This window comes from Telmatherina bonti, assembly GCF_933228915.1.
Source record: "Telmatherina bonti genome assembly, chromosome: 2".
Classification (NCBI taxonomy): Eukaryota; Metazoa; Chordata; class Actinopteri; order Atheriniformes; family Telmatherinidae; genus Telmatherina; species Telmatherina bonti.
In genome coordinates, this window is record NC_136620.1 from 8,633,881 (window position 1) to 8,778,059 (window position 144,179).

The 144,179-nt window shown below is 40.6% G+C and overlaps 2 protein-coding genes across 2 annotated transcripts in view; both read right to left on the minus strand.

Annotated features, from left to right (window-relative positions):
* Positions 1-9,619: 9,619 nt before the first annotated feature.
* Positions 9,620-93,809, minus strand: lonp2 (lon peptidase 2, peroxisomal). Its single transcript, XM_079254814.1, has 17 exons — positions 93,521-93,809; positions 87,737-87,872; positions 80,685-80,798; positions 70,292-70,423; positions 68,572-68,694; positions 64,893-65,056; positions 63,651-63,745; positions 62,005-62,123; positions 58,143-58,282; positions 55,504-55,645; positions 55,156-55,306; positions 51,544-51,670; positions 47,870-48,012; positions 40,341-40,429; positions 39,784-39,991; positions 10,576-10,766; positions 9,620-10,493 (listed from the first exon to the last, which is right to left on the minus strand). The coding sequence occupies exons 1-17, from the start codon at positions 93,751-93,753 to the stop codon at positions 10,263-10,265; spliced, it is 2,538 nt and encodes an 845-aa protein (XP_079110940.1). The 5' UTR covers positions 93,754-93,809; the 3' UTR covers positions 9,620-10,262.
* A 6,640-nt stretch (positions 93,810-100,449) lies between these two features.
* Positions 100,450-144,179, minus strand: part of il34 (interleukin 34) — a gene marked incomplete at both ends in the record, with an annotated part of 45,261 nt that continues 1,531 nt past the window's right edge. Inside the window, 6 exons of the mRNA XM_079252025.1 lie at positions 100,450-100,517; positions 106,739-106,922; positions 112,430-112,537; positions 117,584-117,661; positions 117,881-117,958; positions 120,341-120,444. Coding sequence (XP_079108151.1) covers positions 100,450-100,517; positions 106,739-106,922; positions 112,430-112,537; positions 117,584-117,661; positions 117,881-117,958; positions 120,341-120,444 — 620 coding nt within the window. The remainder of the gene's footprint in view (positions 100,518-106,738; positions 106,923-112,429; positions 112,538-117,583; positions 117,662-117,880; positions 117,959-120,340; positions 120,445-144,179) is intronic.

The following is a 144,179-nucleotide window of genomic DNA, read 5'->3' on the forward strand; positions in this document are numbered from 1 at the left end:
ATATATATATATATATATATATAGAAGGACTTTACAATAATGTATTAAAAATAAGAAATCTAATAAAACAATTTAAAAATAAATTAATAAATGAAGTAAATTAAGATAAGTAAATAAAATAAAATAAAATTCAGTTAAATGCTAAGCTAAAAAGGTGTGTCTTGAGCCTCTTCTTAAAAACAACAGTCTCCGCGGCCCTGAGGCTCTCTGGCAGGCTGTTCCACAGTCGAGGACCATAACAATGGAAAGAGGTCTCACCGTATGTCTTAGTTCTGACTTTAGGAACCACTAAAAGGCCAGTACCAGAGGACCTCAGGGTCCGCGAAGGTTCATAATTAAAAAGAAGGTCGGATAAATAAGAAGGCCCAAGACCATTAAGGCATTTATAAACAAGTAAAAGAATCTTAAAATCAATCCTGAAGCACACAGGAAGCCAATGCAGCGATTTTAAAACTGGTGTGACGTGTTCCCGCCCTCTGGTCCTCATCAGAACTCGTGCCGCTGAATTCTGTAGTAATTGTAGGCTGGAAAGAGACTTTTTAGGAAGACCAGAGAGCAGGGCGTTATAGTAATCTAATCTACTGGAAATAAAAGCATCAGCACCTCTGTGCTGGCAAGAGAGAGAAATGGGCAGACTCTGGCAATATTTTTTAGATGATAAAAACCTGTTTTTGTTACATTTTTTTATGTGTGGAATAAAATCCAGCTCAGAGTCAAGAACACCCAAATTTCTCACACACTGGGAGGGATTAAAATGTTGCAATTTTGATAAAAGGATCTCTCTCTTGCCTTCAGGACTGATAATTAAAACTTCAGTTTTGTCCTGGTTGAGCTGTAAAAAGTTTGCTGCCATCCATGACTTTATATCTGAAATACAGTTTAGAAGAATATTAAGTGGCTCTAAGTCATCAGGGGACACGGCGATGTAAAGCTGTGTATCATCGGCATAGCTGTGAAAATCAACGCCGTGTCTCCTGATGATGTCCCCAAGTGGTAACATATACAGGTTAAAAAGTAACGGGCCTAAAATTGATCCTTGGCGAACCCCACATTTTATTTCATAGGTTCGTGAGGAGCATGTATCCATACTTACAAAAAATTGTTGATCCGAGAGGTAGGAATGAAACCACTTAAGAGCAGTTCCTGAGAGGCCCACCAGACTTCTGAGCCTGTTTAATAAAATCTGATGATCTACTGTATCGAATGCGGCACTCAGATCCAGTAGAACAAGAACAGAAAGTTTCTGTGAGTCCAAGTTAGATCTAAGGTCACTAACAATCTTTAAGAGGGCCGTCTCCGTACTGTGGTTAGTCCTAAAACCAGATTGATATTTTTCTGAAATGTTGTGTTTATTCAAAAACTTGTGTAATTGAGTAAAAACAACTTTTTCTATGATTTTACTTAAAAACGGTAAGTTGGATACAGGTCGGTAATTATCACCAGTTATTAAAATCATATATTTAAGATGTATGGTTGATATGAAATCAGAAAATTCTTTAATAAAACAAGAGGGAGGATTTGGTGGCCTATAAATAGTGCTGATAAAAACAGGTGGGTTATTGACAACAAACAAGTGTTGTTCAAATGAAGAGTAGCTTTGCAGAGATAATATTTGTGCTGATAATGATTGTTGCATAATTGAAGCTGTTCGACCACCTTTTTTACCTCCTCTGGTTGAAAATAAAAAATTTAAATTGGGGGGCAACGCTTCAGTGAGAACAATTTGTGCATCTGCACCAAGCCAGGTTTCAGTTAAAAAGAGACAGTCAATGTTATCTAAAATCAGATCATTAATGAGAAAAGATTTGTTTGAAAGTGATCTGACATTTAAAAGAACCATGTTCAGTCTCGCAGGAATGTTTGATCGTGAGTTTAAAGGTATGTGTCTTGTACTAGGGGTTATGTGTATGGGCCAGAGACATCTGACAGCAAGGGTATGTAAATATGGATGGAAATCTTTGTCATTTCTGCTGGTAATATGTGCTGGTATATGATGTGTCAGAGAGGGTGTTTTGACTTGAGCAGGTGTGTAGTGGTTGGACCGTCAATATGAAAAAGCTTTACAGGAGTGGAGGGTGAGATCAATGTTCAAGGCTAGAAGATGGGAACCTGTTTGGTTTAGGTGTATACCGTCTGATCTGAAAAGGCGTGGTCTATTGTAGAATGTGGTGAAGTTGTCAATGTATGGAATATTGATGGAGTGACAGTAACCTTTTAACCAGATGTGGAGTTGTTGGATGCGGCTGAATTTGATGTCTCCATATCGGGGTGAAGGTAGTGTGCCAGAGATGATGCAACGTGAATTTGACTGTTGGATGTTGTGGATGAGGTTTATAAAGTTAATTTTTAGAGTTTCTGATTGTTGGAGCTTCAGATCGTTTGTACCTGTGTGTATCACAATAGTGGAAGCTGAGGGGTGTTGAAGAGAGAGTTGGTGGGCGGAGTCACTGAGAGTCTTGACAACTGCACCTGAGTGAGAAGATGTGAGGCACCTGTTCAAGCGGACATGTCGGATGATGGAGTCCCCCACAATGAGCACGCGAGGGCCAGTTTCAGACACCGAGCGCCCCCGCGCCACAGCGTGTCCATAAAGTCTCCTCACAAACACGAGTATTGATCACGTTTCTTCCATGTTCTCTGTGGTTAGAAAAGTTTAAAATAACATCCATCCATCTTCAGCCGCTTATCCGGGGTCGGGTTGCAGGGGCAACATCCTAAGCAGGGAAGCCCAGACTTCCCTCTCCACAGCCCCATTTGCCAACTCTGCGGGGGCGATCCCTAGGCGTTCCCAGGCCAGCCGAGAGATATAATCCCTCCAGCCTGTCCTAGGTCTTCCCCGGGGTCTCCTCCCAGAGGGACGTGCCCGGAACACCTCATCAGGGAGGTCCAGGAAGCATCCTGTCCAGATGCCCGAACCACCTCAACTGGTTCCTCTCGATGCGGAGGAGCAGCGGCTCTACTCTGATCTCCTCCCGGATGACCGAGCTCCTCACCCTATCTCTAAGGGAGAGCCCGGCCACCCTGCGGAGGAAACTCATTTCAGCCGCCTGTTTACGAGATCTCATTCTTTCGGTCACGACCCACAGCTCATGACCATAGGTGAGGGTAGGAACGCAGATCGACTGGTAAATTGAGAGCTTCGCCTTCTGGCTCAGCTCCTTCTTCACCACGACAAACCAGCGCAGAGTCCACATTACTGCAGACGCCGCACCGATCCGTCAGAGGACCATGCGGCCGTGAATCGCTCAAGTAAGAGCTGGAGATCACAACTAGCTGAAGCCAACAGGACCACATCATGTGCACATAGTAGGGACCCAATCCTGAGGCCACCAAGCCGGATCCCCTCAACACCTCGGCTGTGGCTAGAAATTCTGTCCATATAAGTTATGAACAGATTCGGTGATAAAGGCAGCCTTGGCGGTGTCCAACCCTCACTGGAAACAAATCCGACTTACTACCGGCAATGCGAACCAAGCTCTGACACCTGTCGTACAGGGACCAGACAGCTCAATAAGGGGGTGTGGTACCCCATACTCCTGGAGTATCCCCCACGGGAGCCCCCGGGGGACACGGTGATACAACCTTCTCCAGGTCCACAAAGCACATGTAGGCTGGTTGGCAAACTCCCATGCCCCGTCCCAGACCCCAAAGGTCCACTGTCCATGACCAGGACTAAAACCGAACTACTGCTCCTCAATCCGAGATTCGACTATCCAGCGGACCCTCTTCTCCAGGACCCCTGAATAGACCTTACCAGGGAGGCTGAGGAGTGTGATTCCCCAGTAATTGGAAAACACCCTCTGGTCCCCCTTCTTAAAAAGCGGGACCACCACCCCAGTCTGCCAGTCCAGCAGCACTATCCCCGATGTCCACGCGATGCTGCAGAGGCGTGTCACCCAGGACAGCCCCACAGCATCCAGAGCCTTAAGGAACTCCGGGCGGATCTCATCCACCCCTGGGGCCTTGCCGCCAAGGAGCTTTTTGACCACCTCAGCGACTTCAGCCCCAGAGATAGGAGAGTCCACCCCTGAGTCCCCCAGCTCTGCTTCCTCATCAGAAGTTATATTGGTAGGATTGAAGAGGTCTTTGAAGTATTCCTTCCACCGACCCACAACATCCCGAGTTGAGGTCAGCAGCTCCCCATCTCCACTGGACACAGTATTGATGGAGCACTGCTTCCCCCTCCTGAGCCGACGGATGGTGGGCGAGAATCGCCTCAAAGCCTTCCGGAAGTCTTTCTCCATGGCCTTGCCAAACCCTCCTACGCCTGAGTTTTTGCCTCGGCAACAGCCGAAGCCGCATGCCGCTTAGCTGTCGGTACCCATCAGCTGCCTCCAGAGTCCCACCGGCCAAGAAGGCCCGATAGGACTCCTTCAGCTTGACGGCATCCCTCACTGCTGGTGTCCACCAACGAGTTCTGGGATTACCGCCACGACAGGCACCAACAACCTTACGGCCACAGCTCCGGCCGGCCGCCTCAGCAATAGAGGCACGGAACACAGCCCATTCGGACTCAATGTCCCCCGCCTCACTCAGGACATGTTCGAAGCTCTGCTGAAGGTGGGAGTTGAAGCTCGCTCTGACGGGGAACTAAGCCAGACATTCCCAGCAGACCCTCACAACACGTTTGGGCCTGCCAGATCTGACCGGCTTCCTCCCCCACCATCTGAGCCAACTCACCACCAGGTGGCTCCGCCCCCCTCTTCACCCGAGTGTCCAAGGCATGTGGCCGCAGGTTCGACGATACGACCACAAAATCGATCATCGAACTGCGGCCCAGGGAACATGTTGGAACATGGTGTTCGTTATGGACAATCCATGATGAGCACAGAAGTTCAATAACAAAACACCATTTGGGTTCAGAGGGGGGGGGGGACCATGCCTCCCAATCACTCCCCTCCAGGTCTCACTGTCATTGCCCACGTGAGCATTGAAGTCCCCCAGCAGAACAATGGAGTCCCCAGAAGGAGCACCCTCCAGCACTCCCTCCAAGGACTCCAGAAAGGGTGGGTACTCTGAACAGCTGTTCGGTGCATAAGCACAGACAACAGTCAGGACCCGTCCCCCCACCCGGAGGCGGAGGGAAACTACCCTTTCATCCACTGGGGTAAACCCCAACGTGCAGGCACCAAGCTGGGGGCTGATGAGAATGCCCACACCTGCTCGGCGCCTCTCACCATGAGCAACTCCAGAGTGGAAGAAGGTCCAGCCCCTTTCGAGGGTTCTGGTTCCAGAGCCCAAGCCATGCGTCGAGGTGAGTCCAACTATATCTAGCCGGAACCACTCAACCTCGCGCACAAGCTCAGGGTCCTTCCCCACCAGAGAGGTGACATTCCACGTCCCTAGAGCCAGCTTCTGCAGCCGGGGATCGGACCGCCAGGGTCCCCGCTCCTTGCTGCCGCCCAGCTTACACTGCACCTGACCCCTACAGCTCCTCCCGCAGATGGTGAGCCCACGGGAGGGTTTTAAATAACATTTCAGGTAAAAAGGTTCTGTTTAAATGAAACAATCCAGTGCGTGTCCACAGTGGATCGCCGTGTGGATCAGGTGAAACCAAACTGGATCCACGCCATGACAACAGGAGTGGGTCCGGATGACGTTCAGCGTGGCGTCCCTCAGTGTGTGCGAGACGTTAATGGAGACGGAAACAGTGTTGGATAAAGGGAATAATCCCAAGAGGAATGTAAGATTGGACCAAACGAAGACGTGAACGTCTGCTGCTTCTTTCCACAGAATTCTATTCATTTTCTTTTTTTATGCATTTATTCATATTCAATAAATCAAAACATATTGTAAATCTGAACATATCTTCAGGTTAAATTGGAATGAAGGGAGGAGCAGCAGAAGTAAAGTATGTCTGCCTCATTTTCACCCAAACATCGGTACGGTATGTAAACAATCAGACCAAAACATTTATACAAGATGGAAATAAAATAATTCTACAGAACTTAATGTCACACAAACTAAACCCTTTTTTCCATTTTTCTCTTCTGACTTTTAGTTTTATAAGTCATGTTTTACTCATATCTTACAACATTGGACGTCGTTTAATTTTCACATTATTCATAAAACTTCATTAATTCTGCTTTTAAACAAAACTTTAGACGGTAATTCTTTCACCACGTTCCAGAAACTGTCTCCTTTCGCTGACTCACATCGTCCCTTGTTTCTTGAAAATATCCACATTTTTTAAACGAATTAAGACTTTTTTCTCTTTTTAAATATTTTCTGGTAACAGATTTTAATTTGCTTTAAACAATACAAGTAAAAAAAAGTTTTTATGAACTTTTATGTTTTTATTTCCACCAGTTCCTCAGCAACGGCAGCGTGTGATGGATGTGGGACCCTCCAGCTGGTCTTCGGAGGTTTTCCAGCGTTTCCATCCCGTCCAGGAGGTTTACAGACCAGACACAACATGTAGCGTTTATTCAGACTCCAGATGTTAAATCACATCTTCATCACTATCACTAAGTTGTTGCTAAGAGACATCTGAATGAAGTCACTTCCTGTCAGACTTTCCACCAATCAGAGAGCTCCAACTGACGGTAACGTCCAATCAGGAGCAGCCAAAGATCAGGAAATGATGAGAAAAGTAGGAAAATAATGATCCTCTATGGCTGGAATAAAGCCAGGAAGAGGTTTGGGATGCAGCTGAGGTGGAGGTGCTGCAGTGAGGATAGCAGGTAGATAGTAGCAGGAAGACGTGTGGAAACATGGAAATAAGAGCAGGAATATGTCAACAGTTTATTTCTGGGACTTGAGACAATCTGCAGATGGGAAAAGTCTTGGTCTCTGTAATCTGGTGATTTAAAGGAGGATCATTTATCTGTATCAAACTCATTTTTTTCTACAGCTACTCAGCAACTCGTGGCGAGAAGTGCGCTAACTTACTCCAGAAGCAGACTGTCCACTTGGAGGACCACAGACAGACTTTCCTCTTCAGCATCACTTCCAGGATGTCGTTTCTTTTACTAAATATTATTCCTGCTGTAACTGCAGCATCTCATCATGCTGAATTTCCAAGTATCTTTTAAAAATTACATTTTTTTTTAAACTTTTCCATTTTATTTATTTATTTTAGGTTTTTCTGAATTTAAATTTCAAATTCAGAGAAATCTTAATGGACGTAAATTATTAAACATATATAAAATTCAGAGAAAAATTGCAAGTTTCTGTTCAGAAACTCTGACAGGCTTAAATATATTTATTAAAATGCATTAAAATACATTCAGAAAAACCTACATTAAATTTAGTGATTAAAATTATTTTAATGCATAAAAAATTTTGAAAATTACTGAAAGTTTTTTTTTTTTTTTTTTTTTTTTTTTGCAAAATGTTTATTTAGAATTCAGAAAAAAATAAAGGAAAAACTACAAAAAAAATCTGAGTTTCTCTTGAATTTAGAAAAAAGTTAAAACTTTCTAGTAAATTCAGGAAACTTGGGAGTTTCTGGACTACAAGCTCATGCTTGAGCTGATCTCAGGGAAATGTGGATTAAAAGCAGCAAATACAGTTGTGCTCATATGTCTTCATCCCCTTTCATTAAAGAAAAGACTGAATTTACAACAGTCACTCAAATAACTGGAGACTTAAAAAAGGAACAATAACTAAAAATTTGCAAAAATATAATTTAGAAATATAAGACACAGTTTTTTTTTTATTTAATTGAGTTGAAGAAAGAAAACAAAACAAACAAATTGGTTCTGGACAAATTAGAGACTTTTCTGTCGAACAGTGGGACAAAATACCTGTCAACAGGTGCAGAAGTCTGACTGAGAGGAACAGAAAACACCTGACTGGAGCGGAAACATTAAAGGATTGTTCAACTAAATATTACTTTATAAGTGGTAATGTGTAATAAATTATCTTATGTTTGCTTTTTTAAATTTTTTTTTCCGATTGAACCAGAATTAGAAAATGTCATGATTTTCATTAAATTTTTATTTATTATTACTTTAGTCAGTTTCAGCTTATTTTACAGCAGCTGTTTTTTCCCCCTTCTTTAATGAAAGGGCATGAATAAATACGAGCACAACTGTACATGGGGTAAAGTGGTTCAGATCCTGAATGTGTTAATGACTGATATGGTTTATTTGCATACAATGACGTCACCAGGACGGCTGTAAAACCACAATGTCCATCTGATCTGATTAGCAACAACATAAACCACATATGGATGCTGACTGGATGTTTTGTGCCTGCAGTAACAGATGAAAACTCCTTTTAAATGAAATAAGTCCAGCAGGAAGCGGGATCGTCCTGGCGGCTGGGTTAGGGTTTATTTAGTCGAACAGCACCACCTGCTGGCGGAAGTTGCGATCACATCCTCATAGAAACTTCAGGGTGACGTGTGAAGTTTCCTGCGACTTCGTCCTTCATTCAGACTTCTCTCCTGCCTTCATCTATCCTCCTCTTCGCCTCTTCCTCTTTCTTCCTCTGTTACAGTCCTCCCTCCGCTCCTTTTCCTCTGTGTGCATCAATCATTTCACCCTTTTTTCCAGGAACCATCTGCAGGCGGGTTCTCTAGGTACACAGAAACCCCTCCATGCAGAGTCTCCCCCACTCTGCACATCATGACGGCACCTCTACTTCACCAACCACATACTTTATTACAACAAACACTCTTGTTGTTGTGCTGTGGTCCTACCGGACGTGTGTGTTTCTATATGAACATGTGAATCTCTATACACACATGACTGTGTGTGTGTTTTTATAAATGTTTTTATATGTCTGCATGCTACAGGGAGGCAAGTAAGTATTTGAACAGCATGTGATTATGCAAGTTCTCCCACTTAGAAATCATGGAGGGTCTGAAATGTTCATCTTAGGTGCAATATCTTTTTTAAAAAAAAATCTGGAAATCACATTTAATGACTTTTTAAAAATAAATGTTTAAATAATAGGTGTTCAAATACTTATTTGCAGCGTTAGCACGCAGATAAATGATTGAAAAGTCTTGAGAACTTTTCCTCCAGACGACTGAAACATGACGGAAAGCAAGAGGGTTCAAACTGGGATGAAGAACACTCAGACTAAATATTCACTTTGTTGTGAATGTAAGGCTTTAAGAAACACCCTACAAGTCACTTAGGTTCATATAATCTGATCGTTTGACATGTACCTCAATGCACCATAAAGTCCCAGTATGCCTACAGAAAGCGGACTGGGACTGTCACCTCCTTTTCCACCACCAGACGTGTTCCACCAGTCCGCCTGCTGGCCACATCCCTCATCACCACCCTGGTTTGTTCCTTCTTTTTTTTTTTTTTTTTTGTCAAACTGCCTGCAATAAAGTTTATTCCACTAATAAGTGGGACAAATTCTCCACACTGAACTTGTTTTTCTTCTCCGTAATTCCTCCCGCGTGTTTGGCTTCATATGTGATGTTTTCTGCATCCATCTATGAACTTTTTTATTTAAAAAAGAACAAGTTGCACTGGTGTTTCACATTACGTCGCAACAGGGGAGAGAAAAACAACCCACATCTGTAGCGCAGTGGAAACACACACACACACACACACACACACACACTGATCCATTTATTCTTCAGTCGACTCAGAATCAACAAAACAGAACGGACACCTTCTGAGAAGGTAAATATCTTTATTCCTGCTTTCAGCTTCTGGTTTTACAGAAGCGGTCGCACATGCAGCCTGGGTGTACGAAGACTTGCTGCTGGATGTTAGAAGATTTTAATCTCACATGCTGAGACTGAGGACAAGATTCAGCCAGAAATAAAAACATAGACGACCTGCTTCGTTCAAGGCGTCTTCGTTTAGACGGGCTGAGATCAAATTCCCGCTCAAACTCTCCCGGATCATCAGGTCCGGACTTCTACTCTCCATCAACACACCTGCACTCGGTTACAGCCTCGATCGATCGATCGACCCCTCCGGGCGGTCGTGTTCAGAAAGCCGAAAATGCTCTGTTGACTCGTAACCTTTCATAGCGTTTAGACAAACCAGTACTGACTATAAATCATGTTGATAAAAGGTGTTTTATTGGATTAAAAATAAGTTTTGTGCATAATTTTTTTTATTTCTAAGAGCAAAATTAACAAAAAAAAAATCAAACAAGAGCAGATCAAAATGAATATTATGGCACCGTTAATGTGGTTGCTATTAGCAACGCTAACAGTGAAGCTACAAGGAGACAGTTTTAATTCAGATCATCAGCCATAAAAGTATCTGGATTAAACGTTTCTGCTCATCAGGAGGTCTAACGGCTTCGTTCGGACGACTCAGGAAATGTAATGTCAGTGTTTACAGTTTACTGCTGAGTTGAGGGCGTGTGCGTGCACTGGTTGCCCCTGGAAACCCTCCGTCGAAGGAAGCGTTGAGCACCTCGTCCAGGTTTGAGGCGGTGACGAAGTCGAGGTCGGCTCGGACGTTGGCCGGAAGCTCCTCCAGGTCCTTCTCGTTGCGCTTCGGGAGGATGACGCGCTTTACTCCGGCCCTGTGGGCCGCCAGGACCTTGTCCTTGATCCCGCCCACCTGTGGCGGACAGAAAGACCCGGTTGGCAGGAACTTCCGATGTGGAATATCCGTATAACAAGTCACAAATGTAAAAACTGACCGGCAGCACCAGCCCTCTTAGCGTAATCTCCCCCGTCATGGCGACATCGGATCGAACCAAACGTCCACTAAACAGGGAAGCCAGGCAGGTTACTATGGTAACACCAGCAGAGGGGCCGTCCTTGGTGACGGCTCCGGCTGGAAAGTGGAGGTGGATGTCTGTCCCTTCTGAAGGATCCGGACCCCCCACCACTGTGTGAACAGTCAGAAATCACAGGTAGGTACATACAAGTCAGAATGTCAGTACGTACATGCAGTGCTTTAAGTGGAACAAAATGACTCGCTGTAAATACTTGAATACTTAAAGTTCATTAACCCTTTCATGCATGAATAAATAATAAAAACAATGCAACAATTTTCACATTTTTGTAAAAAAAAAAACCCCAAAAAAACCAACCACTTCAATACCCTCCTCGTTAATGAATATGCAAGAAAAAAGCTTGTAAACAGGTCCCCACTACAGGACCACCATGCATGAAAGGGTTAAAATCATAAAAAGATTTAGACTTATTGAGCTTATTACCAGACTAATTTAACAGTGTAGTACGACTATTACGATTATTATTATTGTAGTACTATTACACTTTTCAGCTGTGAAATATGTTTTTCCCAGCATCAGTTCTGGTCCGTTAAATGACTGTTAGTAGTACTACTGTAGTAAATGACTGTTAGTAGTACTACTGTAGTAAATGACTGTTAAGTAGTACTACTGTAGTAAAGGACTGTTAGTGGTACTACTGCAGTAAATGACTGTTAAGTAGTACTACTGTAGTAAATGACTGTTAGTAGTACTACTGTAGTAAATGACTGTTAGTAGTACTACTGTAGTAAATGACTGTTAGTAGTACTACTGTAGTAAATGACTGTTAGTAGTACTACTGTAGTAAATGACTGTTAAGTAGTACTACTGTAGTAAATGACTGTTATGTAGTACTACTGTAGTAAATGACTGTTAGTAGTACTACTGTAGTAAATGACTGTTAGTAGTACTACTGTAGTAAATGACTGTTAGTAGTACTACTGTAGTAAATGACTGTTAAGTAGTACTACTGTAGTAAATGACTGTTATGTAGTACTACTGTAGTAAATGACTGTTATGTAGTACTACTGTAGTAAATGACTTAAGTAGTACTACTGTAGTAAATGACTGTTAGTAGTACTACTGTAGTAAATGACGGTTAAGTAGTACTACTGTAGTAAATGACTGTTAAGTAGTACTACTGTAGTACATGACTGTTAAGTAGTACTACTGTAGTAAATGACTTAGTAGTACTACTGTAGTAAATGACTGTTAGTACTACTGTAGTAAATGACTGTTAGTAGTACTACTGTAGTAAATGACTGTTAGTAGTACTACTGTAGTAAATGACAGTTAGTACTACTGTAGTAAATGACTTAGTAGTACTACTGTAGAAAATGACTGCTAGTAGTACTACTGTAGTACATGACTGTTAGTACTACTGTAGTACATGACTGTTAAGTAGTACTACTGTAGTACATGACTGTTAGTACTACTGTAGTAAATGACTGTTATGTAGTACTACTGTAGTAAATGACTGTTAGTAGTACTACTGTAGTAAATGACTGTTAGTAGTACTACTGTAGTAAATGACTGTTAAGTAGTACTACTGTAGTAAATGACTGTTAGTAGTACTACTGTAGAAAATGACTGTTAGTAGTACTACTGTAGTAAATGACTGTTAAAAGTACTACTGTAGTAAATGACTGTTAGTAGTACTACTGTAGTAAATGACTGTTAGTAGTACTACTGTAGTAAATGACTGTTAAGTAGTACTACTGTAGTAAAGGACTGTTAGTGGTATTACTGTAGTAAATGACTGTTAGTACTACTGTAGTAAATGACTGTTAGTAGTACTACTGTAGTAAATGACTGTTAGTAGTACTACTGTAGTAAATGACTGTTAAGTAGTACTACTGTAGTAAATGACTGTTAGTGGTACTACTGTAGTAAATGACGGTTAAGTAGTACTACTGTAGTAAATGACTGTTAAGTAGTACTACTGTAGTACATGACTGTTAAGTAGTACTACTGTAGTAAATGACTGTTAGTAGTACTACTGTAGTAAATGACTGTTAGTACTACTGTAGTAAATGACTGTTAGTAGTACTACTGTAGTAAATGACAGTTAGTACTACTGTAGTAAATCACTTAGTAGTACTACTGTAGAAAATGACTGTTAGTAGTACTACTGTAGTAAATGACTGTTAGTACTACTGTAGTAAATGACTTATGTAGTACTACTGTAGTAAATGACTGCTAGTAGTACTACTGTAGTAAATGACTGTTAGTAGTACTACTGTAGTAAATGACTGTTAAGTAGTACTACTGTAGTACATGACTGTTAAGTAGTACTACTGTAGTACATGACTTAAGTAGTACTACTGTAGTAAATGACTGTTAGTAGTACTACTGTAGTAAATGACTGTTAGTACTACTGTAGTAAATGACTTAAGTAGTACTACTGTAGTAAATGACTGTTAGTAGTACTACTGTAGTAAATGACTGTTAGTACTACTGTAGTAAATGACTGTTATGTAGTACTACTGTAGTAAATGACTGTTAGTAGTACTACTGTAGTAAATGACTGTTAGTAGTACTACTGTAGTAAATGACAGTTAGTACTACTGTAGTAAATGACTTAGTAGTACTACTGTAGAAAATGACTGTTATATAGTACTACTATAGTAAATGACTGTTAGTAGTACTACTGTAGTAAATGACTGTTAGTAGTACTACTGTAGTAAATGACTGTTAGTTGAACTACTGTAGTAAATGACTGTTAGTAGTACTACTAAGTACTACTAAGTACTACGACTGTAGTAAATGACTGTTAAGTAGTACTACTGTAGTAAATGACGGTTAGTAGTACTACTGTAGTAAATGACTGTTAGAAGTATTACTGTAGTAAATGACTGTTAAGTAGTACTACTGTAGTAAATGACTGCTAGTAGTACTACTGTAGTAAATGACTGTTAGTAGTACTACTGTAGTAAATGACTGTTAGTAGTACTACTGTAGTAAATGACTGTTAGTAGTACTACTGTAGAAAATGACTGTTAGTAGTACTACTGTAGTAAATGACTGTTAGTAGTACTACTATAGTAAATGACTGTTAGTAGTACTACTGTAGTAAATGACTGTTAAGTAGTACTACTGTAGTAAATGACTGTTAGTGGTATTACTGTAGTAAATGACAGTTAGTACTACTGTAGTAAATGACTGTTAGTAGTACTACTGTAGTAAATGACTGTTAGTAGTACTACTAAGTACTACTAAGTCCTACGACTGTAGTAAATGACTGTTAAGTAGTACTACTGTAGTAAATGACTGTTAGTAGTACTACTGTAGTAAATGACTGTTAGTAGTACTACTGTAGTAAATGACTGTTAAGTAGTACTATTGTAGTAAATGACTTAGTAGTACTACTGTAGTAAATGACAGTTAGTACTACTGTAGTAAATGACTGTTATGTAGTACTACTGTAGTAAATGACTGTTAGTAGTACTACTGTAGTAAATGACTGTTAGTAGTACTACTGTAGTAAATGACTGTTAGTTGAACTACTGTAGTAAATGACTGTTAGTAGTACTACTAAGTACTACTAAGTACTACGACTGTAGTAAATGACTGTTAAGTAGTACTACTGTAGTAAATGACTGTTAGTAGTACTACTGTAGTAAATGACTGTTAGAAGTATTACTGTAGTAAATGACTGTTAAGTAGTACTACTGTAGTAAATGACTGCTAGTAGTACTACTGTAGTAAATTACTGTTAGTAGTACTACTGTAGTAAATGACTGTTAGTAGTACTACTGTAGTAAATGACTGTTAGTAGTACTACTGTAGAAAATGACTGTTAGTAGTACTACTGTAGTAAATGACTGTTAGTAGTACTACTATAGTAAATGACTGTTAGTAGTACTACTGTAGTAAATGACTGTTAAGTAGTACTACTGTAGTAAATGACTGTTAGTGGTATTACTGTAGTAAATGACAGTTAGTACTACTGTAGTAAATGACTGTTAGTAGTACTACTGTAGTAAATGACTGTTAGTAGTACTACTAAGTACTACTAAGTGCTACGACTGTAGTAAATGACTGTTAAGTAGTACTACTGTTGTAAATGACTGTTAGTAGTACTACTGTAGTAAATGACTGTTAATAGTACTACTGTAGTAAATGACTGTTAGTAGTACTACTGTAGTAAATGACAGTTAGTACTACTGTAGTAAATGACTGTTATGTAGTACTACTGTAGTAAATGACTGTTAGTAGTACTACTGTAGTAAATGACAGTTAGTGCTACTGTAGTAAATGACTTAGTAGTACTACTGTAGAAAATGACTGTTATGTAGTACTACTGTAGTAAATGACTGCTAGTAGTACTACTGTAGTAAATGACTTAAGTAGTACTACTGTAGTAAATGACTTAGTTAGTACTACTGTAGTAAATGACTGTTAGTAGTACTACTGTAGTAAATGACTGTTAGTAGTACTACTGTAGTAAATGACTGTTAGTAGTACTACTGTAGTAAATGACAGTACTACTGTAGTAAATGACTGTTAGTAGTACTACTGTAGTAAATGACTGTTAGTAGTACTACTAAGTACTACTAAGTACTACAACTGTAGTAAATGACTTAAGTAGTACTACTGTAGTAAATGACTGTTAGTAGTACTACTGTAGTAAATGACTGTTAGTAGTACTACTGTAGTAAATGACTGTTAGTAGTACTACTAAGTACTACTAAGTACTACGACTGTAGTAAATGACTTAAGTAGTACTACTGTAGTAAATGACTGTTAGTAGTACTACTGTAGTAAATGACTGTTAGTAGTACTACTAAGTACTACTAAGTACTGCGACTGTAGTAAATGACTTAAGTAGTACTACTGTAGTAAATGACTGTTAGTAGTACTACTGAAGTAAATGACTTTTAGTACTACTGTAGTAAATGACTGTTATGTAGTACTACTGTAGTAAATGACTGTTAGTAGTACTACTGTAGTAAATGACTGTTAATAGTACGACTGTAGTAAATGACAGTTAGTACTACTGTAGTAAATGACTGTTAGTATTACTACTGTAGTAAATGACTGTTAAGTAGTACTACTGTAGTACATGACTGTTAAGTAGTACTACTGTAGTACATGACTGTTAAGTAGTACTACTGTAGTACATGACTGTTAAGTAGTACTACTGTAGTAAATGACTGTTAGTAGTACTACTGTAGTAAATGACAGTACTACTGTAGTAAATGACTTAGTAGTACTACTGTAGAAAATGACTGTTATGTAGTACTACTGTAGTAAATGACTGCTAGTAGTACTACTGTAGTAAATGACTGTTAGTAGTACTACTGTAGTAAATGACTGTTAAGTAGTACTACTGTAGTACATGACTGTTAAGTAGTACTACTGTAGTACATGACTTAAGTAGTACTACTGTAGTAAATGACTGTTAGTAGTACTACTGTAGTAAATGACTGTTAGTACTACTGTAGTAAATGACTTAAGTAGTACTACTGTAGTAAATGACTGTTAGTAGTACTACTGTAGTAAATGACTGTTAGTACTACTGTAGTAAATGACTTAGTAGTACTACTGTAGAAAATGACTGTTATATAGTACTACTATAGTAAATGACTAGTAGTACTACTGTAGTAAATGACTGTTAGTAGTACTACTGTAGTAAATGACTGTTAGTTGAACTACTGTAGTAAATGACTGTTAGTAGTACTACTAAGTACTACTAAGTACTACGACTGTAGTAAATGACTGTTAAGTAGTACTACTGTAGTAAATGACTGTTAGTAGTACTACTGTAGTAAATGACTGTTAGAAGTATTACTGTAGTAAATCACTGTTAAGTAGTACTACTGTAGTAAATGACTGCTAGTAGTACTACTGTAGTAAATGACTGTTAGTAGTACTACTGTAGTAAATGACTTAGTTAGTACTACTGTAGTAAATGACTGTTAGTAGTACTACTGTAGTAAATGACTGTTAGTAGTACTACTGTAGTAAATGACTGTTAGTAGTACTACTGTAGTAAATGACAGTACTACTGTAGTAAATGACTGTTAGTAGTACTACTGTAGTAAATGACTGTTAGTAGTACTACTAAGTACTACTAAGTACTACAACTGTAGTAAATGACTTAAGTAGTACTACTGTAGTAAATGACTGTTAGTAGTACTACTGTAGTAAATGACTGTTAGTAGTACTACTGTAGTAAATGACTGTTAGTAGTACTACTAAGTACTACTAAGTACTACGACTGTAGTAAATGACTTAAGTAGTACTACTGTAGTAAATGACTGTTAGTAGTACTACTGTAGTAAATGACTGTTAGTAGTACTACTAAGTACTACTAAGTACTGCGACTGTAGTAAATGACTTAAGTAGTACTACTGTAGTAAATGACTGTTAGTAGTACTACTGAAGTAAATGACTTTTAGTACTACTGTAGTAAATGACTGTTATGTAGTACTACTGTAGTAAATGACTGTTAGTAGTACTACTGTAGTAAATGACTGTTAATAGTACGACTGTAGTAAATGACAGTTAGTACTACTGTAGTAAATGACTGTTAGTATTACTACTGTAGTAAATGACTGTTAAGTAGTACTACTGTAGTACATGACTGTTAAGTAGTACTACTGTAGTACATGACTGTTAAGTAGTACTACTGTAGTACATGACTGTTAAGTAGTACTACTGTAGTAAATGACTGTTAGTAGTACTACTGTAGTAAATGACAGTACTACTGTAGTAAATGACTTAGTAGTACTACTGTAGAAAATGACTGTTATGTAGTACTACTGTAGTAAATGACTGCTAGTAGTACTACTGTAGTAAATGACTGTTAGTAGTACTACTGTAGTAAATGACTGTTAAGTAGTACTACTGTAGTACATGACTGTTAAGTAGTACTACTGTAGTACATGACTTAAGTAGTACTACTGTAGTAAATGACTGTTAGTAGTACTACTGTAGTAAATGACTGTTAGTACTACTGTAGTAAATGACTTAAGTAGTACTACTGTAGTAAATGACTGTTAGTAGTACTACTGTAGTAAATGACTGTTAGTACTACTGTAGTAAATGACTTAGTAGTACTACTGTAGAAAATGACTGTTATATAGTACTACTATAGTAAATGACTAGTAGTACTACTGTAGTAAATGACTGTTAGTAGTACTACTGTAGTAAATGACTGTTAGTTGAACTACTGTAGTAAATGACTGTTAGTAGTACTACTAAGTACTACTAAGTACTACGACTGTAGTAAATGACTGTTAAGTAGTACTACTGTAGTAAATGACTGTTAGTAGTACTACTGTAGTAAATGACTGTTAGAAGTATTACTGTAGTAAATCACTGTTAAGTAGTACTACTGTAGTAAATGACTGCTAGTAGTACTACTGTAGTAAATGACTGTTAGTAGTACTACTGTAGTAAATGACTGTTAGTAGTACTACTGTAGTAAATGACTGTTAGTAGTACTACTGTAGAAAATGACTGTTAGTAGTACTACTGTAGTAAATGACTGTTAGTAGTACTACTATAGTAAATGACTGTTAGTAGTACTACTGTAGTAAATGACTGTTAAGTAGTACTACTATAGTAAATGACTGTTAGTGGTATTACTGTAGTAAATGACAGTTAGTACTACTGTAGTAAATGACTGTTAGTAGTACTACTGTAGTAAATGACTGTTAGTAGTACTACTAAGTACTACTAAGTGCTACGACTGTAGTAAATGACTGTTAAGTAGTACTACTGTAGTAAATGACTGTTAGTAGTACTACTGTAGTAAATGACTGTTAGTAGTACTACTGTAGTAAATGACTGTTAAGTAGTACTATTGTAGTAAATGACTTAGTAGTACTACTGTAGTAAATGACAGTTAGTACTACTGTAGTAAATGACTGTTAGTAGTACTACTGTAGTAAATGACTGTTAGTAGTACTACTAAGTACTACTAAGTGCTACGACTGTAGTAAATGACTGTTAAGTAGTACTACTGTAGTAAATGACTGTTAGTAGTACTACTGTAGTAAATGACTGTTAGTAGTACTACTGTAGTAAATGACTGTTAGTTGAACTACTGTAGTAAATGACTGTTAGTAGTACTACTAAGTACTACTAAGTACTACGACTGTAGTAAATGACTGTTAAGTAGTACTACTGTAGTAAATGACTGTTAGTAGTACTACTGTAGTAAATGACTGTTAGAAGTATTACTGTAGTAAATGACTGTTAAGTAGTACTACTGTAGTAAATGACTGCTAGTAGTACTACTGTAGTAAATGACTGTTAGTAGTACTACTGTAGTAAATGACTGTTAGTAGTACTACTGTAGTAAATGACTTAGTAGTACTACTGTAGAAAATGACTGTTAGTAGTACTACTGTAGTAAATGACTGTTAGTAGTACTACTATAGTAAATGACTGTTAGTAGTACTACTGTAGTAAATGACTGTTAGTATTACTACTAAGTACTACTAAGTACTACAACTGTAGTAAATGACTTAGTTAGTACTACTGTAGTAAATGACTGTTAGTAGTACTACTGTAGTAAATGACTGTTAGTAGTACTACTGTAGTAAATGACTGTTAGTAGTACTACTGTAGTAAATGACAGTACTACTGTAGTAAATGACTGTTAGTAGTACTACTGTAGTAAATGACTGTTAGTAGTACTACTAAGTACTACTAAGTACTACAACTGTAGTAAATGACTTAAGTAGTACTACTGTAGTAAATGACTGTTAGTAGTACTACTGTAGTAAATGACTGTTAGTAGTACTACTGTAGTAAATGACTGTTAGTAGTACTACTAAGTACTACTAAGTACTACGACTGTAGTAAATGACTTAAGTAGTACTACTGTAGTAAATGACTGTTAGTAGTACTACTGTAGTAAATGACTGTTAGTAGTACTACTAAGTACTACTAAGTACTGCGACTGTAGTAAATGACTTAAGTAGTACTACTGTAGTAAATGACTGTTAGTAGTACTACTGAAGTAAATGACTTTTAGTACTACTGTAGTAAATGACTGTTATGTAGTACTACTGTAGTAAATGACTGTTAGTAGTACTACTGTAGTAAATGACTGTTAATAGTACGACTGTAGTAAATGACAGTTAGTACTACTGTAGTAAATGACTGTTAGTATTACTACTGTAGTAAATGACTGTTAAGTAGTACTACTGTAGTACATGACTGTTAAGTAGTACTACTGTAGTACATGACTGTTAAGTAGTACTACTGTAGTACATGACTGTTAAGTAGTACTACTGTAGTAAATGACTGTTAGTAGTACTACTGTAGTAAATGACAGTACTACTGTAGTAAATGACTTAGTAGTACTACTGTAGAAAATGACTGTTATGTAGTACTACTGTAGTAAATGACTGCTAGTAGTACTACTGTAGTAAATGACTGTTAGTAGTACTACTGTAGTAAATGACTGTTAAGTAGTACTACTGTAGTACATGACTGTTAAGTAGTACTACTGTAGTACATGACTTAAGTAGTACTACTGTAGTAAATGACTGTTAGTAGTACTACTGTAGTAAATGACTGTTAGTACTACTGTAGTAAATGACTTAAGTAGTACTACTGTAGTAAATGACTGTTAGTAGTACTACTGTAGTAAATGACTGTTAGTACTACTGTAGTAAATGACTTAGTAGTACTACTGTAGAAAATGACTGTTATATAGTACTACTATAGTAAATGACTAGTAGTACTACTGTAGTAAATGACTGTTAGTAGTACTACTGTAGTAAATGACTGTTAGTTGAACTACTGTAGTAAATGACTGTTAGTAGTACTACTAAGTACTACTAAGTACTACGACTGTAGTAAATGACTGTTAAGTAGTACTACTGTAGTAAATGACTGTTAGTAGTACTACTGTAGTAAATGACTGTTAGAAGTATTACTGTAGTAAATCACTGTTAAGTAGTACTACTGTAGTAAATGACTGCTAGTAGTACTACTGTAGTAAATGACTGTTAGTAGTACTACTGTAGTAAATGACTGTTAGTAGTACTACTGTAGTAAATGACTGTTAGTAGTACTACTGTAGAAAATGACTGTTAGTAGTACTACTGTAGTAAATGACTGTTAGTAGTACTACTATAGTAAATGACTGTTAGTAGTACTACTGTAGTAAATGACTGTTAAGTAGTACTACTATAGTAAATGACTGTTAGTGGTATTACTGTAGTAAATGACAGTTAGTACTACTGTAGTAAATGACTGTTAGTAGTACTACTGTAGTAAATGACTGTTAGTAGTACTACTAAGTACTACTAAGTGCTACGACTGTAGTAAATGACTGTTAAGTAGTACTACTGTAGTAAATGACTGTTAGTAGTACTACTGTAGTAAATGACTGTTAGTAGTACTACTGTAGTAAATGACTGTTAAGTAGTACTATTGTAGTAAATGACTTAGTAGTACTACTGTAGTAAATGACAGTTAGTACTACTGTAGTAAATGACTGTTAGTAGTACTACTGTAGTAAATGACTGTTAGTAGTACTACTAAGTACTACTAAGTGCTACGACTGTAGTAAATGACTGTTAAGTAGTACTACTGTAGTAAATGACTGTTAGTAGTACTACTGTAGTAAATGACTGTTAGTAGTACTACTGTAGTAAATGACTGTTAGTTGAACTACTGTAGTAAATGACTGTTAGTAGTACTACTAAGTACTACTAAGTACTACGACTGTAGTAAATGACTGTTAAGTAGTACTACTGTAGTAAATGACTGTTAGTAGTACTACTGTAGTAAATGACTGTTAGAAGTATTACTGTAGTAAATGACTGTTAAGTAGTACTACTGTAGTAAATGACTGCTAGTAGTACTACTGTAGTAAATGACTGTTAGTAGTACTACTGTAGTAAATGACTGTTAGTAGTACTACTGTAGTAAATGACTTAGTAGTACTACTGTAGAAAATGACTGTTAGTAGTACTACTGTAGTAAATGACTGTTAGTAGTACTACTATAGTAAATGACTGTTAGTAGTACTACTGTAGTAAATGACTGTTAGTGGTATTACTGTAGTAAATGACAGTTAGTACTACTGTAGTAAATGACTGTTAGTAGTACTACTGTAGTAAATGACTGTTAGTAGTACTACTAAGTACTACTAAGTGCTACGACTGTAGTAAATGACTGTTAAGTAGTACTACTGTAGTAAATGACTGTTAGTAGTACTACTGTAGTAAATGACTGTTAGTAGTACTACTGTAGTAAATGACTGTTAAGTAGTACTATTGTAGTAAATGACTTAGTAGTACTACTGTAGTAAATGACTGTTATGTAGTACTACTGTAGTAAATGACTGTTAGTAGTACTACTGTAGTAAATGACAGTTAGTGCTACTGTAGTAAATGACTTAGTAGTACTACTGTAGAAAATGACTGTTATGTAGTACTACTGTAGTAAATGACTGCTAGTAGTACTACTGTAGAAAATGACTGTTATGTAGTACTACTGTAGTAAATGACTGCTAGTAGTACTACTGTAGTAAATGACTTAAGTAGTACTACTGTAGTAAATGACTTAGTTAGTACTACTGTAGTAAATGACTGTTAGTAGTACTACTGTAGTAAATGACTGTTAGTAGTACTACTGTAGTAAATGCCAGTACTACTGTAGTAAATGACTGTTAGTAGTACTACTGTAGTAAATGACTGTTAGTAGTACTACTAAGTACTACTAAGTACTACAACTGTAGTAAATGACTTAAGTAGTACTACTGTAGTAAATGACTGTTAGTAGTACTACTGTAGTAAATGACTGTTAGTAGTACTACTAAGTACTACTAAGTACTACGACTGTAGTAAATGACTTAAGTAGTACTACTGTAGTAAATGACTGTTAGTAGTACTACTGTAGTAAATGACTGTTAGTAGTACTACTAAGTACTACTAAGTACTGCGACTGTAGTAAATGACTTAAGTAGTACTACTGTAGTAAATGACTGTTAGTAGTACTACTGAAGTAAATGACTTTTAGTACTACTGTAGTAAATGACTGTTATGTAGTACTACTGTAGTAAATGACTGTTAGTAGTACTACTGTAGTAAATGACTGTTAGTAGTACTACTGTAGTAAATGACTGTTAGTAGTACGACTGTAGTAAATGACAGTTAGTACTACTGTAGTAAATGACTGTTAAGTAGTACTACTGTAGTACATGACTGTTAAGTAGTACTACTGTAGTACATGACTGTTAAGTAGTACTACTGTAGTACATGACTGTTAAGTAGTACTACTGTAGTAAATGACTGTTAGTAGTACTACTGTAGTAAATGACAGTTAGTACTACTGTAGTAAATGACTGTTAGTAGTACTACTGTAGTAAATGACTGTTAGTAGTACTACTGTAGAAAATGACTGTTAGTAGTACTACTGTAGTAAATGACTGTTAGTAGTACTACTATAGTAAATGACTGTTAGTAGTACTACTGTAGTAAATGACTGTTAAGTAGTACTACTGTAGTAAATGACTGTTAGTGGTATTACTGTAGTAAATGACAGTTAGTACTACTGTAGTAAATGACTGTTAGTAGTACTACTGTAGTAAATGACTGTTAGTAGTACTACTAAGTACTACTAAGTGCTACGACTGTAGTAAATGACTGTTAAGTAGTACTACTGTTGTAAATGACTGTTAGTAGTACTACTGTAGTAAATGACTGTTAATAGTACTACTGTAGTAAATGACTGTTAGTAGTACTACTGTAGTAAATGACAGTTAGTACTACTGTAGTAAATGACTGTTATGTAGTACTACTGTAGTAAATGACTGTTAGTAGTACTACTGTAGTAAATGACAGTTAGTGCTACTGTAGTAAATGACTTAGTAGTACTACTGTAGAAAATGACTGTTATGTAGTACTACTGTAGTAAATGACTGCTAGTAGTACTACTGTAGTAAATGACTTAAGTAGTACTACTGTAGTAAATGACTTAGTTAGTACTACTGTAGTAAATGACTGTTAGTAGTACTACTGTAGTAAATGACTGTTAGTAGTACTACTGTAGTAAATGACTGTTAGTAGTACTACTGTAGTAAATGACAGTACTACTGTAGTAAATGACTGTTAGTAGTACTACTGTAGTAAATGACTGTTAGTAGTACTACTAAGTACTACTAAGTACTACAACTGTAGTAAATGACTTAAGTAGTACTACTGTAGTAAATGACTGTTAGTAGTACTACTGTAGTAAATGACTGTTAGTAGTACTACTGTAGTAAATGACTGTTAGTAGTACTACTAAGTACTACTAAGTACTACGACTGTAGTAAATGACTTAAGTAGTACTACTGTAGTAAATGACTGTTAAGTAGTACTACTGTAGTACATGACTGTTAAGTAGTACTACTGTAGTACATGACTGTTAAGTAGTACTACTGTAGTACATGACTGTTAAGTAGTACTACTGTAGTAAATGACTGTTAGTAGTACTACTGTAGTAAATGACAGTTAGTACTACTGTAGTAAATGACTTAGTAGTACTACTGTAGAAAATGACTGTTATGTAGTACTACTGTAGTAAATGACTGCTAGTAGTACTACTGTAGTAAATGACTGTTAGTAGTACTACTGTAGTAAATGACTGTTAAGTAGTACTACTGTAGTACATGACTGTTAAGTAGTACTACTGTAGTACATGACTTAAGTAGTACTACTGTAGTAAATGACTGTTAGTAGTACTACTGTAGTAAATGACTGTTAGTACTACTGTAGTAAATGACTTAAGTAGTACTACTGTAGTAAATGACTGTTAGTACTACTGTAGTAAATGACTGTTATGTAGTACTACTGTAGTAAATGACTGTTAGTAGTACTACTGTAGTAAATGACTGTTAGTAGTACTACTGTAGTAAATGACTGTTAAGTAGTACTATTGTAGTAAATGACTTAGTAGTACTACTGTAGTAAATGACAGTTAGTACTACTGTAGTAAATGACTGTTAGTAGTACTACTGTAGAAAATGACTGTTATGTAGTACTACTGTAGTAAATGACTGTTAAGTAGTACTACTGTAGTACATGACTGTTTAGTAGTACTACTGTATTACATGACTGTTAAGTAGTACTACTGTAGTAAATGACTGTTAGTAGTACTACTGTAGTAAATGACTGTTATGTAGTACTACTGTAGTAAATGACTTATGTAGTACTACTGTAGTAAATGACTGTTAGTTGAACTACTGTAGTAAATGACTGTTAGTAATACTACTGTAGTAAATGACTGTTAGTAGTACTACTGTAGTAAATGACTGTTAGTAGTACTACTGTAGTAAATGACTGTTAGTGGTACTACTGTAGTAAATGACAGTTAGTACTACTGTAGTAAATGACTTAGTAGTACTACTGTAGAAAATGACTTATGTAGTACTACTGTAGTAAATGACAGTTAGTACTACTGTAGTAAATGACTGTTAGTAGTACTACTGTAGTAAATGACTGTTAGTAGTACTACTGTAGTAAATGACTTTTAGTAGTACTACTGTAGTAAATGACTTAGTAGTACTACTGTAGTAAATGACTGTTAGTAGTACTACTAAGTACTACTAAGTAATACGACTGTAGTAAATGACTTAAGTAGTACTACTGTAGTAAATGACTGTTAGTAGTACTACTGTAGTAAATGACTGTTAGTACTACTGTAGTAAATGACTGTTATGTAGTACTACTGTAGTAAATGACTGTTAGTAGTACTACTGTAGTAAATGACTGTTAGTAGTACTACTGTAGTAAATGACTGTTAGTAGTACTACTAAGTACTACTAAGTACTACGACTGTAGTAAATGACTGTTAAGTAGTACTACTGTAGTAAATGACTGTTAGTAGTACTACTGTAGTAAATGACTGTTAGAAGTATTACTGTAGTAAATGACTGTTAAGTAGTACTACTGTAGTAAATGACTGCTAGTAGTACTACTGTAGTAAATGACTGTTAGTAGTACTACTGTAGTAAATGACTGTTAGTAGTACTACTGTAGTAAATGACTGTTAGCAGTACTACTATAGTAAATGACTGCTAGTAGTACTACTGTAGTAAATGACTGTTAGTAGTACTACTGTAGTAAATTACTGTTAGTACTACTGTAGTAAATGACTGTTAAGTAGTACTACTGTAGTAAATGACTTAAGTAGTACTACTGTAGTAAATGACAGTTAGTACTACTGTAGTAAATGACTTAGTAGTACTACTAAGTACTACTAAGTACTACGACTGTAGTAAATGACTGTTAAGTAGTACTACTGTAGTAAATAACTGTTAGTAGTACTACTGTAGTAAATGACTGTTAGAAGTATTACTGTAGTAAATGACTGTTAAGTAGTACTACTGTAGTAAATGACTGCTAGTAGTACTACTGTAGTAAATGACTGTTAGTAGTACTACTGTAGTAAATGACTGTTAGTAGTACTACTGTAGAAAATGACTGTTAGTAGTACTACTGTAGTAAATGACTGTTAGTAGTACTACTATAGTAAATGACTGTTAGTAGTACTACTGTAGTAAATGACTGTTAAGTAGTACTACTGTAGTAAATGACTGTTAGTGGTATTACTGTAGTAAATGACAGTTAGTACTACTGTAGTAAATGACTGTTAGTAGTACTACTGTAGTAAATGACTGTTAGTAGTACTACTAAGTACTACTAAGTACTACGACTGTAGTAAATGACTTAAGTAGTACTACTGTAGTAAATGACTGTTAGTAGTACTACTGTAGTAAATGACTGTTAGTGGTCCTACTGCAGTAAATGACTGTTAAGTAGTACTATTGTAGTAAATGACTTAGTAGTACTACTGTAGTAAATGACAGTTAGTACTACTGTAGTAAATGACTGTTAGTAGTACTACTGTAGCAAATGACTGTTATGTAGTACTACTGTAGTAAATGACTGTTAAGTAGTACTACTGTAGTACATGACTGTTAAGTAGTACTACTGTAGTACATGACTGTTAAGTAGTACTACTGTAGTAAATGACTGTTAGTAGTACTACTGTAGTAAATGACTGTTAGTACTACTGTAGTAAATGACTGTTAGTAGTACTACTGTAGTAAATGACTGTTAGTAGTACTACTGTAGTAAATGACTGTTAGTAGTACTACTGTAGTAAATGACAGTTAGTACTACTGTAGTAAATGACTTAGTAGTACTACTGTAGAAAATGACTGTTAGTAGTACTACTAAGTACTACTAAGTACTACGACTGTAATAAATGACTTAAGTAGTACTACTGTAGTAAATGACTGTTAAGTAGTACTACTGTAGTAAATGACTGTTAGTAGTACTACTGTAGAAAATGACTTAGTACTACTGTAGTAAATGACTGTTAGTAGTACTACTGTAGTAAATGACTGTTATTAGTACTACTGTAGTAAATGACTGTTAGTAGTACTACTGTAGTAAATGACTGTTAGTAGTACTACTGTAGTAAATGACGGTTAGTAGTACTACTGTAGTAAAGGACTGTTAGAAGTATTACTGTAGTAAATGACTGTTAGTAGTACTACTGTAGTAAATGACTGTTAGTAGTACTACTGTAGTAAATGACAGTTAGTACTACTGTAGTAAATGACTTAGTAGTACTACTGTAGAAAATGACTGTTATGTAGTACTACTATAGTAAATGACTGCTAGTAGTACTACTGTAGTAAATGACTTAGTAGTACTACTAAGTACTACGACTGTAGTAAATGACTGTTAAGTAGTACTATTGTAGTAAATGACTTAGTAGTACTACTGTAGTAAATGACAGTTAGTACTACTGTAGTAAATGACTGTTAGTAGTACTACTGTAGAAAATGACTGTTATGTAGTACTACTGTAGTAAATGACTGTTAAGTAGTACTACTGTAGTACATGACTGTTAAGTAGTACTACTGTATTACATGACTGTTAAGTAGTACTACTGTAGTAAATGACTGTTATGTAGTACTACTGTAGTAAATGACTTATGTAGTACTACTGTAGTAAATGACTGTTAGTTGAACTACTGTAGTAAATGACTGTTAGTAGTACTACTGTAGTAAATGACTGTTAGTAGTACTACTGTAGTAAATGACTGTTAGTAGTACTACTGTAGTAAATGACTGTTAGTGGTACTACTGTAGTAAATGACAGTTAGTACTACTGTAGTAAATGACTTTGTAGTACTACTGTAGAAAATGACTTATGTAGTACTACTGTAGTAAATGACAGTTAGTACTACTGTAGTAAATGACTGTTAGTAGTACTACTGTAGTAAATGACTGTTAGTAGTACTACTGTAGAAAATGACTGTTAGTACTACTGTAGTAAATGACTGTTAGTAGTACTACTGTAGAAAATGACTTATGTAGTACTACTGTAGTAAATGACTGTTTAGTACTACTGTAGTACATGACTGTTAAGTAGTACTACTGTATTACATGACTGTTAAGTAGTACTACTGTAGTAAATGACTGTTATGTAGTACTACTGTAGTAAATGACTTATGTAGTACTACTGTAGTAAATGACTGTTAGTTGAACTACTGTAGTAAATGACTGTTAGTAGTACTACTGTAGTAAATGACTGTTAGTAGTACTACTGTAGTAAATGACTGTTAGTAGTACTACTGTAGTAAATGACTGTTAGTGGTACTACTGTAGTAAATGACAGTTAGTACTACTGTAGTAAATGACTTTGTAGTACTACTGTAGAAAATGACTTATGTAGTACTACTGTAGTAAATGACAGTTAGTACTACTGTAGTAAATGACTGTTAGTAGTACTACTGTAGTAAATGACTGTTAGTAGTACTACTGTAGAAAATGACTGTTAGTACTACTGTAGTAAATGACTGTTAGTAGTACTACTGTAGTAAATGACTGTTAGTAGTACTACTAAGTACTACTAAGTAATACGACTGTAGTAAATGACTTAAGTAGTACTACTGTAGTAAATGACTGTTAGTACTACTGTAGTAAATGACTGTTAGTAGTACTACTGTAGTAAATGACTGTTAGTGGTACTACTGTAGTAAATGACAGTTAGTACTACTGTAGTAAATGACTTTGTAGTACTACTGTAGAAAATGACTTATGTAGTACTACTGTAGTAAATGACAGTTAGTACTACTGTAGTAAATGACTGTTAGTAGTACTACTGTAGTAAATGACTGTTAGTAGTACTACTGTAGAAAATGACTGTTAGTACTACTGTAGTAAATGACTGTTAGTAGTACTACTGTAGTAAATGACTGTTAGTAGTACTACTAAGTACTACTAAGTAATACGACTGTAGTAAATGACTTAAGTAGTACTACTGTAGTAAATGACTGTTAGTACTACTGTAGTAAATGACTGTTAGTAGTACTACTGTAGTAAATGACTGTTAGTACTACTGTAGTAAATGACTTATGTAGTACTACTGTAGTAAATGACTGTTAGTACTACTGTAGTAAATGACTGTTAGTAGTACTACTGTAGTAAATGACTGTTAGTAGCACTACTGTAGTAAATGACAGTTAGTACTACTGTAGTAAATGACTTAGTAGTACTACTGTAGAAAATGACTGTTATGTAGTACTACTGTAGTAAATGACTGTTAGTAGTACTACTGTAGTAAATGACTGTTAGTAGTACTACTGTAGTAAATGACTGTTAGTAGTACTACTGTAGTAAATGACTGTTAGTAGTACTACTGTAGTAAATGACAGTTAGTACTACTGTAGTAAATGACTTAGTAGTACTACTGTAGAAAATGACTGTTAGTAGTACTACTAAGTACTACTAAGTACTACGACTGTAATAAATGACTTAAGTAGTACTACTGTAGTAAATGACTGTTAAGTAGTACTACTGTAGTAAATGACTGTTAGTAGTACTACTGTAGAAAATGACTTAGTACTACTGTAGTAAATGACTGTTAGTAGTACTACTGTAGTAAATGACTGTTAGTAGTACTACTGTAGTAAATGACTTAGTAGTACTACTGTAGTAAATGACGGTTAGTAGTACTACTGTAGTAAATGACTGTTAGAAGTATTACTGTAGTAAATGACTGTTAGTAGTACTACTGTAGTAAATGACTGTTAGTAGTACTACTGTAGTAAATGACAGTTAGTACTACTGTAGTAAATGACTTAGTAGTACTACTGTAGAAAATGACTGTTATGTAGTACTACTATAGTAAATGACTGCTAGTAGTACTACTGTAGTAAATGACTTAGTAGTACTACTAAGTACTACGACTGTAGTAAATGACTGTTAAGTAGTACTATTGTAGTAAATGACTTAGTAGTACTACTGTAGTAAATGACAGTTAGTACTACTGTAGTAAATGACTGTTAGTAGTACTACTGTAGAAAATGACTGTTATGTAGTACTACTGTAGTAAATGACTGTTAAGTAGTACTACTGTAGTACATGACTGTTAAGTAGTACTACTGTATTACATGACTGTTAAGTAGTACTACTGTAGTAAATGACTGTTATGTAGTACTACTGTAGTAAATGACTTATGTAGTACTACTGTAGTAAATGACTGTTAGTTGAACTACCTTGTAGTAAATGACTGTTAGTAGTACTACTGTAGTAAATGACTGTTAGTAGTACTACTGTAGTAAATGACTGTTAGTAGTACTACTGTAGTAAATGACTGTTAGTGGTACTACTGTAGTAAATGACAGTTAGTACTACTGTAGTAAATGACTTTGTAGTACTACTGTAGAAAATGACTTATGTAGTACTACTGTAGTAAATGACAGTTAGTACTACTGTAGTAAATGACTGTTAGTAGTACTACTGTAGTAAATGACTGTTAGTAGTACTACTGTAGAAAATGACTGTTAGTACTACTGTAGTAAATGACTGTTAGTAGTACTACTGTAGAAAATGACTGTTATGTAGTACTACTGTAGTAAATGACTGTTAAGTAGTACTACTGTAGTACATGACTGTTAAGTAGTACTACTGTATTACATGACTGTTAAGTAGTACTACTGTAGTAAATGACTGTTATGTAGTACTACTGTAGTAAATGACTGTTAGTTGAACTACTGTAGTAAATGACTGTTAGTAGTACTACTGTAGTAAATGACTGTTAGTAGTACTACTGTAGTAAATGACTGTTAGTAGTACTACTGTAGTAAATGACTGTTAGTAGTACTACTGTAGTAAATGACTGTTAGTGGTACTACTGTAGTAAATGACAGTTAGTACTACTGTAGTAAATGACTTTGTAGTACTACTGTAGAAAATGACTTATGTAGTACTACTGTAGTAAATGACAGTTAGTACTACTGTAGTAAATGACTGTTAGTAGTACTACTGTAGTAAATGACTGTTAGTAGTACTACTGTAGAAAATGACTGTTAGTACTACTGTAGTAAATGACTGTTAGTAGTACTACTGTAGTAAATGACTGTTAGTAGTACTACTAAGTACTACTAAGTAATACGACTGTAGTAAATGACTTAAGTAGTACTACTGTAGTAAATGACTGTTAGTACTACTGTAGTAAATGACTGTTAGTAGTACTACTGTAGTAAATGACTGTTAGTGGTACTACTGTAGTAAATGACAGTTAGTACTACTGTAGTAAATGACTTTGTAGTACTACTGTAGAAAATGACTTATGTAGTACTACTGTAGTAAATGACAGTTAGTACTACTGTAGTAAATGACTGTTAGTAGTACTACTGTAGTAAATGACTGTTAGTAGTACTACTGTAGAAAATGACTGTTAGTACTACTGTAGTAAATGACTGTTAGTAGTACTACTGTAGTAAATGACTGTTAGTAGTACTACTAAGTACTACTAAGTAATACGACTGTAGTAAATGACTTAAGTAGTACTACTGTAGTAAATGACTGTTAGTACTACTGTAGTAAATGACTGTTAGTAGTACTACTGTAGTAAATGACTGTTAGTACTACTGTAGTAAATGACTTATGTAGTACTACTGTAGTAAATGACTGTTAGTACTACTGTAGTAAATGACTGTTAGTAGTACTACTGTAGTAAATGACTGTTAGTAGCACTACTGTAGTAAATGACAGTTAGTACTACTGTAGTAAATGACTTAGTAGTACTACTGTAGAAAATGACTGTTATGTAGTACTACTGTAGTAAATGACTGCTAGTAGTACTACTGTAGTAAATGACTGCTAAGTAGTACTACTGTAGTAAATGACTGTTAGTAGTACTACTGTAGAAAATGACTGTTAGTAGTACTACTGTAGTAAATGACTGTTAGTAGTACTACTGTAGTAAATGACTGTTAGTAGTACTACTGTAGTAAATGACTGTTAAGTAGTACTACTGTAGTAAATGACTGTTAGTAGTACTACTGTAGTAAATGACTGTTAAGTAGTACTACTGTAGTAAATGACTGTTATGTAGTACTACTAAAGTAAATGACTGTTAGTGGTACTACTGTAGTAAATGACTGTTAGTAGTACTACTGTAGTAAATGACTGTTAGTAGTACTACTGTAGTAAATGACTGTTAAGTAGTACTACTGTAGTAAATGACTGTTAGTAGTACTACTGTAGTAAATGACTGTTAGTAATATTACTGTAGAAAATGACTGTTAGTAGTACTACTGTAGTAAATGACTGTTAGTAGTACTACTTTAGTAAATGACTGTTAGTAGTACCACTAAGTACTACTAAGTACTACTACTGTAGTAAATGACTGTTAGTAGTACTACTGTAGTAAATGACTGTTAGTGGTACTACTGTAGTAAGTGACAGTTAGTACTACTGTAGTAAATGACTTTGTAGTACTACTGTAGAAAATGACTTATGTAGTACTACTGTAGTAAATGACAGTTAGTACTACTGTAGTAAATGACTGTTAGTAGTACTACTGTAGTAAATGACTGTTAGTAGTACTACTGTAGAAAATGACTGTTAGTACTACTGTAGTAAATGACTGTTAGTAGTACTACTGTAGTAAATGACTGTTAGTAGTACTACTAAGTACTACTAAGTAATACGACTGTAGTAAATGACTTAAGTAGTACTACTGTAGTAAATGACTGTTAGTACTACTGTAGTAAATGACTGTTAGTAGTACTACTGTAGTAAATGACTGTTAGTACTACTGTAGTAAATGACTTATGTAGTACTACTGTAGTAAATGACTATTAGTACTACTGTAGTAAATGACTGTTAGTAGTACTACTGTAGTAAATGACTGTTAGTAGCACTACTGTAGTAAATGACAGTTAGTACTACTGTAGTAAATGACTTAGTAGTACTACTGTAGAAAATGACTGTTATGTAGTACTACTGTAGTAAATGACTGTTAGTAGTACTACTGTAGTAAATGACTGTTAGTAGTACTACTGTAGTAAATGACTGTTAGTAGTACTACTGTAGTAAATGACTGTTGGTAGTACTACTGTAGTAAATGACAGTTAGTACTACTGTAGTAAATGACTTAGTAGTACTACTGTAGAAAATGACTGTTAGTAGTACTACTAAGTACTACTAAGTACTACGACTGTAATAAATGACTTAAGTAGTACTACTGTAGTAAATGACTGTTAAGTAGTACTACTGTAGTAAATGAATGTTAGTAGTACTACTGTAGAAAATGACTTAGTACTACTGTAGTAAATGACTGTTAGTAGTACTACTGTAGTAAATGACTGTTATTAGTACTACTGTAGTAAATGACTGTTAGTAGTACTACTGTAGTAAATGACTGTTAGTAGTACTACTGTAGTAAATGACGGTTAGTAGTACTACTGTAGTAAATGACTGTTAGAAGTATTACTGTAGTAAATGACTGTTAGTAGTACTACTGTAGTAAATGACTGTTAGTAGTACTACTGTAGTAAATGACAGTTAGTACTACTGTAGTAAATGACTTAGTAGTACTACTGTAGAAAATGACTGTTATGTAGTACTACTATAGTAAATGACTGCTAGTAGTACTACTGTAGTAAATGACTTAGTAGTACTACTAAGTACTACGACTGTAGTAAATGACTGTTAAGTAGTACTATTGTAGTAAATGACTTAGTAGTACTACTGTAGTAAATGACAGTTAGTACTACTGTAGTAAATGACTGTTAGTAGTACTACTGTAGAAAATGACTGTTATGTAGTACTACTGTAGTAAATGACTGTTAAGTAGTACTACTGTAGTACATGACTGTTAAGTAGTACTACTGTATTACATGACTGTTAAGTAGTACTACTGTAGTAAATGACTGTTATGTAGTACTACTGTAGTAAATGACTTATGTAGTACTACTGTAGTAAATGACTGTTAGTTGAACTACCTTGTAGTAAATGACTGTTAGTAGTACTACTGTAGTAAATGACTGTTAGTAGTACTACTGTAGTAAATGACTGTTAGTAGTACTACTGTAGTAAATGACTGTTAGTGGTACTACTGTAGTAAATGACAGTTAGTACTACTGTAGTAAATGACTTTGTAGTACTACTGTAGAAAATGACTTATGTAGTACTACTGTAGTAAATGACAGTTAGTACTACTGTAGTAAATGACTGTTAGTAGTACTACTGTAGTAAATGACTGTTAGTAGTACTACTGTAGAAAATGACTGTTAGTACTACTGTAGTAAATGACTGTTAGTAGTACTACTGTAGAAAATGACTGTTATGTAGTACTACTGTAGTAAATGACTGTTAAGTAGTACTACTGTAGTACATGACTGTTAAGTAGTACTACTGTATTACATGACTGTTAAGTAGTACTACTGTAGTAAATGACTGTTATGTAGTACTACTGTAGTAAATGACTTATGTAGTACTACTGTAGTAAATGACTGTTAGTTGAACTACTGTAGTAAATGACTGTTAGTAGTACTACTGTAGTAAATGACTGTTAGTAGTACTACTGTAGTAAATGACTGTTAGTAGTACTACTGTAGTAAATGACTGTTAGTGGTACTACTGTAGTAAATGACAGTTAGTACTACTGTAGTAAATGACTTTGTAGTACTACTGTAGAAAATGACTTATGTAGTACTACTGTAGTAAATGACAGTTAGTACTACTGTAGTAAATGACTGTTAGTAGTACTACTGTAGTAAATGACTGTTAGTAGTACTACTGTAGAAAATGACTGTTAGTACTACTGTAGTAAATGACTGTTAGTAGTACTACTGTAGTAAATGACTGTTAGTAGTACTACTAAGTACTACTAAGTAATACGACTGTAGTAAATGACTTAAGTAGTACTACTGTAGTAAATGACTGTTAGTACTACTGTAGTAAATGACTGTTAGTAGTACTACTGTAGTAAATGACTGTTAGTGGTACTACTGTAGTAAATGACAGTACTACTGTAGTAAATGACTTTGTAGTACTACTGTAGAAAATGACTTATGTAGTACTACTGTAGTAAATGACAGTTAGTACTACTGTAGTAAATGACTGTTAGTAGTACTACTGTAGTAAATGACTGTTAGTAGTACTACTGTAGAAAATGACTGTTAGTACTACTGTAGTAAATGACTGTTAGTAGTACTACTGTAGTAAATGACTGTTAGTAGTACTACTAAGTACTACTAAGTAATACGACTGTAGTAAATGACTTAAGTAGTACTACTGTAGTAAATGACTGTTAGTACTACTGTAGTAAATGACTGTTAGTAGTACTACTGTAGTAAATGACTGTTAGTACTACTGTAGTAAATGACTTATGTAGTACTACTGTAGTAAATGACTGTTAGTACTACTGTAGTAAATGACTGTTAGTAGTACTACTGTAGTAAATGACTGTTAGTAGCACTACTGTAGTAAATGACAGTTAGTACTACTGTAGTAAATGACTTAGTAGTACTACTGTAGAAAATGACTGTTATGTAGTACTACTGTAGTAAATGACTGCTAGTAGTACTACTGTAGTAAATGACTGCTAAGTAGTACTACTGTAGTAAATGACTGTTAGTAGTACTACTGTAGTAAATGACTGTTAGTAGCACTACTGTAGTAAATGACAGTTAGTACTACTGTAGTAAATGACTTAGTAGTACTACTGTAGAAAATGACTGTTATGTAGTACTACTGTAGTAAATGACTGTTAGTAGTACTACTGTAGTAAATGACTGTTAGTAGTACTACTGTAGTAAATGACTGTTAGTAGTACTACTGTAGTAAATGACTGTTAGTAGTACTACTGTAGTAAATGACAGTTAGTACTACTGTAGTAAATGACTTAGTAGTACTACTGTAGAAAATGACTGTTAGTAGTACTACTAAGTACTACTAAGTACTACGACTGTAATAAATGACTTAAGTAGTACTACTGTAGTAAATGACTGTTAAGTAGTACTACTGTAGTAAATGACTGTTAGTAGTACTACTGTAGAAAATGACTTAGTACTACTGTAGTAAATGACTGTTAGTAGTACTACTGTAGTAAATGACTGTTATTAGTACTACTGTAGTAAATGACTGTTAGTAGTACTACTGTAGTAAATGACTGTTAGTAGTACTACTGTAGTAAATGACGGTTAGTAGTACTACTGTAGTAAATGACTGTTAGAAGTATTACTGTAGTAAATGACTGTTAGTAGTACTACTGTAGTAAATGACTGTTAGTAGTACTACTGTAGTAAATGACAGTTAGTACTACTGTAGTAAATGACTTAGTAGTACTACTGTAGAAAATGACTGTTATGTAGTACTACTATAGTAAATGACTGCTAGTAGTACTACTGTAGTAAATGACTTAGTAGTACTACTAAGTACTACGACTGTAGTAAATGACTGTTAAGTAGTACTATTGTAGTAAATGACTTAGTAGTACTACTGTAGTAAATGACAGTTAGTACTACTGTAGTAAATGACTGTTAGTAGTACTACTGTAGAAAATGACTGTTATGTAGTACTACTGTAGTAAATGACTGTTAAGTAGTACTACTGTAGTACATGACTGTTAAGTAGTACTACTGTATTACATGACTGTTAAGTAGTACTACTGTAGTAAATGACTGTTATGTAGTACTACTGTAGTAAATGACTTATGTAGTACTACTGTAGTAAATGACTGTTAGTTGAACTACCTTGTAGTAAATGACTGTTAGTAGTACTACTGTAGTAAATGACTGTTAGTAGTACTACTGTAGTAAATGACTGTTAGTAGTACTACTGTAGTAAATGACTGTTAGTGGTACTACTGTAGTAAATGACAGTTAGTACTACTGTAGTAAATGACTTTGTAGTACTACTGTAGAAAATGACTTATGTAGTACTACTGTAGTAAATGACAGTTAGTACTACTGTAGTAAATGACTGTTAGTAGTACTACTGTAGTAAATGACTGTTAGTAGTACTACTGTAGAAAATGACTGTTAGTACTACTGTAGTAAATGACTGTTAGTAGTACTACTGTAGAAAATGACTGTTATGTAGTACTACTGTAGTAAATGACTGTTAAGTAGTACTACTGTAGTACATGACTGTTAAGTAGTACTACTGTATTACATGACTGTTAAGTAGTACTACTGTAGTAAATGACTGTTATGTAGTACTACTGTAGTAAATGACTTATGTAGTACTACTGTAGTAAATGACTGTTAGTTGAACTACTGTAGTAAATGACTGTTAGTAGTACTACTGTAGTAAATGACTGTTAGTAGTACTACTGTAGTAAATGACTGTTAGTAGTACTACTGTAGTAAATGACTGTTAGTGGTACTACTGTAGTAAATGACAGTTAGTACTACTGTAGTAAATGACTTTGTAGTACTACTGTAGAAAATGACTTATGTAGTACTACTGTAGTAAATGACAGTTAGTACTACTGTAGTAAATGACTGTTAGTAGTACTACTGTAGTAAATGACTGTTAGTAGTACTACTGTAGAAAATGACTGTTAGTACTACTGTAGTAAATGACTGTTAGTAGTACTACTGTAGTAAATGACTGTTAGTAGTACTACTAAGTACTACTAAGTAATACGACTGTAGTAAATGACTTAAGTAGTACTACTGTAGTAAATGACTGTTAGTACTACTGTAGTAAATGACTGTTAGTAGTACTACTGTAGTAAATGACTGTTAGTGGTACTACTGTAGTAAATGACAGTACTACTGTAGTAAATGACTTTGTAGTACTACTGTAGAAAATGACTTATGTAGTACTACTGTAGTAAATGACAGTTAGTACTACTGTAGTAAATGACTGTTAGTAGTACTACTGTAGTAAATGACTGTTAGTAGTACTACTGTAGAAAATGACTGTTAGTACTACTGTAGTAAATGACTGTTAGTAGTACTACTGTAGTAAATGACTGTTAGTAGTACTACTAAGTACTACTAAGTAATACGACTGTAGTAAATGACTTAAGTAGTACTACTGTAGTAAATGACTGTTAGTACTACTGTAGTAAATGACTGTTAGTAGTACTACTGTAGTAAATGAGTGTTAGTACTACTGTAGTAAATGACTGTTAGTACTACTGTAGTAAATGACTGTTAGTAGTACTACTGTAGTAAATGACTGTTAGTAGCACTACTGTAGTAAATGACAGTTAGTACTACTGTAGTAAATGACTTAGTAGTACTACTGTAGAAAATGACTGTTATGTAGTACTACTGTAGTAAATGACTGCTAGTAGTACTACTGTAGTAAATGACTGCTAAGTAGTACTACTGTAGTAAATGACTTATGTAGTACTACTGTAGAAAATGACTGTTAGTAGTACTACTGTAGTAAATGACTGTTAGTAGTACTACTGTAGTAAATGACTGTTAGTAGTACTACTGTAGTAAATGACTGTTAAGTAGTACTACTGTAGTAAATGACTGTTAGTAGTACTACTGTAGTAAATGACTGTTAAGAAGTACTACTGTAGTAAATGACTGTTATGTAGTACTACTAAAGTAAATGACTGTTAGTGGTACTACTGTAGTAAATGACTGTTAGTAGTACTACTGTAGTAAATGACTGTTAGTAGTACTACTGTAGTAAATGACTGTTAAGTAGTACTACTGTAGTAAATGACTGTTAGTAGTACTACTGTAGTAAATGACTGTTAGTAATATTACTGTAGAAAATGACTGTTAGTAGTACTACTGTAGTAAATGACTGTTAGTAGTACTACTTTAGTAAATGACTGTTAGTAGTACCACTAAGTACTACTAAGTACTACTACTGTAGTAAATGACTGTTAGTAGTACTACTGTAGTAAATGACTGTTAGTAGTACTACTGTAGAAAATGACTGTTAGTAGTACTACTGTAGTAAATGACTGTTAGTAGTACTACTGTAGTAAATGACTGTTAGTAGTACTACTAAGTACTAGTAAGTACTACGACTGTAGTAAATTAATGTTAAGTAGTACTACTGTAGTAAATGACTGTTAAGTAGTACTACTGTAGTAAATGACTTTTAAGTAGTACTACTGTAGTAAATGACTGTTAGTAGTACTACTGTAGTAAATGACTGTTAGTAGTACTACTGTAGTAAATGACTGTTAGTAGTACTACTTTAGTAAATGACTGTTAGTAGTACCACTAAGTACTACTAAGTACTACTACTGTAGTAAATGACTGTTAGTAGTACTACTGTAGTAAATGACTGTTAAGTAGTACTACTGTAGTAAATGACTGTTAGGTAGTACTACTGTAGTAAATGACTGTTAGTAGTACTACTGTAGAAAATGACTGTTAGTAGTACTACTGTAGTAAATGACTGTTTAATTAGTACTACTGTAGTAAATGACTGTTAAGTAGTACTACTGTAGTAAATGACTGTTAGTAGTACTACTGTAGTAAATGACTGTTATGTAGTACTGTACTACTGTCACCACTCAGCTCTGCTCCAGTTTGTACAGCTGCTTTAGTTTTCTTTTCTCCACCTTTCCTCTCATCCAAAGCACGTCCACTTCAGTCTAAACACAGAAGCGTGTGAACAACGTGACGTGCGGCGTGACGTTGTGGGCTACAGAAAGCGTTGTGCATCTAAACCGGTCTTGACAATACATTTCTTTTGAGGCGACTTTTTACAGTCCCGGTATGCAAAGGGATAAAATTTAAGAGTGAGCATACTGGCCCATTTAAAGCACTGAGTACGCGTCTGACAACACAAGCCATGAAATATGAGCCACTCAGATATACACATCCGTCTCCTTCACTTCTTTGTGTTTATGTTTGATGCAAACTCACTGTTGGTCAGCTGATAGGTTCGAGCATTCGCTCTGAGCCAGCTGATGGCCAGATGAGCCGATTCTTTCATCACATCTCCCAGTTGACCCGTCAGAGTCAGCTGACCCTCTCCCTCCATGCGACTGGCCTCCACGAACATGATCTCCCCTCCAAGTGGCGTCCAGGCCAGGCCGAGCGCAACGCCTGGCAGGGTAAGTCGCTCTGACACCTTCAAAAAACAAAAAAAAACTTGTCTGTGAAGCTGAAAAATGATCTGTAAACAGCGCAGGGTGGACGTAGACTCATCCTGACCAGAAGAAAAGAAGATAAGACCTGATATATGAAGAGAATGTTTTCATGAAGAGCAGCTGATGTGGAGCAAGAAGACATCTTTAAAGCTGCTTTTATGTTCAAGCTGCGACAAAGTTCTCCGAGTTCCACAAAGTCAAGTCACGCGTGTTAAAAAGGCCCAGAACTGAGGCCGGTCCTGGTACTGGGTTGCTTGTTTGGAAGACGGAGAAACACACCACGAGTGGTAATGAGCTCTCATGCTGCTTCATACCAGACATCGCACTTACCTCCATTTCAAACAGAGGGGGTCCCAGGATGTCTTTCAGAGCGAGCTGATCAATGACGATGGGCATCTCAGGGGGTGCCACCTGAATGTCTGAGAACACACAGCATCGCACGTTAACATCTGTCAAGCTCATAAAATCATCGTCATTCAAATTTATATGCTCATTAGTGCACGTTGTAGCACTAATGAGCAACTGATAACTAATCTGCAGCTTTACTTTATTCTTAACAGGACTGAGCAGGAAACATTTTAATAGCTTGTTTGTCTGTATTGCCTCAAAATGCAACAAATTAAATTAAAATTAAATTAAATTCATATGAATTTTAAAGCAAAAAGTGTTGGTTTGTGTTTCAGCTTTTAAAACAAATCAGCTGTCATTGCGATGCCAGGTGTGGATTCACATGACTGCACAGTTTGACTGATTCCAGCTGATGTTCTGGTCCTACATCCATCTTATATGGATCCACCATCAGATTCCAGATCAATTGATAATAAATCCACGGTGTCTGGGCTACATTGTGGTGTTTGTTACATGTTTGTTCTCTTGTAGTGATGAAAAGTTCTTCCTGTTCTAGATGGTAATATCCAGGATGTCGTTCCTGTTCCGGATGGTGGTATCCAGAATGTCATTCCTGTTCTGGATGGTAGTATCCAGAATGTGGTTGCTGTTCTGGATGGTAGTATCCAGAATGTCGTTCCTGTTCTCGATGGTAGGATCCAGAATGTTGTTCCTGTTCTGAATGGTAGTATCCAGAATGTCGTTCTTGTTCTAGATGGTGGTATCCAGAATGTCGTTCTTGTCCTGGATGGTGGTATCCAGGATGTCGTTCCTGTTCTCGATGGTAGGATCCAGAATGTTGTTCCTGTTCTGAATGGTAGTATCCAGAACGTCGTTCCTGTTCTGGATGATAGTATCCAGAATGTCGTTCCTGTTCTCGATGGTAGTATCCAGAATGTCGTTCCTGTTCCAGATGGTAGTATCCAGAATGTCGTTCCTGTTCCAGATGGTAGTATCCAGAATGTTGTTCCTGTTCCGGATGGTAGTATCCAGACTGTTGTTCCTGTTCCGGATTGTAGTATCCAGAATGTCGTTCTTGTTCTGGATGGTGCTATCCAGAATGTCGTTCCTGTTCTCGATGGTAGGATCCAGAATGTTGTTCCTGTTCTGAATGGTAGTATCCAGAACGTCGTTCCTGTTCTGGATGGTAGTATCCAGAATGTCGTTCTTGTTCTAGATGGTAATATCCAGAATGTCGTTCCTGTTCCGGATGGTAGTATCCAGAATGTTGTTCTTGTTCCGGATGGTAGTATCCAGAATGTTGTTCCTGTTCCGGATTGTAGTATCAAGAATGTTGTTCCTGTTCTGGATTGTAGTATCCAGAATGTCGTTCCTGTTTTGGATGGTAGTATCCAGAATGTGGTTCCTGTTCTGGATGGTAGTATCCAGAACGTTATCAGGATTCACATTCATCTTTGATATCTTGTAAAACTTGTTGGGAACTTCTCCTGGATTTTCTGCAGCCAGATGCCAATCTGGATCATTTCCAACATTAATGGAATCTAAGTTAGACCAAAATCGGTTCTCAGAAAAATAATCATGTAAATCTCTGCAGTAGGTTTTGCATAAAGTTGCAAACAGACACACAAACACACATAGAAGCAGTAATAATAACATTGTATAAAGCTAGAAAGGATTCTTGAATAGGTTTCTGAAGAGCTGAATTAAAGCTTGGTGGGCGGTTCCTACCATCGCCATCTTGGCAGGGCCATGCGTGTCGTCTCTCCCGGAAAATACAAATATAGGCAAAGAGGTGGAGCTGAGAGGGGGGCTGTAAGGGTCATGGAGGATGATTGACATCAAGCGAACTCCCAAGCTTTCTGTAGCTAAGAGCTAACCGAGCTAACCTGGTTAAACGGAGATAACCAGCTAACGGAGGTAAGTCAGCTAAAGCTACGTCACGTTGTTTATCGGCTAAAAACTGCAGTTGTTCTACGTTCTTGTTACTTGAAGCAAGAGACCTGTCAATCAAAAGGACACACCCCTAAATATGGCAAAATTCAAGATTAAATTACTTTTAAACGGGCGAGTTAGAAAAAAAATTCACTCCCCCCACAGTTGTCATGAAGGTAAACCTGACCTATTAAACCTAAAATGGATTTTTTTTTTTTTTGTAACCAGGCTGTGTGTATTTCTGCTGTGAAGTTGGTCTTTTTAACATGGGAGTCTATGGGGATTTGCTCTGTTTTGGAGCCCCTTGTGGATGAAGAGGGTACTGCAGTTTTATGCACTTCTGCATAGGTTTCACTCTTAACCCCCAAAGGCTCCGTCCATCTTTCATATACGGTCTATGGTACATAAGTATGCCTGCATATTTATATTTTTTCCATTTAATTTTATTTTAAACTGAAAACTAAGTGATTAATGTAAAAACTGTAAGCAAATGGAGGGGGGAATAATTCTGCTTCTACTTTCTTTTGTTACTTGTTTTAGTTATTCTGTTTATTCAATTCTATTAATTTTTTAGATTGAAATAAAAGCATATCAATAATCCCACTACATGCCAACAGGGCAATGGAAAGCCAGTTCCAGATCTGACAAGTGCTGATTAGCATACAAATGCTGAATGGTGGACGTGTGTCTGTTGGCTAGAAAGGCGATCCAGATGGTGGCTACATCTCACTGATAAACATGACAACAACACAAGCTTTTTTTGTCTGTGTTGGAAAAACCAGTAACAGTTACAGGAAAGACCTACACTGTTGTACGGAAGAGTACGCAGCCTCATCACTATGGAGTAATGGAGTAACTGACATAGCAGCAGAAAAGTGATGGGTACAGACGACATGACAGGACGGACGGGACGTCAAAGCCATCTCATGGAAAACACAAAGGATGATGCAGACATCTGTTGCCTGGCATCCTGTTTTTATGTTGCAGACAACCTGAACGAGCCAGTTCCGACCCGGCAGACACATCAGGTCTTACGCCGCTCCGTAACAGAAAACACACACAGGTGTTTTTGCTTACTGCTATCATTACCGCCTCCCTGCAGGACGATGCTGCTGCACACTAAAGCTAAACCTGACTGACATCTCTGTCAGGACTTACTCCAGCATCACTGCGTCATGGCAACGTTTCGACCCTTCCATCAACCTGACGGCAACTCGTCTTCGCGATGGAGAGTGAAACTGAAGATGAAGTATTACTAGCATGTCTGAGTCGGAACGATGTCAGAGGCCGTCGGTAACCTCTGGCTTCTTCTGGGTTAATTACAAGTAAATAATTACAAAAAATTAACTGGTTTAAAAAAATGAAGGAATCTAATCAGAGTGGCTTCTAAACTTTGTCAGCGCAGCATTTCCTGGAACACCGATTACACTGGTGCACAGCATGGCTAACGACGATATTCAATGAGCTTCAAGACCCTTCCAGCAGCTTTGTATATCAAAAGTAAGTGGAAACATCTCTTGTGAGTTTTTTTGGTGTTATTGGAGAATTTTGGGGACGGACAGGAAAGCACGCATCGTTTACTGTTTTCAATAATGAGCGCTGCTCCGCCCCAAATGCAGGTTTAGGGGGCGGGGTTTTGGGCCCCGACCCCAAAACCTAGCAGCATCCAGCTCCAAAGCTGCAGTCAGAGCATCTCTGCACCACGACTAGACTGAATATGAAATATGTAAGGCATGTGGGCAACTCTGGTTCACAGTCCTGCAAGTGTTTCCCTGCTGCAACACACCTGACTTAATGAACAGGTATGTGCAGAGCTCAACATCAAACTCTGCACAAATCTGCTGATTGGCCACTGATTTGAGTCATGTGTTGCAGCAGGGAAACTCTGCGCCCATCGAGGATCAGAACTGCTCACCCCGAAGTAAAGTTTCCTCCAACTGATCCGTCCTGGTGTAATCAGTGAAGCGTGTAGGTGTAAACACGTAGAGGTAAACATACTTTAGCATGTTGCAGACTGTGAATCAAAGAGCAGCTGTGAGGTAAAGCACCTCAAATTTAACTTTCAGTCTGTTCAGTTTTGGCCAGAAAATTGTTTGTTTTATTTAAATAAAAAAGCAATTAAATGCAGTTTCTCTAGACATTAATATAGTTTACAACATTACTGTTGGTGTTTAATATTTCATATAATCCTCTCTAAAATCTATTTAAATAAAAAAAAATAAAATAAAAAGCTTTGCTGTGCAAATAAAACGCAATTAATCAAGATGAAATCCTTAGAAAGTATCTGATTAAAGCATCTTCTTTATGGAGGGTTTCTTTACGATGAGGTATGTGTAAAGTATGGGAGATCTGCTCAACAGCTGTGTTTCCTAAAGTTGCACATAAAGGAGAAAACCCTTAAAAAGGCCATTTAAGTATTAAAATGAGCTTCAACTCAAAATTTCTTCTATTCTAGCTTTTGACCGGCAGTGAGGTCTGTAATTAGATTAAAGTTCTTGTCACTCATAAACCTCTAAATGAGCAGCAGGCACCATCATGAGGCCCTAAACCCAGCCGAGCAGTCCAAGACTCCAGGTTTTATAGAGATTCCTAGGAGGTGATAACTTCAATCATCGTGTGTGTCATCATCTGTCTGCTCAGCCGTTAGCTCATGACCTCCTGATTGCCGTTATTTCAGATAATTGCAATCATTTAGTGTTATCTGAGTAATTCTTCATTCTCCAGGGTGAAAATACCTGGATGACTTGTTTCCATCATTCGTTCCACTTCAGTTTCCATCATTACAAGTTTAACTAGACCCTCTTCAATGACATCACCTCGTAGAATTATTGTAAACAGCTCTTTATGTCCAACACTAAGACTGAGTTTATGGGTGTTGGTGCAAAGTCGTAGCATTGAAAAGTGCTTCTGATAACTTGGTTCCACAAACAGACCATACTGCCTGCAGTTTATGCAGCAGCTGTTCCACGTCTCTCAGCATTAAATGAAGCGAAACGTAAAAAAAAAAAAGACTAATATTTGTGTCACAGTGAATCTCCATGAAAGAGTCTGCTGTGTTGTTGGCTTTCAGGTCCTCGCTGGCTTTGAAACCGATGCAAAACATGGATTTTAGAAGCAGTTTTGTTCTCATTTATCTGCGGCTTCGTACCAGCTCCCCATTCTGGCTCCCCATACCAGCTCCCCATACCGGCTCCCCATACCAGCTCCCCATACCGGTTACCCATTCCGGTTACCCATACCAGTTACCCATACCGGCTCCCCATACCGGCTCCCCATACCGGTTACCCATACCGGTTCCCCATACCGGCTCCCCATACCGGTTACCCATACCGGTTACCCATACCAGTTACCCATACCAGATCCCCATACCGGTTCCCCATACCGGCTCCCCATACCGGTTACCCATACCGGTTCCCCATACCGGTTCCCCATACCAGATCCCCATACCAGATCCCCATACCGGTTACCCATACCGGCTCCCCATACCAGCTCCCCATACCGGTTACCCATTCCGGTTCCCCATACCAGTTACCCATACCGGCTCCCCATACCGGCTCCCCATACCGGTTGGTTACCCATACCGGTTCCCCATACCAGATCCCCATACCGGTTCCCCATACCGGCTCCCCATACCGGTTCCCCATACCAGATCCCCATACCAGATCCCCATACCAGATCCCCATACCAGATCCCCATACCGGTTACCCATACCGGCTCCCCATACCGGCTCCCCATACCGGTTACCCATAGCGGTTCCCCATACCGGTTCCCCATACCGGCTCCCCATACCAGATCCCCATACCGGCTCCCCATACCGGCTCCCCATACTGGCTCCTTACCGGCTCTGTACATGCTTTTATACCAGCTCCCACACTAGCTCTTTGTGGGCTTGGTGGTTGGATGCTGGTGGTTCACTGTGGCGACGGGTTCAGGGGGAAAAGTCAAAGGGAGGGGGGTGTTCTTCCCCTGATGTTTGGTAATTCCTTCAATCCAGGAATGATAAATTCCTGCATATTGTCCCTTGAATTTGCCAACCTTCTGTGACCTGGAGGTTTCTGCAGATTCTCATTGCTCCGGCGCGAACCTTGTTAAGTCCAGACTTTGACACAATCCCTTAAAAAACTGTTTTCAGGAGCCTGATGAGGTGGCTCTGGGATGTGGTTAGGATGCCTCCTGTTCCAGGAATGTCCTGTTCTAGGAACGTCCTGTTCCAGGAGGGGGTCCAGTACACGCTGGAGGGGTTACATCTGTCAGCTAATATATTTGTTTACGTTGAATGGTTTAATTGATGGATGGATGGATGGATAGATGAATGGATGGATGGACAGAGACAGACGGATGGATCCTTTGTGAGATGCTGATGGCAGATCTTCAGCTGGTCTTGAATCTCTCCGTATTGGGACGTGAACTGTTGTATTTTACGACTTTGTAACCGACTTTGTACCGTCAGGCGACTTTCTTGGCAGACAGCCTGATCGCTGCCAGCCTGAGTGCCGCGTTGCAGACCTGTCTGGTCTACAAACTAACACCAAACTCAGCTTTGCAAAAAGCCTCACGTTCCACTTACTGCAGTTTAAAAAAGCTTCTATTCCTTTGCAAGTAAAATCTTCATTTAATACAGCTTTTTGCATTAATCAGGTCCACTTTATCTTAATTAAAAAACTCTTATCTGAATCATTCTGAATCATTACATGTGTAAAGGAGTGAAAATATCTGTAGTGGAACTCTGTCAGACTTTCCCCTGTACTTCTTTATAATGTAATTTTGTAATTTAAGTATTTTTTATTTTTATCTAATAGATCTGCATGTTTGCACCGTTAGGCTGAAGCTCATTAAGTTCATGTTTGTCCCACATTATACAAACTTCCTACATTGCTGTTGGGAATGTAATCAACTCAGCAGCTTGGGCACACTAATGATCTCAATACTCGCTTATTTTAAAGGTCACATCTCGCCGTCTGGACCAATTTCCCATCTGACTAGTGCATCATCTGCCGCGGTTATCTTCTAATTACTGGAAAATCTGCAGTAGTGGTTCCTACATTGAAATCAAGTGACCCAGCTGAAGTTGCAAATTATGAGGCCATAAGCATCCGTCCTGTCATTTTTGAGACTAACTGGTTATTTAAATCAGATTAACTTCTTCTACTTGTTAAGATTTGAGCTCAGTGGACACCGAGTTGCTGTGATGGGTCTAAATTTGAGCCGGACCGGTGTAATGTGGTTTAGATCCAAACAGCCTGCTTCATTTAGGACATTTTTGGCTTCCTTGTGGGAATTCTTTGATAGAAATGGAGTAGCTTAATGAGCACCCAGAATCAAGACTGCATTAAATATTTTCAGGATGAGAGAAAGCCTTCTGTTAAAACAGAAAGGTCACTCTTTTTAAAAGAGCCTGTACGTCAGGCTTGTGGACTGGCCTAGGCGTTACACCGGAGGAGCTGAAGCAAGTCTAACACATCTGCATGTATTTTATAAAGCATAAGGTCTGCATAAAACCTGGTTTCAATCAGACTAAAACCATAAAAACAGCACTAAAGCACTGAGTGATGCAGATTTAGAACATCTCCAGCTCTCACCTTCCTGCTCTGAAGAGTTCTCTGTGGTCAAAGTGTGGTCAGTTTTTGGGATTCTGTGGCCTTCAGCGACTTTTACAGCCACAGCTCTGCAGATGGCTCCAATTTTCCTCTCCAGGGAGCGAACACCTGCTTCCCGGGTGTACCTAAGAGACACAAACACATAAAAAGGCATAAATGTGAGGATGGGTTTGACTTGTACTGCAGATGGATACAGCCTGTGTGAAAACCAGTGAGTCAAAGGTTATGCCAAGGTCCCTTGCAGAGGATTATACCAAAGAACCAAGAGGTCCAAGACATGTGTCTTTCTGGTGCTAGCCACCATTTAACAAAGTGAAGGCACTTTAACAAACAGCAAAGTTTCATTCAGGTGAAATGAGATGTACAGCAGAGCGTCATCTGCATAGCGGTGATACGGGCTGCCTTTCAAAGGGAAATTCCTCTGAGCAGCCTGTTTGCAGTGACTGCACAGAAGGGAAAAGGGCTTTTTCATAAGGCAATGCACCTGCAGACACCTGAAATAATGTGGTTGTGAAGCTGCCTCCAGTAAGGAAATCCCTGAAGAGGCTCGCAGAGCTGAAAGGCTGCATCAGTAAGTGATGGGGGAGGTGGTTTTTGCAGAAATGGGAGGCATGAGGAGGTCCTGTCTGCATCCAAAGTGAATCTTTTAACTGCTTTCATGTCTTCAGTGACCTCTGTGTCCAACCGATCGCTCGCTGCGTCAGTCGCTTAGCTGGTGATAGCATTTTGTTCTGTTTTTTCTGAGCCACAGAGCTGGATATGATGAAGGATATGTGGCTGCTGAGGCAGGATCACTCTCCTCTCTCCTTTGGCTCCTCTTTTCTTCTTAAAGAAAGGTGACCAGTGAAAGATGAATGTGCCCAGAAACCTAACTGCTGACCCTTTCCACCATTTCCTCTGTGATTTACAGAGAAGCAGGATCTACTCTCTGCTGTCGGAGGATATTTACTTGGCTATCACCTATTTTCACCTCCCTGTCCTTGGAAGAAGTTAAACAGTTTTTCTTTCTCGGAGAAATCAGACAGGAGCTAAATGTTTGACGACCTACATCATAAAACTGTTATCAGTCTATTTAACTGAATATTAATCTATTCAGAGTACTGGGCGGTCCTCAGCTGCAGAGCTGCAGACTTGCAGGTATGTTATCATTTAAAATATCTTTAAGCAGGAACATGTGCGCTAAATCTCTTTAAACCAAAAGGCCTGCCTGACCCGTACGCACAGATAACAGAACTGACTCTCGGGTAGATATACGTATACATATAAGTCACCTAAAAATCAAGAAGCTACTAAGTTCAGCTGATCCACACTGATACATTTATGACAGTAATTAAATCACCGTGTACATGAAGAATGCACGTCTGTCTGAAAAAAGCCAGTGTCAACCAGAGTTCAGACTGCAGAGTGAGGAGCGGCCCGGACCGTGTGCAGCCCGACGTCGTGTGTTTCCAGAAACTTCTGCTAACTCATCATGTCTTCCCGCGAGGAACGGCAGAACTCCAGATCCAGTAGAGACAAAACTCCTCAAGGACAAAAACCAGATTCCACCTCAGTGAGACTGGATGAAGAGGAGACCACATGCTGGAGTTTCCAACAGTAATGTCGTCCCATACTGGTCTGATGCAGGATTCCAGCTGCTCTACTGGATTCCTGCTTCCATGATGCTCCAGCTGGTTGTACTGGTGGGAGGTCTGGACTGCAGCAGACCAGTTCTCCTGTTCCACCATCAGGATGTGGTCCAGCATGGTGGAAGGTCTTCCCTGAAAGAGACGTTGTCTGGATGGGAGCAGATGTTCCAGCATTGATGGAGCTTCCCAGATGTGGAAGCTGCCCACACCATCGGCACTAATGCAACCCCATCCCATCAGAGATGCAGGCTGATAACAAGCTGGATGCTCCCTCTCCTCTTTAGTCTGCAGGACACGCCGTCCATGCTGTCCACAAACTATTCCACATCTTCATCCAGGCTTTGGTCCAGAGAGGACGGCGTGTTTCTGGATCCTCTTCACATATGATGGAGCTTTAACCTGCATTTGGTTCAATTATTTAATCAGAGCATCCTGAATCGTCTGTAAGATGGCGAAATGATGCGAAGAAATGATTTGCGATGTGAAATCTATATTCCATACACTGAAAGCATCGTATCATTATTCTTTCACAGGTTTGCTGCTTGCTGGTTTGTTTGCAGAAAATATGTTGATAAATGTGTCCATCCAGTAAAACGACCAAGTTTCTTTCTTTGGTTTGGGGAGATGAGTACAAGCGTACTATGGGAGGAAGGGCCTTTAGCTATCAGGCTCCTTTCTTATGGAACCAGCTCCCACCGTGGGTTCTGGAGGCAGACTCCCTCCACACCTTTAAGATGGAGCTGAAAACCTTCCTTTTCCATGATTCTTATAATTAGGATATGAGCATCTCCTGAGTTGGAGTCTGCATGTTCGGGACCCAACTATCCAGGTTCTGCTCATTGCTCTTATAGTTATGGGTAGTCTAGCCATCCATTACTTATGTAGCAATGGGGATGTTACCTGATGCACTGAGAAGTACCTCGCTCTATTTCTCTAATATGTTAATGTATAAATATATGCCAGTATTGCCGTCTCTAACTTATTCCTCCTTTTTTCCACAGGTCTTCCTGAATAAGTCCAGTTGTACATGTTGATCCGTCTTTCCTGTCCTCTCCACCCCAACCAGTCGAGGCAGATGGCTGCCCTCCCTGAGCCGGGTTCTGCCGGAGGTTTTCTTCCTGTTAAAGGGGAGTTTTTTCCTTCCCACTGTCGCCTCGTGCAGCTCAGGATGGAGGATTGGATCCAAGTCATGATTTGATGCAATCAGTTTCTATTATAGGATATGTATGAAATGGCTGTGTGTTGATTTGTGTGTGTAAAGTGTCCTGTGGCGACATTGTTGTGAAGTGGTGCTATACAAATAAAGTTGAATTGAATTGAATTGGTTTTTATAATAAGTGCGGTGAGGTAAAAATGGGTTATTACAAATATTAAACATCTTTCTTTTGATGTAAAACTGCACCATAACCATATTTACTACGTAAAAGTGTCTAAAAAGCCATAAGAAGATGTTGGTGAGTGATGAAGATCAGCTCGTTCCTGCTGCTTTTCCATCGGGATCAGAGCGGTGTGGAAATGGGAGCGTGAGTGGCGGTACGTTCATCAGACGCTGCCGTCTATCGCAGGAATTCTCCCCCTGGAGGGTGAAAACTGATCCAGAACGGGTCAGATTAAAACTTTCTGATGTTTGCTTTGAAAACAAGTAACTCCATGTGTGACTTGGTCTTTTTTGGAAAAACTGTTTTATAAAAAAAAATCAGCAAATTAGACTTTGAATTTGCTCTGGGAGCTGAAGATGTGGAGAACAAAATGATAAAACAGGATGTTTTAGTGGTGAATCGGTAATAAAGACAAGGAAGGAACATGAAATGAAATCCCTTTCATGTTTGTTTGTTTCAGGAAGACATTACATTACTCATCGAAGGAATAAAAAGCTCAGGCATTAGCTTGGTGTGTTCATGTCACCCAGGTGTGCTGGCTGATGATGACTCAGCATCTTTATGAAGACACATGTGATGCTTCTTGTATTTCTGAAAAGGTCTGAGACTTTGGATGTTTTGGGGGAAAGAGTGCATGTTTGGAGCGGACCTGCTGATGATGTGCTGCGTGGTGTCCTGAGGTATGTGCAGCTGCTGCGGCGTTAAGCCATGCTGCTCCAGCTGGTTGGGGATCAGGTGACGGTGAGCGATCTCCACCTTCTCCTCCTGCGTGTATCCTGAAAGAGGGAAGGAAAAAGTTGAGGAAATGTTTCCATTGTGCTGCTGGCCGCCTGGCAGATAAAAATCAGCCATTTTCTCCCTTTTGGCCTGTGAGCCGTTAGTTTTAGAGCCTCCGTGTGACTCAGTCAATGTGCTTTGTGAATAAAAAGGGAGTTGTGCTCATTTTCTGCAGCAGGCTCATTAAATGTTAGCATAAACCCCCAGATGCGTTCCCGCTGTTGCCAACAGAGCTTTCTGCACAGGCTCGTACCTACCGAGCCGTCAGAAGAGTTGACCTGCACCGTATTTTCTCATTGGATCAGGTTTGAAATGTCCTACATAGAAGCAGATTTGAAGAATCTGAGAAAAAGAGAATTATGAGAGTTTGACACGTTATTCTAACCCTCCCAAGAAAACGCAGGTGTCAAACTGCGATCCTCGAGGGCCTGATTCCTGTAGGTTTTTGTTGTCTCCCGAGTGAAGTTACGGGGATATCTAGCGATGTCAAAGCTTGTTACGTTCTCTAGAAGAACTTTGTTCTTGTTCTCGAGGCTGCAAGAACAAGAAAGAAGTTTGTTTCAGTCCGGTTAAGTCCTACTCCACCAGAGGCTCATCCCCTTCATAAGTGTACAATTCCCTGGGATTATTCTCTACTATGGCTTTGTCCAACACACCTGACTGAAATGAATCAACAGGTGGACAAGAAGCTGCTGGATCTATTTGATTTGAATCAGGTGTGTTGGAGCAGGGGAACAAGAAAAACCTGCCGGATACCGGCTCTCTGGAGACACCTCTGTGCTGAAGCTTCTTTAAATGTAACTTTATTGGCTAAACCAGCCCACCTTGCTGGCGAACGTGTTTATTTCTGCTGTGAACGTGTTTATTTCTGCTGTAAACATGTTTATTTCTGCTGTAAACATGTTTATTTCTGCTGTAAACATGTTTATTTCTGCTGTGAAGTTGGTCTTTTTAACATGGGAGTCTATGGGGATTCGCTCTCTTTTGAAGCCCCTAGTGGATGAAGGGGGAACTGCAGTCTTTGTCACTTCTGCATCGACTTCACTTTTACCACAGTAAATAAAATTGCTGGTGTTTCTTCCAAGGAAACTGATGAAAACTTTTTTCCCGTTACTTCTCTGGTGTTACTTCTCTGGTGTTGTTCTCTTTCTCCTGCTAAAGACGCCTCTCTGCAGAGATTTACACAAACATCCAGGTTTTCTGACATTCTTGGGTAGTTCTGAGCATGTGCAAGTGATGGGTGAATTACTACTAATCGTCTATAGAAACAGAAAGATCAACCAATTAATCTGACTTCATTTAGAGAACTTTGCACACAATTTTGCAATTCAAAGTGCTTTTCAGAAATAACCAAAAATGTCAATGTTTTTCATGTCAAAAGTAGAAAAATGAAGTAAATAAAGTAGAATGAAATAAAATACACTGTAAATCAAATAGATGAGAATAAAAGTAAATTAAACATAGTTAAAAATCATAAAATACCACTAAACATATTGGTCAATATTTGGTTTTTATGCTGATATCTGATTACAATTTAGCTATCTCCCAATTACCAATACAGTATCGACCAATACTGACATGCAGAGGCCACAGGATTTATCACGACTTGTGCTAAAAACACCGAAATATCTGAAAAACTAGCATATGAAACGTCTCATATTTTGACATTTTTGGTGAGAGAGGACATAGCTGAAGAGCGGATTTGTAAAAGCCGATACAGATGATTAGAGAAATTACATTTTTATGTAAATATCGGCCAGTAATATCAGATATCTCGACACAAAATTTAAAAATTGGGTTTTTAGTTGTTTTTTTAATGTCCTCCTTTTTTAATGTGTTGAGGATGGTTCTTCCACCAATGTGGACCAAAGGAAGAGAAGCTCCATCCTCAGGGGTTGAGGTTTTAACTTTGGGAATTATTAAAAAACCCAGTCCGGAAAACCTAAAGGTTCTAACGGGCTCATAATATAGAAGCAGTTCAGATAAATACTCAGGACTAAGACCATTAAGAGCTCTGAAAACCAGTAAAATTCTACTCTAAAACAAATAGGAAGCCAATGCGGAGACGTTAAACTGGTTTCATACATTCCCTCTTTCTGGTCCGAGTCAGAACCGGAGCCACTGGTTCTGGTGGAGTTCTCCTCTGGCCATAAAAACCAGTTTTAGGTACATGTCCAGCATGCTGCTGAAATTCTTCACGGCTTTAGACAGGTTCAGTGCGAGTGACTGGAGCTTCTCTCAGAGGTGGTTTAAATGGGAAAGCGTGTTTGAAAGACTCGACCAGCTCTGCAGAGTGAATTGGTGCTGTTCCAGTTCCAGTTCCGTCCGGCTGCATTCCTCTCACAGCATCCGTAGGCCAACTCAATGTGACGAAAACGTTTTGGTTTGTTTTCCCTGCAGGAGATCCAGCGTGGCGCCGGAAGACTTTCAGCATGCGTGGAAACCAGACCGCGGCTCGCCTTTGTTTTCACCACGCGAACTTTAAACCAACCGTGGAGCTAGCAGGGGCGGAGCCTCACCACCTGCAGTAGCGACGAGTTGTTACCGCTAACTGACACGATCTGACCCTGATGAAAAGTGGATCAGGGTGCACACCATGCACCGTATATGAAAGATGGATGGAGCCTCCAGCAGTTAAAAGTGAAGCCTATGCATAAGTGTGTAAAACTGCAGTTCCCCCTTCATCCACTAGGGGCTCCAAAACAGAGCAAATCCCCATAAACTCCCATGTTAAAAAGACCAACTTCACAGCAGAAATAAACATGTTTACAGCCTGGTTCAAAAATCCATTTTAGGTTCATAGGTCAGGTTCACTTTCATGACAACTGTGGAGGGAGTGAATTTCTAATTCCTCTGTTTAAAAGTAATTTAATCTCAAAGTTCGGCATATTTAGGGGCGTGTCCTTTTGATTGAGAGGTACTCGATCTCCCGCTTCAAGTAAAAAGAACGTAGAACAACCGTGGTTTTTAGCCGGTTAACAACGTGACTTAGCTTTAGCCCGCTTACCTCTGTTAGCTGGTTAGCTCCTGTTACCTCCCGGTTAGCTCAGATAGCTCTTAGATACAGAAATCTCAGAGTTCGCTCGATGTCAATCATCCACCATGATGCTCACAGCCCCCCTCTCAGCTCCACCTCTTTGCCCATATTTGTATTTTCCGGGGGCGGGACGACACGCGTGTCCCTGCCAAGATGGTGATGGTAGGAACCGCCCACCGAGCTTCAATTCAGCTCTTCAGAAACCTACGGGTGACGTCACGGAGGCTCCGCCCATCTTCTACATACAGTCTATGGTGCACACCAGTCCTCGCCCCCCCCCCCCCCCAGCCAGAAACACGTCTTCTGCTCCCGACCAGCTGCTCTGGTCTGCAGACAATACACGCTAGCACAGTCTGTCTCGCACGCCCAACACACAACCGCAGACGTGTGAGCACGTCTGCTGGGATTTGTTCCCGCAGAGAGGCAGACGTTGTGGAGATCACCCACCTGGAACCTGCAGCACCTCCATCCTGTCCAGCAGCGCCGGGGGGATGGTCGAGGTGGTGTTTGCAGTGGCAATGAAGAGCACTTGGGAGAGGTCAAAGGCCACGTTGAGGTAGTGATCTGTGAAGCTGTGGTTCTGCTCTGGGTCCAGGACCTGAGGGGTTATAAGAGACTGGGTTCAAATCAGCCCTGAACATTGAGTCTGACAGTAGAGCTTACTGAGCTCATGGTGAAAAGGCTTCTGGCACAAAACAACGAAGAAAAGGTCTGATGAGGTCGCAGAACCAACAGAGGTTACGGTGAGACCACCCATCTCTGCAAACATCTGGCTGAATGAAGGGAGAAGCTGACCTCCAGCAGTGCAGCCGCAGGGTCTCCCTGCAGACTCTTCCCCAGTTTGTCCACCTCATCCAGCAGGAAGACGGGATTATTGACACCGACCGTCTTCAAGCCGTTAATAATCCGGCCGGGCATGCTGCCCACATACGTACGCCTGCAGACGGGGGAAACACTCCATTTTAAACACAAAAAAAGATTCAGAAAGGTTGTTTAGGTCACTGATGAAACCGAACGGAGCAAAAGTATGCATGACCTGGTCCACACCGAGCGTCGTCCACAGCAGGAACCATCAGGCCCTGTAATGGTCACGGTAATTCTAAACATGTGTGCAGCGATGCAGGACGAACACAGACATGTTGTTCCCAGCAGTTAACGGATGTGAGGCCAGCTGGCTTCAAGCGCCGAAACACCGAAACACGATCAATGAGAGACTGGATAAAAGTGCTGAACCTGTCTCCTCGTCTCCTCTTCATTCATAAATCTATTTCATCTTTCATAAATAATGGTTCTATTGTCTTTTAAATAAGAAAATGATAAACAGATAAAAATGTTTTTTTTTCCTTTCTGAAAAACTGGATAATTTCTTCTAATTTCTAAATAATGATTTATTTTATCAAAATTCAAAAATTTAAGAGTAAAAACGTCTCATTTCCTTCCAATTATTAGTTTTAAGTAAAAAAAGAACAAAACTATTTCTTTTGATTTATATTTTCATGAATAAATAAAAAAACTAGATAATTTCTTTTTAAATTTTTGTTTATGAACTGTCATACAAAAATAAAAATGGGAAAAAAATTTTTATTGTAAATATCTCATGAAAGAAATGTAAAAAACAAAACTGGATAATTATTTTTCAATTTTATGGTACTATTGTTTTAATAAACGAATAAAAACTGGTTACTTTATTTTTTTATACAAAAAAAAAGCAATTTCAAAAAGCTAAAAAATGTAAGAAATGAGAAGAATGGTCTGAAAGAATGGTCTGAAATTAAAAGAAATAAAAACTGGACCTTTTAAAAAATATTATATTTTAATCCAAATAAAGAATAAAGTTAAAGAACAGATAACTGTTTATTTATTTTATTGTACTTCTGGTTTAAATAAATAAAAACTAGATTGCTTCTTATTATTTTTGCATTTAATTTAAAATAAAAACACAATTATTTCTTTTTTCAGAATAAATAAAATAAATTTCCTTTATTCATTAATTCTGTTTTTTTCTCTATTTTTAGTAATTTGTTATATTTTTCATATTTTGTTTTATATTTGATCAGATATCTTGTTAAATTTATGTTATTTAAACATAAATATGACAACCAAGTGTCTGCCCTGAATGATAATAAAATTATCTTCATTATCCTAACCACTTAATCCGATGATGGGTGGCGGGGAAGCTGGAGCCTATCCCAGCCGGTCCATCACAGGGCCACACAGAGAAAAACAACCATTTACATCTAGGGGCAATTTAGAGTAACCAATTAACCTAACATGCATGTCTTTGGACGGTGGGAGGAAGCCGGAGAACCCGGAGAGAACCCACCCATACAGAACATGCAAACTCCACACAGAAAGACCACTGTCCAAGCTGAGGATCGAACCAGCGACCTTCTTGCTGTGAGGCCAAGAAGGTCATATTAAGGTCAAAACTAGTGAAATAAAAACAGGATCATTTCTGATTTACACAAACAGACTCTACTGCTGGGCCTGTCAATCAAAGGGGATATCACACATATACAGACTTGTTTATGTGGTTGTCATGGAGATTTCAGGCTCGTTCCTGGTAGAAACTGTTTGACCTCCATTCATCGGGAGTTTGTTGTCTCTGCTTAACGCCTCGTCATCCTGCCTCTCTCCATCCATCCAGCAGATGTCCTCGTACCTTCTTCTCTCCTTCTGGCCGCGCTGCACATCTCCACATACCTGCTTTCCATCCTCTCATCACGGCAGTAAACATGCCAGCACTGTTTCCGCACATTGCCACTTCATAAATGCTCTGCACATCATGAATCTTCAGCTTTCCAGCGTTCCCTGTCAGGACCTGCCGTGATGACTTCCTGCTGAAGAAAAAGCCTCTGACATGCGTGTGTGTGTGCCGGTCTGCATGTGGGTTCCTTTCCCTGTTGCTTGAATGCTCACATGAGACAAACGCCAGATCACTTCATCTTATGAATTTCATATTTATGGCTGTCAGTGTCTGAAGATTTCATCATAAGCTCAATGGAGAATTCCAGGTTTTTCTCAGGAGAAAAGTTAATCCACACCATCCCGGAGGAGAGCGAGTCGAATGCTGGGTGTCCAGAAACGGATATGCTGCTAAATGGATAAATGTTTCTGGAATGCGCGATCTCTGCAGGACATTAAAATACCTTTTCTTTCTGTTTTATTTTAAACTGTTGGTCATTCAAATCAAATGCAGGCGGAGTTTTGTGAAAGCTGAAGGGATGTTGGCAGGACGAACATCTCGTACCAGCACGTTGGATGGCCACAAATATTTTCAGCGCGTCTCTCCTGCAGGAGTTCGTCACAAAAATAGAAAAACAACTCTAAAGAAAAGCGGCTTTTCTCCCCCAAAATCTAACTCAGTACTGAGGTCGACTGCTTCATAACAAAACTCCACCAGCTATCAATGTGACATCAAGACATCTGCATACCTGTGTCCTCTGATGTCCGACTGGTCACACACACCGCCCACAGCAATGCGATGAAATTCCCTGCCCAGGGTTCTGGCGATGGAGCGCCCCACGCTGGTTTTACCAACTCCAGGAGGCCCAACAAAACACAGAATGGGACCCTGCGGACACGGCAGCAGATCAGACATAGTGGAGATAAATCTTGGTTGCTTGAATTAAAAGATGCTGAAAGTCCGATAAACGTAGCAAAACAGTGAGAAAAAACTCAACGTGGGAGAAGATGAATGAAAATCCTGATAACCGTATCAGTCAAAACGTAGCATCTTGAGTCGAATCGTGAGGTACCAAAGATGATGCACCTCTTCTGAGAGTCAGTTGCATTTTCAGTGCTTTTAATAGTATAAAAGCACTGTAATAATAATGTTGGCAACATCTGACATCAAAACATCTGGAAAATGTTTCGGCTAAACAAATCCAAAGTTAACCAGCCATTCATTTGGATAAAGTTGTGAAAATTACTACAAATAGTCTGATATCATGGTTAAATTAAGGACTGTTACTGTTACTGATCAACAAGACATTAACAAGTTGTTTTATATAAAAGACCACACTTGTATTGGAAAAAAAGCTGCACATAAAATCAGGAAGCAGGCAGATGTTGTTCACATGTGGATGATGAGATTACCTGAGTAAGTTCTAAACATCAAGGCCCATTTATGCTCAACTAAGCAGACGGACGGATACGCAGACAGACGGATACGCAGACAGACAGATACGCAGACGGACAGATACGCAGACGGACAGATACGCAGACGGACAGATACGCAGACGGACGGATACGCAGACGGACGGATACGCAGACGGACGGATACGCAGACGGACAGATACGCAGACGGACGGATACGCAGACGGACGGATACGCAGACAGACAGATACGCAGACAGACGGATACGCAGACAGACGGATACGCAGACGGACAGATACGCAGACGGACAGATACGCAGACGGACAGATACGCAGACGGACGGATACGCAGACAGACGGATACGCAGACAGACGGATACGCAGACGGACAGATACGCAGACGGACAGATACGCAGACAGACGGATACACAGACACACGAATACGCAGACGGACAGATACGCAGACACACGGATACGCAGACAGACAGATACGCAGACAGACAGATACGCAGACGGACGGATACGCAGACAGACGGACACGCAGACAGACGGATACGCAGACAGACAGAGATGCAGACACACGGATACGCAGACGGACAGATACGCAGACACACGGATATGCAGACAGACGGACACGCAGACAGACGGACACGCAGACAGACGGACACGCAGACAGACGGATACGCAGACAGACGGATACGCAGACAGACGGATACGCAGACAGACGGATACGCAGACAGACGGACACGCAGACAGACGGATACGCAGACAGACGGATACGCAGACAGACGGATACGCAGGCAGACAGATACGCAGGCAGACAGATACGCAGACAGACGGATACGCAGACAGACGGATACGCAGACAGACGGATACGCAGACAGACAGATACGCAGACAGACAGATACGCAGACAGACGGATACGCAGACAGACGGATACGCAGACAGACGGATACGCAGACAGACGGATACGCAGACAGACATATACGCAGACAGACAGATACGCAGGCAGACAGATACGCAGACAGACGGATACGCAGACAGACGGATACGCAGACAGAGGGATACGCAGACAGAGGGATACGCAGACAGAGGGATACGCAGACAGAGGGATACGCAGACAGACGGATACGCAGGCAGACAGATACGCAGACAGACATATACGCAGACAGACATATACGCAGACAGACATATACGCAGACAGACAGATACGCAGACACACGGATACGCAGACAGACGGATACGCAGACAGACAGATACGCAGACAGACATATACGCAGACAGACAGATACGCAGGCAGACAGATACGCAGACAGACGGATACGCAGACAGAGGGATACGCAGACAGACGGATACGCAGACAGAGGGATACGCAGACAGAGGGATACGCAGACAGAGGGATACGCAGACAGAGGGATACGCAGACAGACGGATACACAGGCAGACAGATACGCAGACAGACATATACGCAGACAGACATATACGCAGACAGACAGATACGCAGACACACGGATACGCAGGCAGACAGATACGCAGACAGACGGATACGCAGACAGACGGATACGCAGACAGAGGGATACGCAGACAGAGGGATACGCAGACAGACGGATACGCAGACAGACGGATACGCAGACAGACATATACGCAGACAGACATATACGCAGACAGACAGATACGCAGACAGAGGGATACGCAGACAGAGGGATACGCAGACAGACGGATACGCAGACAGACATATACGCAGACAGACATATACGCAGACAGACATATACGCAGACAGACGGATACGCAGACAGAGGGATACGCAGACAGACGGATACGCAGACAGACATATACGCAGACAGACAGATACGCAGACAGACAGATACGCAGACAGACGGATATGCAGACAGACGGATACGCAGACAGAGGGATACGCAGACAGAGGGATACGCAGACAGACATATACGCAGACAGACAGATACGCAGGCAGACAGATACGCAGACAGACGGATACGCAGACAGACGGATACGCAGACAGACAGATACGCAGGCAGACAGATACGCAGGCAGACGGATACGCAGGCAGACGGATACGCAGACAGACGGATACGCAGACAGACAGATACGCAGACAGACGGATACGCAGACAGACGGATACGCAGACAGACGGATACGCAGACAGACGGATACGCAGACAGACGGATACGCAGACAGACATATACGCAGACAGACATATACGCAGACAGACAGATACGCAGGCAGACAGATACGCAGACAGACAGATACGCAGACAGACGGATACGCAGACAGACGGATACGCAGACAGACAGATACGCAGACAGACAGATACGCAGACAGACGGATACGCAGACAGACAGATACGCAGACAGAGGGATACGCAGACAGAGGGATACGCAGACAGACAGATACGCAGACAGACATATACGCAGACAGACAGATACGCAGACAGACAGATACGCAGACAGACAGATACGCAGACAGACATATACGCAGACAGACAGATACGCAGGCAGACAGATACGCAGACAGACGGATACGCAGACAGACGGATACGCAGACAGACAGATACGCAGACAGAGGGATACGCAGACAGACAGATACGCAGACAGACAGATACGCAGACAGACAGATACGCAGACAGACAGATACGCAGACAGACAGATACGCAGACAGACAGATACGCAGACAGACAGATACGCAGACAGACAGATACGCAGACAGACAGATACGCAGACAGACAGATACGCAGACAGAGGGATACGCAGGCAGACGGATACGCAGACAGACAGATACGCAGGCAGACAGATACGCAGACAGACAGATACGCAGGCAGACATATACGCAGACAGACATATACGCAGACAGACAGATACGCAGACAGACGGATACGCAGGCAGACAGATACGCAGACAGACGGATACGCAGACAGACAGATACGCAGACAGACAGATACGCAGACAGACAGATACGCAGGCAGACAGATACGCAGACAGACAGATACGCAGGCAGACATATACGCAGACAGACATATACGCAGACAGACAGATACGCAGGCAGACAGATACGCAGACAGACAGATACGCAGACAGACAGATACGCAGGCAGACAGATACGCAGACAGACGGATACGCAGAGGAAACTCATCAACAGCCCGCATCGTACAACTCCTGTGGACACAGTGGTCTGTAAAATTCACCTTGAGGGAGGTCTTCAGCTGTCTGACAGCCAGGTACTCCAGGACACGTCTCTTCAGCTTGTCCATGGCGTAGTGATCGTTGTCCAGCAGAGTCCGAGCAGCACGGATGTCCAGGCAGTCTAAGAGACGGTGGGATGCATGTTAAAGAAAAAAACAGGAAAAGAAGGAAAAAGAAACTATTGATAGTAGGAAAAAGCCAGTTTTCTTTTACCCAGAAGCGTTTTAGAAAACCAGCAGCTACACATAAAATGTCAGTAAAACAAAAATACGAGAAGCTGACATTCACAAAACAGTGAAAGATTTCATAATTTATTATCAAATGAATATTTCAAGTTAAAAAGCTGGATGTGAACGAGTCTTGTTGCTTGCAAAGCAGTCTTAATGTGTGTGAATGTGAAGCCCTCGAAGGTATGGAGGTCAGCTCTGACAGGTCTCGTGTAGGATCATGATGCAGAGCTGCAACTCCAACATCTGGAGTGTTACATGTCCTCATTGGTGAGAAGCCCGGTGAAGTCCTTATGAAACCCTCTGGTTCGGTTTAGTGCAGCCCAGGCTGTATTCTGTTCCACTGTTTTGTTTCTGAGTGAGCCATCCTTTCTCCCAGAGGATCTTTGAGAGTCTGCAGCATGTCTGCTGGCAGCAACACGGACCTGCCGGGCCTCAGCGCTGCCTCAGGGTTAGTGACTATGTTTTGTTTGTTTGCTTTCACACACTTTAGTTAACTTTTCTGTCTGATTTGTCTGGAAGACTTTGCTTCACAAATTTTGTCTAGGAATCCACTGACTTTGTCATGTTTGACTTGGATTTAAGGGCCGGGACGAGAAAAGCACTTCATGTGCCGCTCCTGCGCTGGCGACAGGACCTGGCAGAGATACGACGCTGTGAAGCTCTCAGCACAAGTTGGAAAGAAATAAATAAGTTTCTACTGCAGCGATGCGGCTGCAGAACTGTGTGACCCGGACCTCGCTCCTTCCATTTCTCCCCACGGCGCCCGAACTGTGCTGGGATCTTTTATAGTGCTCTTAGGCAACAGTTCTCCCACTTTTGGAAGGTTTTCAAAGTTGTTTGCTTATTTTAATAGATAGTTTAGCAAACAACCAATTTAAAACAGGAACTTAGTGTACTTTCACAGCACAGATATATTTCTTTAACTGCATCTATAAAAAACACCAAGTTTGACAGAAAAAGTTGTATTCTGCAGATAAATCTGTTGTGTCTGATGCAGGGGATAATTAGCCATAATGAACCAATTTCTGAGCCAAGCTGTGGATAAAACACTTAACCTCCAGTAAACACAAAGTAATTACATGGTTTTAGAGATGTGTTCGTCTGTATGAGAGAAATCCAGATATTTAAGGTTTGTTTTCCACAAAAACACACACGGAAACACCATGTTTAGCTTCAGAGCTGATAAATACTCCAGTATGTTCCCTGGCTGGAGCCCAGACGACATGAAGCCCAGAGGAAACATAACACTCTACTGTTTGGATGGAGCTCTGAACAGAAAGTGGATTTCACACATTAGCTGAAGCATTTCATGTTTTTCAGTCTGAAGACAGATGAATCAGTTGTCCCGTCATCTTTCCCCATAGCTGGCTGGTTTAAACCAGATCAGAGCGGATTTTCCTGCAGAACTGCTTTGTTACCTTTAGTGCTTTTACTCCACGGCAGCTCCACCATCAGGTCCAGGTAGTTTCTGGTCAGAGCGTACTCAGGCATGGACTGAGGCATCTTCTTCAGTCTGAAAACAGAGGAATGAGGTCAGATCACTGGGAAAAGTACAGAGTGGGACTCTCCACTCAAGATAAAACATCAAGCTGGAGGATGAAAAACATGCATTTTTACAAAAAAAAAAAAACCCTTTTCATAATGTCTGCATATGTCGCTTGCTCATGCTCGTAACCAACGGTGGCATGAAGAGTTTATCTGCATTTCATTCCTCGTTGAAACGTCTCTAATCACGATTTTCTCGGCTAAACCAGTCTTCAGGTGGACTTTAAAAATCCTTCTCTGCTAGTTTAGACAATCAATCTCCCTGCTGTCCACTTTACATTTCTACAATACACGCCTGTTTCCATGGTAATGAGCAGGTCATCGGACCCTTCCAGGCTTTGGATGGAGCTGTCAAACAGAGACCAGCAGCTGTCTTAGCTTTTTCTGATGTTCACAGACTAAAAATCTGCTTCTTGCATGTGGACCGAAGGAAATTCTGATTTATTTGTCATGTTTCTCTCATGGAGCGTCTGGTACTAAACAGCCAAAGGTGGAAAAATAAAAAGAAGAAAGAAAATCGTCCATATGAACGCATACACGAGGACAGACTGGACAGTTCCTCCTGGTCTGATGTCTTTCTGGGACCAGCAGTGTTTTTATTGGTCTCACTGGTTCATAAATCGCTGGTGTTTCTTCACCAATGAAAACTTTTTCCCGGTTTACGTGACTTCTCTCCTCTTCGACTGGAACAGTCAATCACAACACCACTCTGGTATTGATCTCGTTTCCCTGTTTCCTGTTTTACTTCTCTCCTTGGGCATTATAGCAGCAGAATGATGGTCTGTGTTGTTTTTTACTAACTGAAAAAATGACGAGCAAAAAGAAGTTTTGTACATTTTTTTTGTTTGTTTTTAAATCTTTTTCTTTCTACAAAAATCAACAATATTGAAGAATCATGAGAATCGCAATTTAAATTGAATCGGCACCCAAAGAAATTCTAATCGAATCTGGACAAAAGCATATCGTCACAGCCCAAGTAGTTACGAGCATGAGGAGTGACGTATGAATACAGCCAATTACCCGACCTGTAACTGTGTCCCGGTGCCTGAACTGGCCTGGTCAGTAACAAGCAGTCATTTATGTAATGATGAAGGAGTCATCTGGAAAAAACGTACCTCTTCAGCTCTTTCAAACAAACTCTGAACGCAGCTTCAGGCATGTTGGCCCCGTGGACCTTCCTCTCCAGGGCTGCTGTGTCATCACCATCCTCATCCCCATCCTCTTCATCCAGACTGAACTGTCGCCCTGGAAACACTCCACCTTTACGCACAGATAAAACCTAACCAGAAGAGAGGAAAGTGTGTGAGAGGTTGAACTGATCAGCCATCACGGTATTAATGGTTTTCTTCTATATGTGGACTCTAGTAAAGACTTGGACTGTGACAGATGACCAGGTCATGGTGTTCTGTGGGGTCTTCTGCCTGCAGTGGCTCTGACACCGAGGTGCCTGGAGATTAAATCCACACAGGTGAGAGAACTTGTGGTCTTTTAGGCCCATTTTTTACTCCATTACGTCCATTTACAATGTCGTCCTACGTCTGCACTCTCATGCTTCTTTTACGTTGCTATGGTTGTTGAGTCATTCCACCCACTAGGGGGCAGTGCTGAGTTCACTTCTGACAACGGCTGGCCGCTGTAATGCAACTCCATAAAGTCGTTGACAATCGTCGCAAAAAACCAGAAGAAGATTATTGAAACCACAAAGCTTTTTGCTGTTCTATAATTCTTCTGGTGCTTTTTATTTAGTGGTTTCTGTGCCATCTTCTTCTTGTTCCTCATCTTTGGTTGTGTGTCAGCTAAACAACTCAACACTGCCCCCTTGAGTTTTGGTGGTATTGATCTCTTTTTTTTTTTTTTTTTTTTTTTTTTTGCATCAACTCACCATGAAAACCTTAGATAGCTAAACCTCATGAAAACGGACCAAATTACATTTGTAACCAACGTAAGACACGGACAAAACTGTTTGCACGTCTGCATATCCGTCTGTCTGCTTCGAGCATAAATGACGTCTTACACGGTGTGGATGAGGTAAACTGCACGACACCTGGAGGCAGTGTGAGGAAGATGAAAGCTGTGGGGGGAAACCTGGAGTTTGGCCACCAGTTTATCTTTAAAGCTTCCTGGTGGTTAAGAAATGGTTTGAGAAATAATCATGCGTCCATCCATCCATCCATCCATCTTCTGCCGCTTATCCGAGGTCGGGTCGCGGGGGCAGCAGCCTAAGCAGGGAAGCCCAGACTTCCCTCTCCCCAGCCACATTTGCCAACTCTGCGGGGGGGATCCCGAGGCGTTCCCAGGCCAGCCAAGAGATATAATCCCTCCAGCGTGTCCTGGGTCTTCCCCGGGGTCTCCTCCCAGAGGGACGTGCCTGGAACACCTCACCAGGGAGGTCCAGGAGGCATCCTGACCAGATGCCACCTCAACTGGTTCCTCTCGATGCGGAGGAGCAGCGGCTCTACTCTGATCTCCTCCCGGATGACAGAGCTCCTCACCCTATCTCTAAGGGAGAGCCCGGCCACCCTGCGGAGGAAACCCATTTCAGCCGCCTGTATACGAGATCTCGTTCTTTCGGTCACGACCCACAGCTCATGACCATAGGTGAGGGTAGGAACGTAGATCGACTGGTAAATCAAGAGCTTCGCCTTCTGGCTCAGCTCCTTCTTCACCACGACAGACCGGCGCAGAGCCCGCATTACTGCAGACGCCGCACCGATCTGTCTGTTGATCTCACGCTCCATCCTTCCCTCACTCGTGAACAAGACCCCGAGATATTTAAACTCCTCCACTTGAGGCAGGACCTGACTCCCGACCCGGAGAGGGCAATCCATCCTATTCCGGCTGAGGACCATGGTCTCAGATTTTGAGGTGCTGATTCTCATCCCAGCCGCTTCACACTCGGCCGCGAATCGCTCAAGCGAGAGCTGGAGATCACGACCTGATGAAGCCAACAGGACCACGTCATCCGCAAAAAAGCAGGGACCCAATCCTGAGGCCACCAAGTCGGATCCCCTCAACACCTCGGCTGCGCCTAGAAATTCTGTCCATATAAGTTATGAACAGAATCGGTGATAAAGGGCAGCCTTGGCGGAGTCCAACCCTCACCGGAAACTAATCCGACTTACTACCGGCAATGCGGACCAAGCTCTGACACCTGTCGTACAGGGACCGGACAGCTCGTACAAGGGGGTCCGGTACCCCATACTCCCGGAGTACCCCCCACAGGAGCCCCCGGGGGACACGGTCGAATGCCTTCTCCAGGTCCACAAAATACATGTAGACTGGTTGGGCAAACTCCCATGCCTCCTCCAGGACCCCAAAGAGGGTATAGAGCTGGTCCACTGTTCCGTGACCAGGACGAAAACCACACTGCTCCTCCTCGATCCGGGATTCAACTATCCGGCGGACCCTCCTCTCCAGGACCCCTGAATAGACCTTACCAGGGAGGCTGAGGAGTGTGATTCCCCTGTAATTGGAACACACCCTCCGGTCCCCCTTCTTAAAAAGGGGGACCACCACCCCAGTCTGCCAATCCAGCGGTACTGCCCCTGATGTCCACGCAATGCTGCAGAGGCGTGTCAGCCAGGACAGCCCCACAGCATCCAGAGCCTTAAGGAACTCCGGGCGGATCTCATCCACCCCCGGGGCCTTGTCGCCAAGGAGCTTTTTGACCACCTCAGCGACTTCAGCCCCAGAGATAGAAGAGTCCACCCCTGAGTCTGCCAGCTCTGCTTCCTCATCGGAAGACGTGTTGGTAGGATTGAGGAGGTCTTCGAAGTATTCCCTCCACCGACCCACTACGTCCCGAGTTGAGGTCAGCAGCTCCCCACCTCCACTGTACACAATATTGATGGAGCACTGCTTCCCCCTCCCGAGACGCCGGATGGTGGACCAGAATCTCCTCGAAGCCGTCCGGAAGTCTTTCTCCATGGCCTCGCCGAACTCCTCCCATGCCCGAGTTTTTGCCTCGGCAACAGTCGAAGCCGCATGCCGTTTAGCCCGCCGGTACCCATCAGCTGCCTCCAGAGTCCCACAGGCCAAGAAGGCCCGATAGGACTCCTTCTTCAGCTTGATGGCATCCCTCACTGTTGGTGTCCACCAACGAGTCCTGGGATTACCGCCACGACAGGCACCAACGACCTTACAGCCACAGCTCCGGCCGGCCGCCTCAGCAATAGAGGCACGGAACACAGCCCATTCGGACTCAATGTCCCCCACCTCACTCGGGACATGGTTGAAGCTCTGCTGAAGGTAGGAGTTGAAGCTCGCTCTGACGGGGTAATCGTGCGTCCAAGGTGTCTAATACTCTCCGAACTTTCTGCACCTAAAACCCAATCAAGCAAATATGGGATCAAGCAAGTCCAATTCATGCAGATCCCAGCACAAAGACACTTCTAGCCAGGGCCGGATTAAAAGTGCACAGGCCCCTGGGCCCAAAGTCTTCCTTGGGCCCCCTTCCCCACCGCAACATTGTGAAAATTGTGAATGATACACTGTGAAACGACATTTCTATTTGTGGTATCAATAGCAATACACTAGACACTATTGTGTAACTATGGCTTTAAAGTACATTACGTCTCATGTCCGAACTGCTGGTGATTGCCCTACGTGGGCCCCCTAGTGGGCATGGGCCCCTGGGCCTGCACCCATAATGTCCATTGGATAATCGGGCCTTGCTTCAGGCATCACTATGGTGTCAGAAACCTCAGCAGATCTTCAGACTCTTGCCGGTAAAAAAAAGGGACACACGTCTTAATGTTACAGCTGGTTGGTGTGTAAGGAATGTGAATGTCTTACCCTCTTCTCATTATCGGGGCTCATTTTCCTGGTTTTCTGCAGCAGCTTTAGTCCTTCTATCTGCCTGGTCAACATGGGCAAGGCCTTCTTAAAACGCTCCTCCAGACTCACTGCATCCAGCACCTTCACAGCGTAAGTCCAGTTACATTCCAATTAGAGAGAAAATAAAAACCCAGCATCTACCATGTCATGGAGAGGTGGTGCAGCTGATGAAATGAAACCTCCAGGTGAGTCTGTGTGATGATCAACTAGGCCATAAAGTTAAATTCCTCATGATTTGGACATTTATGGACTGATGTGACTGCAGCTCAGGGTGCTGCGATGGACATGTTTGCAGTCTATGGGAGTCTATGGCAGGTATTGGATATTTCCCTGCAGCAACACAGCAAAGGAAACATTAAACACCTGAAGACTCTGGCCATCGAGACTGGAGCTGGTGGTCCCTGGTGTATGGTTTCAGAAAGACCAGCTGTAGAATTAAAGCCCATCTTGGCGCCTGCTTGTTCTTGCATGAATGATAAACAATTTTTCCCCACAATGGAAATTAAAATGCTGGTACACGATCTGCATTATCTTTCCATTTCATCCATCCATCCATCCATTTTCTAAACTGCTTGTTCCAATTAAGAGTCTGAAGCCAATTAGCAGCTGAGAAGCAGTGTACACCTTGGACAGGTCCCCAGTCCATCGCAGAGACAATGCAGAGAGACAAACTACCCTTCCTGCTCACATTCCTGCCTGATGGAAGGTCCCAGCAGCCAACGCTTGAACCAGCAACCTGCTGTAAGGCTGCAGTGCTTGCCACAAGTAATTTTAAAAATTGGAAAATAATCCTTAATGTAATTTTTTCTGATTGTTTTCCAAAGAAAACGACAGAAAACTTTACTCTGTTCAAACACGCCGGCGCTCAACTGCCTGAGTGTTCGTAGATTTTCACAAGTGCCACATTCTCCGTAGAGCAGGGGTCCTCAGGGGCCACAATCCTGATGGTTTTCCATGCATCCCTGTTGCAACACAACTGACACAAACGAGTCACTGTGCGCTGTTGCATCCATTTTTATCAGAGTCTAGTGCGTTGGAGCAGGAATACATGGAAAACCTGCAGGACAGGACCGACTTTGGACACTCCTGTTTTAGGGAAAAGATGCTTTCTCCTGCAAACCAGCCAAGCTGGCGGAGTCTTTTTCTGACTGGACTTCATGAATGAGATGTGGCTAATGAGATGTTTTTTTGTTTTTTTTTCCAGTTTTACAGGTACTGACTGGGTTGGACTGAAATGGACTGGTGGGCAGTCAGGCAGGGTTGATGGGTAGCAACAGTTGCTTCTCTGAGATCATTGTTTAGGTTTTTTCTCCATGACACTGTGTTGAGTATCTCTATAGTATCTAATCCTCTATAGTATCTGAACTATAGAGGATTATCATCAGATAACTAAGTATATTAATTAGCAGCACAGGCTGCTGCTTGATGACTGACGGAAACAGTCTGGTGGGACCTTCGTTGCACTTTCGCACGCTGCTTCTGTATTTTGTCCTAGCGTTTCATCAGCAAACAACAACACACACTTGAGGTTGCTTAATGTCATATGAAAACCTTTAAATGATCAGAGCTTTTTTTAAATGTCTTGATAAAATAGAAGCTCTAAATTAGAAGAGGATGTACGTCTAACATGACTACAGATGGACAGCAGAAGGTAGGACTTTATGCTGAGTCACCTCACCTGTAGTTTCTCCTTGTTGGAGGTGCGGATCATCGAGGCGACCACGTCCGGTAGAGTCTCCCTGGGCAGACTGTCCAGCAGGCGTCTGAATTTGGCCACGACCGGGACAGACATGTCTAACATACCCAACAACTAAACACAGAAACACAGAGATGCATTTGGTTTAGTCAAATAATGAACCATCTCTTTAGAGTCTATTATTACCACACCATTATCCTGTCATACTCCATCACTGTTTGGCTCTGAAGGATTACAGGATGGTAGTCTGTTTTTTTTTTATTCTAATATGTCCTGACATCCAAGCTTCATTGGTTTCATCCATTCTTGGTTTACATATGGATGTGGTGACAGTGAAGCCAGCCCCGCTGTAAACGGATTCATCAAAGCAGATGCTACGATGCACGAAGCAGCAATGCTAGCACGTAACATAGCACGGCATAGCACATAGCAACTCATTCCCAGATGAACTGTTCTGTTATTCTCCAGATTTTTACAGAAAACAATGTGGTTTTCTTTAAGGAGATCATTTTTACACTTTCTACTGTGTTCCAGGTGAATTTACTGTGACACTTCAACCTTCTTTTTGCTTTTGACACTTTTGTAGTGATCTTACTCAGCTTCAAGTTAAGATCATGATTATAGAAACAGACCTTGTGTTGTGAAGATAGACTTCATTTATTTCAGGCATGTCATGTCAGACATTAAGCAGGAAACAGCTTCACCAGGAGCAGGTTAACTTAAGTTAAACCAGAGGAATGTCTGGTGAGCGATACGTCATACTAAATACATTTCCTTTTGTTTTCACACCCCGACTGCAACTCAAAACAAATATGGTTTAAAAGATATGATAAAAACTAATGCAAAGTTCATCTACATTACGTAAACAAACACAGAAAAAACAGCCTCGTCTGTGATTGGCAGATGTCAAAAATGGATAAACTTGGCGAGGGTCAGGGCCCTTTAAGTAAATCTTCAACGTCCATATCTAATCCCTTCCGGCTGGTTGTTGTCACTGTCCACTGCTTCTTTTTCTTCACATAAAGTTTGGCTTTCCAGAGTTCATCGTCATTAATCTCCCAGGTGACGGCAAACGCAGCTTAAATAAATTGTTGGGGCAAATCGTGATCGGAGGCTTTGTGATTTAAAATACTTAGCATTGAATATCTGCACGCTGCAGCAGGGTGATTCAGAACAGAGCTTAACTCATTCTGAGGGAAATTTTGTGCCCAAGGATCCCTACATATGTGCGATCACGTACACATTGAAAAACATCTGTGGGGGGACCTGAAAATGGATGTTAATAATGAATTCCATCCGACCTGTCTACATGAACAACTTCTAGTAAAATAAATGGGTCTGCAGCCGTATGGTGCAAATTATGATCTTGGATAAATTTCAAGTTTAATAGTAAAATAGCAGCATAACATAAAGCCAAGAATGTATTTCCCCGGTGGTCTTGTGTTATTTTGGTAGAATAGAACCATATAACCATGGAATAGAATAGAATAGTATTATATATATATATATATATATATATATATATATATATATATATATATATATATATATATAATATATAATATATAATGTATAATATAATAATAATAATAATAATAATAATAGAACCATATTAAATGTTTTGAAGAATATGTGGTGACGCAAGGCAAGACCAGGAGCCACCAGCGCCAGGAGAAACCAGCAGCCACCAGGTCTGGGAGAGATCCTCAGCAACAAGGCCCAGGAGTTACCAGGAGCCACAAGGTCCAGGAGACACCAGGAACCTCCAGGAGACACCAGGACAGACCAGCAGCCACAAGGTCCAGGACACCAGGAACCTCCAGGAGACACCAGGACAGACCAGCAGCCACAAGGTCCAGGACACCAGGACAGACCAGCAGCAACAAGGCCCGGGAGCCACAAGGTCCAGGAGACACCAGGAACCTCCAGGAGACACCAGGACAGACCAGCAGCCACAAGGTCCAGGAGACACCAGGACAGACCAGCAGCTACAAGGTCCAGGAGATACCAGGACAGACCAGCAGCAACAAGGTCCAGGACACCAGGACAGACCAGCAGCCACAAGGTCCAGGACACCAGGACAGACCAGCAGCCACAAGGTCCAGGACACCAGGACAGACCAGCAGCCACAAGGTCCAGGACACCAGGACAGACCAGCAGCCACAAGGTCCAGGACACCAGGACAGACCAGCAGCAACAAGGCCCAGGAGCCACGAAGTCCAGGAGACACCACGAACCACAAGGTGCAGGAGACATCAGCAGCCACCAGGTCTGGGAGAGACCACCAGCAACAAGGTCCAGGAGACAGCAGGAGACATCAGGCCAGGAGTTCAACGAAGACACAAGAAGTGAAAAGATGGAGGAAAGAGCAGGTCACCAGATGATGACTGGTTACCGGCACTGATAGATCGTCGTGTCTCAATGTTTTTTCAGGATTTCATCTGGGATTCAGGTTCAGTCATGAGTTATTAGTCAGTTTAAAGGGCTCCAGAGCAGCAGATCAGGCTGATTTCAGCTCCTTTATCAGAGGCCAACGTCACCAACACACACCTGCAATGAAGTCCTACGGCTCTGCAGTGGTTTTAGGCATTAAGAAGCTCCAGTTAAACCATTACAAGAGGGGGGTAGTTTTCTCTACATGTGCTGTGAGTGGGGCTCAGAAACTGGACATTTTTTACTGCGAGATGTTTACACTACCGCTGCATCTCACATGGAGGCTCAGAGCCTGACACAAGCTCCAACCTGCTAGAAAAAGGAGGCCATGGATTCATGTTTCCACAGCAGCTGGATGCTCACCGTCCCACTGTGGAGACTCCTGCTGTGCACTCCAAAATAATAATCTGTCATTCTTCCTTCAGGATGCAGCGGAACGCCGATCCTTCCTGTTTTATCCAACACATGATCCTCTCTGCCTCAGTCATGTTGAGGTCCAGGCTCTGGGAGGATCCATCCCTCCATCAGACCGTTTCCACTGATCTGCAGTCATGTGTCATGTGACACGCCTCAGCCTTTTGTTTCTCTTCTTGATAAATGGCTCAGGCAACTATTGATCAAAGTTTCCAAAGATGGTGAGAAAGTTTGGCTGCTTGGAAGCTAAATTATGCAAACAGACGGTGTGAGAGATTATTTACACTCACCTGCCGGTTTACCGGCTCCACCTGTTCACCTGCTTGTTCACGCTAATATCTAACCAGCCAATCACACGGCGGCAACTCAACACATCTAGTCACGTAGACATGAAGCAGCTGAAGTTCAGACTGAGCATCAGAACGAGGAGGAAAGGACTGAAGAAGAGAAAATGTCCATATAAACCTCGCGCTTTGCAGATGGACTATAATGAAGGCAGAGATTTACTCAGGGTGGGTCGCAAATCTAAGCGGACAGGCTTTTCTAAACTGATCCGGCACCTAGATGGCCGTTATCGTGTTGAGAGCCTTGCACATATTGTGAGGAAAGTTTGCGCAATCCGACGTCGAGCTCAGCCAATGAGATTCAGGATCAGAGAACACAGCTGGAACCAGCATGGTGGGTGATGTAAGCCTGCCAGAGGACCTCAGACACTGGAGACCTTTTTAGTTTAGCTTTTACTTGAATTATTTCTCTTTTGTCTGTTTATTTGTTTTTAATTTTAATCTTTTATATATTGTCTTACATAATTTTATGACATATTTTGTGTACTTTTTATGTATTTACGTATTAGTTAGGTTTAATCTTATTGTTCCAAATGTTGTTTCACAGAATTATTGGTTTAGTTATTTTATTTTGTGTGTCTTCATTTTATCTTTTTAACCTTTTAGCTCCAGTGTTTCTTTGTCCTCCTGGGGATCCTCCGTGTCGGGGGCTGTGCCTGTATGACCGATGGGGTCGTCCTGGCGGGGATGTTGGTAGGGGTTCTGCACTGCAGCCATATGGCTGAGGTGTGGACCCCGGCCTGGGCGTTCCCTGTGGCCCAGTCATTCCTGAGGCGGCTCCTGACATGGACGGATTCCCCAGATGTCGTTTCCTCGCAGCAGTGTCAAGCCAGATCCAGAGACACACTCCTGAAGTTTTCCTCATTTTGGCATTGATGGTCAAGGGAAGTGTTGGGTTGTGTGCGTGTGTGGGTATCGTGTGTGTGTTTTTAAGTGTGAAACTGTTTTTATGTTGTTCAGCATTTTGATATGCTTTTGTATTAAAAGTGCTATACAAATAAAGTTTGACTTGATTTGATTTATGCAACATTCTCACAGTCCCATGATGAAATCAACAGACTGCAGGAAGGTGCTCCAGTGGTTCAGTCTGATATTATATGTTAAAAAGTCTCAAGAGCAGGTTCTGCTTAAAATAATCCTTCATATATTTTTACTGTCTTGTTTTTTTCCTTTTTTTTGGTAAATGAAAATGATGCCAAAACAACATGATTCACATTAAATATAAAAAGAAATGAAGAAAGTGATGTAGTGAAGGAGGGATGAGGTGGATTTACGGTTATTTAATGTGTTAATGTGGGGTCGGGTCGCGGGTTAGACACAACGGGTTGGGTTTGGTTTTCCTAATGGGTCAGGTGAGTGCAGGACTCTTGTCTTGGTGTGGAGAACACATGCTGTCGGCCTTGTTTTCCTACCCAAACAATAATCTGCATCACTTCATTCTTCTTCTTCTTCATGCCTTATTGCGGTAGACAGACATCACTTCTGGTTTGGTCCCTGTTTGCAAGCCAACCGGGACCCCTGGCAGACCAGAGTCCACTTCCTTGGTCCGGTTTATGTTCATGCAGTGCAAATGGATTCTACTATCCCTGGAAGCGGACCGCAGCCTGTTTAAAGCGGACCAATCACCAGCAGTGTGAACGTTGCAGATGCAGAACGAAATTACATCGCATCAAACTTCATAAAAACTTCAAATATTATCATAAAACGTAGCAAAAAATCACAACTGATTGTACACATTTAAGTCTTAATTTCAGGACATTTGGTAGACATAGAAATCAGTTAAACATCAAAGCTGCTGACTCAGCAATCCTAGTGTTTCCAAGAGAAAACTTTCTCACTGTATAAAAATAACTTCAGCATCAGGAAAAAAAATCTTCATAAAGCAGATCTTTCAGAATCTTTGTCGTGGGGGAGATGACCACCTACATAGACTCACAAATCCCATGTCTGCTCCGCAGCTGAATATTCTCACTTTCAATGAGACACATTATTTATTTTAATGAGGACAGCTGACAAAATTATTATTGAAAAGTTGATCCCTGTAGATGAAATACGGTCTGGATCCGTCAGATTCAGGGACGGAAACAGAAACAGAGAACCGGGCCGTCCCCTGCCTCCTCGCTGTGGCTTTCTCTTTGCGTTAACTGAAGACACATGTCAAAGTTTTGACATAAACAATCCCTCACATCTGTTAGGAAATTCTGGCATTCATGCTTAATCAGCCTCAATTTGCTACAGCTGCACGAGGAACAACTGCAGACACAGTAGGGTGCGAGAAGTACTGCCAGTCATTTCATGTTTACAACCTGGATGTTGCTTTAAGCACCAATAAATAAGCAAATTGCACCAGTTAAGAGTGTTTCAGGATCATGAAGTCCAAGTATGGAAATTACAAACCACAAGTTTGTTTGCTATTCAACTAAGTCCTGTAATTAGATCCATATAAAGGTCACTTTTTAATCCAGGAAGACTGAAAACAAAAATTGTGCACTTAACACTCAATAAGATTTTGGTAGAAAGCTTTGTCCGAAGTGATGCATATATGAGAACAACAAGAAGAAATAAAGTTTCCTGTGTGAAAATGGCTTATTTGGGGATGAAAACCGCAGCCAGACCTACTTCCACCTTTCACAACCAGATATATCACTGCACTCTTCCCACCTAGCAGCCAGACTTTATCATCATTGTTCTAAAGCTTTGATTCTCCAGCTGTCGGAAGCTCCTCCACAGACATCTTTTTAAAAACTATTTCTGCTTTTTACTCTGTTTCAGACTTGTTTGAGCTTGGAAGCCTGGTTTCCAGGTCGGGATGGTTAACCGTTTTGTCGTTCTACAGCTAACCATGACCTCAGCTGAGAGGCGAAGTATCAGCCGGACCGTGATGGATGCCTCAGCTACAGCACACCATGATGCCTTTCTTCATCAGGTCCTCTCTGGACTTTATCCTACCTTTACGTCCACGGAGCGGTGCTTCTTAACGCCATTTTGAACAGATATTTTATCAACAAAAATAAAATCTGTAGAAAATCAAACAAGCAGCTGTTACAGCTTTGTTTTTATGCTCGGTCGCACGAGACGTAATGTGTTCATTCTAACCAACCAAAGCATTTCAATGAGTCGAGCTCCATCCTTTTAGGTTTAAATGATTAGAATAGTATCCCATTGAATGGGTAAAATATTAAGTACCCTTCCCATTTTCTTTGTGGGTGAAAATCTCCCCCAAAAATATGAATCCCAACCTGACCCATTGGTGGAAACGAGGCTTTAAAGGGCCTTTTATACTCCACACAGAAAGCAGATACCCACATGGACGGACAGATTCGTTAGTCTCCTACATCGGTTATGAGCATAATTTGGTCCATGGGTTTAACTGAATAACATGTACAGTCGATGCCAGCTGGAAGGTAAAGATAAGAAACAATGTCCATAGACCAAAACCATATCAGCTGGGTATTTACAGCCCAAATGAGAGAGTATACACAAGATTCAGTTTAGTGAGAGTGGGACTGAGGGTCAGTCGAGAGATGTTCGGGACATTTACGCTGGATGCAGAAGACAGATACAAAGGTGGACGGACAGTTTCATACATCTTCTGCTTCGGTTCAGCATGTAATTTGGTTGATTTTCGAAGGGCTTGGCTATCTGGGACTTGATGCAGAAAATGGAACGAGCCCACTGGAAATCCCAGGGGAAGTGTTGAGTAGTAGGGCTGACACCCAGTAAAACAGAACAAGCCAGAGAAGAAGAGGGAAAAGAAGAAGATGATGCAAAGAAAAAGCACTTGAAGAGAAATAAGTAGAATGAGTTAAGGAGAGCATCATCAACATCTGTAAACATGGCGGGAGCATTTGAAGAGAGGGTGTGTGAGTGCGTCTGTACCTCCGGCCACCAACCGGTGTCAAAACATGGATCAGCACTGTCGAGTAGTAGAGGAACTGACTTGACCATAGCAACGTAAAAGACACATGAAAGTGTGAGGGTGATCACCAAGTGACAACCTTTAAAAATGAAGCCTATGTGGAAGGGACCAAAAATTGCAGTTCCCTTCTCATCCACTAGGGGCTGCACAACAGAGCAAATCCCCATAGACTCCCATGTTAAAAAGACCAACTTCACAGCAGAAATAAACATGTTTACAGCAGAAATAAACATGTTTACAGCAGAAATAAACATGTTTACAGCAGAAATAAACATGTTTACAGTCTGGTACAAAAATCCATTTTCAGTTTAATAGGTCAGGTTTACCTTCATGACAGCTGTGTGGGAGTGATTTTTTTTTTTCTATCTCCTCCATTTAGAAGATATTTTATCTCAAAATTTGGTATATTCAGGGGCATGTCTTTTTGATTGACAGGTACCCAGTATCCCTCTGCAAAAAGGAGGAAAGTAGAACAACTGCGGTTTTTAGCCAGCTAACAGTGTGACATAGCTTTAGCCCGCTTATGTCTCTTAGCTGTTTAGCTCCTGTTAGCTCAGTTAGCTCATTGCTACAAACAGGTTGGAGTTCCATAGGTGTCAATCATCCCCCCGATGCTTACAGCCCCAGACTCAGCTCCACCCATTTGCCATTTTTTTTGTTTTCTAGGAGAGACGACACGCGTAACCCTGCCAAGGTGGTGATGGTAGGAACCGCCCAATAAGCGTCAATTCAGCTCTTCAGACAACACAGAGCCGCCATCCATCTTTTAATACAGCGCGACCCTGTTTACATACATAAGGGAGCAGAAATGGACCTTCACTTCAATTCATGATTCATTTAAGCAAAAAAAAAAAAAAAAAAAAAGGCTGACCAGTGTTTTTCCAACATGTAGGAGACATCTATTGTTGGTCGAGGCCTAACCTCAAATGGTCTCCATGGAAAAGTGGCTGCCAAAAAGTTGTTCCATATTCTTACCAAATGTGGTGCTGCACTCGTATTTAGCTAGAGAGGACAAGACTCACGTGAAGAAGAAAACTACTTGTGAGTTAAACATGGAGACCAAACTATTGTGTCTTATGCAAGTATACTGCAGAAATACACTGCAACAATGGACACGGTAGGAACAACAGACGAGGCAGAGGACCCTTAACGCCATCGCTATGTATTTACCCACAATGCAATGCTATACCAAATGCAGAAAGTGACCTCTTTTGTAGTCCGCTTCCTTGAAACCAACCAAGACCTGCGTTTGTAGGTGGACTTATGCTTGTTACATACTCCACTAGAAGCGAGAATTTTTAGCTTGTTCTCGAGGCTCCGAGAAGAAAATGACGTCATTTTGTTCTCGCGGACGCATTTGAAGACGGTTCTCGACACATCGGGCTGGCAGAACTTTTTTCTTGCGGGGTTCCGAGAAGTATCATGTGATTGGTCGGACATGTGAGGTAGGCGTGGTTAACACGGAGAAAGCAGGAAGCGGAGTTGCTGCTTCCGCGTTTTTCCTGCTGCAGGTATAACTGATTGTTTTGATAAAACAGCTGATCGAGGTGGTGAGAAAGTTGGAACATTTTTACATGTGGCATTAAAACACTTGAACCCAGCCACGTGCACGCCCCGCCTCGCCACGTGCACAACCCGCCCTGCCGCGTGCACGCCCCGCCTCGCCACGTGCACGACCCGCCCTGCCGCGGACTAAGCTGCTCATTTGAGAAAAACATAACCTCCGTGGCGGAGGTAACAACCGGGTTCATTACACATAAAAGCAGACATCCCTCCCCGCTATAGACCTGCTTCTCGTGGAGGATGTGTGGACCTCACGAAAAAGAAGTTTTTTCTTGTTCTTGTAGCCTCGAGAGCAAGAACTCAGTTCTTGCTTCTCGTGGAGGATGGAACAAGCTTTAGTCCGCTTCTTTGGTCCAAATCAGAATTTGGTTGTCTCATTCACATTTCCCCAAACAAAGTAGACTTTCTGAGCAAACAGACGAGAATTTGAGTGGAAAAGGCTGATGTGAACGTGCCCTGAGGAGTCTGTAGAAATATTCGACTGAGAGCAGTAACAGATCGCTTCTGAAACCAAGTTCAGACTGGAATGAAGAATGAAGCTTCTCCAACATTGTGCGTGTTGGCACAAACTGTTTCAGCCTGACATACTGGATTTCTATTTTTGTTTGTATGTTTCAACAAATTATCTCCTCTTTTCTTGAAGACATCCTAAAATTCCTTGACGGATGCAGTTCTTCCCTGACACCATATAAGGGTCACGTGAAGCGGTCATACGTTCATGTCTCTGTGTTAAACTTTGCTGTTACACTAAACGGCTAGCTACTGACCACGTCAGAGCTTTTTCTCACTGCACTCTGAGAAGATACGTCTGTGTTCAAGGTAAGATCTGGAAAACAAAGAAAATGTTGAGTCAAACTTCGCATCTGCTCAGCAGAAAAGGCAAAGTGACCTCCCTGCATGGGCTCCAGAAGAGCTGCTGGAAGGTTTAACCAGTTTACAGCTCCAATCTGACATGAGACCTCATCACAAACCCTGAAGCATTCACAGCTCCATCAGCACAAGCCACATCTGCTTCTGTAACGACGGATGTGGACAGGTGATACGGGAGCAAGCCAAAGCTATATTTAGAGAAAAAATGAGAAGCATAAGACACCTGAAAGGCATATGTTGAGGCTCACTGCAGTCTGCAGGGGAACAAGCTTTGCATGATAAAAGTATGAAAAAAGAGTTGAAACAATCTGCAGAAAAAGCAGATTAAGATAAAACACATAAAATAAAAATGTGATTTTCCGGTAAAACAGAAAAACTGATTTCAGCTCCTTTATCAGAGACCAACGTAACCAAACACACACCTGCAACGAAGTCTTACAGCTCTACCAATAGTTTTCTATGAGAGTAAAAAGTATTCACACACTGAGGAAAAGAAGAAATCCTGAAGAGGAAAAAAATGCATTATTCATTTAATAATGACGTTTTAATTCTTCAGAATGTTGTTAAATCAAATCATCCAGCGAATAAAGAATTTATTCACAGAAAAATGTTTTTTTTTTTTTTATAACAAATGTGTTTCTTTAACTTACAGCTTTCTTACAGCGCTTTATTTTTTTCTTTCTTGCTAATAAAAGTCAGGTTTTAGCAGTTTTTATATGAAGAAAACAGTCAAAAAGACAAAACAAAAAAACTATTTTGGCTTGACATGAAACTGGGGTTTGATTGAAATGTTTATGTGGACACACACACACACACACACACACACACACACCTGCACGGCAGCCTGGTAGAACTTCTGCGACAGCTCGCCCAGCTCTCCATCCTCTGCTTTGAGCCCCTCTGTTCCTGACGTCGTGTACTGCTCCAGTTTATCCAGCTGCTCCACCTGCACATTTTTAACCAAGAACTTTATTTGCATACAAACACGCTCACATGTATTTGTATTCTGAAACATGAGGTGACTGAAGTACAAGTCCAAGTCCTGAAAATATAAAGGAAACACGATTTACGGCCAAAGACCATCACTCTAAGACTTATTATACAAAAAAATATATCATTTTTCTTTGCCTTTGTAATGAGACAAATATTAAAACTGGCATTTAAAGGGTTTTAAATATTAAGAATGATCAAATATTTGATTTTTTTGAGCAGGACAAATCAAGTGTTTAAATGATTAAGGGAGAAAAAAGAAAAAGTACTGCTGTGTGACGATTTTATAGCAGTTTTGTGCATGGACATGAAGCTTAGTGGAGGGTAGTAAATTGGAGGCACTAGTAAATAAAAGTTGGGCACGACTTGACAGCTGCTGCTGAGTCGCTGCGAACAGACCTCGGGTTTCTGTGACATGGCGAATCAGTCTCACAGTTCTGCACATGGTGACTGGTGTGTTTTCTCTATAAACGCCACGTCGTAGATGTGAACCCAATCTACCAAAATATTACTGTATCCTTCTTCTCTATGAGGATTAGGGGTGGGAAAATTGAAAATCTGGATTTTTTTGCTTCACAATTTCAATTTTTTAACAAAAAAATCTATCTTTTTTAAATAAATAAAAATAATCCATTTAAATTTTTTTTGTCATTATTGTTTTTATTGATCTTTTAACATGTCTTCTTGGACGTCATAGCAGTAGAATAATGGTCTGGCTACTGTGTTGTTTTTTCCTCTATGAAATTAAGAAAAATGACAAGCCAAAACATAGAAAGTTTTATACATGTATTTTATTTTTAATTTACAAAAATCAGCAATATCAAAGAATTGTGAGAATCGCATTTTAAATGGAATCAGCACCAAAAAATTGGAATAGAATCGAATGGGGACAAAAGCATATCGTTACAACCCTAATGAGGATCCTGTCAGTTTTCAAGCTTTAAGGCCCAGTTAGCATCATATCCATGCGTCTTTGCCCTAGTTATTAAGTTAGTAGAGTTACGTCCGAGTTCACTTCCACGTTTTTACCATAGACTGTACATAGAAGATGGAGGGGACCTGTTATCAGCACAAATAAAAGATTATTGGGAACAAATCACGCGTAAGCTTCTGAAAAGCAGAATTGAAGCTCAGTGGGCAGTTCTTACCATCGCCATCTTGGCACTGTTACTGGTGCTGTTGGAAAATGCAAAAATGAGCAAAGAGGGGGAGCTGAGAGAGTCTGTGTTATTCTGTTGTGAGGAGCTAACTCAGCTAACTCAGAGCTAACTAGCTAATAAGGGTAGGTGGGCTAATACTAAGGTCTGCTGTTAGCCAGCTAAAGGTAACTGTCAATTAAAAGGACACGCCCCTATTCTGCAGAGTTTCAAGATTAAATTGTTTCTAAATATATGAGTTATAAAAACTTTCTCTCCACTTATAGTTGTCATGATGCTAAACCTGACATATTAAACCTAAAATAGTTTCTTGTGGCAAGTTTAGTTTTTCTGTGAAGTTGGCCTTTTTAACGCGGGACTCTATGGAGATTCACTCACTTTTAGAGCCCCTAGTGGATGTGGCGGGAACTGCAACTTTTTTGTACTTCCTCATAAGCTTCCCTTTTAACCACTGGAGGTTAGCACTTAGTTTTAATACAAGGTTGGGCAATGCACCGCTATAAAGTTGTTTACAATCTTCTAAAATCACCCGAAGAAGAATAATAAAACCACAAAGTTTTTAGCTGTTCTCAACTTCTGTATCTTATTTAGCCACCTTTTTTCTGGCTGTTTCTGTATCGTCTTCTTTTCCGATTTGTTCTTTTCGGTGATTGTGTGTCAGCGAAACAACTCAACACTGCCCTAACGATTTTCTGGTTGTATAGCTATGTTTCCTGCATCGTCACAGATACCTAAGTCTCCTAAAAATGGACTAGATTACACATGTAACTGACGCAGGAGACGGACAACCGAGTATCCGTCTTCTGTGTTGAACCTTAAAAGACCTTTAGATTTGGAGGACAGCTGCAGGAGACCCATCATATATACTATATCAGACTTAACCAGTCAGTTGTTGAATCTGACGTTCTGCTTCTGACCTGTTTAGTGTGAACGGGATTCATTAGTACTCATATCGGTACTGGAATTGAAATGTGAGTACTTGTATTGTACTCGGTTTAAAAAAGTGGGTTTGGTGCATCTCAAGTGTTAAAATGTGTGAACATGGAAATTTGGTCTATTTCTCTTCCACATCTGTCAGTGAGATGTGACTTTATCTCAAATCAATTTGATCCATTTTGAGATTTCTAATTCAAGCCCCCGGCGTGTCCCTGGTGAAGCAAACAGTTGCTGTATGGCCTGTTTCTTTCTTCCTATCCTGAACAAACCAAACTTTTCCAGCTTGAAGCTTTTGTTGGGTTGGCGAGAGTTCGCTCGTGAGAGACAAACTTTCTGCTTTTCTTCAGAAAGTGGTCATGCTGTATGGACTACAGCTGCCTAAGATGTGATCACAGCCTGAGTAGGGCCAACTCTAAATGTGGTCCAGCTGACCCCATTGCAGTCTGCTTCAGATTTACACCTCAACTCCCCTTTCCTTTACAGTATTACTGCTTTTTATGCATATGAAAGCCTAAAATCCACACCAAAGGGAGTTACACTCTACCTTGGAAAATACTGCTCCTTGAAAAGCCTGTAGTTGAAAATATTCCACCGCTATGTCTACATGAAGCACATGGAGACAATGAGGATGGGAGAGCACTTTGTACAGTTTGGGCACGAAGGACAAGACAACATAAATGATGTACTGCATCAGGCAGCTGCCAGGTAACGGTAAGAAAGATGTCCACAGATCCAAACCGTTTGGTACGTAGGCGTATTTCCCAAACAAGTTAGATTCAGGTTTGTGAGAGTGGGACTGGGGGTCAGTCGAGTGATGTTACGGGGATATCTAGCGATATTAAAGCTTGTTAAGTTCTCGAGAAGAACTTTGTTCTTGTTCTCAAGGCTGCAAGAACAAAAAAGAAGTTTGTTTCAGTCCGGTTAAGTCCTACCCCACCAGAGGCTCAACCCCTTCATAAGTGTACGATTCCTTGGGATTATTATCTGCTACGGCTTTGTATAGTTTGAAAGATTTGTTTGTTGTATAAGCTGACGGATACATACGATTTTTTATTTCTTTGCCATCTTTGGGTTTGTTTTTTTTATATATACAGTATATTTAAATATATGTTGTATATTATCTTGTAAGCTCAGGTGAATTGGGCAAACACTCACACAAAAATCAATAAATCAATCAGTCTAGGGCACAGGTGCCAAACTCCAGTCCTCGAGGGCCGGCAGGTTTATGTTGTCTCCACGCTCCAACACATTTGACCAGAATTATTGAAACGGTTGACAAGAGGCTGTTGGATCCATTTGATTTGAATCAGGTGTGTTGGAGCAGGGAAACAACAAAAAACCTGCCGGATACTGAGTGGAATTTGGCACCCCTGGTCTAGGGTCTGTGTAAAAACCACAAAATTGGAAGAGTGACATTATAGTTAAAAGGTCCATTAATTGCCAAATAAAAAACATTTGAAGAAGATGCAGGAAAACATTTAGAACAGCAAAAACCTTTGTTGTTTCATTCTTCTTCTTCTTCTTTTTCTGGAGAAGTTAACACTGAACTCAGCACTGCCCCCTAGTGCATTAGCGGACATATGGCAGCATTAAATGTATAAAGAACGGCGGCGTATGACATCTACATATGTCGGGAACATAAATGGGTCTTAAAGCTGCACAGGGATTCATGAAGACACACTGCAAGCGGGGCACAGCTGGAGGGTGGAGGGAACCATAGGGAGCTACCAAAAAAAGCATTTGGAAACTAGTCTGACTAATAGAAATAAAGCATCAGGCTTTTTGTGTTTGATCAGGCCATGTCTTTGGAGAGTCACACCCGACAACTGACCAAAAATGGTTTCTATCATCTAAGAAACATCTCTAAAGTAAGGAGGTTGTTGTCAAAATCAGATCTTGAAATGATCATCCATGCTTTCATCTTGAGTCGCATTGATTACTGTAACTCTGTTTTCACTTACTTAAATAAGACGACTCTAAATAAGCTTCAAATTGTGCAGAACTCTGCTGCCAGACTTTTGACAGGTGCAGCCAGAACAGCCCACATCACCCCTGTCTTGTCACGTCTTCATTGGCTTCCTGTTAAATTTTGCATAGATTTCAAAGTTTTAGTGTTGACCTTTCGGGCGTTACATGGTCAGGCCCCTCAGTACATCACCGACTTACTTTGTCCATACTCCTCTGGACGCTCTCTTCGGTCTTCTGGCCAGAACCTCCTGAAGGTTCCAAAAACTCGTTTTAAAACTCGTGGTGACCTGTCTTTCCAGTCTGTTGCTCCCAGACTCTGGAATGAGCTGCCTCTGTCCCTTCGTGTGCTTGACTCTGTGGACTCTTTTAAAATGCAGCTAAAGACTACTGTTTAGAAGAGCTTTTGGTTGATTTTTGGATGACTTTAATTCTATTTCTTTTTTTGTTGTTGATTGTGTTATTGTACCCATTTTTATGTACAGCACTTTGTGATTTTTATCTGTGAAAAGAGCTTTATAAATAAACTTTACTTACTTACTTACTTTTTGTGAAGGGACCATCAATGTATATTTCAGTTTCTGATGCTGGTTTCAGTAACAAAAAACAAACATGGACAGACTGATGTCTGAGTAGCAGGTACTTAGTAAAAGAGGAATGGTTTCACCTTCTGTTCCCATTTTTTTTACTTAAAATATTTATTTTATTTTACAACTAAACAAAACAATCAACACAAATATTAAATCCAAACTCTTGAATGAAAAGGAGCAGACAAAGAACATCCTATATAATCTCGCTTCTTATACAAAACATTAAAACAACGATGTGAGTGTATTTATTGATTTGTTTTTGTTGTTTTATCTTGTAAGGACACCTTGAGTGTCAATAAACCACCAACAAATAAAATTTAGTATTGTTATTATTATTATTTGTTTATTTTGTTCATATATTTTTGTATATTGCTCTGTAATAATTTGTTTTGAAGTTGTGTACAGTAGCTTAAAAAAAATCATTAATGTGAATTCCCATAGGCATTTGCCCATAGGCACATGCAAAATTTTTGCCAGGTCCAAGCCACATTTGGTTGGAAGAACTTTCATCCAATCACAAGGCTGAATTATTTTTTTTAACAAAATGCTAATTATCTCAAAAACTACAAAGATTGGAAACGACAAAAATCGTAGCACACATCTCCCAAAGGAGCTGCAGGATTTGAGAGGTGAATGATTGAAGTGACCTGAATGGAGCAGGAGGAGTAGCGCGGCAAAGTTTGGCGGAATAATAATAAAAACGGCCGAACAGGATCTGAGCCGAACAGTTCCTGTTCGTTCTATCTTATCAATGACTACTGACTACTAATCACTACTGACTTCAGAATTTTAGTTGTATTTATAAACTATTTAAAATAATCTTTGGCTTCTTCACAGCAGTTCAACCTTCCACATCTTTTTGTAATTCTGCTGATTACACACTGGTGGCAAAGGCAATTCCATACCAATGGCAAAAAATATTAGCGCTCCTGCCAGGGTGTGACAAGAACTGTATTGGTGGAAAAATGAATTGCCTTTCATTCAGAAGGTTGTGAGTTCAAATCCAGGTGATAATTTTTCATAAATCATATTAGATTGTTGTACTTCTTCTCCTTATGCTGATCTATATCTAATAGATCTGGTGTGCTACTTTACACATTTAAATCTTGAGCTCTTTTGCCGATTCCACACTGAAGGAAGTGTAAAAAAAAAAAAAAAAAAAAAAAAAAAAAAGGCATGCAGTTCTGCTCAATGTGAACTAGCTGCGCACTTCAGGGAGCAAAGGAATTTATTTGCAAATGTCTCAGTTAAATATGAAGGATTTGTTCCAAGCATTTGCTCCCTGCAACATTCAAGTCTTTGATAAATCTTAAACACATTAAAAAAAAGTTTTCACATTGAACAATAAAGTCTGCCACATCTTTAAAGGAGTTTAGTTCAACCTTGCACATGTGTTTGCAATCCCGCTAATTACACCCTACTGGAAGTGAAAAAAGACATTCCCATGCCAACTGGAAGAAATTTGAATGCTTTTTCCAAGGTGCAGCTAAGAGTACAAGTGGTGTAATGAGTAAAGTCAGTGTGCTTCACTACACGAGGTCATGGCTTCAAATCCTGATGAAGTGCTTTATATATTTTTATTTAATTTCTCACACTTATGCAATTTCATTTCAATCATTCAGCATAGTTCAATAAATGGGAATTCACATTTGCTATTATTTCAGTAATAGCTGTTTTTTAGTTAAATATTAAGTTAACTGAATAAAAAAATAGGACTGGATGGATTGCTTATCTGCTTTGACTAATGATTCTTATTAGATTTATGCATGTTAGTTTCCAAAATTTCAAGTCAGATATCAGACATTTAAAGAATTATATGAAAGATATAGAGCATTATCGTCAAATTAATTTTTTACTTTATGCAACACAACTTTTTTTTTTTTCCTATTGCTATTTTCAACCAATTATTACAATCCCACCAAAAATATTTTCAGCCATTAAAAACCTCCCAGAACTTAATCTGTCTTTATTTGTCAGTACTGATAGACTTCAAAGTGTGCAGACTCTGAATTGGGACCCAGCTGTAGAGTCACACCAGAAAACTAATTTCATATCATAACAAACAGCAGTTTATATAAACTAAACTAGGTTGGGAACGCAGTGCAGCAGGAAGCTGTTTAAGAGGGAACCTTTTCACTGCTGCACCACTAAAGATGCAGCAGAGCAGCTGTGTTATGGGAGAGGCTGAGCGGGGAAAACAGATGCAGGAAGTTCAGAAAGTAAAAGAGACACATGCAGGCCGTTACCTCGGCCAGGACAAATGGACGCTCCTTCAGCAGACTTGACACTCTAAAGCGGCACAAGCCGGTGATGAGGAGGGTGTAGTGAGGCTTCGGCCAGTTGCTGCCCACCACCTGCACTGCTATTCCTGCCGTACCAATCCTACAAGGAGACAGATGGGGGGAGTTGAGGTTGAAACTGTGTTATTTTCCTAAACCGTTGAAGCAGTTCACAAAAAAAAAGACTCACAATGTCAGAAACATGGAAATGCTTTGGAGTCAGATAAGATGATGAAGAACAGATAAATACAATGTGTAGTCTTTGCTGTGAGTCCAAAACCCAACACCCCAGTGACTCAGCAGAAAACACGAAAACCGGCGTGGCTCCAGGCAGCAGTTCGTGGAGCAAAAGCATTTTGGCCATCACATATGAGTGGCGTGTCCACAGTCGGTCCTCGAGGGCCGCGGTCCTGCAGATTGTCAATCTTTACCTGACTCACATTAAATTAATCCGACAGCCGACGAAGCTCTGCACAATGACTTATTCATTTGAGTCAGCTGTGTTGAAGCATGTAAACCTTGACAACCTGCAGGATTGTGGACATCGAGGACCAGAGCTGGACGGCCCTTATCCATAAGAAGCACTTCAAACGAATCAAAGGGGTCATAGCAGCAGTTATATAAGCTTCTCAACACAAGCTCTATGCATATTCAAAAGTGTCATTTTCCTGTTTTTAAGACTTTTCCAACCCAAACAAAAATCACGTATTACACACTGCCTGGTCATAAGAAAGCAAATATTTTGTTGGAGCACCGTTAAATTTTATTACTGCATGTGTTTTGGAAAAGCCCCAACATTCATTCCTTTCCAAACATTTTGAGCCAATATCGTCAACATCACACCCCAAAGATTCTCTATCGCAGTGTTTCTCAGTTAGAAACCATCTGACCAAATGATGCAATCCCATATCATAATACTGCTCCTACAAGGTGAGTGCACCACTAGTCTTCTCTTAAATGGACTGTTCAACATGACCTTTTCCTTTCCCTAGAGACCAACCTTTCCCCCTATACCTCCTGGATAAATGCTTTTCTTAAGGCTACACAGCTGTTTAACACTATCAAACACTGCTGAGAACCACACTTTTGTTTTCTGTCATTTCAATAGCTTATGCATTCTCCAGTTACAATCATACAAGACCACATTTCCTCCTCAAAGATTATGGTTCACCACTATCCCTCTAGGTTTCAGTCATGCATTCGACAGCACTGAAATCTAGCGAATTGTTTTGTTTGCTTGATGCAGACCAATAATCTGACCCTTCAGTAACATCTTTTACACTGCCACAGGGTGTGTTTTCTGACATGGTAGAATAAGAACCTATTTATTGCATCAGTTAGGTAGTTTTTGGCAGCTGAACCATATTAATTGCTGCAGAACCTTTCCAGAGAAGCCTACTTATTTGTTAAGCTCTTTGCAGGTAGGTACTTTCTGTATTTTGGCATGGAAATATAATATATAAAGATTAATTCACAATAATAGTTTGGTAGATATAAAGGTCTGATTTTTGCACCAAATCTGGGTCACACTGACAGAGTAAATAACCCAAAAAACTAGATACCCAATATGTTACATTCAGGTTGTAATTAGGAAATCTTAAACTCTGTACATACATAAAGATTATCAGGCTCCTTTTTTTCGATTTTCGCCCTTCCCAACCAATTTCACCTGATTATCACACCTTTACACACCTGGACCGATGCACATAAACTGGTTAAATATTTATATTTTTGTAGATCTGAAGATCTGCTTCAGCAGCTAGCTGCTAGCTTGAAGAAGCAGAGAAAAATAAGACAATAAGAAGATTGGCCACAATGATACAAAGTCTGACTGAAGCAGCAGCAACAGAGTGATACAAAACTCCCGACCGGGTCGGATGACGCTGCGTTCCATTGCAACTTCAAAATGACAGAAAACCACTATACTAACATAAATCCCTCTCACGCTGAGTATCTTGTTGACAATACAAGCTCACTGTGAATGACACTTGATTCCATTGCTCTCCTTAAAACAGGAAAATAAAAAAAAAAGGAAAAAAAGAGGTTAGTTTCATGGTATAACGCTCAAACTCGCAAACTGAGGCAAAAATTGCGAAAATTTCAATGACCATGGTGTGTTACTAAACAAGGAGAATCCACCAAGACAGCCTGAAAACTCCCAGTAAAGTGCTCCGTAATGGCAGAGCCTCCTTTTTTCTTATTTTTTTTTTCAAAATTAACAGAAGAAAACAAAAATAATCCAAAGTTCCTTTGTAACACTGCTGCCAGAGTCATAACTCTATGGATCCATGTATTTTTTAATGATTTAATTCTGACTGTTAGAAAAAAAATACACCACCAGGTGTCCTCCAGGAGCACCACCCAATGCCCAGCTCATGAAGCATAAGAACAGTTGCAGAACCTGATGTATGGCTGGAGCGTATACCTCCAATCAACCTTCCTAAAGCAACGTCAATGATTTCCTCATCCAGACAATCAATCAGCTACTCTTTTACCCTAAATCTGCCTTTCTTTGCTAAACATGAAAAATCAAAATCTACTAGTTGGCTATTTTCTACAATCCCCCAAAGTTGCTGTTATTACTGAAAAAAATGACCTTTTACACATTCCAGCCAATTATGGACCAATTTCCAATCTCCTTTTTCTCTCAAAAATCTTGGAGAAAACAGAGGCCAAACAGCTTTGTGTCTATTTATCTTTTATATGAAGATTTTATTCAGGGTTCAGAGTACATTACAGCACAGAGTTGACCCTGGTAAAAGTTACACATGACCTTCCAATGGCATCATACGAAGGTCTTCTCCGTCTTGGTTTTGTTAGACCTGAGCGCTGCCTTCGACTCTATTGATCGTGACACTTTTTTTACACGGACAAGATTGGCAATAAAGGAACCGCATTGAACTGGTTTAAATCCTACTCATCTGAAAGATATTGGTTTGTAAATATTAATGATGACACCTTTGTATGGGTAGTCAGACATGGAGTCCCACATGGTTCTCTGCCTGGACCAATAGTTTTTTTCCATATATATGCTTCCTTTACGCAATATGATTAGAGAACACCTCTATGCAGACGATACCCCAGTATATTTGTCAAACCAGTTGAAACCAACCAGTTGGCTAGGCTTCAAGCATGTCTTCATGACATGAAGATTCGGATGACCTGCAACTTTCTAAACACAGACAAAGCTGGAGTAATTGCGTTTTGATCCCAGACACCTAAGAGACATATCATCCAATGAGAAAGATGGCCTAGATGATACTGTCCTGGCCTTCAGTAACACGGTGGAAAACGTTGGTGTTATCTTTGATCAGGATATGTCTTTCAACTCCCACATTAAACTTGAGAACTGCCATCTTTCATCTACCAAACACTGTAAAACTCTGATACATCCTTTCCCAAATGGATCATCCATACCTTTGTGACTTTCAGGTTGACCCACTGCAATTCTTTATTATCAGGTTGTCTCAATAAGTCCTGAAAGTCACTCTTGCTGGTTTGAAATGCCTCTGCATGGGCATTTATGGGTACCTAAAATAAGGATCACGTCTGTTTTCACACAGAACATGGGTTTAACCCTTAGATGCATTGTGTCCACTCCAGTGCACACCCATTTAAAGGCTGTTTTCAAGTATATTTATGTATTAGGATGGTATATTGGCAATTTTGTCACTCCAGTGGACATTAGGAGAGTGATCCAAAACACTGCCACTCACTAAAGAATTAAATATTTACTATTTAGGATAAAATATCATATATATATATATATATATATATATATATATATATATATATATATATATATATATATATATATATTCATACATGTAGTTATCAACTTTACTTCAGTGATAAATAAGACAATAAAATTATACCATTCTGTTTTTATAGAATATTTCTATTATATAGTTATGACAATAAATCATTTTATAAACATTTCTGTAGTACAGATGTACAACAAATAAACTAGATAAAAAGTCAAACTATTCAAGAAAAAGAAAAGTGTCTCTGTATATGCCTGTAGATGTAAAATATAGCATGTGACAAAAATGTGGGATTTCTTTTTAATAATTCAAGCATCGGGAGTTTGACATGCAGATTTACATGTGTTTTACATGTTTATATGGGTTAACATACAGATTTACATGGGTTTTACATGTTTATATGGATAAACATGCAGATTTACATGGGTTTTACATGTTTATATGGGTTAACATACAGATTTACATGGGTTTTACATGTTTATATGGATAAACATGCAGATTTACATGGGTTTTACATGTTTATATGGGTTAACATGCATATTTACATGGGTTTTACATGTTTATAGGTGTTAACATGCGAATTTACATGGGTTTTACATGTTTATATGGGTAAACATGCAGATTTACATGGATTTTACATGTTTATAGGGGTTAACATGCTAATTTACATGGGTTTTACATGTTTATATAGGTTAACATGCAGAATTAAATGGGTTTTACATGTTTATATGGGTAAACATGCAGATTTCCTTTGGTTTTACATGTGTATATGGGTTAACATGCAGATTTACATGGGTTTCTAATAATTGTATGGGTTTAACATGTGGAATTATATAGAATTCACATGATTATATGGATTACACATGGGAATTTTACATGGGTTTAACCTTTTGATGCATCCTGTCCACTGTTTAAACCATTAAGCACGGCTGCCAACACTTTCTTCCTGAAGATTCCAGTGAAAAATGTGAAAATAATCTCAAAAATATGTTTGATGTGTGTGGATTTATTTATCAAGTGTTATTTCTTCTCCTTCCTTTATCAGTTTTATGTAATCTGTAACATCTCTCATATGCAGGTATTAACTATTTGTTGACCTCAGATTTTTGAAAACTTTGTCTGTGTGTGCGTGTGTATATAAAAAAAAAACATGGACCTGACCATAATACCATACACTATAACATGGTGACATGTTCGATATGTATAATTAATTACCTGTTTTGTTTTATTTTAGTTTTGAAACATTAATTATGTTTCTTGAAGTATTTATGTTTATTTACTCTTTCTGTGTTTGCTGTGTAGGTATTTTCAGGCAGTAAGGATGAGTAGTTTTGTGAGTTGAGGGATGGCGATGTGGGTTGTTTTCCAGTTGTTACAGTTTTAAAGGAGGACAAACCAACCAGAGATCATGAAGTGATTCTAAGTAACCAGACCGGCGAGCCAACAGCTGATAAACGTTTAAAGTCCACTTCTCTTTCTCTCTGCTGCCGGATTGCTTTTGCAAGGTCACTGCTGAGCTACAGATGGTTCTGGAACAAACCACTTTTACAAAAAAAAATGCATAAAATAAAATACATTTTCCACAAGACAAGGTGTCTTAAACCTGCTAAAAGCATCTCCCATGTTTGAAAAGAGGTTTCAGGGCCACATGATAAACATAAAGACAAATTATAGAGATATTTAATGAAAATTGTACTCTTTTTTTTTTTTTTTTTTTTTTTTAATAGGTTTATCCTTAAATACTGTTTATATAAAACATCCAAAGAGGAAACAAACTACTGATGAAGACAAACTGGATCATTTTTGCAGTTTTGTGTTTGATTTACAAACCCTCAAACTATTAAGTAAACCACCAGGGCTGCTTGACCTTCTGTCTGATCTTGCTACAGGTCTGTTTGAGGGGTCCCTGATGCCTGTTACACAACATAAACACACAACACTCAGCAAATTACACAAACATGCAAACTTCAGGCTCGATGTGCTTTACTTGTGTAAGGTGGGGAGCTCGTCGGTGTCGTGCTCGGGGTCTCTGGTGTTGGGAATCACTCCAATGATGGTGCTTTTCAGCGAAGTCCCCTTGAGCAGCCGCTGACTGACCAGGTGCATGTTCCGTGGGGAGTCCACGCTGAACCTGACCGTGGAGCCCGGCAGAAGCACGCCCTCGTGGGTCAGCAGCAGCGGGAGGCGGCTCGGTATCTGGATCCCGTCGCCCGAAGCCATCACAACAAGTTTAATCAGTTTGTAAGGAAACTCTTGCAAACACGCAGCTGTGTTTATGTCTGACAGGTCAGCTGGTTTCTACTTCCTGGAAGTACCTTCAAAATAAGTGTAGTCATGAACGAGTCGAAACGTTAACAAGCTTAAAACACACAAAACGCGTTTTATAGATTATTTTATGTGTATACGTAGGAAAATGTGGGTTTTTGTTTGTCTTTTTAAGACATTTACTTCTCAAAGCAAACTTTTTGTTTTAAAAATTTCAAATACATTTCCGGTATTCTCTGTGATACGGTAAGTGCAGAGGGACAATATCAATTTGTTAGGAAAAAGGCAAACTACAACATAAAGTTGTCCCTTTCACCTTTTATCAGATGCGTTTTCAGAATGGCATGTTTTCACAAAATGTTTTCTAAAAAAATACATTTTAAAAGTAAGGATAAAAAAGTAAAATTCACCATCATTTCATTGGTTATTGTCAGGAAAATGAGAGGTACAAAAATGGATTAAAATCTGCAACCATAAACGGAAACACTGTAAAATATAACACTGGCTTTAAAAGATTATATTTGCTGAATGTAACTCAGTTTTAATCTTGTTCTAATTATTCTTAATTTAGCCATGCATACTTTCAAAAAGGTTGATTGAATTAAATTCATTTTAATCCATTTGTCCCACCAAAAACATTCACAATGTTTTGTTTTTTAAATAAAATATATGACCTTTTTCCAAGTTTTTAGTGATCCCATGAGAAATCATGAAATAATCTTTATCAGTTTCACGATTTGAACGACTGCAACAATTACAAACAACCCAAACATAAAACACCACATTTATCCACAATGGGCAGGTTGATCACACAACACCAACATATCGTCATGTCAAACACAAAGGTTCATCTTTTAGTTCTAAAGGTTTTATATATCAGAACTTATTAAGGCGAGAGGCTTCAGGTGATCAGGATAAAATCTGTCAGCTATCATTCTAAAACCTTCCTGGTTTATTCTCATATTAACACAATTATTTTTTTCTGTTGCAGGTTTTATCCAATTTTATATTTAGATATGTAAATCATTTATTTTATCTTGCTAAAATATACATATAAATATTAATCTCCAGGGAAAAAAGAATGCAGGATAAGACAAAGCTCCTTGTGAATTTTGTTGACTTTCTAGAAACTAATAATTCCCTCTATAAATGTTTTTACTGATAACATCGCTTAATAGTTCAGAAAATACAATCAATAACCAGGAAAATTATTTTATTTTCACCTTGTATTTCAGAAGAAATGTTCTGCAAATCAGGACATGAATTAGAGAATAAAAACCATCCTGTAAAAACACAGACAGGAGCAGAAAGCCTGGCGTCTATAAAAGTTACTGAAGTCCAGATTTTAGATCCGGAAAGTGAGAAAAAAAACTCACTTTTTGGTGGATCGATGGATGTTAGATGGATGGACAGATAGAATATAAATAATAGAATAAAATGATACATTTACTTTTTAAATGTCCCATTAAAAAAAAAAAAATCTATTATATTTGAAATTCAAGATTTTTATTGTCATTATGCAAACTTAACAAAAGTTTGAGGAATTTCTTGACTTGACCACATAAATAGGAGAATAGAGATAAAGTTTTATTTTAAAGCAGAGAAAAGGAGGAATAATTTATTCAATATAGATTCTAGATTAGAATATAAATGCTATAATGTAAATAATTATTAATGATTTTATGCTAAAAAAAATAATATATCCTATATTACGTAAAAAAGATTTGTTCGAGTTTTATCAGTCATTTTAATGTAATTAGAGAAAAATAAGACTATAAAACTTTTGTTGAAACTTTTACTTGAAAAGAAAAACACACACCTTCATTTTAAATGACTGCGATTTAAAATTGATCAATAATCCATTAATTATGAGCAAACAGGTATGAAAAGAAGAAACATCAGTGGAAACCGTGTAGTTGATAAAAATAAGGATTTATTTTTGTATTTCTTTCATAAAAGTACAAAGCATTATACATTTCCAAAAATAAATATTTTATATCTTGTGTATAAAAACAAATCAGTTTGTATAATGTGTGTGCAGACCAGCGACGTGTTGCAGCTTTGTGGGGGAGGTTGGACATGGAGAAGCTGCTCTGTGTGGGAACAAACAAACAACCAGACGCTGACACATGATGGACTAAAGCATAATACAATATACGCTCTATGGATTTATAGAAATACAAGTACCACTCGCTGTACACGCCATCCTAGTTTTATCTTTACACCAAAGGTCTCCATCCTCATGGATTTATTTGACGTCACTGTAAATGTGTCCATTCTGCCGCGCTGGCGCGACGCAGCTGTTCCAGTCAGACAAACCTGGGCTAAGTGAAGCAGAAACACAGTAAATACAGTGTAATGTGATGCAGGTTATGATAATCACATCTTACAGAACCTGGGTTTTACATTTCCTTTGTACTTTTAAAACCCGCTAAGTTGATTTAATAAGAAACAGCAATGAGATTCCATCCAAACCCCACACACCGGAGAGCGTTTACTTCCTTCTTTCCACCCAGTTTTAACAGCGATTAGGTTGTTTTTTTATTTTAACCTGAGTGAACAGGTTTGACAGGATTTACAGAAAAAGATCAACGTGCTTAGAAAAACCGAGTTCATGAAGCGGTGAGCAGATATTTGTTACTTTTTCCTTCTCTGACGAGTTCAAGCATCTCTACGTATCACAGTTACACCCTTTATCTCAAAACTTCCCCTTTAAAATGGTTTTTAACCAGAATCTTCTCTCTTATGTTCAGTCACATGAAACAGTTTTATTCACTGCTCGCTGCTTCGTGTCATTTAGTCGTCTTGAAAAAGGTTTTCTGTTTTGTTTTTACTCTTTTAACAGTTTATCTACACATGACCTCAAAGTAGATAAAAACCTTTTGATTAAACATGAGAAAATAGCGACACGTTACGCCTTTTTAACTCACGTATGCATGCAAAGCTGCAGATTTAACTGTGTCACCTAAAGCACAAGGATTTGCCTAAATCAGATCAGTATTGTGGTTTTCTTTCATATGATCACTTTTTAGCAGTGTTTTTATTTTTTTATTTTTTTTTTATCCCATTTTGAAACATTTTCTGCCTTTAGTTTTTTCATGTTTGTGTGTCTGACTTGTGTTTTTTCCACCTTCTTGTTCTGGGTCTGGTTTTACTGGATCCAGACCAGATAACCTGTACTACGAAGCCAGATTTCCTCTTATCCTGGTAACTTCAGGGTTCTCTGTACAATAAAGCTGGTTCACTTCTTACCAGGGTAAGAATGGTAACTTATGCTGATTGGTTAACCAGCTGCGGAGCAGGTAATGTTCCGGATAAGGGATGTAAAGGCGCCACGTCCTGATCAGTCAGTTCTCCGCGTGCGTTTACATGAGAGTTTTAATTCCTGTTTAATTCTGAATAAAAGTTAATTCCGCTTTAAACTGATGAAAAACGACCATGTAAACACTTAATTCCAAATGCGAATTCTATTCAGAATTAAACTTAATTCCGATGTAAGTGGCTGGTTTATTCGCATTTCAATTCCGAACTATTTAATTCCTCTGTCATGTAAACCTTCATTCCTCTCTAAGTTAATTCCAGTCGTTCTGAGCATGCTCGTTACCTTGTCCTGTCCTGATGACGCGCGTTGTTTTACACGTTACGACTGAAAAGACGAGAAGCAGGGAGCCAACTTTGTTTATTTCCGGTATACGTCATACGTCACATCACCCTCTGTCTAATCAGAACCCTTCCCAACCCGCCGCTCTAAGGAGGAATTAAGTGAGGACGGGTTTCATGTTAACGCTCATTTGTAATTATTATTTCCATGTAAACTCAGAGGAGAATACGTCAATTCTGGATTCTTAAATCCGAATTAAAAAACCTCATGGAACCGTAGCCTTTCTGTTGACAAAGTTGTGAGAGCTGCGTACTTATGATGAAATAAACGCATTAACAGTCAGCTATGTTCTGCCAGCGCTCCTTCCTGGCTGTTGCTATGGCAACATGCTGCTTTCTGCGTGAATGATGAGTTTTTATTCTTCATGCTTCTGAATAACGACTGTCTCTCCTCTACGGTGAAGTAGCCACCCTGCAGGGTTTCTCCACATCTGTGATTGGTCAGATGCTGAAGACTCCGCCCCTTTTAAGTGAGCGTGCTCTGAAGATGTAAATCCCTTGTACTGCTTATCAGGATCCCAGATAACGGCGCCACATCCTGCTACATAGGACACGTCTCTGCATGGCTAGCTGTCATCGCTGTAGCAGTGAATTCTGAATTAAACCCGTTTTGTGATCCTGTAAAGAAAAAAGCCTCAAAGCACAACTGTAACAGCGTTCATGCTGCTGTTTCTGACTGAAAATGTGTCAAAAGTCTGATAATATTCCGTTTACATCCAGCAATGGTTGTCAGGTTGTCTGTCAACCGTGCTGGCTGCCGAGCCTTGTGAGATAACAAGTCATTAACAAGTCGCTAATGAAAGCTCTGTGTCAAACTAAAGTAAACCTAATTTCAGAGCAACATGTGTGTCTGTTGTTGTGCTTAAAAAGGTTGTAACAAGTTAAGCATGTTTACGTACTTCTGCAGCTGACAGATGCATAAACTGGGCCGTTTCCCTCAACAATCTCATTACATGTCACCTGCATCTGTTTGGGGAGCCTGCATTTGATTAGCACTTTGTAAAACATCCTTTACCATCGTTAACGACCTGAAAAGCCTGAGACGTTAAAGCGAGCGCTAACGTCTGGTGTCTAGCTGTGGCATGGTGTCTAGCAGTGGCGTGGTGTCTAGCTGTAGCATGGTGTCTAGCAGTGGCGTGGTGTCTAGCTGTAGCATGGTGTCTAGCAGTGGCGTGGTGTCTAGCTGTAGCATGGTGTCTAGCAGTGGCGTGGTGTCTAGCTGTAGCGTGGTGTCTAGCTGTAGCATGGTGCGTCTAGCTGTAGCGTGGTGTCTAGCTGTAGCATGGTGTCTAGCTGTAGCATGGTGTCTAGCTGTAGCGTGGTGTCTAGCTGTAGCATGGTGTCTAGCTGTAGCATGGTGCGTCTAGCTGTAGCATGGTGTCTAGCAGTGGCGTGGTGTCTAGCTGTAGCATGGTGTCTAGCTGTAGCGTGGTGTCTAGCTGTAGCATGGTGTCTAGCTGTAGCATGGTGCGTCTAGCTGTAGCATGGTGTCTAGCAGTGGCGTGGTGTCTAGCTGTAGCATGGTGTCTAGCTGTAGCGTGGTGTCTAGCTGTAGCATGGTGTCTAGCTGTAGCATGGTGTCTAGCTGTAGCGTGGTGTCTAGCTGTAGCATGGTGTCTAGCTGTAGCATGGTGCGTCTAGCTGTAGCATGGTGTCTAGCTGTAGCATGGTGTCTAGCTGTAGCATGGTGCGTCTAGCTGTAGCATGGTGTCTAGCTGTAGCATGGTGTCTAGCTGTAGCATGGTGCGTCTAGCTGTAGCATGGTGTCTAGCAGTGGCGTGGTGTCTAGCTGTAGCATGGTGTCTAGCAGTGGCGTGGTGTCTAGCTGTAGCATGGTGTCTAGCAGTGGCGTGGTGTCTAGCTGTAGCATGGTGTCTAGCAGTGGCGTGGTGTCTCGCTGTAGCATGGTGTCTAGCTGTAGCGTGGTGTCTCCATCAACTCTTCAGCACTTTTATCCTCTTCCTCACACAGTTCCTACAAAGTCTTCCTGTGGGTTTCTGCTGGAAATGGTTCTGATTAAAAGCACAGAGGGATCATCGCAGCACGAAGATCGCGGTTCATCAGTTCACCTGTCAGAGCAACATGGCCGGAAAAAACCTCGCTTGGATTTCAGTGGAGGAACAGACACTCCTGGAGTCCGTCGTACGGACAGACGGCAGGTAACGCAGAGGAACTTGGAAGCGAAGCAGCACGAAGGATTCAGAACACTGCATGTTGAAAAAAAGCTCTCAACACTTGTCACATGAAGGCACGGGGATCCGACTTCATCTTTCCATGCATGAATTTGTTCAAACTGGAGGAATCTCAAACCTGAATCTGGTGCCAATTTTTTGTCTTCAATCATGATTTCCTGAAAATGTTCTTCTTGTGATGGATCAACAACAAGTATCAAATGCAAATGAGGGGTGGAGGAAGGTGAACAGGTTGTTATCTGACCCGGTTTGCCTTTCAGACAGTCGAAAGATGCAAAAACACACGAAAAGCAGCAAAACGGAACATTTTGTGACAGCGGAGGGGTGAGGGATGCTGGTTTGTGGTGCAGACTGGTGCGGTTCACCTGCGATGTATCAGACACCTGACAGGTAAAGTAAAGCTGAGGCAGATTAGGATCATAGATCCGTTTGGCTGACAAATGAGAACATGAGCAAATCTTTTGGAGGAGTCGTTGCCGGTGGAAACGTCTCAGAAAAACCTCGTAAATGGCAGAGTAAGAAAATCTGAAGCTTTCTCTCAAACATATTTCAATATCCCAGAGTCCATGTGCTCATAAAGAATCCCTGGACGGAGTTCCTGCGGCTACACCTTCTGTCCGCTTTTGCCGATGGAGTCCTGCCAGGGTTTGAGTCAATACCATGATCTTGGCTGTGTTTGGTACGTTTGGGAAAGACTTGTTGATGTTCTCTCACAGTGAATTGTTCAGTTCCCCTTCTCCTCCGTAGCTCCAGGGACACAATCAATCTAACCGCTGATCGGTATCAGCGGGGAGAAACTTCACTGCGCTGGCTCCGTCTCGGCTTTGGGAGTCTTCCTGCTTCTTTTCCAATCAGGAACGCCGCAGTCTGAAAAACAGATGACAAGACACATTTACCCCTCTGGGGACCAGCGGTATTTTAGAAAAATAAACCTCGCCTGACTTTTTTTTAGTTTAAATGCTAATAAACAACACCTTTCAATGCCCCATAATGTCCTCTACCTTGTTTTTTTTATTATTTTGAATTGAAATATAATAAACTGAGGCTTATAGTAATATAGTAAATGAGGCTCCTTTGCTTGAAATAAAGAGTATTATCATTTCGAAGCATGGCTAAAGGTACTGAAGGGGACTGAAGCACCGCAGCTTTCTGCTGCACACACTGTATCTGTTACCAAGTCATACATCTGTTACGATGCCGTCGTGTCGTTTATGTTGAAATAAACTACTTGAGTAAAGCAAATGTTTGAGCAATTATGCATGGTATGCGTGCGTAAAAGCTGTTGTTTTCATCATTTATCGGCCTTGTAAATACAGAAGGCAGCTATCCGACTGCTAATGACACGATGCTGAGTGATTGACACCGTTTGGCGGCGTTTCCTGGGGCATCATCGGCTCTGATTGGACAAACACGTGTCATGCGCCAAAGACAAAGGCTCTGATTGGAACACCTATTCTGACACAACACTGTATCACCTATGAATGGGCTACAGTGATGCTGGAACCACCGTCTGAAAGCCCGGAGTCTCCCGATTAAGAGGGAAAAAAAGTAAGTTTCTATCTTTTATGGTTTGAAAGCTATGCTGGATTAAACACAACATGGTCCCTGGCATCGCCGACGATGCCGGCGTCGCCAGATCAGATCAGAATCTAGATCTGCTGGTGAAACGGGACGTTTCGGGAAGCGGACTGACCGACTCAGACCAAGTCGGAGAGGAGACGCCTTCGCAGTGTTCGGCAGCAACACGGCGAGTCCCAACGAGTCGTTGGCTGCAAACGTAGCAGAACCACAAGGTCGGGACCGGAAACATACAGCTGATGGACCAGACAGCAAAGACCTGAACCGGGACCCCAGAGATGCACCTGGACCTGAAACTGATTCACCTACTGTCGGCTGAATCCTCCTCAGAAATGGTCTCCATGGAAACATGGCTTCAAAAGGTCACATGACGCAAGAACTGGAATGAAGACCAGTGGAAACAGGTCTAAAGGAGGGATGGATCCTCTCCAGAACCACGACCTCAGCAGGTCTGCTGGAGGGATGGATCCTCTCCAGAACCAGGACCTCAGCAGGTCCGATGGAGGGACGGATCCTCTCCAGAACCAGGACCTCAGCAGGTCTGCTGGAGGGACGGACCCTCTCCAGAACCAGGACCTCAGCAGGTCCGATGGAGGGACGGACCCTCTCCAGAACCAGGACCTCAGCAGGTCTGCTGGAGGGACGGACCCTCTCCAGAACCAGGACCTCAGCAGGTCCGATGGAGGGACGGATCCTCTCCAGAACCAGGACCTCAGCAGGTCCGATGGAGGGACGGATCCTCTCCAGAACCAGGACCTCAGCAGGTCCGATGGAGGGACGGATCCTCTCCAGAACCAGGACTTCAGCAGGTCCGATGGAGGGACGGATCCTCTCCAGAACCAGGACCTCAGCAGTAGTGTGGGTAAATCTGTGGTATTATCCAGATGGAAACGTAAACGTGGCCCGGCATCGACACACAGCGTCGTTTTCCCACCGTATGCAGGAACAGCATGTCTATAAAAGCTGGATGAACCGTGCTGAGAAGACGCAGGAGCAGATCTGGGGGTGAGGATGCACAGGCCCCTCCTCTCATGTTGTCATGAAGACCGATCACGCAGATCTGACAGAAACCATAAAACTCCGACCGCAGCTGAACAATGGCAGAGATGCTGCGTGGTAACCTTCGGCATATTTAATTAAAACCATGTTAAAATGTCTCATTTTAACAAATGTACTCCATGAAACTTCTCTCCTCCTCGTTTCTTCCTTCATTCATTACAGGTGGGAGGGCTGGAGAGGAAAAGGGGAGGAATGGGGGATGCGCACAACGATAAACAGAAGGACGAAGAAAGATTTAGCCTGAAGTTGTGTTCACATAAGAACATAAGTTGTATTGTAAGTAAAGTTAAAGTGCTCGTCAGGAAAAATGACCCATAAGTGTGGGCATGAACTGCAGCGGTGATGCCGGAGGCGTCTTACGGATATGTGGAGTATGGAGCTCAGGTGGGACGAGTATGTCTGACCTGAGCTGAAGGAACGCTTAGACTAAACAAGGAGACGATAAAAACTGTATTAATGACACCAGCAAATCTGCAGAACCAGGCTGGTTTAGGTTTTAGGCTTCAACAAACTGAAGACATGACATGAAAAATAAAAAAATAAACAGAATTTTAAAAATTCATAAGAAAAGAAAAAAAAGCCTTTTTTCAGGTTTTAGGTGTCAATAAAATAAAATAAAAATAAATTAAAATAAAATGTCATTATGTTTTAGACTAAATAAATAATGGGAAATAAATAACTAAAATACATCAAATATAGTTCAGATACAACAGTCTAACGGTTTTAGGTTTCATTAAACGGCTCCATAACAACAGTTTGGGATTTAATTCCCTCTAAATGAACTACATTTTTATTAAAATCTCACCTGATCCATCCACTTTTTATCTACGGGAAAGCTAAACTAACGTGGATGTAGAGTCAGAAATGAGTTCACAGGGATGCTGGATTCTGCAGGAATCTGCAAGATTTTCCAGGAACCTCCAGGATTCTGTAGCTCTGCCCTAAAAGTAACATCTAGAAGTAATTAACATGTTATTTGCTGTTTTAAAGAGCAAACGTCTGTCTGGCAGAGAGCAGTAGGATGATTCCAGCAGTTTGCAGCTAATTTCAGTGTATTAGCAGGTTGGTTTAATTACTTAGAGGAAGCTACGTAAGTGTTTAAGATGGCTAGCTTGAATCTCGTCCTACAATGTCAAATTATCCCCTCGTTTCTACTACACTAAACTCGTTTCTACTAAAATCGTAATTTGATTGTATTTTTTAATCTGCCTCAGAGGAATTCAGTTTTTCCTTTTGTTTGGGTTGAATCATCGCTAATATCGTGCGTTTGTGGAAGGTTTGTGCTTATGTGATATGTAAGTAGACCGAATCCAGACCAGACTGAAAGGTAAAACCCGCACAGAGCAGATGCTGCTGCAGGACCGCCTCTGGATTTGACACTGCATAATAAAAACTCATCTTTCATCAGCCCAACCTCAGGGGTAATCAGAATTTACACCATTAGGATCTTGCAGAGAATATCCTTAAACACAAGGAAGTGGGACAGTGTTTGCTGGAGGAATGCAGCAACCGTATGAGCACCAGATGTGAGTTCCCACGCGGCAGACACTGTCACATCCTTACGTTGATAGATTGCCTCGTGTTTGGATGTATGGCCGGTGCAGCATGTTCTTCATGAAACACCTGGCCGGCTTCCAGCCAACATATCGCATTCCCCCATCTGTGCCACAGTAGTCTAATCTTCATCAATAGACTGTGCCTATTATTTAGCTGTTGTATCCATTTCCATGCAATCTTTTTGGAATTTCTTTTTCTAGAGAGACCTACCTCAGAGAAGCAGTTTTCCCAGGTATGTGCAGCAGCAATGCGGACTCTGCACAGGCCTGTTGCGGTGACGAAGGAGCTGAGCCAGAAGGTAAAGCTCCTGTCGAGCTACGTTCCGACCCTGACTTATGCTCTCAAGATGTGGGTAGTGACGAAAGCACATGATGGCAAACTCAAGCGGCTGGAAGGAGTTTCCTCCGCAGAGGGTCCGGGGTCTCCTTTTGAGATGGTGTGAGAAGCTCATAGTACAGCCACTGCTCTCTGGTAAGGTTTTCCAGGTATGTCCCACAGGGAAGAGACCCCAGGTAAGAACCAGGAGGGACTACATCTCTCAGCTGGCATCGATGGATGGAAAGATGGATGGATGGGCGGATGAGTGGATGGATGGATGAGTGGATGGATGGATGGATGGATGAGTGGATGGATGGATGGATGGATGGATGGATGAATGGATGGATGGATGAGTGGATGGATGGATGGATGGATGGATGGGCAGATGAGAGGATGGATGAGTGAATAGATGGATGGATGGATGGATGGATGGATGGATGAATGGACGGACGGATGGAGGAGTGGATGGATGGATAGACAGATGAGTGGATGGATGATGGACGGATGAATGGATGGATGGATAGACAAATGAGTGGATGGATGGATGGATGAATGAGTGGATGGATGGATGGATGGATGGATGAGTGGATGGATGGATGGATGGATGGATGGATAGACAGATGAGTGGATGGATGGATGGATGGATGGGCAGATGAGTGGATGGATGGATGAGTGGATGGATGAGTGAATAGATGGATGGATGGATGGATGGATGAGTGGATGGATGGATGGATGGATGGATGGATGGATGAGTGGATGGATGGATGGATGGATGAATGGACGGACGGACGGACGGATGGATGGAGGAGTGGATGGATGGATAGACAGATGAGTGGATGGATGATGGACGGATGAATGGATGGATGGATAGACAAATGAGTGGATGGATGGATGAGTGGATGGATGAGTGGATGGATGGATGGACAGATGAGTGGATGGATGGATGGATGGATGGATAGACAGATGAGTGGGTGGGTGGATGGATGGATAGATGGATGATGGAGGAGTGGATGGATGGATGGATGGATGAATGAATGGAAGGATGGATGGATAGACAGATGAGTGGATGGATGGATGGACGGATGAGTGGATGGATGGTTGGATGGATGGATAGACAGATGAGTGGATGGATGGATAGACAGATGAGTGGATGGATGGATAGATGGATGGATGGATGCATGGACAGATGAGTGAATGGATGGATGGATGGATGGATGGATGGACAGACAGATGGATGGATGGACGGATGGTAGGATGGATGGATGAATGAATAGATGGAGAGACAGATGAGAGGAAGGATGAATGGATGGATGGAACTGCAACTGCTGGAGATGTTTTGTTATTTAAATAAAACGCAGCTATGTGGGAAAGAAATAATATCCTTCTTCACTTCCATTGTTTTCTGGCCCGGGACATAACAAAAAGCCATCTGGATTTTGCTAAGTTTCTGCATCGATATCAGACGAACAGTACACGACACGTTACGTGGTTTCGTCATTTATCTGAGAAACACTGAGCCAAAATGTAGAAGCAGTGTGTGAAACTCCAATCTTACAGCTTGTAGAGGAGGTAAGAGGGTAAGTCCCGGCCAGGTGCTGCTGATCAATGCACTTTATCAACAAGAAGTCATTTAGTTGTGTGTCAGAACATAGTGCCAAGGAGGAAAGACCGCAGCAGCTATGGGTTTCATCATACTGGTACCGATGTCGTGTCCAGGAATTCTCCTTTGAAAACGCTGTTGGAGAAATTATTATGAGTTTGGTTTGAATTAAGTATTAGACATATATGCATTGATTTGCTGTGATCCTGCTGTGTTTTGTGTCTATGCACAAAGCTTTCTTTAAGTCATATGATCCTTGTCTGGAATGTGCAGACAAAGTCTGAGACAGGAAGAGTTTCCTGCAGGGCATCTGTTTTTGTCAACTGCTTGGTTGACCAGTTGTTAAAGGTTAAAGGTAATAAAGTAATATGTTGAGTGATTGATGCTTAGTGAGCTCAGTTTAGCTTCGGAGGAGAGAATGATTGTTTTCTGTGGTGTGCTCAGCAACTAGGAGGACTTAAGCATGGTTTATAATCGGGTGTTACTTCAGCATCTGGAGAGAGAGTTCTCTCTCCAAGCTCCAGCGTGTGCTTGTATTAGTTTATAATAAAATGTTCATTGTAAGAAGACAGTTGACTCTTAGATGTATTACAACTTCTCAAGACCAGAGTATTTTCCACCACAAACGCTTCGGTCCAGTTTCCAGTAGCAACTTTCCAGATGGTTTCTGTGCTACAAATCTTCAGGTTACAGATAAATATGACTTGTAAGAAAACAAAGAAGACACAAAATGTGAACATATGGCTTGGTAACCAGTGCATCAAAGGCCTGGCGGTACTTCTATCCTGCGCTGGAGAAGACGCTTTCACAACGTAGTCGTACAAATTCTGCTTGTGTCACAACTAATCTGAAACTTCAGAGTTTATGATGATAAATTACAAATGATGTTTCAGGATGCAAAAACATTCAGTCAACTTAATCCTGAACCTTCTTTACTACAGCACAAGACTGAATGGGGAGGGGGTGTTATACTTACAGTCCTGCTGAGCTTCTGTGCTGGAGAAGCACTCGCTGAAGAGGCAGTACATGGTGTGGCACAAGTTGTCCACCAGAGATTTTGGAGACGCAAATCTCCAGCTTGACTCCACCACTCTGTCAGCCTCTTCTGTTAACTGATCCCAAATGTCCTGAACTGTCTCTGGAAGCTCCTGCTGGAACACCTGGACACAGGGCAAAACACACACACAAACACACACACACGTCAGAGACAGGTCAGGTAGGCTTTACAGGTCGGTGGATGCACATTCGTCAGGTGCTTTGCATTCCAAGGAGCTCTCATCTCATAAATAAAACAACGAAGGATGAATGTGGAACATTCAGTTTTCAGAGTTTAATTGGATGTTGTGAAAAGTTAGCATTTTTATGACCCTGGAAAGCAAAAAGAGCACAAAAAACTTGATTCTGAAGCCAAAAACAGCAAGGCACCTTTTCCTGCAAGTTCCAACATTTCCACATGAAAACAGCAAGGAGACACTTTTATTCACGCCACCAGCAGCCGTAACAGATGACCTTATGAGTGCGTTAGCACAAATCCACACTGTTTCTATTTATGCACTACTAAAATCAGGAATACTTGTTTCTTCATCTGGAAACATGATGACAACCTGATGCTGTGTAGCGAATGAACTCCACAGTTCAGTGCTTCTGCATCGACCACATGGGGAAACCGCTGAGGAAACACATTCATGGCATACTGAAGCTAACAATACTGCTGAGAACTTTGTTTTCAGAGTTGCTGGTGTCTATCAGTCCTTTTGTTATCAATAAGGTTTGACATTTAATAATAACAAAACAGAAAAATATGATTCAATAAAATGAGATAAAGTTGTCTGTTACTGCATTTCTACAAAGTTGTAAACTTTTCCAAATGTTGTCAAGGACCAGTAACTTCATTTTTCTTTCCTTCAGATTCTTAGAAAATGAAGAAAAAAACCTTCCTTAAATGTCTCAAAATAAACAAATACTTTCATTGTTTATTTATTAACTAGTCTTTTTTATGTTAAAATGTATTAAAATAAACAAAAAAACAAACAAACAAACAAAAATAAATAAAACTATTTAAAACATAAGGCTGAACATAATATGTTTTTAATAATTATTTTCAGAATATTATTCTGAAAATAATTTCTATTTCCGTGACTTCATACAGCATAAATGTTTATCTAAAGGAACTTATACTATTCAGGCTTCATTGGACTTAGTCCTGACATCTGATCTTCATTAAATCTATTTAAACTAGAAAAATTGCTGTTCTTGCAGAACAGCAGTGTGAATGCTTTTTTGCAAGAAACACTTGAACTGTAATGCTAAAGATGGCTGAAGTGAAAAGAAGTTAAAGGAAGTGTTGAAAGCATAAACTGATGTTAAACATGGTTAAAATGGCTGAAAGCTGAGCTGAAATAAGTTGAAGACGTTTGAAGATGGCTAAAATTGTTGAATGGTCAGCTGTATAAGTTGTAAAGCTGAAGTAAACATTTGAAAGATTTAAAGGTCAAAATGGTAATTTAAAGTGTTGAAAATGGTTTAAGGTTGCAAACTGAGTGTGAGACAGTTGAACATGGTTGAAATGTCCTTGTTGAAGCCTGTAGCTGAAGTAACTATGAAGCTGAAGGAAGTAGTACAAGTTTTGAAGCTGAAAATGGTGCGGAAATGTGGTGAAAAATGTTTAAGATTGAACTTAAATAAGTGAATGAAAGTTGAACATGGTTGAAATATCCTTGTTTAAGCCTTTAGCTGAAGTATCTATGAAGCTGAAGCAAGAAGTACAAGTGTTGAAGCTGAAAATGGTGTGTAAACGTAGTAAAAAGCGTTGAAAGTTGAACTTAAATGAGTGCAAGACAGTTGAACATGGCTGAATAATTAGTGAAAAACAGTTAAAAATGGCTTAAATGTCCTTGTTGAAGCCTTAACAGCATCCACAAAATAATAGAATACAAGCCAAGCAGGTACAGAAGTGCAAACATGAGGTTATAAAAGAGAACATCTTCTTGGTAGCTCACTCAATATTTGTGAAAAAACACATGAAAACATGTCTGGACTGAAGGTGCTTCAGATGAATGCCAGAAACACAAGAACATCCCTGAGAGAAACACAAGCCTGATAAGGATGTGCTTGTATGTGCAGCCTCTCCAGCTAGCATTAGCATTAGCTGCTTTAACATGACCTGGAAGGTCATGCGAACATGCAAAGCCAGTGGGGTTCACTGACCTATTAGGTGGTTTAAACACAAGGCAGATGAGCTGGACCATCAGGAGGGGCTTCACTGTGTGTGTTGGGAGTTGCTGAATCTGAAGCTAACCACAGAACATGCTAGCAGCTAGATGGCATGTCTACAGTGACGTCAACGTCTGCTCTTTGAGGGCATTTGTCCTGCAGGTTTTGATTGTTATAAATTCATTTGAATCAGGTGTGTTGAAGCAGGGAAACATCTACAGCCTGCAGGATCTTGATCTTCACTGGACTTTTACATCCATGGCATAGGAGTCAGATTCAGACAGATTTAAAACAAATTTCGCTTCCGAATTATTCAGAAGTTCATGTCGTTTACGTGCATTGGTCCTGGTGTGTAAAGGCCGTAAGAGGTGTAATTAACTTTAAGATGTCCAAGTTAGCAAATTTATAATCAGATGCAACGACTTATAGTATCAACAGCTGAAGAGATGGGTGATAAGGACACACAGCCAGACTTAAATTTAATGTATTTTGATATATATATATATATATATATATATATATATATATATATATATATATATATATATATATATATATTTATATATATATATAGTCCATATATATATATATATATATAAATATATATATATATATATATATTTATATATATATATATATATATATATATATATATATATATATATACAAAACAACTAAAAGTGTTATATAGATCAATAAAGTGTTATAAATCCCGTTTCAATTGTTCAATTGTCTTTTTTAGGTGTTTTTCCTGAAAATGTCAACAATTTTTAAGTTCAGTTTTATTTGAATGGCACATTTATTACAGCTAAAATAATGCCAAAGTCCCGAACACAAACTGATTACACAATAATGAAATGCTAAAAAAAAATAAATAAATAAATAAATAAATAAATAAAAATCCAGCATCAATAAAACAAATTCATATAAAACAAGGGGTGTAAATCTACAATGCTGCAAACAATTAGTTTTAAGGCCAGAAACAGCTGAGCAGCTCTAATGTGGAGCAGCAAACTCTTCCACAACTTGGAGGCTTTAACTGAAAAGGCTCCTTCAGCCCCGGGTTTGAGCTGGAAGAAGATACCTTCTAAAGAAGTTTGGCTGAAGACCCAAAAAACTCCGACTGGAGCGTGCAGATGCAGCTGCTCACACAAATACAGCGGAGACAATCTGTTCTAAGCTTTTAAAACAAGCAATGAAATCTCATACTGAGTCCTACGTCTAATTAGGAGCCAGTGCAAAGAGGCGAGCAGAGGGGTCATGAGATCCTGGCGTCTGCAGCCGAGCAAGGTTTACCAGGTTAGCTCCTCTTCATCACTGTCCCGTTGGATGAGCCAAGCTTCAGCTCTTCTGACCAAACATCTCCAATTTGGTCTGGTCTGTCTACAGCAGGAGTGTCCAGCTCCGGTCCTCCTGGAGGCTTTCCACGTATCCCTGCTCCAACACACCTGACTCAAACTAGTCAGTCAGTGTGCAGAACTTCATTGGCTGTTGGATCCATTTAATGGAAGCCAGGTGTGACGGAGCAGGGAAACACTGAAAACCTGCAGGACAGACTTTGATCCAGATGTTTTGGGGTTTTTCAGATGCAGCTTTGCCAAACTGTACTGAAATGTTCTCTCCAGAGAGAAGAGTTTTTCTCCTGAAACCCTCCCCCCAGTCACCCTACTGGCGCTCGGGCCGCCTTCTGTAGCCGCCAAACACAGCTCAACAGGACCCATCACAGATCCACAGGCGGCATTGTCCACGCTGCAGAACACAGAGGAGAAAGATCACCTCTGTCCCCGCTACCATCCAGCTCCTGAACACTGACCCCAGTTCAGATGGTTCACTCTGCCCCTGAATGCACCACATACTTAAAGCTATAGTAGGTAATGTTGCTCAGAGACATTTTACTCTGGGTGAAGTGGTTCCTCATCCTGACAGTAGTCATATCTGTAATTACATTCTGTAATTATGAACTATAAAAAATATAGTTAGACCCCTCAGTTTACTGTAAATCTGTAAAAACTCTGACCAATCCAAATGTTTGGACCCAAATTGAAGTTCATTTCTTATAAAAAAAAAGCCTCAGATCATGCAAGGAGCAAAACCGGAGGAGGAGGAGCCAAGACAGGGCGCCATATTCACAGCTTACTGGCTCCACGACATTACCTACCCCATGTTTAAGCACAGAGCAGCTGGACATGGACAGCCGTCTCCTGTTCTGTCTGTCCTTTAACGTTGCTGCTCGGTTTGTCTTGTAAATTCCTCTCTGAGTCGATGCTGCTCCGTGAACACTGAACATGCTGAGGCCGGTAGAGTCTGACATGTTGTTATCAGGGTTTTGTGCAGTTTCTCCGAACATCACGGGTCAGATCTTAGGGGGAACTTGCTGGAACGTCCGTCACGGGAAATAGTTTGGAAATAATCTTTAACTCCTCCCAGTTTGATGTTGCTTCTCTGAGAGCGCTGCTTTCCCTCCTTGGCGTTTTGTCTGAAGGTTTGTTGTTCTTTAACCCACCTGGATGCTACTAACACTTCTGTTTCCTCTTCAAGCAGTTTTTGTTCATGAATCTAGACTCCACGTTGTTTTTTTTATCTGGGATTTCATCATTTCAGAGCTGGACAAGATGAAATAATAATTCCTTTCGACACAGCCGGTCTTTGTTCGTCCCACCACCGCGCCGAGCATGTTGATTGGGGGTGAGGACAGCTCGCAGAGTCCCATTCCGTAGTCATAAATGGAAACAGGTAATTGAATTTAAAGTTTAAGATGATAAGTGTCATTTAGGCTCATTACTGTTATCGCTGCTTGCGGAAAGATAAAATATTTTGTAAAAGTGGCCACAGTGAGGTCACAGCGGGGAAATCTGACCACTGGACGCAGCGGTGGTGAGCAGCCGAGGGGCTGTCAGCTTAAACACAAGAGACCCCCCCCCCAGCTCAATGTACGCCTTTAACCACATTATACAGTTAGGACGATGACAAAGGATGCACATGTAATGAGAGGATATGGTAGATATTGATTCAACATCAGATATCTCATCAAGCTGAAGCCAGACTTACTGTCTGCTGTCCGTTTAACCGTTTGCCTGCATCATTCCAAGGCCGGGAGGGGGGGGGCAATGCGTGGTGATGCCTGACAGGGGAAACTATGGAAATCCATGCAAGCTACTTTATCATCCATGCTGGCATTTGGAAAGAAGCGCAAACTGAACAAACTAGATTGGAATATTGGATTTTTCAAAATACCAGGACAGATAAGCCGTAATGAGAGTGCAGCGAGCAGACAGAACCGGCAGTCATTGCCTCACAGGACGATCCATGTCGGCACTGACCTTACCTCCTCCGTCTACCCTGCTGCATAGAAAAGCCATGTTTCCAGTTCATTTCCAACATGGAATAAGAGAAGCAACATGGCGCGTTGGTGAAACCGAAGACAGCTGCGACGGATGCGTGACCTCTGTCTTACCTCGGCAGGATGGGACTGTACGAAGACTCCCTCAGCATCCCTGAAGCGTCTTTCCACCTCCGCTGTGTACGAACGCGAAGGATGTCTCTCTGGTATGACCCGGATGATCTGAAAATGCAGCTGAGTTTAGTTTACCTGCAGCGGTACAGGTGCTGAACAACCAAGAAACAAACGATCTTACAGACTCGGCCTGTTTGAAGACTGGTGGACTTATAGATTTCAGTTTGCACATTGCCAACTGGACCAAGAACGAATTTGGAGTGCAGACAAGAGGGCCGTGTTGCATTGATCATGCCGTCCTACATAACTAGACACATAGCACAAATGTCTACGTGATGATGATTGTCATGATGTGGTTTGTGCTTTGCCTTAGTTTCAGGTTTCCTGGCTTGCCCGGTGGAGAGCCCGGGCCAGTCCCCTTTTCTGGGAAATAGGCTGGCGTTCCGCCCCTCAGAACCACTACCCCCGCCAGCTCCGAGCTCCCTGTCTCCAGTGTCCCTGCCTGCTCCGAGGCCCTGGTCTACGCCCCCCACGTCCCAGCCCTGGTCTACGCCGCCAGCGCCCAGAACCCGTCCACCACTTCTGTCCTGAGGAGATCCCAGGTCGGGACGCTCCTCCTCCACCGGCCCCAGTGCCCGACGAGGAGGTCGTTCCACCGTCCCCACTGTCAGCTTCTGTGTCTGAGGAGGTCGCTCCTTCTCCTCCGTCCCTAGTGCCCGACAAGGTGGATCCAGAGCCAGGTTTCCTGTTTTATTTTGTAGTTTTTCCTGTTTGGTTCCCTTGTTTGTTGTTTAGCTTTATTGATTTCCTGTTCATTGAGTTCACCTGGTCTTGTTTCAGTTCGTTCCGTACACCTGTTTCTTCTTTGGTTCCCCAGTGTATTTATACCCCTCAGTTTTAGTTCTTTGTTGCTGGATCATTTTGTTGCGCCAGTTGTTTGTTGTAGTCCCTGGAGAGCCTTAGTTAAACTAAACCTACTGAAATCTGCATCCCTGTTCCCTAATCTCTGCATTTGGGTCCACACCTTCACCTTCCTCACCGCCACCCCATGACAATGACGATGGGAGATTTTAGCTAAATCCCTGCAAAGAAACAATTAAGAAAAACCTTTTGTACTTTTCTTCTAATTTACTCTCAAGTTTGAATTAATTATAACCAAAAATTCACCAAACAAGTGGTTGGTTAATCATCCAAAATGATGTCATTTGTTTTGAAACACGAGGTGAGGTCAGACCATGAGCTGATGCAAGCCGCTGGCTCGCACGAGTGCTGCCAGCTGGCTGAAAGGCCACTCCGGTGCTGTGCCAGCTGCACTTTTCTGGTTGCTTCATAGGAACACAAGCACAGAAAGCGAGACAGAAAGTAAGGAGGTGGAATGAAAGGAAGCGTGGAGAACTTGGTAGTGAAAATTGCAAGTGCTGTTTAACGGCCTTCATCTGCTTGTTAAGTTTCGGAGCGTGCAAAAAGACTTCACAGCGGTTTCTTTCTAAGAAATGAGGGTTCGTATGGAAAGAAATTAGACGGCCAGCTGTGATCTCATACAAGAGGGGTGGTTTGTGGTGTAAGGACCCTTATTAATAGTTAATTACATGCACAAAACGCCGTTGGAGGTGATGTGTGTAAAACATACATACATACCTGAGATGAAATAAAATCTGGAATAATTGCAACAGTCAAAAGTGACTCACCAGCTAGAAGCGCTACAACCTCTGTTCATGACAATAAAAGGGATTTATTAATGTGACAAGGCAGCGTGTAGGGTCATGTCCTCATGTGGAGGTTTGTTAGATTTCCTACAGTAGGCTTTGTTACGCAACTCAGGTCACTTGAGCACATTGCCTTTTTCTTTTTTCTGCAGATGAAAATAAACAAACTGCAGCTGAAACGTTTGTGTGCCTCACAGTCAAGCTGAACCTCAACATGTTTTCTGATTATTGTTGAGGAAATCAGACAGATGTCTCAGTGCTAACAGCTGGACTGGACTGATGTGTAGCAGCTGACTATAATGATGGATAAACTCACTCAGCTCAAAATACCAATCACTATTAGGTTACATGTGCATCAAATGTGGTTAGAGGATGTTTTTTCTTATTAGTGGTGCACACTTGCTTGAGTAATTAGTGACATGTGATTGCAAGTGTGAGTCAGAAAAGAGGAGAGATGGAGAACCTATCAGGACAGGAGTCTGCAAAAGGGGAACCTAAACAGCCCGAATGTTAGTCGTCCAAGTCGAGTCCCACTAGGGAATTAACCTAAACACAGTACTAGAAGTGCTTGTTTATCAGGCTCTGACCTTGTCACTACCCACAACAAATAATTCTAATAATTTAGGTTAAATAGTGCTAACAAATAAAGTTAAATAATGCTAATTTATTAGGTTGAAAAATGCTTACTTAAATAATGCAAATAAATTTAGTTAACTAATGCTAAATTAATAAATTAAAAGGGATAATAATTTAAGTAAAATTATGCAAAAACCCTAAGTTAAATAAGATTAATAGACTATATTTCACAATGCTAATAATTTAGGTTAAACAATGTTAGAAGATTAGGTTAAAGAATGCTAACAAATTATCCTAAATATACTACTGTATTAGGTTAATAATGTTGATTTAGTAATTTAAAGAATGCTTTTAATTTGTGTTAAATAATGCTATTAATTCATGTAAAATAATGTTACTAAATTAGGATGAATAATTGCTAACTGATTACATTACATTAAAAAATTATGAAGTTTAGATAAAATGCCAATTATTTCGGAAAAATATTGCTAACATATTAGGTTAAAGCAGGAGCACAAATATATCATATATCATCGTCTGATCCACACTGAGAAACTTGTTTCCATATCTGAAAGCTTCTTTCTCCATAAAGTTAACAAGTTCTTCTCTGTGTTGGAACAAACAACAAAAACCAAGAGGAACCTGTGGATGGGCTTGTTACAAACTTTTAGTGCTGCCCCCTGGTGGCAGTGGGAAGCTAAAACAGGTCATTGTACATTTGCATTTGGCATTTTATTTTCATTTCACCTACAAATAATTATTAATTCATTTATTACCCTAACCGCTTAGTCCAATGAAGGGTTGTGGGGAAGCTGGAGCCTATCCCAACAGTCTTTTTTTTTTTTTTCTTTCTTTTTTTTTGTCTTGTCCAGCATTTAAGCAAGCAGACTGATGTTCTGGATGCTGTGTTCTGCTGAGCAAATTTATTTTGCCAAGGGGAACTTTTGTAGATGTAATGATCCCCTTGTAGTTCTTGATTCTTATTTTATTTTTCAATTTGTTTTGGATAATAGCTTGTATTACAGAGTTTATGCTGCTGGACCCGACCGGAAAGGACAGGAAAGGGGCAGAAAGAGAACAGAAAAGAGAACAGAAAAAAACAAAAAAAAAACAAAAGAAAGAGATCAATGCATACATGTATATGCACATACATACCCACCTACATATATATGTATATACACTCGCACATACATTATATATATACATATATACATACATACATACATATACACATACATACACATGCATACACACACATGTACACATACATGCATACATAAAGATAGATATACATACATACATACATACACACATATATATATATATATATACATATATACACATATACATACTCACATACACACACATACATATACATAAACATACATACACATACACTCACACATATGCATACATATATACATATCCATACACATACATACATACACATACACATACACATAGGTACACACACATACCCACCCACACACATAAATATATACACCCACACAAGCCAACTCTAGATTCGTGGAGAACAAAACCGTTGACAATCATGAGGACCAGAAACTAGCAAGTTAAGTCAAAAAGACAGAAAGAGAGCTACCTGCTGTTAGTGAATAAACTTGCTGGATGACTCAGTGACTGTGACACATGCAGAACATTCATGCAGAACATTCAGAGTGGAACGTGTTTAGAGAAGAGTGATCATGCCAATGTGACCCCGCCGGCCTACAGCTAGAGGAAGGCCAGGAGAACCCAGAGACCCGGGTAACCGACAGTCACCCCCAGGTACAGATCCCAACCCCCCCACTCCAGAGCCAGCCATGCATCTGCCCAGGAGGTGGCGAAGGAGGTGCCCAACCAGAGTCCCCCGCAGTCAGGGGGAACAGGCCCCAGCAGGCCCAGGCCGGCAAGGGCCGATCCCGCCGGGCACCGGCCACCTAGGGCAGACAGAGCGCTCTGTCTGCGCTCTATCCCAACAGTCTTTGGGCAAAAGGCAGGGTACACCCTGGACAGCTCGCCAGTCCATCGCAGGGCCACACAGAGAGGAACAACCACTCACACTTACTCCTATGGGCAATTTAAAGTAACCAATTAACCTAACATGCATGTCTTTGGACGGTTGGAGGAAGCCGGAGCACCGGGAGAGAACCCACGCATACAGAACATGCAAACTCCACACAGAAAGGCCACTGTCCAAGCCCCAGTCGAGGATCAAACCAGCGACATGAAGTGCTAACCACTATGCCACCATGCAGCCTATACAAATAATTAAACAGTGTAAAATATTATTAACTGTATTTTAAAACGTATTCCAGATTGCAAGCCTGATCAGAATATGATAAATTGAGTCAGTAGATAGTGACATGAAACTTTTGCAATAAGACTACAGCACAGGGGTGCCCAAGTCCAGTCCGGGAGATCTACCATCCTGCAACCTTTAGATGGAACTCCTGTCCAGCACAGCTGAGTCAAATAGCTGAATTCCTCTTCTGCATGCCATTCGGCTATGCAGAGGCCTGCTAACAAACCACTTATGTGATTCAGGTGTGCTGGAGAAGGGTTGCACCTAAAAACAGCAGAATGGTAGGTACCTTGAATGAACTGCTTTAGGATAAGCAGTTCTTATCCTAAAGTGGCCTTGCCGACCCACAGGGTGTGACTCGTCAGTCCACAGTCTTTCCTCTAAAATCTCCAAATGTTTCCAGACTACTTACTTTAGCTCCCAGAGAACACGTAATAGCTTATAAACAAGCTAGCTTTGCTTGGAGGTGAGTGAGGTGTATCCAAATCAACATATCAATGTTGATATGTTGAAAGGATTCCTTAAAAGTAAGACTTCTGTTGTCTGTCCACGTCTGCATAAATCTACCTTTTTTAACACGCCTTGGTTGACTTGGAACCACAGTCGCTGGAGAACCAGATCATCCAATCCCTCCACCTTTAACCTCTGATGAAGAGAGGAGAGACAACAAGAACGATAAACAAGGATTGTTCAATATACTCATATTTTTGCAACACATCCAATCTAAGGGCCGAGCTGAAAATGGAGCTTAACATCAACCAGGTCGAGCTTAAAGGGGTAATGGTCACTACCTGATACTGGGAGAAAGTTACAGACAAATGCATCATCTGACAGGAACGTAAAGAAGAAAATCTAGTGACTTACCAATCGGCTGATATTTGACAGTTTAAAGATCTCCTCGTGATAAACCCTGATGGAGTAGTTTATGGGGAAGTTGTGCTTCTGTAATGCACAGAAAAGGTGAAACCATGTTAGTAACTACACAAGCAAACTGACGTGGTATTTACCTGTAAATCTATTCTGATTAAATCCATATATAAGTCACACTAACGTCAATGGTAATTTCTATTTATTTAACCAACCTTGGCCCATACAAATACAATATCTTCAAACTGCTGAAATTTCAGTCAGTCCAACAATAGAGAGTACGGGAGGTCATTCCCGGCCAAATCGAAAGCCTCACAAAATGGCTCTACAATGACAGTTGATTGTCATGTTGTATTATGATTGAAATGTTTTTTATTTGTCATTCAAATATACTGAAACTATTCAATTTTCCTTCGGGATTATTAAAGAATTAGTCAATTATATTAAGTTAAATTCAAAGTAACTTGCAAATAAAGGAATGTATTGTCTTTGTCGCTCAACAAACGTCACAGATGTCACGAACGCGCAAACCAAACCAAACCAAAGATAGACAAATCATTGTCAAGTAACCTAATCCAAGACATTGTGCACAATAAAAGGAGAAACGACATGGTCCTGCACTGTCTCCGCCGTGACGTCTCCAGCCCCGAGGCAGAGGCACGCCATCTATCTGTTGGCAAGCCTGCACAAAAACTAACATGGCAAATTTCATGGAGCTCGATTAGAAGCTGGAGTTAAAGGGAGAAAGTGGAAGCCAGTAAACTAAGGGAAGTACAGCAGTGGTCATGACAGCGGGATGGCAGCAGTGATGCAGAGCTATTTTAGGGACATTCACAGCGGGATAGACTGCTAGACTCGAATGGAGACTTGGTTCAGTTGGGGTGCAACATGCTTCCAAATTTGCACTGTTTAAACACATCAGACCTTTGAACTGAGATGTTCCACTCTCCCCCCAGAGAGACACATGATGAAGAAGAAAACGTGTTGATTAACTCATTGGCTGACGTCTTTTGATGCCTTTTTGAATCCGGGCACTTAATGCCAAAGGCGTCAAAAGATGTCTTTCGCGGTTTCTGTAGTCCTAGAACTCAATTTTCTCTGAGTCCTGAAAGATTAACCAAAGTACTCCAAGATGCTGGCAGTATGGGGCGCTCTGCTATGACAATGGCTGCCAGCCAATGAGCCAAAGCAAAGAGGACATTTTACATCGCCTGAACTCTTTTTCCTGCTGTTTGGACATCCTGCTACCAGGTTTAAAAAAGTCTAAAAAATGGTGAAGTCTGGTCTGTACGAACTGTAAATGTGTCTTTAATGTTGCAGGTGTTCAATCAAGCAAGCCTCTGCTAAAAACAGAAGAAACACAAATGAACAACAACAGGCCGATCTCACAACACCCACTGCTAACTGGGATCACTGAAAAAGACGTTTGCCATGAATTAAATGACTTTTTAACAACTTCTCTGTCTTCCAGTCCAGTTTTTAACGAGACCATTGCACTAGGACTGCTCTGACCAAAATGATTACCAGTGTTGGACATTACGCCCTACCCCCAACACCAAGTAATGTGTTACTTTAACAATATTACTTTTTAGGTTACAAAGTAAAGTAACACATTACACTTAAAGTATCAATGACTTTACTATAGGATGGTTTGTAACCCGCCAGAGTTTTTAATCAACCTAAATTCTTTCATTTGGCTTTACAGATCAGTGGAAGGAAACTCTTCTGTCTGGTACATCGGCTGATCAGTCTGATCAATCAGCTGCTGTGTGAAAAGGCTGAAGGCTACAGGACTATATTTCATTACAAATGTTCATTCCTTAACTTACAGCAGACCTGAGCTGGAAGATTACAGATTTAATTTGCTGTGGGGAACTTTACGAACATTTCCGTCCGTGTCTGCACAGCATGCCCTCATCATAGCTTCCGTTTAACCTGTTAGTGGATTTTACAGCCTGTGATGGACTGGCGACCTGTCCACGGTGCATCTGCTTCCCGCCTGCCAGCTGCTGGGATAGACTCCAGCTCCACCGCGACCCTGAACTGGACTAAGCAGTATGAAAATATGACTGCATGGATAGATTTTACGGCGAGGCATATTTCTTCCTGCAGACAACACACGGAGAATGCTCCATGGATCTACAGGGTCAATTATAAAACGGCAAAGTTATTCAGTGAACAAGTTACTGAATGAGCAACTAAACAGCCTGACAACAGCTTGATCAAAGAGTTTGTGGGGGCGGGTCGTAATCAGATTAGGTTGCGTGGTCACTTTTTGTTTTTTTGCACAATTTATAAAAGATAGATTGTCTTTTTTACGTTGTGTTTTCTTAGTTAGAATGCAGCCTCCTGCAGATTGTTTGCATCCTACTTTGCCTCCATGGAGATCTGCAGATGGAAGCTGTTTCCAAGACTTCAACTACTCTTGTCTCAGCTATAACTTCAGACATTTCTCACCATGTAGCGCCGCCTGTGGCTGAGGCTGTCGTTGAGCGTCTTCAGGGGTGTGCACATACTGGCTGGTGTTGACGCCATCAGGACAGGAGCCATCAGATACAGGGCTGTAAAGAGACAGCATGGGGGTGGTCACACCGCTGTTTTCTTGACAAACATATACTGTATATTTCAACACATAAGCTGCACCTGTTACCACAGTTACTGCTCAAAGGCAGAAGCATTTCTGCACAGCTTCCACATCTACACATTCATGCATCCTTTTGCCAATTTCACTGCTGATTGTTTAAGCTTTTAAGTGCCACTCCATCCCAGTCACACACATCATGAATCATCGCAGCTTTCATGCCGAGATCATGACTGTTCAGGCCTGTTCTGCCTTGTTGCTGGCTCCTGTGAGGGTTCAGAGGCAGATCAGGAGGGATTTAATTCCTTTATGTCATGAAACTGGTTGTAGTTTGTACATCTGGGCTCGAGCTAGCTCAAAGCCGATTGGCAATCAACAGAAAACTTGGACTGGAGTGAAAATGTTGCATAATCTGAAATATCACATTAAAACGAACCTGACAGTCACATCTTTGTTAATTCCTGGCACGTCCAAAAACGAAAAGGAAAGATTTCAACTTGACCCGAAAACCAGAAAAACTTGCTTTGTCCACATGACCTGATGAGCCTGACCATGTTGCCAACAGAACGCCAGCCACGGTTTGTCACTGCGGGACCCAGATAAGTTCTAGCGTTTTTCATGTGGGGCAGCTGTGCAAAGATGTACAATATGCATAAGTTTTTTGTTTCATGCTTTTACAATGCAATTAAAGCCCCACAGAAACGCCATTATACTGTCATGGAGATGAGGCAATAAACCACATGCATGTTTTCTGAAAGAGCCGCTAAGATCTCATCTTCAAAGCCTCCTTTCATGTAAAATTACAAAAATCCATTTTTTTTAGAACTCTGCAAATAAAAGATAAATGGTATTTTTGTGTGAAAAAAGGCACAGCATAGAGGTTCAGACTTGGACACGGCACATTGGGGGAGATTTATGCCATGATCTTCATGTTGACTACTTCCAGTGGTTTTTATGCGTTACGAGGGTCTGGAAGTGTCGTCTGTCCTGATTTAACTATCCTCTGAGTTGGTACAAAAAGATAAAAAATGTGTTGACTGTGATGAAAGTGGCGTCGCTATCGCCACTAGAAGCAGCCATGATCCCCACAACGACAACTCCTTCAAGATTTACTGAAGGGTTAAATTATGTGACAGTTTTTATTATTAGTTGTGGAAAAATAATCAATACTGGGAATATTATGCTCTGAATGACGTAAACACTGGCATCGTGTAGCCGTAATGATTTAGTCCAGCTCCGGTCATGGAGGGACACAATCCTGCAGGTTTTCCATGTTTCTCTGCTCCAACACACCTGACTCAAATTAGTATTATCACCATGTAAGTCATTTGGACCCTGAATAGCTGCTGCAATGCAAAAGCTAATGGGGATATTAGATAAAAATACAAACAAACCAAACCTGATGGTCATAATTAGTTCAATATTTCTCCTTTTTTCCGCAGGTCTTCCTGATTAAGTGCAGTTGTACATGTTGGTCTGTCTTTCCTGTCGTCTCCACCCCAACCAGTTTGAGGCAGATGGCTGCCCTCCCTGAGCCGGGTTCTGCTGGAGGTTTTCTTCCTGTGAAAAGGGAGTTTTTTCCTTCCTACTGTCGCCTCGTGCATCATGCTCAGGGTGGGGGATTGGATCCAAGTCATGACTCGATGCAATCAGTTGGTTTCTATTATAGGATATGTATGAACTGGCTAGAAATGACGTGTATGTTGATTCGTGTATGTAAAGTGTCCTGTGACAACATTGTTGTGAAGTGGTGCTATACAAATAAAGCTGAATTGAATTGAATTGAATAATTAAGACCAGATCTGGCCAATCAGGTTGTTGTTCAGATGGCAACCCGTGATTCAAACAGCAGCGCTCCTGTGTGCATCATTCTAGTTAAAATGTGAGCTGGTGGTCAGAAAAGTAATCTGGTTTGGCTTTTTTTATTATCAGCTAGTCCAGCCAAACCTCTCAGACTCACAGACTCCCCCAGCTGTCAGTGTTGGGAGCTTTTTTCATCAGCAGCTGTTGCTTCGGCCTGCTATCCCGTCTACAACTTGCTGGGATGCAGCTTCAGGTCACTGCTGGAAGCTGCGTCGACTTGCAGTCATGTGGCTCTTCAAACTTCATAAAAACTGGATCCATTTCTCTGCCACAGTGCAATCTTTGACTAATTTTGTCCACTCAGGATTTTTCTTTCCTCCACAGATAACTTGTCATAAACCAACTTGTGTCGTGAAGCTCGATCCGGGGCCAGATGACTTCCAGATGGCCAGAAGTGTTTTTAGACTAATCTGTGTGAAAATGTCCAACTGTGTCAGACACTTGGAAATAGTCGCTCAATGCGAAACCCCAGGGGTCACATCAGTTGAGAGTTTGGGACGGCGACAGACGACTCCCAACTGGCAACACAGCTGAAAATTCCCTGCAAAGACTCCCAGATGTGAGTGATTTACACAAGCGACAAAACATTTGGGACAACAGGCAGATTGATGCTTCAAAAAAATGAATTTTCACACTTAAAGGATTGTTTTCATTCACCGGTTTTGAACTGTGAATGATGAAGATTCTTCTCATCCAAGGCTGGAAGCGGGATAAGCAGGATGATTATCCTCAGTGTTGTGTAAGTTCCTGCTTCCTGGAACTAGTTCGAAGTTCAGGCCATTTGGTTTTTTTAAGGTCAGAAGTGAAAGACCGGAGAAAGTCTTGCGTATTGCAATGAAGTCAGAAATACGAGATATTATACGAGATAAATCAGCATGTGGAGCACATGTGTGGACATGGGACAAAAATGACTTTCATTGGACAGGTCGCCAGTCCATCGCAGAGTGTAGGGGTGGCAGCGGCTCAGGTGGAAGAGCTGCCTGTCTTGTGACCTGAAGGTCGGCGGTTTGAGTCCTGCTCCCCTGCGCTGCTGTAGCCCCGAGGAGGATTGTTCTCTAAGTGCTGGTCTAAAACCAACTCACCCAAGCAATGATTCGCTGTGGCGACTCCTTCAGAGGGACAAGCCGAAAGGGGACAACTACAACACACAAGAAGGCAGTGGCTCAACTTCCAGCCGCTGCTACTGAATGTGGATTTGGTCAGCAGGTTTGAACGCTCGCGTTTGAAAATATTTTAGTTTTTATTGACAAGACGTACTGTAAGTGAAAGTTGTTTAAAGCTAAACTAAAATCTAATAGAAACACTGCACACATGTGACAGCAGCTCTGCTCCAGCCCAGTTAGAAGAGCTGGCCGTTCCCAACACCTTTTCCCTGAAGATTCCTGGGAATCATTTAAAGACGATATGTTGGGCATGTGTTGAATTTATTCATGGTTCCAGATAAATAAAAGACAGTGGAGATGAATCTGTGTGGTTATTTGACACTGAGTGGAGTATGAAGCTGCATAAAGGTGAGAAAAAAAACCAAACAATGAGGAAGAAAAAGCATGAAAGTCCTGATGTTTGTAGCATCGTCGCACCCTGAACCAAATCAAGCTGGAAGGCACATAAGACTGCAAACACCTAACTCCAATACGTTTTCTTGTGACGACTAAATACATGTATATTCAACACACTGATATTTATTAGGAAGTAACTATAATATTATGTAAGGAGCTTTATATTTATGGCATTTATATTGTGGCTTTAGGGCATCTGCTAATGGCGTGATTTCCAGTCTGTTTATAGTCTGTCTTTCACATCAGTCACCTCTGGAAGGGTTTTTGTTGGTCTAGTTCAACCGGCTGGATGTCTGAAGTCTTATGTCAAATGTTTTGCTTCAGTAGAGGAAATATTTATGTACTGTGAACGTTTTTATGATCCCGACATGCTGGTAGGCTGCGTACACTGAAGTATTTTAAAAACAAATTCAAAATAATATTTAAAAAGTAATCTTTACATAAAGTCTCATCCAGTAGCTACAGATCCTGTGGCATCAGTTTGTCCAAGAGCCCAAGTTGATAATTTCACTAAAGACTCAAAATGTCCATGAAAGTAGTGGTTTGTCCACAACAGGGCGGACCACAGGTGGTTTTAATGTTGTGGCTGATTGGTGACTTTGTACAGAGCTATTTTTATCAACAAAACAAAACTTGAAAGAAAGAAAAATAGAAACACTGCACACATGTGACAGCAGCTCTGCTCCAGCCCAGTTAGAAGAGCTGGTCGTTCCCAACACCTTTTCCCAACACCTTTTCCCTGAAGATTCCTGGGAATCATTTAAAGACGATATGTTGGGCATGTGTTGAATTTATTCATGGTTCCAGATAAATAAAAGACAGTGGAGATGAATCTGTTTGGTTATTTCCCACAGATCAACAGATCTGTTGATAAGTGCACATCCTTTTTACAAAACAGGATGCAAACTACGCATTTTCAGCTAAAAGGACAGAAATCTCAAACCAATGCAAATCATGTAAAATGCTACACACCATAAATATCATCTGTTAACCTTGTCCAGGTTCTACAAGGTGCTTTACATCCACACACATTCACACACAGCACTTCTCTCTCATTCCTTTCCAAAGAAAAAAGACTCAATGCAAAATTCTGCATAATTCAGCAGTTTTAAACCACCTTCAGCAGCCGCACCATGCACAGCTCGGTACTGGCAGTACCATGCACGTGTCTCATACACAGCTCTCTGAAGGTCTAGGTTGAGGTTGAGACTGGATCATGTCCACCAGTTGATTCAGTCGTTCTGTTATAGATCTGCTGCTGTGTCTGGGATCATTGTCCAGTTGCATGAGACAGAATCACATTTTCCATCCAATGACTATAGGGTCTCCAGGGGTTGTGGCTGCAGAACAATCCCAGATCATCACACCTCCACCACCGTGCTTGAAACAGTGAAACTGAGACGTGTGCGCTAGTGAGTTGTGTTTTAGGGCTAAAATTAAAAGGAGACTTTGTTTCATTTCATGATTGACGCTTACATTGACCAATCAGACTAAGTGGCTAGTTTCCAAATTCACTTCAGAAATAACAATGACGATACAGAATGAAACTGACCCATAGATTGTATATTGTAGAAAGATGGCACACTCGAACCTGAAAAAAATCCTTTTTTTCCCCTTATATTAAACAACATGGACCTTCATGAGTCATTTCCAACGTACACAGAGTCACAGCAGTAGACCAGATGTGCCCAAGTCCAGTCCTTAAGCGCTACTAGCAAGCAGCTTCTAGATGCATCCTGTCTAAAACACACCTGAAACAAATTTCATCAGAAATGTTTTGTCAGCTCTGCAGAGGCCTGGAGGACGAGCCATTCGTTTGGTTCAGGTGCGTTGGAGAAGGAATGCATCTAAAAGTTATAGGATGGTAGATTTCTACTCCCGTAGACATCAGCAGCATTTTTTTCTCTCTGGAATAAAGTTTTCACCACAAAGCAGTAAAGGTAAGAGAGACTTAATCCTGCTTTGTTTTGGGGGGGGGAGCTTGGTAGAGACTTCCAGCCATGTTTCTTCCAGACATTTCCACACGCGACATGCTAAGACCGGTGTTTCTTGGTGTGCATATAGACTGTCTGAACTGCTAGCACCTGGATTCAGCCAGGTCTTCTGCAGTCCAGGTGTGGTCGAGCAGGCACTGCATGCACATCAGCGGCTAACGTTCCTCAGCTGAGAAGGATCTGGCTACGGCTGAAATAAACGTCTGTGCAACCTGCAGTGCAGACTAACTTTGTGTGATTCATGTGGAGCAGCATCACTGATTTCTATCAGATGCTTGTGATGCTGTTTGTAAATAAGAGCTAATTAGATTTTCAGATGGCGAAGCGTTGCATATGTAATTTCTGTTCACATGGTTCTAGTTTCACTGCAGGAGTTTTACAACACGATTCAAAAAAGTTTAAATCAGACATCCAGGAAGACATTTCAACTACATTCACAATGCTGATGAGTAATTTTTACCCACATATGTTATGCACATAATTTGTGTGTGTGTGTGTGTGTGTGTGCGTGTGGGAGGGGGGATTAGGAATATATCTGGGAATCAGATCCAGTCCTGCTTCTGTGTTGTCCTAAATCACATCCACATCTTTTCATCGATCCAGTCTGTGATCATTTCATCCGACTTTTACATCACTGACGTCACAATCTCATCAAGGAATATTAAATAAAACTCTGTTGGCTCAGATTGTTCTGCACTTTTAAAACTGCCTCCCATACTGACGTGCTCAGCATCCATTGTAACTTCTGGGAGCAGTGTGCTGCGTGTGACATCCCATCCTCTTCTGTGCATGTGGGTCATTTCAGGGCTTTTTTTTTCATCATGGATGACGTTTATCATAAAAGTGAAGAATCACAAGACTTATACAACATACAAAAGAAGAAAAGGAGAAGGGTGCACCAAGAGATTAGCAGTTTTAGGAGTGGTGATGAGTTTAACATGCTTTTTAACATATAAATATCTTGTTTTCTATACATGCAATCCATTCAGTGATGATGAGCAGAAACCCCACAACGCATTTATAAACAACACTGCGTGGTGTTCTAGACTCCGTGTCGTGCATTATAACCGTCTAATTCACGGTTCTGAGTTGTTTAATCCGCTTTTACCGCTTATATAGGAACTATTTTACGTTGGCCTGGATGTACGTTTTATACCAAACAACCGCTGTCAGGCTGCAGCGCGTTTCTCTCATTCACCTGTTAAAAGACGGCTGATCTGAACCAGCGGATTAACACGTTGCTATGGTAACGCCCCGTAACGGAGGGATATTACAGTGTTTAACTGGCAGAACTATGTATAGGAAAATAATGCAGCCAGTTGTCACTGACAATGGTATAAACTATGTTTAGGTGAACTTCCACAACCTACTGCAGTTATTCTACATTGACCTGCAGCCGGAGCCGACTGAGACTGGCCGCCTGGGAGTGCTTTAGGACGGGAGAGGCTCCCGCTGCTCCTTCCTTACAGTAACTGCAGAACAATATGTGTCTTCAAGTCAGTCTCCAAAACACCAGAAAAGTCTCTAATAACGCCAGTAAAAGCTGCTAGATTTGTCGCTTTTAACAAAAAAAGTCTCCAGATTTAGCGAGAAAGTCTCCAAGTTGGCAACAGTGTCTGAATGAAAGCAAAGCGGCTGTGGGAGGAGTTTACAGCACAGCGCTGCAACGCCAGAGACGCTCGATTAGCAGCTGAAGACAGCAGGAGAGGAAACTGCAGAGAGAAAAATAATCACACCCTTTTATTTTTATCATCGTTGAAAACCCAGATCGTAATCGTGGTTAAAATCTGATTCATCGCCCAGACCTGCCATTAGGTACCGAGATGAGATCCTCAGACCCCTTGTGGGACCATATGCTGGTGCGGTTGGCCCTGGGTTCCTCCTAATGCAAGACAATGCTAGACCTCATGTGGCTGGAGTGTGTCAGCAGTTCCTGCAACATGAAGGCATTGATGTTATGGACTGGCCCGCCCGTTCCCCAGACCTGAATCCAGCTGAGCACATCTGGGACATCATGTCTCGCTCCATCCACCAACGCCAAGTTGCACCACAGACTGTCCAGGAGTTGGCGGATGCTTTAGTCCAGGTCTGGGAGGAGATCCCTCAGGAGAACATCCGCCGCCTCATCAGGAGCATGCCCAGGCGTTGTAGGGAGGTCATACAGGCACGCGGAGGCCACACACACTACTGAGCCTCATTTTGACTTGCTTACAGGACATTACATCAAAGTTGGATCACCTGTAGTGTGTTTTTCCACTTTCATTTGGAGTAGAACTCCAAATCCAGACCTCCATTGGTTGATACATTTGATTTTCATTGATAATTTTTGTGGTCTGAGATGAGTCAGCCATTAAAGGTTTATAGCTGTGCAGGATTTATCATCATTATCTTTTCATTCAAATGTAAAGTTTCGTTGTTTTTACCCGTTTCTTCTTTTGTTTTCTTTGTTCTTCAAGGGGTAAAATGTATTACTTCCCGCTGAACATGAGAGGCATGATGGTTTTTATCCGTGTTCATAAAGAATGTACATAAAGTCATGTGGAAGACAAACGCATCTTCTTTCTGCACAAAGACATTATGTATTAATGCAGTTGTTTCCTCGTCCCGCTCCGCGAGTAGCACAAGTACGACTCCAACATCTGATTCAGATCAGTAAGCGACCTCATCAAGTGCTTTGCAGCCTGTTAATGAGCTGTTCATGAGCTGCATTAACCTAATAAATGTCCATCATTCAGCTGAATGACACAGATCGTCTCTACGTCTACAAGTCAAAGCCAGATATCACCAACACCTGAAGGGCCGCCGCTCATCTCAGATGGACTGATGCTAAGTGGAAACGTGTGCTGTGGTCTGACCAGTCCACATTGTTTTCAGAACATATGGACATCGTGTCTTGCGGGTCAAAGTGGAAAAGGACAATGTGTTCATCTGTTGTCAGCTGAGACTTGAAAAGCCAGCATGTGTGATGGTCAGGGGGTGTTAGTGGGTAACTACACAAGCTCTAGTTAAAGGTTCAAACAGGTTTTGGAGCAACAAGCTGCACCCAAGCAGCGTCTTTTTCAGGGTTGTCCCTTTTAATTCCAGCAAGACAAAGCCGAGCTACATTCTGCAGCACCGGCGGGGCTTCGTAGTAAAAGAGTACAGGTACTGACTGACCTGCCTGCAGTCCAGACTGGTCTCCCATCCTGGACCAAAGTACTGGAGTCAACGATGAGCAGCTGAAGTTAGAGTTGGTGTCCTCGGTTCCCAAACGCTCACCGAGTGTTGTTGAAAGGAAAGATGGTCACACAGTGGTGAACACGACCCTTTACTGGAACAAGTTGCAGGAATCAACTTCTACATGAGTGAATATTTACTCTCAAAGCAACCTATAAAGGTAATCAGTTTGAACCACAGACTGTATATAAAGAAATGGATGTTAGGTGTCTGAAGAGCTGAACTGAAGCTTGATGGGCGGTTCCTACCATCATCATCTTGGCAGGGGCGTCGCGCCCGGAAAATACAAATATGGGCAAAGAGGCGGAGCTGAAACGGGGGCTGTGAGCGTCATGGTGGATGATTGACATCAATCCAACACCGAGCTTTCTGTAGCTAAGAGCTAATCAAGCTAACCCAGAGATAACAGGAGATAACAGGAGATAACCAGCTAACGGAGGTAAGCGGGCTAAAGCTAAGCCACGTTGTTAACCGGCTAAAAACTGTGGTTGTTCTACGTTCTTTTGACTCGAAGCGGGAGATCGGGTACCTGTCAATCAAAAGGAAACGCCCCTAAACATGCCAACTTTTGAGATTAAATTACTTTTAAAGAGGTGAGTTGGAAAAAAATTCACTTCCCCACAGTTGTCATGAAGCTAAACCTGACCTATAAACCTAAAATGGATTTTTGAACCAGACTAATAACATGTTTATTTCTGCTGTAAACATGTTTATTTCTCCTGTGAAGTTGGTTTTTTTAACATGGGAGTCTATGGGGATTTGCTCCGTTTTGCAGCCCCTAGTGGATGACGGCGGAACTGCAGTTTCCTGCACTTCCACATAGACTTTACTTTTTACCGCCGGAGGTTGCCGCTTGCTTTGAACATTAAATATCTTGTCTTTGTAGTGCATTTAATCAAATATATGTTAAAAAGGATTTTCAAATCACTGATTTCTCTTTTTATTGATGTTATTGTGACTTTTATTTGCTCCGGATGCAGGCCAGTCTCTCCAGCTGCTTTACTTCTCATGTACAGTATTTGCATCCAGTTGCATCTTTGCAGTCATAATATAACATGCTCCTCTGTTTGATCAGGTCTGTATCTGTTTCCTGCAAGTCTCTCAGGATTTACTAGAAAAAGTTGATCAGCTGGTGTTTGAAGGAGTCTGTGAGCATAAGGAGGAACGTAAACAGCAAAGCAAATGACTTCCTGCTCTGAACCGTGCGTTAAGAGGTAGTAGGGAAGTTGCATTAAAGCCATATCAAACACTTATTTTAATCAGCATTTATTATATCACAGCTGAAAAGAACTTCATTGCTGTTAGATGGTTAACACCATCAATCTGTCAGCACATGAAGTCACAACATTTCTCTGCAACCATGACTCGGCTATAAAGCCAAACACTCAAAACTAAAAGATTCCACATATTTTGTTGACGTGTTGTCAGAAGATATCTCCATCCTTGTCCCTAACACTCCCTAACAACGACATTTCTCAGTCTCTCCTTTCTACTCCCACTTTTACTTTTCAAAGATGCCCTGCAGCTGGATCTGATCACGATGCATCTCTGGGAAACATGTCGTACAGGACATCTGTGCGATAACATGCAAAGACAGAGCAACGCATTCGCAGGCACGTTCACATAAGCAGATGAAAGTTACCTTGTTTGCATGTTGTTGCGTTCAGACGGGAGGCTGTTGTGAAATTTGTCAGCAATATGTGAGAAAAGTCTGCTCAAAGCTGGATCGGACTTAACGAGTCAAATCATCCGCAAAGAGTGCACAAGTGTTGACAGGATGACTGTTTGAGGGCTGGCACATGTTCAGAGATGCTGCTGCCCAGGAGAGCTGCATCCATCTTGAGGAATAAACATCATCAGTTGTATCATGCAACAACAAATGTTAGGATGCAAAGAAATATAGAAAATGAATTAAAAACATCAGTGAGCTGAACTGATTCATCTAATAGATCATATCAAGTCCCATAAAGACAGAGTGTAATACATTCTTTCTCCCCCTTTTTCTCCCCCTCCCACCGCTCCCCAAAGTAAAAAAACAAACATGATGGCAGATTTTAGGTCAGGTGAAGAAGTGCAAAGGTCAACAGAGTCAGCGTGCGGAGGGGGTTGAGGTGCACCTGGAAACTTTGCTTTTTCAGTAACTGAGGAGGAGGAAGAAAAGTACCAGAGATGGGAGGCAGAAGACCCGTTGATTGTGTGTCTCATCAGGATGGGACAAGGTAACGAGAGCAGCATGAACGTTTCCACAGCAGAGGAATTAATCAGTTCAGATTTAAAACAAGAATAAACCAGCCAGAAGAATCCATGCAGCCTGACATCCTGCTCGACAGAGAGGTGAAGGCTTCATCTAATACCAGATATGGAAGCGAGACATACGAGCCGCGTTTCCATTCCATCTTTTCCCAAAATAAAAAGGATACTTGTAAGTTTCGATAAATAACAATTAAGATTTAATATCTTAAATTCAGATCAATCCACTGGCAAAAGGCTGGAAGTCAAATCACTCCTGCATGTGAAGCTCCATGTTTAATGAGACTTAAACCAAGCTAGGCATTCGGCACATGCAGCATGATCTCCATCCTGGCCTTTGACCCCAACGTAACAGAAGAAGCAGCCAAAAGCCACAAAAATAAACCTCAAAGTCTACAAAATGTTTTCCAGTGGGGGCTTACAGAGACCAGTGGGTGCTGAAAGGGGGGTGTTGAGCTGTTCTAGGGGTATGTTGGCAAACAATTGTTCAATTTTTATGATTGACACTTATAGTGACCAATCAGTCAGGAGACATGCAGACATGTTCCCAAATTCAGTCCAAGTGAGTCCAAAGATAGGATATTACAGAAAGATAGTCAAGCCAAAAAATACTCTGGAGGCTGTCCAGGTGCGGCATATAACAGACTGTGTTTAGTTCACCTGGGTGTTGTGTTCGTGGCTACTGTTCTGTAGCTCAGCTGGTTCAAACCCTTGCTTTGAACCGTGGAGAACTGAAGAAATAAAAGAGCTGAAACAAAACTGCAGGAGAGCAGAAAGAAGATGGAGAAAAACTAAACTTGTAGTGCACTATGAAATCCTGCGTGATCACCTAAGAATCTATAATAACACAATAAAACAGGCAAGAACTGATCACTTCTCAAAACTCATAACTGTCCACAAAAGTAATCCAAAGTTCCTTTTTAAAACCATTGATATTTTAATAAACGCTGATTTTAATAAGTCCTCCATGCAACCATCACAAACAGCATGTGAGGACTTTGCAGACCACTTCAGAGGTAAGATCAATGCTATCAGATCCGGTCTTTTATCTAAATGCAGTGTTGATTTTAACAGATCTGAAGCATTGTTTTTACCCGAGGAGAAGCTGGAGAGTTTTGTCCTGGTTGATACAAAGATGCTTGGTTGAGTTTTCTCCCAGCTGAACCCAACAACCTGCCTTTTTAGACCCCATTCCCACATCACTGTTCAAGACATTTTATGGCTTCTTTGAGTCTGAGTTTTTACTTATAATAAATTACTCTCTTCAGACCGGTGTCTTCCCCACCGCCTTTAAAACAGCTAAATGAGTTTTTAAACAGGAATAATATCTTAGAAAAATGTCCTTTTAAAGATTGTGAATGATCTAAGAGGCAATCTGGATGCACACAAACTTTCTGTCCTCAGTGCCGCTTTCGATACAGTAGACCACCAGATTTTATTAAACAGACTCAGATGTCTGGTGGGCCTCTCACTGTTTTAAAATGGTTTTACTCCTATCTCACAGATCGACATTTTTTTATAAGTATGGATACATGCTCCTCAAAGACCCATAAAATAAAATGTGGGGTTCCCCAAGGATCAATTTTAGACCCATTACTTTTTAACCTGTACATGTTGCCATTTGGGGACGTCATCAGGAGACACGGCATTGATTTTCACAACGATGCTGATGATACACAGCTTTACATCGCCGTGTCTCCTCATGACCTTGAGCCAATTAACACCCTTTTAAACTGTATTTTAGATATAAAGTCATGGATGGCAGAGAACTTCTTACAGCTCAACCAGGACAAGACTGAAGTTTTAATCATCGGTCCTGAAGACAAGAGAGAGATCATTTCATGCAAACTGCAGAGTTTTAAATCCTCCCAGTGTGTACGAAATCTGGGTGTTATTTTTGACTCTGAGCTGAATTTTATTCCACATATCAGAAATGTTACAAAGAAAGGATTTTATCATCTTAAAAACATCACCAGAGTCCGCCCATTTCTCTCTCTTTCCAGCACGGAGGTACTAATGCATGCTTTTATTTCTAGTAGACTAGACTACTGTAATGCCCTGCTCTCTGGTCTTCCCAAAGAGAGTATTTCTAGTTTACAACTACTGCAGAACTCGGCAGCACGAGTTCTGACAAGGACCAGGGGGCGGGAACACATTACACCTGTCTTAAAGTCGCTGCATTGGCTCCCCGTGCAATTCAGGATTGACTTTAAGGTTCTTTTAGTGGTTTATAAATGTCTTAATGGTCTTGGGCCTTCTTATTATCTGGCCTGTTTTTAAGGTATGAACCCTCGCGGACCCTGAGGTCCTCAGGTACCGGCCTTTTAGTTCTTCCTAAAGTTCGTACCAAAACATATGGCGAGGCCACATTTCAGTATTACGGGCCTCGCCTATGGAACAGCCTGCCTGAGGGCCTCAGGGCTGCAGAGACTGTTGATGTTTTTAAAAAAAATGCTCAAGACCTTTTTAGTTTAGCTTTTAACTAAGTTTTAACATTCTTATATTAACCCATATTTATTCTTCTTTTTAGTTAATTCGATTTATTTATATATTTTATATATTGATTTACATCTTTTCAGTTAATTTGATTTATTTATTTTATATGTTTATTTACATATTAGTATAGATTTTATTATTTTTTATATGGATTTTATTTTTGTTTAGTTATCCAGCTCCAGCTCTCTCCTCATTGGGGTCCCCTTCACCGAGGGCTGCCCCTGCTCTGACTGCCTGGGTGTTGCTGTGGGGACTGTCCCTGTCTGGTGGGTCGGGATCCAGCGCTGCAGCCTTACAGTTGTGGCGTGGGTCCTGTCTGCCCGGACCCGGGTGGCCCCCATGGTGATGGCCTTGGTGGTCTTGGTTGGGGGTGCTCCCTGAGAATATTGTTTCCTTATCTGGTGCACATCTGGTACAAATGTACCTGGCCATTCATCTTCTTTTAACTGTTACAGGGCAAATGGGTGAGGGTGGTTGTGGGTGGGTGAAAGGGGATGTGTATGTGTGTTAGTGTTTTATCTATTTTGATGTAAATTGTCTTATAATGTAAAGCACTTTGTATTGTTTTTAAGCACGGAAAGGGCTATACAAATAAAGTTTGATTTGATTTGATTTTAGCTGCATGTCTCTCCCTGGTCTATGAAGTCCACGAGACCAATAAAATCTTTTTTCCCCAAATTGTACCGCAAATACTTGGATGTAACTGCATCAGGTGTAGTATGGCTGAAATAAACGTCTGTGCAACCTGCAGTGCAGACTAACTTTGTGTGATTTACTGATTTCTATCAGACGCTTGTAATGCTGATTGTAAGTAATACCTAAACGGCGTTGCCTATGTCGTTTCTGTTCTCGTGGTTTTAGTTTTATGACACGATTTAAAAACATCAGTTGTGCTGCGAAGGCATTTAAACTACCTTTTTATTTCCATATATGTCACTTATATTAGAGTATCTTTATATATATATATATATATATATATATATATATATATATATATATATATATATATATATATATATATATATATATATATATATATCAGTTTTCTTTTCTTGTCTGGTTCCCGTTTGGTCCTAATCTGATGATTTCAGTAGCCTCAGCTTGTGTGATCATGTCACATTTCATCTGAGTTTTACATCACTGAAGTAACACAATATGTCTCCATCTCCATCAAACTGTATTAAATCAGAGCTCTGCAGTAAAATGTAAACAGAACATCATTATGTCAGAAATTTAGCAGCACTGATTGGTAAACAACTTAAAAACACCAACAGCCTGCTAGAGAGCATCTCAGATGGGTTTGTAATGTGTTTGTCAGTTTTAATCTGTGGCAAAAGAAAATAAAACACTATGCTGATAGGATGCTCATCACCACCTGCCAGATTCCCTTCCTGAGGTTGTTTACAGTAAAATGGACTCATATTACCCATGCACCAAAACATCCCAAACATTTCTGTTAATATGACAGAGGAGAGACTGGACTGACCAGAAGCATCACAATGTGCACAAACCCAGAGCCAGGAAGGTTCTGCAAAGCGAAAAAAAAAAGAACTCAGAACATCATCTGCCATGTGGCACCGAAGTAAAGAGCAGTGCAAGACAACCGATTTACTATTTAATCATATTTAACTTTTGTCTCCTCGGAGACGATGTGAGTAATTTGCTCCATTACTGTCTGATTGTATAACTAAAGTGAAACTGAAATTTAAGTATTACTTTCAATTATTAAACCTTTTTGCTTTGAGGAATGCATTCCTCTCACGAAAACTTTAATACTAACTCAGTTAGATGCATGACAATAAATGCTAAATGACGAGCTAGAATGAATACTGGTTTTTATCCCCCCCCCCCCCCCGTTTTAATGGTTATTGATATTTATTATCCAAATTCCAGCGAGATTCAGTTATCTGTTATCAGCACTGTCATCTTGTTTTTTATGGATCATAACTCACATTTCAGCCTCACAACTGAGTCTTTGTTAGAAAAGTTTGGTCATTCCTGATCTACGGGACCAATATTGTCTAAACTAAGGCAAATATTTAAGGTTTTTTCTTACAAATGTAAGCAATTGCATATATCAGGGCAGATAAGCCGCAGCCTTATTGAAAACACACTGTATTCATGAGAGAATATTTGAATTTCCAAGCTGGTTCTCTGACAGTTTTCTGTGCATTTCCATGACAAAGCATTCCTGAGTGAAAGAGCTGCCAGATCAAAGTGACCCTGAAGCTTTAAGCACTTGGATTAAGGATGTCAGGGGATCCTGGTCTTGAGTGACTCCTTGAGTCCTTCCTAACACAAGGTTAGCTCCAATTCTGGCACCTTCTGAACTGATTCATCTAATAGATCATATCAAGTCCCATAAAGACAGAGTGTAATACATTCTTTCTCCCCCTTTTTCTCCCCCTCCCACCGCTCCCCAAAGTAAAAAAACAAACATGATGGCAGATTTTAGGTCAGGTGAAGAAGTGCAAAGGTCAACAGAGTCAGCGTGCGGAGGGGGTTGAGGTGCATGGAAGGGGTCAAACAGAGAGGTTTGGGTTTCAATCTGAGCATCTAATAGGGTTAACTTTATGTGTGGGAGTCTTTCAGGACAATCCGTCTTGCCAACCATATCTGTGCTAATGGGTTATAATTTTGAAATACCACCTGGAAACTTTGCTTTTTCAGTAACTGAGGAGGAGGAAGAAAAGTACCAGAGATGGGAGGCAGAAGACGCGTTGATTGTGTGTCTCATCAGGATGGGACAAGGTAACGAGAGCAGCATGAACGTTTCCACAGCAGAGGAATTAATCAGTTCAGATTTAAAACAAGAATAAACCAGCCACTTACTTTGGAATTAAGTTTAATTCCGAATTGTCATTTTCATTTGGTTATTTTTCATCTGTTTAAAGCGGATATAACTTTTATTCGGAATTAAACAGGAATTAAAACCCTTAAAACGTTGCGACTTTTTTTTCTCGATCACATATGCGATGGACTGCGTGTCGTCGTGACCCTGGCGCCGCTAGAATTAGCAGCTAAAACAGAGAAAGAAAGTCTTTTCTGTCATTTACAATCATTTCATACATGGCTAAACAAATAACTTCCATCCTGTACATCACAGGGTTCTTATACGTTTTGAGCCAGATAACGTACGTCTGCGTTTGCGACCCCCACACGACGACTGAAGCATCCTTTAAATGTAACGTTGGAAAACCGTCAGAAGTGATTTTTGGCGGATTCGTTTCACCGCTGTGACAAAATCAGCCTTTTTTGCAGAGATGATGCAGAATTCAGATTTTTAATGTCAACCAATTCTGTTGTTTAATGTGTTGAAAGTTTACGGCGCTAACGTTTCACTTTTGACATCCTGATAAAATTCCAAAATTTATTCATGAAATTTAGTCTTTATATTTATTCATAATCTGCGATGGAGTGGCGAGCTGTCCAGGGTGTACCCTGACTTTTGTCCAAACACTGCTGGGATAGGCTCCAGCTCACCGCGACCTTTGATCGGACTAAGCAGTTCAGAAAATGAATGAATGATTTCTTCACAATGAACTGGTGAGGGTCCCAAAAACCCAGTTTGAGAACCACCGTTCTTCATGGTTTTTGTTGTTTGTTAAACCAGAGAAGTCTCGTACTTGTTTGTTGTCTCAGATTAACGAGAGTCAGGATGAAAATATTTGTAGCTTTGATTGCAAAGCATCAAATCTGATCTGTATTGAACTGGAATCGATTGACCATGACCCAGGACTTGTCTGAAGGACACTGGCAGATCATGTTGCCTCTGCAGAGCCAAACACAGTTCATCCTCACCTTCATCATCACTCTTCGCTGCCATCTGGAAGATCCAACAAACCTTTTCCAACCTGCTCTTCAAGTCTTGGGGAAAAAGAACAACCCTGACTACAACAATTTAAGGATACAATTTCTCCGTATAAATTTGCAAAGAATTTGGGGATTTCATCATGTTATGTACATAATAGTAGTAAAAGATTCGGAGGATCTGGAGAAATCTCTGGACCCATGGGACAAGGCTGAAAACCCGTATTGGATGACTGAGATGTTCAGGCCTTCAGGCAATGCTGCATTAAAAGCAGACATGTGGAACAGATTTCCAAACACATGCGGGGTGTTGTTCAAAGAGGGGATGCAGCTACACAAAGGTAAACACGTTCCTGTCCAAGCACCTGAAAAAAGCAATGCTCTGGCATCAAAGTCAAAATGAGCGCCCAGCATATGTCTGTGCTGTGAAGTGAAACCAGAAGAATATCCTCATTGTCACTGGCATATGGTGCAGTGGTGGAGGAATTCAGCTTCGGGCTAGAAGCTGTTTCTGATCTGAGGAACGTGAGTTTTTACGGCCTCGTAGCACCTTCCAGACGGCAGCACAGATAATAGACGACGAAAACGGTGAGCAGCATCCTGCACGATATTCCCTTATATCCGGGGCTGTGCAGCTCTCTGCCGCTGAAGATTTGCCTTTTCACTTCCAAACTGTGAAACAGGCAATGAATAACATTTCTGTCAAGCTTTGGTTGGAGAAGAGCTGCTTCCCTGACAGGAAACGTGAGATGTGTGATGCTGATGGTTTCATCAGTCAGTGAAAAAGACCGCATTTAGTCAGTCAGTGTTTGAGTGGTTTCCTGTAAACCCTTACAACTTTGCAACCCCGAGCACTTATATTGTCAGCGGTTTACAGGGGTAAATGGATGGAGATCTGACCCTTCAGCAGATCTCCAGACGTTTTCCAGCAGCCCCGTGTATCCCATCCAGGAGGTTTTCAATCTAGACACAACATGATAACACTTTTATTTGTGACACCATCACCACTAGGTTGCTAGGAGACCTCTTTTTTCACCTGGACATGATGATGAAGACACGTCCTGTAAGACTTTCCACCAATCAGAGAGCTTAAACTGACGGTAATGTCCAATCAGGAGCAGGCAAAGATCAACAAGTAAGCAGAAAGTCTGATGGCTCAATCACAAACTGCCCCCCAACACACCCCTCCACCTTATTAGGGCACAAACCATGCAGTGAGGAGGGTGAGTGAACTTTTAGGTCTGCAACGCTCCACACTCGTGATAAATGTTGTAGTTGGTGCGCTGGCAAAATGCTGGAAAAAGCTTTCAGTTCCGCATGTGTTCTGCATATTTGTCAAGATTAAATGATGGCAGTAAATCTTCCTGTGCAGAGGTTTTACTAGATGCAGGCACAACTAGCCGCATTTATTGGTTTTTTACTGGAAATCCCACCAATGAATGCTGCCAATTGCAGAATCTTGTGAAATCACATATTTTCAGTGTAATGCAGCTCCTGTCACTGTAATGGTTAATGAATTTAATATGTCTTAGGGTCCACGAAAAAAATGTTTTATATTATATGTATGTGTATACGCACAAACACACACATATAAGTCTCTATCAAATGTGGCATGTATCAAGGAGATACATGCTGCTGTTCTTTATAGGCCTGAACTCCCTCAGCCAACTAATCAACAAGATTGGCTATGGATACCGACTCAGTCACCTCCTGTATATGGATGACATCAAGCTGTGCGCTAAGAGTGAGCAGGACATCGATTCAATGATCCACACCACCAGGATCTACAGCAGGGACATCGGATTGCCATTCGAACTGGAGAAATGTGGGAGAATGATAACAAAGAGAGGGAAGGTAATCCATACGGAGGGCATTGCACTCCAGGAGGGCAGGATAACAGATGTGGAGGAAAGTTACAAGTACCTGGTCATATCACAGGCGAATGGCAACCATGAAGAAGCCACAAGGAAAGCTGCCACAGCTATATACCTGCAACGAGTACTGAGAAGTCAGCTCAATGGCAAGAACAAGATCCAGGCAATTAACAGCTATGCCCTACCAGTGATCTGATACCCTGCTGGGATAACAAGCTGGCCAAAGGAGGAAGCTTAGACCACGGATGTCAAAACACGGAATCCGTTCACCATGCATGGAGGGTTCCACCCCAAATCCAGTGTCCAGCAACTATACACTAGGCGCAAAGAAGGGGGTCGGGGACTAGTGAACAAGGCCACTATCCAAGGTGAAACATCCAAGCTCCATTAATACATCAGGAAGAGGGCACCGAGGGATGAAGCACTTAGTGAATGTCCCAGACAGTGGAGTCTGGAGGAACATGAGATGGAAGAACCATCATGGGAGGAAAAGCCTCTGCATGGGATGTACCACCGGCAGATCACCGAAGTGGCCGATATAAACAAGTCCTATCAATGGCTGGAGAGGGCTGGGCTGAAGGACGGCACAGAGGCACTAATCATGGCAGCACAGGAGCAGGCCCTGAGCACCAGAGCGATCGAGACCCAGATCTACCATACCAGGCAGGATCCCAGGTGCAGACAATGCAAAGGAGCCCCTGGAACAATCCAGCACCTCACAGCAGGGTGCAAGATACTAGCAGGTAAAGACTACATGGAGCGCCATAACCAAGTAGCTGGCATAGTGTATCTGTATCTGTGCAGAATATGGACTGGAGACCCCTAAGTCCCAGTGGTAAACTCCCCCCAAGGTGGTGGAGAATGAGAGGGCTAAGATCCTCTGGGACTTCCAGATCCAGACAGATAAAAGGGTGGTGGCCAACCAACCAGACACAGTGATCATGGATAAGCAGCAGAGGAAAGCCGTAGTGATCAATGTCTCCATCCCCAATGATGGAAATATCAGGAAAAAGGAGCACGAGAAACTGAAGAGGTACCAAGGCCTCAAGGAAGAACTGGGAAAGGTCTGGAGGGTGAAAGCAACAGTAGTACCCATAGTGATGGGAGCACTGGGGGCCGTGTCCCCCACACTGGAGAAGTGGCTCCAACAGATACCTGGCGAAATATCAGACATTTCCATCCAGAAAAGCACAGTCCTAGGAAGAGCTAAGATACTGCGTAGAACCCTCAAGCTCCCAGGACTCTGGTAGAGAACCCGAGCTGGAGAGATGAACATCCACCCGCCCAAGCCTGGGGAGATGGGAGGGGTGGGTGATGCAGGAGCTCTTTTTTACATATACAAATATATACATATATATATATATATATATATATATATATATATATATATATATATATATATATATATATATATATTTATTTTATTTTTTCAATAGATTTTTAACAAAAAATGTTTGTTTTTATTGATCTTTTTACTTGCCTTCTTGGGCATTTTTTTGTACAATCTTTTTTGTTTTTAGTCTGCAATTATCAGGAATTGTTGAAGAATTGTGAGAATCGCAATTTAATTCAAATCGGCACCCAAAAAAATCAGGACAAAAGCATGTCGTGACAGCCCTAATAGCAACGTATAAAACGTACATAAGGGCGCATAAATGGACCTTTAGTCAATAAAAAACTAAAAGTGTCATTGACAGCATAAATGCTTTAAACCTTTTAAAGGCCGCAAGGTTCTCCATCTCCACAATGTTGAGAGCAGATGATGCCTAAATGGCTGGTTTAAAAACTTGACCTGGACTGTTTCTGTAATTCTGTTCTGCTTCACTTTATTACAGCTTTTATAGTGATATTATTTACATCTGGTTCTGATAAACGTTTGGAGCTCCGTCATTCAACAGGAATATTCATATTCATCCGGAAAGAGTTTTTCAGGCAGGCCTGACATTCTTTTCATTTGTGAAATGTGCCATCTTCATTTATTCTCCACCACTGGCACACATGCTGGTATTTACAGACTCCAGATGTATTCAAATAAACCTTGTGGTTGCAGAGATGTAACCAGTTCATTGTGGGTTTTAAGTCTTTGAGCAGAGGCTTAAAATTAGGCACAAGTCTCAAAGGGTTAAATGCATTTCTTTATCCTATATAGCAGGCGAAAGCATGGACGGAAATCATTTAGACAGTTCTGCTATGGATTCCTGTGAACAGCAGATTACATGTCAGAATAATTCAGTCGTTCTGTGCTTGTGCAGCTCAGATTCCATCATGCAGACATGAAACTGATGCGTTCTGTTGCCATCAGGTTGAGTCATCAAAAGGAGCAACAGAAAGCCTGGATGTGTTTTAGTCTCTCTGATGGACAGAAGGATGGATTTTATGAGTCACGGCCAGAAACAGGGAGAGGGTTCCTGACGTTACTGGAGGTAAGACACACTGCTTCAAAGGGTAGGCAGTACACGTTGAAATCATTAATTCATAATTTGTGAATTGATGATAATTTGTTAACAGCAATAAGCCGAAAACACATTAATCATTTGGCTCTGACAGAGTTTTGTCTCCAGCTTCACATTCCGGTTTACGTTGAGGTATTTCTGTGTTCAGTTTGGGCCTACATCCAATGTTTTTAAATAACAGATGGGTCCGGTCATTTCTGGGTCATAAAATCTTCTTTGGTGACCACGTTATTCAAATCAAATTTTAGCCCATTATACAGGCTAAAAAAAAACAAAAATAGGTGTTTCCTTCTACATTCGCACTTGACCATCCATTTCACAACACTGTATTTCTCTGGATGTGAAAATCATTCTGAAAAGTTTGAAACTGGAGACAAATTACGATTTATTCTTTTTTACCATAAAAGCCTGCAGATGTGTCAGCAGTTTCACAGAAAGGCACCTGGAGTATTTTGCTGCCATGAGTAAATATGGTAATACCGCCAATGCACAGAACTGTAAGTATATGGACATAAGTATAACCATAAGTATATGGACATCTGAAGCAAATATACGACACATGTCCAACTGAATTTGTTAGAAGAAGAAGAACTTTAACCTCCATTTGAATCTAGAGTTCATCCCCGGGGAAAACTTCCCTTTACATTACTTTGTTGAAGCACTTTTAAAGCCAACTGGTGCCACATATTATTGGTAACATGGCTGCCAGCAGAGACATGAAACAGCTGATGGAAATAAAACCACAGGTGTGGACAAAAAAGGGTCAATAATCAGGAATGTAATGCCAATGTAATATATGCCTGGGAGAAAAAAATAAATGTTTTAATGTATGCTGGTTTGCTGATGTCTATAATACACTCACTTCACCATGCAATGGTGCTGCTAGATAAGGAAGATTAAGTCGGCAATACCGCAGGACTTCCTGATGGCGGTGATGACTGACTGTACCGACACATAAAAAGGGTTTGTTCGACAGAACTTGCTGGATTGACCAACAAAGGCAAAGTCCTATGAGATGGAAGTTTCACAAGTCAGGAAGGTCTCGCAGATTTGTTTCGAAACAACTTTATATTCCCACGTCGTCTGTTTCAAGAGCTCTGCACAAATTCAAGGGTTATTATTAAAGCTGTTTTCTGATGTCTGGAGGAAGATCCAAACTGTCTGAACCGTCAGCTGCACCAAACAGGATATTTATTGAGATGGGTAGAAACAAGCCAGGAACGATTAAAGCTGGAAGCTTCTGGTGTTCCAACATTGTTTTTACGTCACCTTGCACTGAGCTGTCCAAAGAAAACCAAACTCCTATTTAGGTTGTTTTTTTTTTGCCATCAGCTAAGAGTAATATAGATTACTTTACAAATAAAAGGTTAGATTCGACCACGATGGTGGTAGGATCATGCTCAGGGCCGTTTTTCTCCGCTTGATAAACTTGAGGACCATCTTGAACTTTTTCAGTGAAATCTCAAACCATCTTGGAGACCAACTTGGGCTTAACTGAGTTTAAACGAGGCCATGTCCCCCTAATATATGCTGCAGCTTCGAATCACCAGACTAACATCAGATATTAGTCTGAAAACTTGCTGATGACAATTAAGAATTGAGTTGAGAATCCCAAAACTGACCTCACTCTGCCTGGAGGACAGATGAAATAACACATTTTCCTCCCTCGCCCATCTCATACTGTTGCTTATTTTCACTTCATTGTGTGCAGGAAACTTTCTATATGTGAACGAGGCCATTTATCCTACTGTAACGATGAGTGGAATGTGGAGGAATGTGGTGAATGTTTGGAATTAAGGTCGTGCTCGGATCAACCTGTGCCAGGCCCGTGACATGAAGAAAGACATCTTGTTAAACTTGCTTTTGTAATGAAAAGCAAAGCAGAAGGCATGTGCAGCTAACTAAACACACCTTTATCAACACAATCAGTGAAGCTATTTATTTAAATTATGATGGTAATTCCATCTCAGCAGATGGCTCCTCATGTGAAAGATTCTTAAAAGAAAGATCACGGTGTGCTCATGCGGATGTAAATAGGATTTTTTAATGATGCCCATCAGGATTTTCTAGGCAACGTTTCATTGTGCCAAACAGCTTTAAAACTTAAGTCAAACCAGGCATTTTGCTCTTACACTGTTTCCATCCCGACCCCTGGATCTACAAATGAAAGCAGAATGTGGCCTTTAGCATCCCAGGTAAA

Bases quoted from the DNA above. Each gene is read 5' to 3' on its own strand.
- lonp2 (XM_079254814.1), bottom strand. From the start codon at position 93,753: ATGGCTTCGGGCGACGGGATCCAGATACCGAGCCGCCTCCCGCTGCTG. The intron at 62,124-63,650 runs GTAACAAAGCAG...ACCGTCTCTTAG, and splicing joins GTGGAGTAAAAGCACTAAAG to ACTGCCTGGACATCCGTGCT. The intron at 55,646-58,142 runs GTATGCAGATGT...CCCCGTCTGCAG, and splicing joins TCGGACATCAGAGGACACAG to GCGTACGTATGTGGGCAGCA.